Source organism: Lepidochelys kempii, chromosome 13 (genome assembly GCF_965140265.1).
Source record: "Lepidochelys kempii isolate rLepKem1 chromosome 13, rLepKem1.hap2, whole genome shotgun sequence".
Taxonomy (NCBI): Eukaryota; Metazoa; Chordata; order Testudines; family Cheloniidae; genus Lepidochelys; species Lepidochelys kempii.
The window spans coordinates 28,166,788-28,310,966 of record NC_133268.1 but is presented as its reverse complement, the minus strand read 5'-3'; the positions used below and the strand labels follow the sequence as shown (position 1 = coordinate 28,310,966).

At 45.4% G+C, this 144,179-nt stretch overlaps 1 protein-coding gene across 3 annotated transcripts; it reads left to right on the top strand.

Moving 5' to 3' along the window:
* Positions 1-45,952: 45,952 nt before the first annotated feature.
* CBFA2T2 (CBFA2/RUNX1 partner transcriptional co-repressor 2) lies at positions 45,953-143,759 on the top strand. 3 transcript variants are annotated; one of them, XM_073309909.1, is made up of 11 exons: positions 45,953-46,101; positions 118,451-118,594; positions 122,775-123,016; positions 125,726-125,815; positions 126,821-127,002; positions 127,807-128,060; positions 128,781-128,866; positions 131,264-131,459; positions 133,682-133,750; positions 134,686-134,876; positions 140,416-143,759. In XM_073309909.1, exons 1-11 carry the CDS (start codon positions 46,074-46,076, stop codon positions 140,704-140,706), a joined length of 1,773 nt encoding a protein of 590 aa, XP_073166010.1. In that variant the 5' UTR covers positions 45,953-46,073; the 3' UTR covers positions 140,707-143,759. The 3 variants fall into 3 exon arrangements, with proteins under 3 accessions (XP_073166010.1, XP_073166012.1, XP_073166009.1); XM_073309911.1 differs by lacking the exon at positions 45,953-46,101 and adding an exon at positions 78,262-79,357; XM_073309908.1 differs by lacking the exon at positions 45,953-46,101 and having other exon boundaries at positions 134,689-134,876.
* The last annotated feature ends 420 nt before the right edge of the window (positions 143,760-144,179 follow it).

Here is a 144,179-nt window from a genome sequence, read left to right as displayed (position 1 = left end):
GGTAGTGTCTCTTCTTTGCCCATGGTGCCAACACCTGCCATTTCCATGTTTCCATTTTTGCAGTGTTTCAGCAGGAAGACAGGAAGCTGGCCCCACTAGCGTTCTGCTGCATGCACCTGAATCACCTCCTGATCTCCGGCATGTAAAGCTAATAAACACTAATTGGGTTATAATGCTAAAGGAACTCAAATATGAAATTGCAGAACTACTAACTATAGTATGTAACCTATTGCTTAAATCAGTCTCTGTACAAGATGACTGTAAAATAGCTAATGCAACACTGATTTTTAAAGAAGGCTCCAGAGGTGATCCCGGCAATTATAGGCCAGTAAACCTAACTTCAGCACCAGGCAGATTGGTTGAAACTATTATAAAGAACAGAATTGTCAGACACATAGATGAACATGATTTGTTGGGGAAGAGTCAACATGGCTTTTGTAAAGGGAAATCATGCCTCATCAATCTACTAGAATTCTTAGAGGGGGTCAACAAACATGTGGACAGGGGGATCCAGTGGATATAGTGTACTTAGATTTTCAGAAAGCCTTTGACAAGGTCCCTCTCCAAATTCTCTTACGCAAAGTAAGCTGTCATGGGATAAGAGGGAAGGTCCTCTCATGGATTGGTAACTGGTTAAAAGACTGGAAAGGGCAGAAGTAAATGATGAGTTTTCAGAATGGATGGGGTGAATAGCAGGATCCCCCAGGGATCTGTACTGGGCCCCAAGGATCTGTACAGGGATCTGTACTGGGCTGTTCAACGTATTACTTTATCATCTGGAAGAAGGGGTAAACAATAAGGTGGCAAAGTTTGCACACTACAAAATTACTCAAGATGGTTAAGTTCAAAGCAAACTGAGAAGAGTTCCAAAGAGACCTCATAAAACTAGGTGAGTAGGCAAGAAAATAGTAAATAAAATTCAGTGTAGATAAATGCAAAGTAATACACATTGGAAAACATAATCCCAACTATACATGATGGGGTTTAAATTAGCTGTTGCCACTCAAGAAAGAGATCTGGGAGTCATTGTGGAGAGTTCTCTGAAAACATCTGCTCCATGTGCAGTGGCAGGCAAAAAAGCAAACCGAATGTTAGGAACCATGATAGATGATAATGCAGTAAATATCATAATGCCACTATATAAATCTATGGTAGGCCTACTGCATGAATACTGCATGCAGTTCTGGTTCCCCCTTCTCAAAAAAGATAAATTGGAATTGGAAAAGGTACAGAGGAGGGCAACCAAAAGGATGAGGGGTTTGGGACAGTTTCTGTTTGAGGAGAGATTAAAAAGACTGAGACTGTTCAGCCTGGAAAAGAGACGACTAAGGGGGGGATATGACGGAGGTCTATAAAATCATGAATGCTGTGGAGAAAGTCCATAAGGAAGTGTGATTTTCCCCTTCCCATAACACAAGAATCAGGGTCATCCAATGAAATTATTAGGCAGTAGGTTTAAAACAAACAAAAGGAAGTATTTCTTCACACAACACACAGTCAACCTGTGGAACGTGTTGCCAGGGGATGTTATGAAGGCTAAAAGTATAACTGGGTTCAAAAAAGACTTTGATATGTTCCTGGAGGATGGGTCCATCAATGGCTATTCGCCAAGATAGTCAGGTTAGCAACCCCTTGCTCTGGGTGTCCCTATGCCTCTGACAGCCAGAAGTAGGGACTTGATGACAAGGTATGGATCACTGAAAAAATTTCTGTTATTTATTCCCTCTGAAGCATCTGGCCCTGGCATTGTCAGAAGACAGGATACTGAGCTAGATGGACCACTGGTCTGACCCAGTCTGGCCGTTTTTATGTCCTGATGTTCTTACATTGCTCAAGCTATTTTCCCTTGGCATTTAGAATCTTTCCGTGTGACTAACCAAAAAATTGGCATGAGCTTCCCAAACTCATGACTCGTTTCAGTCTTTATTTGGGGCTAAATTCATGAGTGAATTTAGTACTCCTGAGAGAGAGAAACTAATACAAGAGTGCAGGCCAAAGCAGGCAGAACCCTACCCTTCAGCCCACAGACCTCCTTCCTGATTCCTTCCTCCCTGGAGGGAGGCTGCCATGCTTATGCCCAAAGGCAGAAGCATAGGCACAAAGGGAGCCTGTATCCTAAAAAGTTCGGTGCTGAGTGAGTTTAGGTGCCCACAGAGCTGAGGCAGGAGTTCTCTGCATCGCAGTGGAGCCAAACCCGGGACTTAGGTGCTTAAAATAGGGACTTAGGTGCCCAACTCCTTTTGAACATCCAGCCTCAAGTGCCCTCCTCCCAGACTGATTTTGCAGGGCTGGTTAGAATGAAGGAAGCTTTTTATGTATACACCGAGCTGGAGTCACAGAGAGAAAATAAACATGAAACCCATGCTGCCGTTTTTATTGGGTCACATTTCCAAGTGGAACCAAGGGATCTCCCCCATCCACCTGGCACACAAAAAGTGAATGCAGTGACCCTGCATTATGTCAAAACCTGGTAGATCTTTCAGCGCAGGAAGGAAGGAAGGAAGGCCTATACACCGCCCATTCCTTTAGGCCCCCATTTCTGGGACTTCTCCTGCTGACAGAATAGACCCCAAGGAAGGTGAAGTACAGACAATTTACTCCCAAGCCTCAGGCCCTCATAGGAGATCTTTTAGAAGGAAAACCTACCCTACCCTCAGGCCCCAGCTGGCCTAATTTAGCACTAATTTAGTCATGTGAATTTTAGACTAATTCAAAACTACTCAAGGAAAATAAAACTTGTATGTGTTTAGAGACAGAGGATATTAGTGTGGAAGATGTAATGTTTGGGCACTATGCAATGATTTATTTGATGGTATTGGTATAACCAGTAAGCAGCAGCTGCACCAAAGAGTGATTCTTAAGGACTTGCCTCGACTAGGGAAATTTGCATCAATGTGCCTACTTTGATGTAGTGACACAGATCATAGAATATCAGGGTTGGAAGGGACCTCAGGAGGTCATCTAGTCCAACCCCCCCTGCTCAAAGCAGGACTAATCTGCAATTTTCCCCAGATCCCTAAATGGCCCCATCAAGGATTTAACTCACAACCCTGGGTTTAGCAGGCCAATGCTCAAACCATTGAGCTATCCCTCCCCCCAGATGCGAATACCTAATGTAGACACACTGCACAATGGGCCTTTTGCCAGTGCAGTTTACTCAGGAAGAGGTCTAGGGTGGGACCTTATCTTACTCCATAGCTCATACTGGTGCAAGCTTCAGCTTACACTGGTGCAATTAGAGTGCACTGAGGTTTGTACCAGTGTACCTACACTGGCTCAAATATATATATATATAAGCTTATGGTCTGCTTTGATGCATTTCCTTGCTGAGTTTGTCACCCCTAAAGTCTGTTCCCTGTCTGAATCTCTTTCTCGCAGGCCTGTCTATGTGTGTGTGTATATGTGACATTCTGTACCTCGGGGGAACACCCTACACCCCCATGTTCATCCTTATAATATGATTATGTGGTATCCAATGCAAAGTTTGTCATGTCGGGTGTCTTCGGAAGGCTCATGATGCACTGAGCATTGTTGTAATAGTGATGTGATATTAATTGTTGTTACAGTAATGTTATAGGTTGTAATTTCATGTATATAGTTATGAGGCTGAAAATGTATCCTCATGGCTTAAAATAAGCCCAGGCAAAAACTCTCTAAGAGCAGAGGGGCAGTTCACACCTCATCAAGGCATGTATGGGATAAATCCAGCCCAGCCTCACAGGAACAAAGGACGCTGGCCTAGGCAGCAACAAAAGGATCTGTTGGACTCTCAAGTGACTCAGCCCCCTTCCTTTGGTCAGTTGAGGACTGTGATGAGGTAATGTTCATCTGACTCTGGGCACCATGCAATTATTTATTTGATGGCACTGGTATAACCAGTAAGCAGCAGCTGCACCAAAGAGTGATTCTTTAGGACTTGCCTTGACTAGGGAGGTGCTGATCAAAAGGGAGAGCCTGGCTGAAGAGCAACCAGCCAGCCTGTGGTGAGAAGCAACTAAGTTTGTAAGGGAACTAAAAGTGTTAAAATCAGCTGAGAATGTGTTTTGCTTTTATTAAATTTGACCAAATCTGACTTGTTATGCTTTGACTTATAATCACTTAAAATTTATCTTTGTAGTTAATACATCTTTTGTTTATTCTATCTGAAGCAGTGCATTTGGTTTGAAGTGTGTCAGAGACTCCCCTTGGGATAACAAGCCTGGTACATATCATTTTCTTTGTTAACTTGACGAACTCATATAAGCTTGCAGCGTCCAGCGGGCATAACTGGACACTGCAAGATGGAGGTTCCTAGGGTTGTATCTGGGACTAGAGATATTGGCTAGTGTCATTCGGTTGCACAATCCAAGGAACAACTTACATGCCAGAGGCTGTGCGTAAACAGCCCAGGAGTGCGGGTTCTCACAGCAGAGCAGGGTAAGGCTGGCTCCCAGAATCAAGGATTGGAGTCACCTAGCAGATCACCAGTCCAGATAACACCAGAGGGGAATGTCACAGTATATATACACACACACACACAAAGGCCTGTGAGAAAGAGATTAAGACAGGGAACAGACTTTCGTGGTGATAAACTCAGCAAGGAAATGCATCACTGCTGACAATAAGCATTTCCCCAAGAGCTAGCCGGTTATACATTCTGATAAACAGAACCTGTAACTCTGTCTCTGATAATGCCATCTGGTGTCTCTCAAGAACGTTTGAAAAAAATTAACGGAACCCAAATGAGACTTTACGATGGAAGGGAAATGTGCATCAGTGACTTCCCATCTGCATTGAGAAGAACGTGGCCAATGTACCAGTCCTAATGGGTTTTTAATATTCTCATGACACACTCTGAACTCTGCATATTTCTGGGTGATAGAGACACTAAAGGGCACCGTGTATATCACTGTGCAGGATCTGATCTCTGGAATCCAGGCCCTTTATATCAATGGTGCACTGCGGCTGTTTTGTAGCTTTAGATGTTTTAATCATTCTATCAACCCACATCTCTCAAATCAAGGCAAGCGCCGTGTCTCTGTCCTATAAATACACATTAAAAAATTCTCGAAAAGTAAAAGCAATGGACTCAGAAATTAATAAGGCTGATTGACAATCCTATTTTGGAAACTCTTGTACCATATGGCCAGAGTTGTGTTAGGATGGAGCTGACCAACTGGGGAGTTACTGGGGGTTGTTTGTAATTGTAATAAGGGAGCTCAGATGGCTGGTGTGAAGAACAAACAAGAAGCTGCACTGTTTGTCCGGAGATCATTCCTGATATGGCCTTTGCCAAATGAAAACGCTGCACAGCTTTATCCCTGTTTGCTCTGTTCTTGTAAACATGGTTTGCAGATACCGCAGGTAGGATGTGCTGTTTACAGTCAGGGCCGCCCCTGGGATTGTGCGCCCCAAGTACGTGCTTGCTTTGCTAGTGCCGAGAGCTGGTCCCGGTTACAGCATTTTCACTCTGTCCCATGCAGTGCACAGTGGGTCAAACACGACAGCTTGGCCAGAGCTGCCCTGCCAGATACAAACATAACTGAGCAAAGCTTGGAGTGAATCTCAACCCACACCTGAGGTGACCCTTTGCTCAGCCATGAACCAGGCTGCCATGAGGGAGGCTGTTCTTATGGTATTTCTGACTGCTGGGGCTAGGAAGGGGAAAACTGGTGCTTTTGATCCACACCTCTGAGATTGCCAGGCTAACTTCCCCTCCACAGAGGGACACAGCTATTGCAGACAAACGGCTAAAACTAAGGTGCTTCCCAAAACAGAGGGTTTCCCCCAAGCTTGCTGGACGATGGCAGTCTGTGCTGCCCACTATGTGCTTGGAATAGTTCCTGCAGGGCCCAGTTTAAGAAAGCGCAAGGAAAGTGGTGGTCTCTGGCTGTTTCCCAGGGGAGGGGTTTCCACATCACAAACGCCCTGCTCCCACAATGGGCACTGCTTGGCTTTCTATCCACCCTGTGCCCTTTATCCCAAGTGGTACCCTATGCCCTTTATCCCCTCTGCCACCCTGTGCCTTCTATCCTACATGGCACCCTGTGACCTCTATCCCTCCTGGCACCCTGTGCCTTCTATCCTATGTGGCATCTTGTTCCCTTTATCCCCCCTGGCACCCTGTGCCCTCTATCCCCTGTGGCACCCTGTGCCCTCTATCCATCCTGGCACCCTGTGCCTTCTATCCTATGTGGCGTCTTGTTCCCTTTATCCCCCCTTGCACCCTGTGACTTCTATCCCCCTGGCTCTTTATCCCATGTGGCATCCTGTGCCTTGGCGAGTGCTATCATCCTTCATAGTTTGAATTTTGATGACATATTAACTACTTGCTGAGATCAAGACATGAGCTCCCCTTTCCTGCGTGCTGGACCCAAGGTTTAGTTCAGCTGGTGCCTTCAGTGTATTTATACTCCGCTCTGGCCTTGTAACCTGGGGCTGTTTCTCCAGATAAATGTTTATTTTCTCACATGTGGCGTGTCGCTTCCCGTTTGGCAGGCACTGGCAGCAGTACACTTTGGAGGGGGCAGACAGCATGTGCTGAGTGTCCCCTTCAGAATGGCACGGAAGTAGAACAGAGCCAATCTTCCTCAGCTGGCAGGACCAGCTGGCCTGACGTCAGGCGTTGGAGAATGGTGCTGGAGGCATGGCAGGTTGTGTGGAGTCCAGGGAATGACCAGCCCACACCGAAGCAATGGCTGCGAGGTTCAGTACTGTACAGCTGGAAATAAATGGAGATGGGGATGGGATGAGATGGGAGGCTGCAACCATAACTGCAGAGACAGCGCCTGCCTCCAGAACAGATCCGATGAAGTGAGCGGTAGCTCATGAAAGCTCATGCTCAAATAAATTGGTTAGTCTCTAAGGTGCCACAAGTACTCCTTTTCTTTTTAGAAATACTACAGTGCCTTCTCACGGAGCATGAAAAGCGCTGCCCAGCCAATGCCAACAAGTGAACGATCCCTGGGAGGTAGATCCGTAGCGTTATCGGCCATGCCTAGGCTAGGAAGACCAAACACAACGAGGGGCAGTCAGCTGTCCAAAGCACAGAGCTAGGAACAGAACCCCGCCGTTGAGATTTGCACTCCCGTGACCTCGCGGCAGTCTGAGACCAGGCGCTCTGACAGCCCTCTGAATAAAGGTATGCTGAGTTTGTACAGCCCCCATAGGACAGAGATCTACTCCATCCACAGCAGCAGCATGGCTATTCTGTGCAGGTGACAGCCTGAGACCTGTGCTGTGAAGCTGGACCCTGTCAGGAGACAGAGGGGAGCTGCAGTACCCATTTGTCTAGTTTGTGGCAGACAGCATGTCCGGTCCAGAGGCCCAATAGGAAATGGCTGGAACAGCCATGGAGTCAGCCCCACTTCTGAGCAGGATCTGTTTTGTATTAGAAACCACGAGAAGCTGGTGTCAGACTGGAGACTCTTCCATCTTTCCCAAGCTGATGTAAGGAGAGCTGCTCTTGTGATTAAACATGTGTTTGGATCTAATCAAGGACCTTGGGAAGTTGTAACTTACCCTAACAATGCAGCTGGACATAACTGGCTTCCTGAGGCTTGTAAAAATAATCTCTAGATAAGTAAATTACTATCGATTTGATATTGAAAAGGGGGGAGGGAGGTTATTTACATAGAATTCTGCTGCTCTATCCTGACCCACACACAGACCCATACCCTGTGGAGGACTGGGGGGGAACAGGGGGTTCACTCACACAGCTCTGAGTGTGGCTTTACTGCAGGCCATACTTGATATAATGGATGCTGCCTGCCCTCAGCACCTTCCCATTGACTTCAGTGGAAGCTGGGGACCCTTAGCAGCTCACAGGATCAGACACAAGATCTGTAAGTCTTTCAAGTGCATCTCCTGATGTGTTTTGCCCCTTTTTACTCTCCTAATAAAGCAGAGGTTTGTCAGATCAGCTGAATGGGGTGGCAGGGGGAATATCAAAGGGTTATTGAGACTGAGGACCGCTCTTTGCCGGTTGTTCGGCTTTTCTTTTTCAGTGAATGTTCTTGTTTCTAAAAATTATAACTAAAATGAAACAAACACAGACACGCACACAGACACAGGCACACACCTCCCTTCCCCGGCTCCTCAAAAATAAGGGTGAAAACAGAGAGAACATTTCAGCAATGTCACAAATCCAGGGCTCTGCAATTCTTTGCAGGCAGAATATTGTAATATACAAGAATTCTGCTCTCCAAAGCACCCAGAGAGATGAAGATTCTGTATGTTTCAATTTTCTGTTTGCTCCAAGAATGGAGGAAGACAGGCAACATGGACAATGGACACATGTTGTGTCACACACACACACACACCTGCAAAGCCAAACACAGGTGGTAGCTTGGACAGATCTAATTTTAAGCTCAGCCAGCCTGGCACTGAAGGGGAAGATGCCCTGATGAACAAAATGTTACATTTTCCCTTTGCAGAGCCAGGTTTACATTGTTTTCAGCATCCAAACTTGAAGGGACGCAGGACATGCAGTGCATAATCCAAAGGCCCTTTGTTATTATTTTGCCACGTGCCAGGGGGAACTTTCTAGGAAAGTGCTTCCCATAGATTGGGAGCTAGCCACCCTGAGTACGTACCCATCCGAGACACTAGGCATGGATTTGAGTAGCCAGCCCCTCCCACTGCTTGTGCCACCGTGGGTGCCCTCTATTTTTGGCATGGCATCCATCAGCGCTTGTGTGGGCATGTTTCCTCAAGCTGGAGTTTATGTCTCCAGCCTGACATGTAGACGTACCCGTAAACATGCGTTCCGTTGGTGCTCCCTGGGTGCACAGACTGTGCGTGGGCCATATGCAGCACCAGGGCAGGATGAGGGGAGGATGCGATGGAAAGAAGGGTCCTTGTGCCATCTCGACCACCCAGCCATGCAGGGGCCAGGCACTCCGAAGCTTGCCTTTACCTCTCAATCGCTCATTAGTGCTAACTCAGGGGACCGATGGATCTGTGACCAAGGGCACCCGGTTTTAGCTCTGCCACTGACCCTGTGACCTGGGGCAAGTCACTTTGCTTCATTTCTCCACCTATACAATGGGAGGACAATGCTGACCGGCCCGCAGGGGTGCTGTGGGACTTCATTCCCGCATGCTTGTAAAGTGCGCGGAGACCCCCCTCTAGAAGGCAGTGCTTGATTGTTTTGATACAGGGCATGCTCAGAACGGCTGAGGATGGGTTAAAACAGCATCCTTTCCTGTCTCCCTGCGAGTGGGTGTCTTTCCAGGGGTGGCCTGGGCTCATGTGGTTTGTGGGAGGCGGTCGGAAAGGGTCAGGATATTTATCTAAAGGGCTGCCCCATTCAGTTTAGTTGACTCTGGATCCGGTCCAGCACCCGGTTCTCACCCAGGCTTTCTAGCAATTTCCATTGCATGGTGGCAGCCACACCCCGGGCAATGGGCTACGTGAGATGAAAGCAGCTGGCTGGTGTATTCCCAAGAGAGACAGGAAGGTATGGCTTCCAGGGCACACAGGCTGTCGTGGCTGAGGTGGCTGACAGATTAGCAAAATGCTGTCAAACGATACCAAAGGGCAAGTTGCAATGACTCACCGGTGCGGATGTTAGAGACAAGGCCCTGGAACCAGCAGGCAGTGCGACTTAGTGGCTAGAGCACAGCAGAGGCATGCAGGGTTCTGGTCCTGGCTTTGCTGATGGGTGACCTCTGGCAAGTCACTTACCTTCTCTGTGCTCTAGTTTCCCTGTCCAGAAAATAGGCATCATGCTGTCGACTTGCTGTGTAGAGTAGTTTGAGGACTGCTGATGAAAAGAGCTAGGTGCAGCTGTTATTCACTGGGCGGGCGGAGGATTCCTGTGTAGCAGGCTGAGGAATTCAGGAGTGGAGGTTTTCGCTGGCTGCCCAAGGGGAAGCTCATGTCACTCCAAACTCCGCTGGTTCTACATTTGCCCTGGCTCTGCCTCGCGGCGCTGCGGACCCTGGTGGGGGGAAGCTGAAGGCTCTGGCAGCAGGCACTTGGTGCTCAGGTGGCACTGGAGTAGGGCTGCTGTTGATCTTTCCCTCCCCATTTCAGGCAGGCTTGGAGGTGACTGTGAATCTGAAGGCTTAAGGCACTACGCTGTTCTTATGCTGGTGAACCTCTGTTGCTGGCGTTGGAGCGGGGTGGGCACTCCCGCCTTACGAGCTGCTGGATACAGCGACAGACGGGGACCCAGGACTCCCAGGCTATAGTCCTGGCTTTGCCACTTGCTTACAAAGTAGCTGTATGAGCAACTCACCACCTCTGTGCCTCAGTTTCCCCACCTGTAAACTGCAATAAAAGCCACAGGCGCAGCTGGCCCAGCTCAGCTGACTTGGGTTTGTGGGGCTCAGACTCACGAGGCTAAAAGTTGCAGTGTAGACATTTGGGCTGAAAGCTGGGCTCTGTAATCCTACGGGCGCGCATGGGGAGGGTTCAGAGTCCAGCTTCCAGCCTCAGCCTAAACATCTACACTGCAATTTTATAGCCCTGCAGCCCAAGCCCCACAAGCTTGAGTCAATTGACCTGGGCTATGAGACTTGGTGCCAGGCATTTTTTTTTGTTGCAGTGTAGATGCACTTAGAGTCTTTGCCTGTTTCACAGGGCAGCATGGGGCTTAACAAACCCTCGGAACCAGAAACCTGTGGCAAGGAGGAGGGTGACTGATTTTACCCTAACAATAAGTATATGAAGCCTCTGCTGAGGACTAGCTGCCAGGACTCAGTTCTGAGACCCATCCTCACTGCCCCCTTCCCAGCAGCCAGAGACCAGCCCCTTTATGAGCCCACTTGTGGTCCTAGTGTAACGCCGACAGACCCCGGTCGGCGACAGGCATGATCGAACCGGGGACCTTTGGAGTTTAGTGCATGAGTCTTTACCGCATGAGCTAAAAGCCAACTGGCTGTTAGCTAAGGCTGTGGAGCAGACTCATTTTATCCCTCTCTTTAAGTGGTCTGGGGGCCACTAGATGGAACAGAACCCCACACCCAGGAGGCGTGTGGATTACACTAGCAGAATGGCTTCTGAAGGTGCAACTCCGATACTTTAGGGTAGCGGGTAGGTTAACGCAAGCTGTTAAAGCACTCGAGGGTCCGTAGTGTATATACCGAACATTCTGAAAGCACTGCCTGGTGTTGCAAAACCAGAGCTGCCCCCTTGACTAGGAAACTTTGTTGTCCCAGGGACTGCAATATGGTAAAATTGTTTTTAAAATAACCAGTGGCGAGTTTTGCTAGTTTTGGACCCACTGGTGGGTGTATACGAATCTCCAGTCAGTAACAACAGTGGGCATTTCGCAGGGCATCTCTCGTCCGCAGAGCACAAGACTCTGCTTCTTTGGTTCCTCTGCATATCTTTCGACGGGAGAATGGCTCTGGAGCTGCAGGAGCGCTTTAGAAGCTAGAGCGGACATGAATACAGAATAGCCCAGGGGAGAAGGAGGATGAATGACAGGTTTTGCTGAAGAAATGAAAGTGGGCTTAACCCCCCTTCCTCCTGCTTTGGGAGGGTCACCCGGCATGAATGGCTGAGCAGGTGACTGCGCTCCCAGAGTCACACGGGTCAGGCACAGACTTGATCCTCTCTGCCCTTTCATCCATCATGAGCCACAGAGCTTGCGAGAGGGCCTTCTGCAGCCCTGCTGTCCGCTGTGGCGTTAGGGGCAACGGAGCCATCTGCAGGCAGCTGCTCCCAGGGACAGACGGAGCTTTCGGAGTGCGACAGCAGCGTCCCAAAGCAGACGTGGGCTATCTCTGGCCGTACGATCATACAAGGCAATTGCTGCACAGAATGCTATGAACTCCGGAACATAGATAGATAGATCGATACGATGATGTCTATAGCAGGGCAGCCTGCCTGGACCCTAATTTGCTCTTTTATATATATATATAAAAGAATTATGATGCAGCCCTACTAGAGACACAACTCTGAGAGCGCAAGTATTAGGTACTGTCTGTTGTGACTATTTATTATAGTACTGCAGTAGGCCCAGAGGCCCCGGCCCCATTGTGCTAGGCATTGTACAGATATATAACCCAAAGACCGAGCTTGCCCCCAACCTTTAGAAACACAGTAAGGTTTGCTCCCTTGAGATTGCAGCGCTGGACACCTTAGCACCACCTACTAACTAAGCTGTTTCCATTCAGTTGTTTGCAGAGCTCATTAATATCGAAGAAGGGAATGGCTACTACCCTATTGTACTCAGGTGATAAATATTTAAGGGACCCAGGATTATACAGACTCTCAGAGACAGCTAGAAGTATGGCTGTCATCGTTACCTTCTTCAGTGGTGTCCAGACCTTCAGTCTGAGGGATAAACATCTTGTCCCAGGAAGGTCTGGGTCATGCTCAAACCTTTGGGGCAGATTCCCTGCTCTGTTTCACTCAGTACAAAGGGAGCAGAAACCTGCTGCAAGTCCCCAGGTGTCAGGCGTGGCCTGTGACTAAGCATTGGATGGTAATCCAGCCCAGGGTTTAGGGAACGTGTATAATTCACTCTCAAGTACAAATTTTCTTCTCCCCACAGCCACCCTGGAAGGCTTCAGTTAGCGCGTTGAGGGCCTAAGCTGGACACAACAGGTTTATATAGTGCTGGTTTGCAACTCGCTTTGTAGCAGTAAGGGTTGTATCCGTTTAAGGGCTTGACCCAAGGTCCAGTGGAAAGACTCCCACTGACTTCAGTGGGCTTTCAAACAGGCCTTAAAGGCCAATTTCTGCAACCTCTTTCTTCCAGGCCCCACCCACATGCCCCTGACCTCACAGGGCTGCTCTGGGGAGTGAGGATTCCCAGAATCAGTCCCTGCTGCTCACGGACACTCTGGAAACTTTGTAGTTGCAAAAACCAAATTGCCGATTTGGAAGCGAGGGAGGGAATTCAGAGTCAAGGTTAGAAAACAAGGGGCTTGTAAGTCAGGAAAGCAGAAGATGGTTTGGTAGCTCAAACACCAAAACACCAGGATGTGTGGAAATACTCAGCTAAGGTTCCACCATTAACCTTAACTCTGCCCCCTCACACTCACTCATATTCTTCACAGGATAAGAGCCTCACTACTTGCCCCATGAAAGAAACATAAATGCTGCCGGCTGTGTATATGCATAGCATGGTCTTCTCTTGTGCAATGCTGTAACCGGCAGTCTCCTTTCTATGTGGTAGCATGGCTTAGTGATGAGAGCAGGAGCCTGGATTCTATTGCCAGTTCTACTGTTATATTTACCCACCTTTATAAGGTGCTCTGATGACAAGTGCTTTATGTGCACAAAACAGATCATTAATTACTCTTTACTGCATCAGCTCCTGGGGATCTCAGGTCCATCTCACGAGAGCGCGCTGGGTGCTGCAGGACTGCACCCTGTAAGCGAAGAGTAGACGTGGCTGCAGCCTGTGGTGAGGGGGCGGGTCTCTGACCAGCTCCAGGAGGATGACATGGTAGAGCAGGCTGTTCAGCTCTCAAGGGCCTGGTGACATGCCACCCTCCATAGGCTCCCCCTTCACCTCCACAGCAAATGCAAGCTTATTGTCTTTACCTTTGAGGCCCTCTATTGCCCAGCCTCACCTGAGCTAGCTGAGCACGTAACCTCTTGTGACACCAGTGCCACCAGCATTCCCAGCCTTTGCCACCCACTGGTCAGCTCCTTCCATACACCCTCCGTGCTTCCCCCCACTTGGAGAATGCTCTCCGATGTAATCCAAACAGCCACCACCTTGTCCTGTCTCAGCCCCTCCTTCAGACTACCTCACCCAGCCTGAGGACCACAGCGAGGTGAGACCAGCGGCGACTGTCCCTTACTCTTCTGTCCTTTCCGACCACCTTCCTCTAGCCCCAGTTTCAAATAACAAACCCAGCAGTACAACCCTTGGGAGCAGCAGAGCTGGGCCAGTTCCTCCCCAGTTCATTTGCCAGTGCTCTGTATCCACGTCCTGTGCCCTTATGTCTTTAGCTCGTCAGCCCTTCAGGGCAGTGTACCCGGGCTGCTACTCGCTGCTACTGCGCCTCCTTGTGGCTAGGTCAGGGAACGTAGCTCTCGCTGTGTCAGGCGCCCCCATGCTGATGATTGCGCACTGTGCGATGGTCTGTCTTCTGGTAACTTGGCACTCGAGCCAGGTCACAGTTTAGTCCACCCCTTCCAGGGTTACAGAGGCCAACAGGACAATTGCCCAAATGCTGTTGCCAGACAGCATTCAGCCCCTCTCCAGGCTCTGAGTCCCTATATCAGTATCTGGCAGGGGAACTCATCCCATCCCCAACACCAGGTTCCAGCCCAGGGATCCTATAACCGGCAATCCAGGTCCTCAGTCCCCATCCCCTCGTATATTTGTGTAGTATTCTGATCTCCACTGTCTCCACTAACCTTAGCCCAAAAGGTTCAATCTAACAATTTCATCTTTCAGTTTATAGGCATTTCTCTGGTCACTACCTGCAGCACACACAAGTGTCGCAATGCCCGTACCATATGTGATTGGCAGAGTTTGGGCGTGGGTCGGCTCTAATTATTTAAATGTTGATTTAGAAGGTTTGGCAGCCACAATCTATAATTGCTCTTATTAGAGGCCTATACAGCATCAACAACATGTTCTTATCTGCACCCCAAGCCCCCTTCTGCTTTCAGTCTCTTGGCTTTATAGTGCTGCTGGCCCAGCCTCTCCCCAGCCAGGCTTCACTCTCAACTCACCCTGTCCCTCCCTTTCTCTGGTGATGCCAGATGGCCTAACTGGCCTCTCAGGCCCTCGTTAACCCTATCAGGGCTGGTGTGGGGCGAATACCCCATCACAGGCAGGAATGGTCTCTTGTCTTAGTTTGTACAGCACCCTGCACAATGAGGCTCTGATCCCAGCTGGAACCTTTAGGGGCCACCTGAATATAACCATTTAATAATAATAATGTGCTCCAATGTCTCACTACAGATTCCATCTGTAAAAATGAAAGCTAGCAAAAATGACTACAGGCATTTGTATCCTAGCAGCCATAAACCCCAGGGCAATGCCTGGCGCTTGTGAAATTGTTGCAGTCCCACTGTGGCATCCACATCCTATAAAGGAAGTGTGTGTTTTCACACAGGTGACCTGCAGGTGGCAAAGACCTGGCTTTGTGCTCCTGTAGAAGAGTGGCTCAGAAGGGTACTTTTCCCTACCCCACAAGTTTCTTTTTCTGGCTTTTTTCCCACTGCAAAAATATCCAGAAGGTGACATTTCAGCTTCCTTGTTTGTGCTGGAGGTCTCTTTGGAAAACCTGATCCAGAGAACTCCATTCAGACCTTTCTCAGCCTTTAACTGGAAGGGGAGAGGGTGTTTAGTCTTTAGCAAAGACCGCTTTCCTTCCAACTATTTGTTTGGCATTTGAGTTACCAAAACAAAAAGAGTTTTAAACAGCCTGACTAGATATTGCTTCCCTCTCAGTTCACCGGGTTTCATTTCCCTGATCTTTTTGATGTCACAATCATGCTAATTCTCCCATCACCCAGAGAGTTCTCCAGGAATAACAGGGTAGACAAGACCTGAATTTCTGATGTAGGAAGCAGAAAAAAATGGAATAAAAACCAAACTCTTCCAGGCCTTGTCATGCAGGCATCATAAAAGGCATGATCCCACCATTTGTTTGCTTTGAGGGTTAGCTGCATGTGCTGGGGTTACTGTTGAGCTCTGGCACCCCAATACTGTGCCCTATACCTTCCTAGGGATGGACATCATGAATGTTAGGCTCAAAGATTCTGACATTCCACACAAACTGGGTGCCCCCTTGCTTTTATTGTTGAAAATTATTTACCTGAAAAATTAACAATTAGGGAACTGAAGTTGTAGAACTGCTTGGCTATGTGGGCACTGGGGCTGGTCAGTGCAGTGTCCAGTCTGACAGCGGCAGACCTCCCACGAGCCTCAAGTTTCACAGGACTGTCCTGCTGTGACCCCGATATATCCCAGTTGAAGCAGCTCCTGTCCCTGGCTGGGCTCAGCTCCCTGCTACAGACACTGTGACCTGGCCCCTTGCACACAGGGTTGCAGCCACCACTCGTGCAAATTTGGCCCAGCCAGCCCCATAGGAAAGAAGCTGTAGAAGCCATTGCTACAGGGTGAGTGTGGGGCAGGCTCACTCTGTAACTCCCTCTCCCTGAGCTTCCCATCCCCTGGGGGCAGCACCCAACCCACACATCCAGAACTCCCCCAACCCCTTCCAGGACAGGACCTGTCCCACCTTAGCCACTTGAATGGTGGGAGGTATGCAGTGGAGTAATTGTCTGGTCACTTGTGCAGGGATTTTACCAGACAACAATCTGTGCTCCGCTGGAGAGTGAGTCCCCGTGGTTTAAAGCTGAGACTCTGTACAAGAACACTGCATTTAGCAAAAAATAACCATTTAAAAAAAAGCCAGAAAGCTAGAGTTCAAGTTAAATTAACAAGAAACCAAACGTTTAACCCAACAATGTCCCTGTGAAAATGCGGGATTCACAGTCGAGGCACCTAGATAACCCTTAACTCTCTAGTAGGAGCAACAGTCTGGGAACATCAGAAAACCACACTGGAGAAGCTCTTATGGGATCTTGAAAAGGCTCATCAGCCTCCTGTGAAGCTTGTCCAATGCTGATGAGGTACTTAAGTAAGACCCAACGTTTTGTCTACACCGGCGTTGCACCTGTTTAAAAAGCAACATGCTCATACCAGTTTCCAGAGGAAATACATTGGTTTGGCTCTGAGAGAAGTGGGTCCACACAGGGGTTTGCCCCGGTAGAGAAAGCCTTAGACTGCGGGGAGGGAGAGCAAGAAGGGAATGCTTTACAGAACCAAAGACTGTTGGGCCCCTGCAGGGGATGCAGGAGGAGAGGGCAAGCCGCACACAATTCCCTTGGTGTGAGGAGTGCTAGAGACCTCCTCCCCATCTCTCCACAGAGCTCCTAAGGCTGCTGAAGAGGGGCGTCCTCAGAATGTGTGCAGAGTGGGGGAAGGGGATGCATTCCCCCTCCGTGCCGCTCCACTCCTTCACCTCAACAGTATTGCTCGCTCTCACGCTGATGTTTTTTCTTAAAGCCTCTGCTCCTGGAGTGCTGTGATAATGTGAGAATCTCAGCTTCACTTTTTTTTTTTTAAAAAGGCAGTTTCTAAGCCTAGTGGTTGTTGCGAAAAGCTCAAAGCACAAACCCTATAAGGCTCAGAAACCAGACAGCAAATATAAGAACCTGCATTCATATTTTTTAAAATCTCATGATTTTGAAGCCAGTTTTGTGAATTTTGGGGCCTGACTCACTGTATTTGAATGCTAGAGGTTGTGAATTCAGCCTCTGGCTCTGTAAGACACCTGGGGTGTTTCTGTCTCCATGCTCTGTCTCTGCAGGCAGACGTGGCACAAAGATAAACTTCCAGCTCCTGATTATGTTAATATTTAAGATGCTAATAACACTGAAAATGAAAGTCGTAATAACAAAGTTTTTTGTCCTGTGACTAGAGCTTGACTTCATGGATCCAAGAGACAAAATTTTAGCTGTTTCCTTTCTCAAACAAACAAACAAACAAACAAGCAAACATAAACAAGTTAGAAACTTTTTTTGGATTCTGGCAAACCCTCTGTTTTTAAAGTGTCATAAATCAGGAACCACCATCCTATTTCCTTACAAGTCAGAAGGCATCCATTCTACCTCCTCCACAGATGTCCTCCTCCACCTACCAATTTTCAGGCAGATATTCCTTTGCTTGTTGATTTTACTGGGGAAGATAAAAATATCAGGCTCACCATGGATGCCACTCACAAGCTTAGTTCTGGAGCAGCCCCTTGGCTCTATAATGACAGGGTGGAAAGAAATTACTCTAGCATGACAAGAAAAAGCAGTACTTGTGACAGACAACAAACCCTGCAATTTCTTTTCCTGCCTTCCTAGGTACTTGCTTATGTTGCAGTCACACATGTAAACACCTAGTGTCTTTCTAAAGGTTTCGAGAAGCAGTTTTCTCAGCACCTTTACTGGTTGGTTCTTGAAACAGGTAATTCTGGAGCACAGAAGGGTCCACTAAAGGACAGACTAGATGGTCTGAGCTGATGTGGCAATTCCAGCATTCCCAACTCTGCAACCTGCTGATTTCCTGGGGCAGGAAGTTTCCCCATCAGCTGCCCGATGAGGCATTTCCTTTCTCCCCCTTGGCAAAATGCTGCCTTTTGGCTCTTTCACAGCCCCCTAGTTCTTGTTCAGATTAGTCAGAGGTTATGGCTACACTCAGAGACCTTACAGCTGTACTGATGCAGCTGCGCCATTGTAAGCTCTCTAGCGTAGCCGATGGGAGAGAGCTCTCCTGTCCACTTAACTAGCCCACTGCCAACAAGCAGCGGTAGCTATGGCGGCAGGAGAAGCTCATAGCGCTGTCCACACCAGCGCTTAGGTAAGTGTAACTGTCACTCAGGGGGTGGCTTATTCACACCCCTGAGGGACATAACTTACACCAACGTAAGTGGTAGCGTAGAGATAGCCAGAGACAAGCTGTCCTTCCTTTTAACAGCGCAATGGAGGCCAAAAGAGCTTCACAGAAAACATGGGCGCTTCCTCCCACTGCAACAAGTTTCTCGGTTTGTCTGGCCAGACAATCCCCAGCCAGAGACCTCACAGCATCAACCTCTCCAGCCAGGGGTGGATCCTGAGGTGCTGCGTCAGGGAGCTCAGTTTAGCACAATCCAGTGCAGTAACCCATGGAGAGCACTATTGTTTTACCAGCTGAACATTCTTACCAGAGCAGAACTAACTAGACGGTTGGCTTTAACTCAGGTAGAAGGGACACGTTCCCAGTAGACCTGCGCCCATCCTGCTCCTTGTTAAGGGATATGGGTGTATATCATTCTCCTCTTTGGCATTTGTCTCTTTACACTGCTGACCTAGGTAAACAGCTCTAGGCTGCCATGTGCCTTTTTACAGTAAGCAATTGAGTCTGCCCACCTCCTGGCTGCCTTGCATTTCCTCTCAGGCGACACAGTGGCTTGGGTTAATGGGTTTACTTTGTCATGTCTAGTAGGGAATGGCCTCTGAAAGTGGGTGTTAATTTGTTATTCTAAGCCGGCAGCTGTGTGGTGGGATGGAGAGAGCAGGTGGCAGCCCAGCGACCAAGGGCAAACAGGGGGGAGGAGGAGGGAGGGCAGGGCTTCTGTCAGAGGAGGAGGTTAGTCATGAGATCACTATGTCCTGTATCAATGGATTAAGCATCATGTGATGCCAGCCCCTGGAATGATGCCAATTATATTATTCCACCGAGAGGCAGACTTTTCCTGGGACCACCATGCTCTGCTCTGTGCCCCACCGCCGCCGTGTTTGATGCTTAATTCAATCACAACATTCTTTTGTCCTGGTCTCTCTTTCTTTAGCTTAAAAAAAAAAAGAACCCTGAGAATCTGACGCTGAGAGTTGAAAATTGCCAATTACACGCCGGAATCTGCTTGGTAAAGCCTGGAGTCCCAGACCAGCACCTGCGTGTTCTGGTTGGTCAGGAAACTTGACCAGGGGGTGAGAAAATTCTTTCCAAAAAAGAAAGAATGAGACACACGTAGGAGTCCTGAATTGCATGATGGGAGCTCGTCTGGGGAAGTGGGCGGGGAGGGGTCTATTTCTATGGTTGCCAGTCCCATGCTATTCCATCGGGACACACTCGGCAAGTTGAAAGACAGACGAAGGAAGGCTTCATTGTCTTGGGCTGGTGCTACATTAGGCCTTTTCTACCTAAAACTTTTCCTTTTCTAGCACCAGCAGCTCCAGAGCTAACGGCAATGCTAGAAACGCTAGGGCTGATAACGTGCCAGTCTTTCTCCGCTTGGAGCACGTCTAAGGCCTGATCTACACCTAAAACTTAGGTCGACCTAGCTACTTTGCTCAGGGATAGAGAGATGCAGTTAAGCCAACCTAAGCCCCTAAGTGTTCCATCGACCTAACTACCGCTTCTCGAAGGGGTGGATTATTAACTGCAGTGCCGGAAAACAGCCTTCCATCGCTGTAGCACGTTTCTACACCACGGCACTATAGCAACACAGCTGCAATGTTATAACTGTGCCACTGTCATGTCTGTAGTGTAAAAAAGCCCTAAATTAGACAGCAGTTCAATCTACTGTGGCCTTCCAGGCCTTGTCCATACTAGCTTTCCAACCATCGCTATTGCAGGGGAACCTGCCTGGCTGGTAGCAACTGGGAAATTTTAGAGGGGGGGAAACTAATGTAGATGAGGCCTCCGATCCCTGATGGATGGAGCTGGCTGAAGAGTGGAAAAGGGCTATTACAGCTAAAGCAGGATGTTATGGCTAAAGGATGGCTCAGGGTAATGGGGAGAACACCAAGGAGGAAGTGAGCTAAGGAGGTACAGTTAGGAGCAATGGCTGGAATTAGGTAGAGGAAAATGTAGGTTGATTATGACGAATGTTTCCTAACAGTGAAGTGGAATAGATTGGGAAAATAGCTCTCCCTGAAGGTTATGAAAGCCCCTTTATTTGGGTCATGGGGACAGACTTCTCAAGACGATGGCTTTAAGGAACAATTCTGCAGGGATGCACTATGACTGTGACTTAACTTCTTTCCATCTTTGCATCCTTGCACGATTGTTCCTTACAGCAGCATCTTGACATATTTCTTTACCCAAATATTAATAGTCCCTTTCTCCTGCCCACTCCTCTGTCTGTCCTGTCCATTTAGATTACAAGCTCGGTGGGGCAGCAGCTGTCTCTTGCTAAGTGTCTGTGCAGTATCTAACACAGTGGGGCCCTGATCTTGGCCAGAGGCTCTAAATATTAATGGGATACAAATAATGAATAATAGCATAACATTAACCTGTGGAATTCACTGCTGCAGGTTAATGGGGAAAATAACTTAGCAAGATTTGAGAGAGGATTAGACTTGAATTTATCTGACTAGAACAGCATCTACTGTTCTATTATTTAGTCTAAACATGTCAAGGACTTTCAGAGCTCAAATCCCTTCCCTCTACCCCCCAAAAGTACTGCACAATTGTCCCAGTGCACTGCAGGAATTTGGTCTTAATACTTAGCATTTACCGGTCTTTATATCTTCAAGGCACTTTACAAACATGAACTAAGGAACTCTCACAATGTATCCATTAGGCGAGGAAGTGTTATACCCATTTTACCAATGAGGAAAGTGAGGACGAGCTGTTATGTGCCTTGGCCAAAGCTAGAGAGTCACTAGCAGAGGTTGGATTTGAACTCGGGGGGTCCTGGCGCCTAGGCCAGAGCTCAGGCCACACTTGTTCCTCAACAAGAAGAGAAAACAATGCAACCAATATGTTGGTACTTGGTGGCATCCCAGCCAGGGAGGGCAAAACAGGTTCCCATGGCCTGAACTCCCCAGTACCACTGCACTAACTCTCACAAATCGTGCCCGCCACGGGTCAGCATCACACATGCTACACCAGAACTGCAAGCCCCACCACTCCCCACACTGCCCACCTGCTGCAGGCTCACTGGGGGGCACAGTGACGGCTGGTCAGAGGGGAGGTTGACCAGCAGCAGGGGAGCACAATAAGCAAGACCATGCACAGTGGGCAGAAGTGTGGCGGGAAGGCCTGAAGGGCCCTAAAATGTTCTGGTATGGGGGAAGGGCAAAGGAGGGAGAAGGGAGTGGGGTAAGCAGGAAGGGGCGGCACATTGCATGAGGCAAAGAGCGAAGAGGGTGAGGCAGGAAGGGAATGGGGCTACTGGAGAAGGGGACAAGAGCAGAGGACACAGGAGACAACTCGAAAGGAGGTGGAGGAGGGCTGGGAATTGGCCAGGAGAGAGGAGAACCTCAGAGTGCCAGGCAGGATAGCTACCTCCAGGACTGGGCAGGGTGGAGCTGCAGGGAAGACCCGGATCCCCTGGTGAAGATGAGAATGGGGGTGGGGGTGGGGGGAGTATTCAAAAGGACACAGTGCCCCTGTCACTGCTATTTCAAACCCTGCCATAGCAGAGTGTGGGGATCACTGTGCCCATGCGTGTGTTCATGGCAATCCCAGGGGCCTGGCCGGATTGATGTTCTCCTTCTGGTTTTTCGCCTGGCTGTTTGCCTGAGGACAGACAGACTCCCACAGCCCCTTGCCTGGCCAGAGGAGATGAGTGACACACAGACAGGGTGCTCTCTGCAAACGCCTGTTTCCTTATCCATTCTGGCCTCCTCTGTCAGAGAGCAGCTTAATGTTCCCCTCTCACCTTTCCTTACCCCGGCCTGTTCCTCACAGGGAAATGGCTTTAAATAAACATTTCGGCCAAAGCAGCAGAAATGGCAGGCAGGTTTCTGAGAGCTGCTAAACTCCCCGCAGGCTTTCACTTGACATGTTAAAGACACACTGCCTTGTTTACACTCGGCTGCTAACCTGAGTTAGCTAACACCTTCTAAATCCTAGCCTAGACAAGGCCCACTTGCTACAGCAGCTCAGCCCCTCACAGCAAGCCCCTGCACACACTCCAGCCACAGGAGTTCCACCCTCACTGGATAGCACGGATAGACAACATAGCATGGATGGGTATCCAGCATGCATTGCAATATAGCATGACTGGATAGTATTCATAATGGGTCTAGCTCTTCTGATCAGTAGATCTGAGGGAGTTATACAAATGAGGGCAGTATCATTATCCTCAGTTTACTGATGGGGAAACTGAGGCAGAGAGCAAGGCAGTGACTTGCCCAGGATCACCCAGCAGTTGAGCTAGGAATAGAATCCAGGTATCCTAAGTTCCATGCCAACGCTCTATCCACTAGGCCATGCTGCCTCCCAAATAGCCTGTCTATTCCAAGTCTTAGCCTCTGGTACCCCTTCCCACAGCAGTTAAGATTAAAAAGCTTCTGCCACTCGAATGACAACACAAGTGGTCTGAAGATGGGGCTTTTCCTTGAATAATTCTGACTCATAGGCCTGCTGGCCCATCTATCACTTTAATCTTTGCTCACTGGCTGAGACTTTAGAGCTGCTCCCCCACGCACAGTCAGTGAGTAGAGATTAATCTGATGGCTGAGAATTTATCAGTTTGCAAAGAAAGAGACTGTCTCTGAACCCCAGTCTGGAGAGTGGCAGGAATTTACGCTCCCTTGGGCCATCAAGGAAATTCACCCCAGTACAGAGCTGTTGTTCCTGGCATCTGCTAGGCAGAAAGATCATCAGATGCCCCAAATATCCGTTTACTTTAAAAAACAAATATTCGCTTCAGGATGCTGTTTACGTAACAAGTCTCATATAGCTTTAAGTCATCGCCTTTTGCTCATTGTCACATGCTATTATTGCACATTTAATATTTATTTAACTCTGCATGTTGTGCCTATGGCAGATGGCAGGCAGTCTGCTAGGCTAGCCACTGAGACAGATTAGTGCCACATCAAAACTAAAACATTGGATGGTTTGGGGAGCAGCAAACTCATCTGCTTCAGAGCTGTATGTCTACACATTGGAGTTTTCTTATTATCACAGATGCATGAATGTTGAAGATTTGTGTGTTGCTGTTGGGCCCAGATTCATGCTGGAGACCACCTGCCCCCGCCCCACCCCACCCGCTCGGTATCCAGGTGGCACAGGGATGACTTCTGAGCATAGGCACGGCCCAACGGCTTCAGCCTTTGCTTTTAGGCTGACCTCGGAGGCTCAGCTTGTGTTTCTGCATTAGGATGAACAATGGGAGCTAATCTCCTTAGCACTAATAAAAAGCCTCAGCCAGCTTGCCTGAGGTCTAGAGAGAGCCAAGTTCCAGGGAAAGAAAGAGACTTAAATGGCAAAGGGTCTAATAACCTACACCACTTGCTGAGACACAAAATGGGAAGGGATCTTGTGCCTCAAGCATGGGCTGATCACCAGTCAGGTCCAGGAAGTGATTCTCTTCCCTTTAACGGTGTAATGTTGCACAAAATCACGATGGGGCCTTTCTCTGAAGCAAGACGAGACAGAACCAAGATGCCAGAGCAGACAGATCAATGATCTGTTTCATTGTGGCCATTCCTATGTGTCTAGCAGCCCAAAACATTCAGCATGATGCCGTCTAAAGGAGAGGAAATAGTGTACTCAAATCACAGGGTCTTTCACTAGCAACATGCAGGGCTGACAAGAAAATACATCATAAGCTCCTCTGTTTAAAGTGCCAGCTCCAGAAGTAATCCAACATTTCAGTCTGAACACAAATGCAGATTCCTTCCAGTCCATGACTGCTACTGACAGTCCCCTCCATCATCTATGCCCCCAGAGGGGGTCTTGGCATCACAGTGGCCAATGTAAATACCACTCATGCACAGCAAGCACAAGTGATGGCAGGATAAGCCTTGCTCTTCAATGGATGGAGAGCTGAGAGGCCCAGGACAGCGAGCGACACCCCATCCCTAACAAAAATAAACTAAAAACAAGGGGAAGGGGAACAACTTGGAGTCACAAGATTTCCTAGGGGTTAATGACCATCTCAAGCCTCTTTTGGCAACCAAGATATAAGAACATAAGAGCGGCCAGGGCAGAGCAAAGGTCCATCTAGCTCAGTATCCTGTCTTCCAGCAGTGGCCAATGCCAGGTGCCCCAGAGGGAATGAACATCTTTCGGTCTTTTCAGCTGGTCATTATACCCCAGGGAGTCCTCCTCCTTGCTGGTTGTTGCTTAAACCCCACTGGTACTACTTTGCACCTATGGGGCCTCATCCTATGAGGTATGAGCACTCGTTTCAGCTCCCATTGACATAACTCAGCTACTTGTGGGATGAGGGTCATACAGTGCCTTTAATCAGAGGATCTCAAAGCACTTTACAAAGTAAGCAAGTCCTCTTCTCCTGTTAGAAAGTAACTGATGCACGACTGATTGCAGTTTAGATGCACCAGTCAGGAATCTCTCCAGTGAGAGCTGCAACGAATGGTCATGGGAACGTTAAGAGCAAAATCGCTTTTACTTACGAGCACTCTTCCATGATGCTTTTCTTCCACCCCCTTTGCTGTAGCTCAGCCATGCTGTAATCCAGGAGCAACAAATGGCGTCTCCACTTTTCCCTGAGATCCATTCTGGTTACAGAAGGTTTCTTCACCCCTGCAAAGGGTAGAGAAAGAAACGTACATACTCAGTGAGAAGTCAGGACTCGGGGTAGATTTTCCCTTATAGCTTTTCCAGTCACATACTGGCCAAGTGCAGAGCATTTCCTTAGGCCACGTCTACACTACATAATGACTTGGGTATAATGTTACTCAGGGGTGTGAAAAATCCACACCCCTGAGCAACAGAGTTCTACTGACCATAACCCCACATGCAGACAGCACTATGCTGACAGAGAGCTTCTCCTGTCGACATAGCTATCGCCTCTCGGGGAAGTGGAATAACTATGTCGATGGGAGAAGCTCTCCCATTGGTGTAATAGCATCTTCACTAAAGTGCTGCACCAGTGCAGCTGTGCCGCTGTAGCACTGTACGTGAAGACAAGCCCCTAGTCACAAAGCCCTTCCAGTGCCACTGGCTCTTTGAGTAGCGAGCAAAAAGCCAGATGGGATTAGGTTTACCAGCAGCACTGAGGAAGCATTCACTGCAGGGGAAGCTGCAGTGCTGTGGTGGGCCATACTGCGCAGGGAAGCTGCAGTGCAGTGGTGGTCCATACTGCACAGGGAAGCTGCAGTGCAGTGGTGGTCCATACTGTGCAGGGAAGCTGCAGTGCAGTGGTGGTCCATACTGCGCAGGGAAGCTGCAGTGCAGTGGTGGTCCATACTGCGCAGGGAAGCTGCAGTGCTGTGGTGGGCCATACTGCGCAGGGAAGCTGCAGTGCAGTGGTGGTCCATACTGCGCAGGGAAGCTGCAGTGCTGTGGTGGTCCGTACTGCGCAGGGAAGCTGCAGTGCTGTGGTGGTCCCTACTGCGCAGGGAAGCTGCAGTGCTATAGTGGTCCATACTGCGCAGGGAGGCTGCAGTGCTGTGGTGGGCCATACTGCGCAGGGAAGCTGCAGTGCTGTGGTGGTCCATACTGCGCAGGGAAGCTGCAGTGCTGTGGTGGGCCATACTGCGCAGGGAAGCTGCAGTGCAGTGGTGGTCCATACTGTGCAGGGAAGCTGCAGTGCTGTGGTGGTCCATACTGCGCAGGGAAGCTGCAGTGCAGTGGTGGTCCATACTGCGCAGGGAGGCTGCAGTGCTGTGGTGGTCCATACTGCGCAGGGAAGCTGCAGTGCTGTGGTGGTCCGTACTGCGCAGGGAAGCTGCAGTGCTGTGGTGGTCCATACTGCGCAGGGAAGCTGCAGTGCTGTGGTGGTCCGTACTGCGCAGGGAAGCTGCAGTGCTGTGGTGGTCCCTACTGCGCAGGGAAGCTGCAGTGCTATAGTGGTCCATACTGCGCAGGGAGGCTGCAGTGCTGTGGTGGTCCGTACTGCGCAGGGAGGCTGCAGTGGTCCATACTGCACAGGGAAGCTGCAGTGCTATAGTGGTCCATACTGCGCAGGGAGGCTGCAGTGCTGTGGTGGTCCCTACTGCGCAGGGAAGCTGCAGTGCTATAGTGGTCCATACTGCGCAGGGAAGCTGCAGTGCTGTGGTGGTCCGTACTGCGCAGGGAGGCTGCAGTGCTGTGGTGGTCCATACTGCACAGGGAAGCTGCAGTGCTATAGTGGTCCATACTGCACAAGGAAGCTGCAGTGCTGTGGTGGTCCATACTGCGCAGGGAGACTGCAGTGCTATGGTGGTCCATACTGCACAGGGAAGCTGAGATGGTACAGAACGTGTTTAGATTTTATTGAAATCTTGTGAGTTGCTGCCACCATTAGTCTCGCTTATACCATCCATATCCCATATTGTAAGGTAATATTTGAGCATTGGTATTGGAAGCCTCTGTAACTAGGTAAATCACCAGTCAGGATGGAGACATTAAATAGTGCCGAGTGTCAATCTGCAATCAAAGGAGCTAAACCCTGCCCCACAGGGAAGGTCAAGCAACACCAGACATACTATTGTGGAGCGTTAAAGAGGACAAAAGACTTTGTTGCTCTGCTCTCCCCACTCCGCCCCCATGAAGATAAGTCATGCAAGTGGATTCCTCCTGTCAGCTGAGTTTGCAGCTCAGCACACATGGCAGGAGGGGGATAACAATAAGTAAGAAGAAGTACTGTACTGTTCACAAGAAGTAACTGTGTCTCTATGCGGCTTGGGCTCTGGAGGGCAAGGTTTTCTAGACATAAGCAAGAAGTCCCCAGCTGTTTAGCCCTAAAGGACATATAGAGCTTGCTTATTATAAAAACTTTTATTACCTTTTGAACTTTGTAACTCATTTGGGTATCTCTCTTAGGAAAAGGAAACAAGAGTTATGTATAAGGTTAAAGCAGGTGAGCCTATTAATAAATCTGCGTATATTTTATTATAAGATTGGCTACAAGCATGGGCTTTGATGTTAGATCTAAGGTGTGGTTGACCTAGGATAAGTGACTGGTCCTTTGGGACTGAGATTAATCTGACTATTGCTGTGATTCTCGGTGTAAGGGACCATCTATCCAACACAGGCAGGTTTATCTGGGTGGCAAGACAGAAAATCCAAAATTGCTGTCTGTAACTCCATGCTAAGGCTGTTATAGTACCTGAGGAGTTTACACTTAATAAGTGGTGGGTGAAATCTATGCATAGAACTCATCAAAACCAATTTGGGGTTTGGACCCTTGTTCTTAACAGTCTGCCCTGAGGCTGGTGCTCACAATGCAGGCAGCTTGACAAGGCCATTAATAATTGTCTTCAGAGCAGGCTTTGAATAGAATGTAGTAAATAAGGCCTGGTGCCATCCATTGAACAAGGAGGAGAAACATAATAATGTAATAGCTGCTCATTCAGTGTGTACTGTCTTTCTTGTGCACTGAATAACACAGAGGTCTAGTGGAAAAAATAGAATGTGATCATGTCATTAAACAACATACCATAATACATACCCTTAAGCTTGACAGGCAACCTCAATTTCGGCATTTCCTAAGTTCTGAGTGCTAGACTTTGCAACCTAACTAATAAGATTTCCTTGTTGTCTGTGTATTTATGCACACAACACTCACAGAATACAGATTGCATTTTTATACCCCAAAGTGTATTTTAACAACAGCAATTTTAATGATAAAAATGAAGATAGGACCCAATTCCATGTACCCATAAATCTCCCTAATTTATGCAGCTATTTAAAATGTATGGAACAGAAGGACATATACTAGAAAACATCAGGGGAACAGACGGGTGCTGCTCAGTTGCACACAGAACATAAATACATAGGCACAGAAAGAGGTCATTTTTTTTGTAGTGTAGCAAATAAAAACTGCTCCAATTATTGGACTGGGCTAGGATGGCAATTAACCCCCATGGGCGACTGTTACACAGGCTACTGTACTTGACTACTACACCTCAACACGGCAAGCTGCAAGACACTCCTGGTTTGTTACGGGGTTTGCAAAAGGATTCATAATCCTCACACGCAAGGCAAGTGGGTTATTGGGTGAATGACTGCTCTCTGGGGAGAGCCAAGAGGCAAAAGGGGAGGAACTGATCTCTGTTGACACAAAATGTCACAGCAGTGCTGGGGTGAAAGGGTTGTTACCGCTCCCACTGCAAACTGTGGGGATCCTGCTGTGCTATGTGTTTCTTTCAGTGCTAGGCGAGCACCTCTGTTCCGAGTCACTAGGAGGAGGGAAGGTAGATTGCTGACCAAAATAAAACCATATAGAAACCTTTCCACAACTCTCCAAAGAGACACCCAGGCATGCACTATTATTAAGATTTATATAGCAACTGGAGTGGCTGGAGCAAGAAAATATAGCTCAGACTCTTACCAGCACTCCACTGCATGGGGGTGTCACCCTGTGTACAGAAGGCACTGGCATCGCCCAGCTGCCACTGAGGGTGCAATTTTTATTATTATTCCTGGGGGTGCATGAGAAGGATTGAACCCAGCTTGACTTGGAGATTCCAAAGTGTCGACAGGGCTGGCAGACAGAAAAAAGCACTTTTAACCTGTAAAGAGAGTGCGTTCAATACGCCCAGGCCACTTTGGCTGGGAGGGATGCTGGGTTCCTTTGCAGCATTGAGTATGGTGCGCTTGCTAGGATCCTGTGGGCACCTCGTCTAAACAATTGCCTGCCATTGTAAGGACCTCAGACTTTGCTGGCACCTTGTTCTCACCTGTTCTTTGTCTGTGGACACAACAGTTTAGTCTCTTGAGGACTGAAATGTGTTACTCTAACTAAAGTCATTGGGCTCAGGATAGGGGTGTCCGGGTGAAACTGAATGGTCTGTGTTATACAGGAGGTCAGACTAAATTCTAATGGTCCCTTCCGGCCTTCAACTCCATGGAAAGCCTCTGAAAGAGAACAGACATAGAAAACCCATGATGCTTTTCAGAACTGAACTGCACTTTTCCCTAGTCTAAACAATGGAGGACACAAGCTCACTCCATCCACACCCACACAGCATTGCATGGGCCTCAGGACAGACCGGCTCATCCAGCATTTCCTTGTCTCACAGACGTTCCCTTCGGGATTCTAGTTTGTGACAATGGTGTCTGTCTTCTGTAGGACTGATGGACTCAGCCTCTGCTCCTCTTCTCAGAGAGCTCTGAGTTGCAGGTCCCCAAACACAAGTCCCCCACAACCCATCTCACGTGCCACAGTAACTAATCCAGTATAAATGTCTGGTAGCCAGACTCCAGCTCATGTCTCCTTGTCAGTGTAAAAACCCAATAGAATCCCCAAGCTGCATGCTGGGGGATAACTATGTCAAAAATGTGACGTTATTTGTGTCACGCAGTTTGTTGTGTCAGAGGGGCCCAAGCCTACTGACTTAATGCTTTTATAGGGAGAAGCCAATGGCAGATATATGTACCCTACACCGATGGTAACACACTTCAACCCCACTTCCTTCCTCTGTAGGGTTACCCCTTTGATCCATTTCACCTCTGGAAATATAGAACAGGAAACAAGCTCTAACGGTTCTGATGCATGAGTGGCACTGCTTTATCTTAGGGCAGCACTGGAAGGGACTAGAAGGATATTTTGCTGTAGATGTATCAGCAAAGATAAAGAAAGAGCAAAGGGGAGATAAAATCTCCCTATCTGTTTGGAAAATAACTGGTTAGAGACAATAAATGGGATAGAGACTTTGCAGAAGCCTGGGTTTCTGGAGTACTTTCTGCTGCATTTTGGTGCTGGTGGTGTTGGGGAATGGTTCAACTTCTTCCAGGTCCTCTTTTTAGTGGGGATCTTGATTATTCCAGCAGCATCTAGAGCTGCCAACTGAGATCAGGGACCCACTGTGCTAGGAGCTGTCCATACACAGGAAGTCACGGAGCTTGTCCCAAAGACTTTCCATTACTTTCTGATGAAAATAACACTGGTATTTCACTAATCTGTTTAGCTTTTGCAGCCCTCTTCTTGTACTTCCTTTCCAGAGCAGGCATGCCTTCTAAAACAGGCGCCATGCTGCAAGGTCAGACTGCACAGAGAAGAATGAAATACCATTGACCCTGTGAGGAGCAGCAGCAGCAGAAATTGCCAGCACAGCTGTTGCTGCACCATTTGAGTGCTGTGGCATATGGAGGACTCCAAGGCCAGATAGCACTCTTTGGGGAAACTCAGTCTGCCTCAGCTTCGGTAGTTTTCTAACGGGTCTGTGGAGCATTTCCAGATGGTCAGTAGAGCTGCTTCCGTAACATTGGTGCAGCATCTGTCAGCGTTCAAGCAGGGATGCTCCCTGGAAGCTGGAGTCAAGTCCGTGACTCTTTCAGGGTTTTCAGAGTCTTTTGCGACCAGCTAAACACAAAACCCAAGTCCTTGTCAGCATTCAGGACCACATCTCTCTGGTCCCATTAGTGTAAACTCAACCACAATCAAGTCTGCAGATGACACTGAAATTGAAGTGGTAGAAGACACTCAGGAAGACAGAACTAAATTGCAAAATAACCTGGAGAGAGACAAAAGCACTGAGAGGGTTTTGGGGGGAGGAGAGGAGAGAGGGATACAGGCTACAAAGGGAGGTTAGGTCCTGAAAATAAATGTAAAACCCAGCATTCAGGAAGAGGAAACAATCACTGAGATAAGACTAGACTGCCACATGGACTACGTTCAAAGGGAGTTAATTTTTACTGTCTTCCTTTAAAACTGGAAAAGTGACAGGACTTCTTCATGTGAAGAAACTCTGCTGTTGTGTAGGGAAGGTATGGAACCAGAATTGGGAGGACAGGTGAGTCCATGAGAGGATCACTGTCTAAGAAATGGCCAATTATATGAAAAAGTGAGATTTATTGCAAATTCTTTAAGGTAAGGTAGGGGTTCTCAAACTGGGAAGCGTGACCCTTCAAGAGGTCATGAGGTTATAACATGGGAGGTCATAAGCTCTCAGCCTCCCCCCCACCCAAACCTTGCTTTGCCCCCAGCTTTTATAATAGTGTTAAATATAAAAAAAAAGTCTAACTGCATGTGTGTAGTTTTAATTTATAAAGGGGCGGGAAGTCGCACTCAGAGGCTTGCTGTGTGAAAGGGGTCACCGGTACAAAAGTTTGAGAACCACTGAGTTAAGAGCTGTCCAGAAACTTTCCTTTAATATAACAGGAACTGAGCCATTAGCTGCAGTCACATCTGGTGAAGAGCCCATTTTTTTCTCCTGCGCTGTTCAACAGCATGCATGTTGCAATCAGACCACGCTTTCAATTATCTGAGCAGCACTGCTCCAGAGAGGACACTGTCTGCCTTTCCTACAGGTGAGTTGGCCATCTAACTTAGACACTGGACAATCAGCCTTTTGTATTTGAAGGGTGATGGTGGTGGGATGTCTCATGTGCCTCCTCTTCTGCAGGCATCTGGCTGCAGCTGGTGTAGGCAGCAAACACAAACTGAAACCTGTCTGCCAAACACATCCAGCTGTATGCGAGCTCCTGCAGATCCAACCACAGCAAAGCAAAGCATGGGATTCTACAACAGATGGGCCAGGGAGTCCGTCTCTCCCAAACTCCTCCACCCCTTGTGCTCCTTGTTCAATCCGGCAGTCCCCCACTGGTATTAAAAATAGCATCTGCTTATGGAAGACTTTTCTGAGCTCCTTGCAGTATTGGGGTCTATTATAAAACTCATTTTATATTATACCCAAGTAACTCCCCTACAAAGTTCCTCAAAGCTACAAAATGACACCTCTCTTCAGAAAGGCCAACAACTGAAAGCAAAAAGGGAGTTTCTAGCCCAAGCCATTCTGGAGACTGTATGAGCCAAACAAGATTAAAACGAATTCCAGATACATTTTTTTCAAGACACCCTAACATTTAAAGTCCTTTTCTGAATTTTATCCCAGAGAACTATCCCAGGATGAGCTGTGGCATATGGAAGTTAGTTTATTTTGTTAAGTCAGGCTGTCACAGTGTGCTCTACTCATCACTGAGTTGGCGCCTCCTTCTGGCAATCCTGGGGCTTCACTCTGCCCAGTTCAGCACTCCCTTTCCGGTCTTCCAAAGTGCAGTTCTCCTCCCACTCATGGAGTCACCGTGCAACTGTTTCATGACTTGGCCCTTCGGCCAGGTAACCCTCTGATTTGCCCTTCTGGGGGACTCTTTCGAAGTCCCTCTGTACCAGCAGCACCAGGCCGTCCTCATGTCCACTGCCTTGACTACGTCACTCCTGCAGTGACTCAGGCAGTCGTCTCATTCACTGCCCCAGCAATTCCACTATGCAGTAGAGGGTAGGGGAACCCAGGCCCGCCTTCTGCTTTGGGTTCTGTCCAAAGCCCTACAGCAAGCAGTTAAGGTTTGTGGTTATATCTACCTTACTGTTCTTGCCCCTGGACTACTTCCTACCATGCTTCCCCAAACTTTTCATTCTCCAGCCTTCCTAGTCAGACCCCTCTCTCTTAGGCCTGCAAGGTAAACTCTTGCGGGTGGGTGGTTCTTCCCTTCCCTCAGGGGGCGAGACTACAGCCTTCTTCCCTGCAGCTTTATGCTTCAGTCTTTGCAGAACCCTATCTGTTCTTCTCTTCATTTTCATCATGTCTGCAGGGGTGATAAAGTAGAAACTAAGCCTGAAAAATTACTCTATATTTGTCCGGACATTATGCAGAATAGCTGCACAGTCATTCAAAACTCCCTTCCACTCCTGCAGCATTTCTAGGGGGACTGTCTTGGTGACTAACTTCACAGAGAACCTTGCTGCTCTGCCCTTTGCCTTTTATGAATAAGGCCATTTTTTACCTCCCAGTCACCTGCCTCAGTGTAACATCATAAAAGGGCAGGAAGTCTAAAGGCACGTAGAGAGGGTTATTACCCATCTGTCCCCCAGTTACCACCCACTAACCCCCTGACATCATAGAAGAACCTCCAAGGCATAGCAAAACTGCAAAGCCAGACCTGAAACCTCCTACCTCACCACCACCATCTTTGCTTTCACGGCCGAATGGCCAAGCCAAATGGCACATACAACAGATAAAATCCCAATGCAGCCCTCCTTGCACACACACCGCTTACCATCTCGGAGGTTCCCCGAGACTGGGATTCTTCCCAGGGAAGGATCCGGCAGAAATGTGTATTGAAGTGGTTGTCAGAGCCTCTCTGAAATATGAACCATAATCACTTGTGGGGGTTTTGCGCTCGCACAGCCACAGCCCCTGCTCCAGCCAGACGCTCTAGGACAGGGCCTCTAGCAACGGCCGAGCGACTGGCCAACCTGACGCGTGTTGACATGTTCATGGCCCTCAGTACTGAGTCCCATAAACCCCAGAAAGCAGCAGGAGAGGTGGAAGCAGTACTGGAGTATGCAGAGGGAAACCAACAGGGAGGTCTCCAGAGAGAGTGGCCAAGGACAGCATTGCCGTGGCATAAAGACAGTAACGAAAAAGACTGGGAGATGAAGAGGCGGCTCCTGGAGGCAATACACAGCCACAAGGCCCTGCTGCGGCACATGGTACTATTAGGGCAGCAGGCAATGCAGTGCAAACCAACACCCAGCCATGTTCTGCAGCCCCTGGACAATACCAGCTACTGGAAACAGCAGCAGCTCCTCCCCACTGTACTCTGCAGCACTACTCCCAGGGGCCACTTCCTTCCCAGATCCCAGCTCAAGGAACTGAGAACAGTTGTGCTTGGAAGCCTGGCTCTTTTGAGCCTTCTAGCCCCCCGGGGAACTTTGAGCCTCACCACCCAACACCAGAACGGTTTATGAACAAGAAGAGGCAGAGGCAAGCATACTTGCTGGTGACATTAACCCCCTCCCCCTGTGTTCTGCCCTGTTTCATTAAAGGTTTCTTTGTAGTTGTTAGCTAAGACTGTTGTTTAATAATAAAAACCTGTTGTTTCATTATCGTTTCAGGTACAGGTAGGTTTGTTTGTTTGTTACATAATACATTGCTGTTTATTAATAATAATAATAATAACCTTGAAAACATAAGGAGTCGACAATGCATTTTACACAGAAAATGGTTACGTCTGAAATAATTCATAGGGTTAGACAAAGACACAAGGTAAAATAAAGATTCCACAATGTTACATGTTCACTACCCCTAAACAGCACCGAACTGATCACAGTCCTCCCCCACTCCCTCCCCCGGGTTAACAGCTGGATGTACAGCTGCACAATTTCAGGCCTGAGAGTCAAAACAAGAGCAGTAGACATCCCTGGCAATATTGCCCTGGCTGTTTCCATTTTCTGTGGGACACATTGCTGGATGCTGAAACCACGGAGTAAGTCTCTGCTTCTCAGCCTCCCACCCACAGTTAAGGACTTCTCAGTCACTCACAAATATTATGCAAAATACAATATGCTGCTATAATCTTTGGCACCTTTTTTTCCTGCTGTTTCCAACCTATTCCGCAAACAGTGCCACCTTCCTTTCGACTCCGCTGTCATTCTGCAGCTTCTGAGGCGATAGTTAAACAGTTTCTTCCTTCTGTCCCATCGGTCTGTGAACAGCTTCATTAACCGGGGAAGCAGAGGATAAGCCGGGTCTCCCAGGATAACTGGAGCAGTGTCCCACCATTAATGTACATAGTGATCCTGGGGCAAAACAGTCCTTTCTCCATTAAGGTAACAGAGATGAGTTCTGAGAGATCCTAGCATCGTGGACCTTCCAGGCCACTCACCATTTATGTCTGTAAACCTGCCACAGTGGCCAAGCAGCCCTCGAAGCCCCTTGGAGAAATACCCCTTTCTGTCTATAAATTCTGAGCCCTGATGGGGGAACAAATAATAGGCACAAGGGTTCCCATCAGTTGCCCCAGAAGAGTCTAGGAACCCCATGTGTGCAAAGCCATCAGTGATCTCCTGGGCTTTACCAAGTTTTATAACATGGTGCAAAAATGCCTTTACTGGGGCACCACACACCTGCAGGACAAGGGCCCCAACAGCAATCTCCTCCTCCACCAAACTGGTTGACTATGGACTGGTAGCATTCAGAGTGACCAACATCCAGATGGCAATGATGACCCACTTCTCAATGGGTGTGGGGCACCACGTTTGTACGCTGCAGCTCCAGGGTTAGGTTAGCACAGACCTCAAGAAAGGCTGCCTTCAGCATGCTGAAATTCCCTCACCATTGCTGGTCATTCCAAGTCTGCAGAACGATCCCTTCCCCAGACTCCAGGCTGGATTCCTGAGCCCAGAAATGGTGCTGCACAGCATGAAGCTCCTCCAGGAGCTACTCCTGTACTATCAGTTGCTCAGCGTCCTCCTTCTCTTCCTTGTCCTCATCCCACTTCCTCTGCCATTCAAGCTCTTTCTGCTGCTGGAGGAGCTGCTGCTACATCATCTGCTCGGTGGTGCAGCGGGTGGAGTCCAAATCTGAATTCATCTGGTTTTGAGTGCTGAAATAGAGCCCAAGCAGCCTCTGTGTCGTTGCGGCTGCCAGCATAGCGGTGAAGAGCACTGTTGCGTCTATGCTGGCTGACAGAAATGGTGCTGCCCTGCCCAGAAAGGAAGCATGCGGCCAAGGCACCAGCAACATGGCATTTTTTAAAAATTTGGACTCACCTGGCTTCTGCTATGCATCCCACAATGCACAGCGAGAAAAACCCCTGCATGCACATTTCTCAGCAGCAACAGACAATGGAATACCCTCCAAGAATGCCAAATGCTTAGTACGCAACAAGCCACTGCCATATGTACACTGAAAGAGGGCACAGGCATCCCATGTGCACTATTAGTGCAGCTTGTGTATTGCACGTTACCTGACATGCATAAAAAAGCTGTGTATTAAATTGCCCATGTAGACAAGCCCTAAGACAGCAGCTAGTTAGTTCTGGTGTTGAACAAAGAAGCTCAAGGTTATACTAGTATTGAAATGCACTCAAGAACAGCCAACTGATTTCAAGTACATGCAACTGATGGTTGCCCATGCCAGTCAGGACTCAAAGTAGGAGCAGAATAATATACTAGAGGAGCTCGGGCCATGGTGGAGCAAACGGAGGGTCCACATGCTGGCTGAGCATTGTTTGAGGGCCAAGAGGGTGTAACTGCTTCATGCCCAGATCCACCTGATTACAGAGCCCCCATTGGTCCCCATTTCTCAACCAGGCCATTTGCATTTCTCCTTATTTTCAAGGCCCTGCAGAACTCAGCCCCTTACCACAGAAACACAGGGAATGCCTTCCCAGATTAGATCAAAGGTCCATCTAGAGTCATAGGTTCTGAGGCCAGAAAGGACCATTGTGAGCATGTAGTCTGATCTCCTGAATAACACAGGCCAGAGATCTTCCACGAAATAATTCTCAGAGCAGATCTTTTATGGAAAAAAAATCTAATCTTGATTTTTAAAAGAGTCAGTGATCCACCACAACTCTCAGTAAGTTGTTCCAATGATTAATTACTCTCACTGTTAAAAATGTACACCTTATTTCCAGTTAGAATTTGTCTAGCTTCAGCTTGCAGCCATCGGACTGTGAGATACCTTTCTCTGCTAGATTGAAGAGCCCATTATCAAATATTTGTTCCTCATGTAGGTACTTATAGACTGTAATCAAATCATTCCTTAACTTTCTCTTTGGTAAGCTAAATGGATCGAGCTCCTTGAGTCTATCGCTATAAGTACCATTTCCAACTCTTTAATCCAGGGGTAGTTAATAGGCAGACCATGGGCCGAATCCGGATCACCAGACAGTGTTTTCCCCAGGAACTGAAATGTTTTTTTTTTTCGAATTTACGGGGGTGGGTGGGAAGGGCCGATGAGGGGTGAGACCGTGAGGGTGAAGGGGGGGCTGTATGGCACCATAGTAAAAACTGAAAAATGTTTCATGACCATTTTATTAGATTTAATTTGTGTTTTAAAATCATCACACAAATTAAAGTTGGCTACTCAAGCTTTCTATGAAGCACTACATCTATATCCTTCTTGGTTTGTTATAATTTTGCACAACTCTGTTAATGAACTTCTTGAATGCAGTGTGTTCATCTTTGGTGGCTTCTCGTGTGTCCGGTACTTCCATTCTTTCAGCTGATATGCTCATTAGTTCACTCACATGATCAGGCAGAAAGCGACTTCTTTCGGAACACAAAATTCTATTCAATGATGAAAAAGAACGCTCAACTGTAGCTGTTGTGACTGGGAGCAGCAAGAGATGAATTCTAACTTCTTTCATCCCAGGAAACAGAACACAAAGATCGGGTCGAGCCACGAGTGACGATAAAAAAGAAGTTGTAGTCAAACCTTCATTCATTCGTCATATGATATTCCACTCTGTGTTCAAATTCTCTATTCTGTCCTGATCAAATGGCAGCCCCATTGCTGATAGTGCCTCACTCCACTCAATTGTCGGTGTTTTAAAGGACAGGGATCTGTAAAAGCTACGTAGAGGTTGAGTAGAACCTAGAAGTCACAGTTGAAGATTTTTAAGAATCAAGTCTGGGTACTTTTTCAGTTGTCTTAACAAACACTTCTTGTCCTCTTCACTTAAGGATTCAATACAAATGCCTTCATTAGTCAACTTCTGGACTGAAGTCTTTGCTTCTTCCTGTACTTTTTCAATGGATAGCTCTCTGATTGATCCAAACGTAGCTTCTATTGCTGGACAAAGATCTACTATTGTTGTAGCAGATGCCTGGATGGCATTGTTTAATGACCCAAGTGGTTTCAACAGTAGACTTACAAGAGAGAGAATGGCAATAATCTTCTCTGAACGTAGTAGCAAAAGTAATCCACCAGCCTCACCACTTAGATCCATCCCATCTTGGTAGATACTTTCCAAAGCCAGTAATAACGGCTGGAGTAATTTTAAGACAACAGCCAAGGATAGCTCATGAGAAAGCCAGAGGGTTTTCCCAGGTTGGACTAATTTGAACTTCAGTCCCAGTGTATCTTCTATATTTTCCAAGATATTCAGTCTTTTTGGACTCTTGCTGAAAAAAGAATATAATGAAGACATTAAATTTGTAGCTTTTTTAATGTCTTTTGAAGATTCTGCAGCTTGTACTAGTGCTAGTTGGAGTAGATTGCCTCTGCAGTGTGTATAGGAGAGATCAGGCTTACGCTTTTCTCTGAGGAAAGCTTGTACTCCACCATGTCTTCCAGAGAAGTTTTCAGCTCCATCAAATGCACAAGCAGCCATCTGTTTGGGGTCCAATTGACAAGTATTTAACTCTTCTAAGATGTGGGTTGTCACAGATGAAGCCAATGTGCCTTCTGTAACTTGAACAGCTAGAAATGAATCTACTGGCCTACCCCTGACACCAAGATAACGTACACAGTGACTTAATACTTGATGCCCATTTGCATCGATGCATTCATCAGCCATGTATGCAAATTTTTTGAATGTGCTGAGAGAGTTCTTCACTTTTTCAACTGTTGAGTCTTTCACTGTTGCACCACATGCGTCTAGCCAGTCAGTTGAGTTTCTCGCAGAAAGACAGTGAGCATTTGCTGGTCTTGTTCGGAACCAGTGTTCAACTTCAGGATAAACAAGTGACAATGCACTTAACATTGGCCTCCAGTTTGTAGTGTGTGGTATCTCTTGCTTAAATAGAACATATGATGCCACAGCCATGTGTGTTCACATGAACTGTGTTGTGTCTCCAGCATTCTTAACAGACTCATTAACACTCACCAGTGTTGTCCTTGGTCAATGGAGACTCAGTTCAGAGGTGCTTTCACATGAGTTCACCTCCCAGGTGGGGGGAAAGAAGGCATCTTGCTCGTTCCTCCAGCTGCTCAGTGTTCGCTTTGGCCACTGTTGTTTGTTGAGCCACCGTTCACTCTATCAATCTGTTGTCAATGGCCCTGCGCCATCACCTTCTGCTGCCACCTGCCACTGTGACCTCTGCGAGTTGGTCTCTTGAGGTTCCACACAGCTCTCAGTGATTTCAGCTGAGCTCTCAGTGGGGGAACCTCGCTGCTAGTGCAGACTGGGCCGTCTCTTCCACAGAAACACTGTCCCACAGCAGGTCTACGCCCTTAGACCTGATTAGCAGTGATTTCAGCTGCAGTGGTCACTTAACAAAAGACTATTTATGGAGCCTATTCAGCTCTGTCTTTAAAGAGTGGAGGGGGCAGGTCAAATAGTACTTGTGACTCAGGCAGACCATCAAGCAAAACACCTGTCCCCACCCTCTCTCTTGATGCCCTCAATCAGCACAGGCTAAGTACAGTTCTACTGCTCTTTACTCATACAATAAGAATAACAAAATTTCATTTCCCCCCCTCCGCATTCAAGTGATTTGTAACAGAACCCCAGCCAAAATCTATCACTTGGGCAACACAGCTCTGTTTGCTGGATACCTAGGTAGATTAGGTGTGAATGTAAATACAATCTGGTCCTGAAGCTTTCCCCACCCCAACCCCCTAGCTCATCATTAGCTGTCAGGGAGAGCTCATTTAGACTTTGCTTACAAATCATAATTTGAAATTATTAGGTTGGCCAACATCACCAAAATGAATGTACTCACATGGTCATAAAAAACAACAGCTGTATAAGGAAGCTAGTCTATGTTCATACTTTTCAAATCTATTATACTTTTTTAGATATACGCATATACCGCATACGCTTTTAAAGTGTGTATTAATGTTTCAAGTTCAATTCACATTTCCAAACAATCACTAAATTGGCAACACTGCATGTAACTAGTTCATAAAACTGGGGGGCGGGGGGGCAGGGCGCATTGGGGAAATTCAGCGGGGGTATAGGGAAATCCCTACCACCAGATGCTTTTGAACAGACCCCAAAATCTTTTTATTTACTTATTATCATGATGATTATTATGTTTGGATTTATTTTCTCTGGAGTCTGGACCTTGACTAGACCTTGACCAAGAAATTTGGACCTTGACAAAAAATAACTGACTACCCCTGCTTTAATCAGTCTTGTGGCTCTTCTCTGAACCCTCTCTCCAATTTATCAATTATGGACATCAGAACTGGTCACACTATTCCAGCACAGGTCACATCAGTGCCAAATACAGAGGTAAATTAACCTCTCTGCTCCTCCTCAAGGTTCCCTTCTATGCAGTTAAGGATTGCATTAGCCCCTTTGGCCACAACATAGCACAGCTGATTATTCACCATGACCCCCCATCTTTTTCAGTTGTACCCTCTTGCTTCCCAGGATAGAGTCCCCATCCTGTAAGCATGACCTCCATGCTTTGTTCCTAGAGGTATACATATAGCCGGATTAAAATGCTTTACTTTGCTTGCACCCAGCTTACCAAGTGATCCAGATCCCCTTGAATCAGTGACCTGTCCTGTTTGTTATTTACCACTCCCCCAATTTTTATGTCATCTGGCATCCTGTGTCCAACATTAGGAAGTACCAGATGCTTAAAGGATGGTACAAAACCCCTGTTACTATGGAATATGATACCCATCAACATTTTTCTACCCTCCTACCCCCCTGGTTGGTTTTCATGTGAGTTTACATCCTTTCTAAATGTTTATCCTGTCTACCGTAACTGTGGATGTTCTCATTAGTCATATAAAACTCTCCCAGTTTTATTTTACTATTAACTATATACTCTCTTATTTTACTATTAACAATGCTAGTCTCAATGCCTTGGTTATCCACGTCTACAACTGTCTGTGCCTTTTCCTGTGCTGTGGATGGAATGACTTCCTAACTCTGGTCCAACAAGCCACTACACTCACTTCAGTCAAATCTCTCAAGTCCTACTTCTTCTACGAGGCCTACAAAAAGTGAGTCAGAAACAACGATTACATATAGAACTCAAATGAACCACAAAGCTATGCACATACCTACCAGGTAATCATTAGTAACCCTCACTTCTCCCTTACCCCATTCCCTCCCTGTTTGCTACTCCTATCCCATGCACTGTGCCATGTCTAAAATGAGACAGGAAAGCCTTCAAAACAGAGTCTATGTTATGTAAAGCATTTAATCCATTTCTGGGAGCTGTAATATTAATGATGGAAGCAACTCTCTTGAAGATGCAGGAGGTGAGGAGATGACTGCAGGCATACAGGAATGGTGAGAAGCAGAGGATAGTGCAACAACAAAAATGTAAATATCAAAATGCACATAAAAGGGCCACAGGGAAAATGTTAAGGAAGTGTGAAAAGGAATAGGCAAGAAAATACCAGAAGTATTGCCAACTACACAGAAGTTGCTATCACAAAGGCTTATACTTGATGGCTGGCGGAAATAACAAATCTTGCCAGCATAAATCTAATCTAAAGGAAGAACAAAGTAAATGGGAAGAAAGAACATGAATCAATTGCATCTAAAGAGGCAGAATAGATGTGTACCAAAGCTAATGGAAAATGAAAGAAAAAATCACTTTAAAAAGAATGAGACTACTAAGAAACTACTCTAAACATTAAAGAAGAATTGGAACGGGAGTCTGAAAAGCAGAATTCTAGCCTCTTTGTGAAGATTCATACAAGGGGTCAAAAGATCCATGAGGTTCTAAAGGCAGCTAAAGCAAAGGCTGCTTGTCTTGAAGTAATCAGAGGTTACAGAGGAAAAGGAAATATGGCTGGAGGTCAAAATCTAATCTGAGGCCTTTACTACATGGTGACCTAGCATTAGTAATAGAGAACTTGTCCATGTTTCACAACCTGCACATTTTATAGTATATTCATTTATAGATTTAATAAAACAAAGTGGAATAGAAAGCATTAAATATGTATAGGCTTGGAAGGATTAGACTTTTATCAGTAAATGTCAGTAAACATCACTGTGCACAAAATTTCACTGTGCACAAAAAACTCACAAAAATAGTTCCATTGATATAAATCAAAATTTACATATATGCAGTAAGAAAGTAAGAAAAATGCTGCTTGAGAACTTATTAGAGTCAAAATTCAGTGATTTCGATTTTTGAATTAAGCTTGTTACAAATGGACTAGTGAATGAATAGTAAAACAGATCTGATTTGTTGATGTAAGGATATTTACTTCGTATATTTTGACAATTTGTGTTTTAACACTTTATAAAGCTTTAACTTTTGAATCTCAATGTCTATTGTGATTAGATAATTGTCACCCCCACCCATAATTTCCTGCAACTCTGAAGATTTAAATAGATAAAAATTTAGAAGCATGTTTAAAAATAAACATCAATATTATCTGTCCAAATTATTACCAAAAAATAAAAATGCCAAGCTTAAATATGTACAATGGGGTGCTGGTCTTAGGTCTTATGGTAATACAAATAATGAATAATACAGTGATGTGCGATTTTGCTTTGAAAAGTGATCAAATAAAACATGATTTACACAACAGATCTACTATTTGTGTAATCACAGTCCTATTCTCTCCCCCCCCCCGCCCACTTTTTGCTACTGTTAACACTACAGAGCTAAAACAGGTAAAAAAGTGAGTGATTCGATTCCCACTTGTGTAGTCTGAATGGAATTATTAACTCCATTCGAGTCACAATACCAAATTCAGTCGCTCAGCCTGCAATGGAATTGTACATGTGCATAAGAGCAGAACAGGTGTAACTGAAGGTAAATTGAAGACAGTAGTATTATGCAAAAAGAAAAGGAGTACTTGTGGCACCTTAGAGACTAACCAATTTATTTGAGCATGAGCTTTCGTGAGCTACAGCTCACTTCATCAGATGCATGCCGTGGAAACTGCAGCAGACTTTATATATACACAGAGAATATGAAAAAATACCTCCTCCCACCCCATTGTCCAGCTGGTAATAGCTTATCTAAAGTGATCATCAGGTGGGCCATTTCCAGCACAAATCCAGGTTTTCTCACCCTCCACCCCCCCAAATAAATTCACTCTCCTGCTGGTGATAGCCCATCCAAAGTGACAACTCTTTACACAATGTGCATGATAATAAAGTTGGTAGCCTATTTCCTCTTGTTTTTTCCTACCCCCCCCCCCCAGATGTTCTGGTTTAACTTGGATTTAAACTTGGAGAGTGGTCAGTTTGGATGAGCTATTACCAGCAGGAGAGTGAGTTTGTGTGTGTATGGGGGTGGGGGGGATGTGAGAACCTGGATTTGTGCTGGAAATGGCCCACCTTAATTATGCAAATTGTAGGGAGAATGGTCACTTTGGATGAGCTGTTACCAGCAGGATAGTGAGTTTGTGTGTGTGGTTTTTTTTGGGAGGGGTGTGAGGGGGTGAGAGAGCCTGGATTTGTGCAGGAAATGGCCCAACTTTATTATCATGCACATTGTGTAAAGAGTTGTCACTTTGGATGGGCTATCACCAGCAGGAGAGTGAATTTATGTGTGGGGGTGGAGGGTGAGAAAACCTGGATTTGTGCTGGAAATGGCCCACCTGATGATCACTTTAGATAAGCTATTACCAGCTGGACAATGGGGTGGGAGGAGGTATTTTTTCATATTCTCTGTGTATATATAAAGTCTGCTGCAGTTTCCACGGCATGCATCCGATGAAGTGAGCTGTAGCTCACGAAAGCTCATGCTCAAATAAATTGGTTAGTCTCTAAGGTGCCACAAGTACTCCTTTTCTTTTTGCGAATACAGACTAACACGGCTGTTACTCTGAAACCTAGTATTATGCAGTTATAATTGGGGACAGGATTTCATCTACAGACTACCTGTTAGAATGCATGAGAAATAAAGAGCCCAACTTGACTTTTAGGATGCATCCGTGCTGCTAGCAGATAGATTTTTTTTTTTATTTGTAAAATCAGCACATTTCATTTGGAATCACTGATACAATAACAAAACACGGAACCATATCATGTTGCAAAGGAGAATCACATTTTAATGTTATAAATGGAATCTTAACTGTTGCATTTTCCTTTTTAAATGTTAACAGCAGATGCTTACCGTTGAATTGATTATTATTGTTTGTAATGCAATAGCCCAGGGGATTGGGGCTTCATGGTTGTAGACGCTGTAAAACCAGGTAGTAAAATGACGGTTCCTGCCCTAAAGACCTTGGTCTTGGTTTATGACAATGCATAGCAGGTGGATAAAGGAGGTAAACATTAGTAACAACATGATTTTACAAAGATTAGCTCTATGCACGATTTAAAATTATTTCTGAAGGGTTAATACCTGTTATGATAGCTGGCGCCTGAGCAGTACTCAGAGCTAAGGCTGCCAAGTCTTTCCATTCTAAGTCCCTGTTTTTCCTTATTCATAGCTTTCTAATACCTTCACCTTCCGAGACAAACGTGTCCAGGCCTGGTTTCTGTACAGGGGTGAATTTTTAAAATAGACTGGTGTTGGAACGAGCTATGTAAAAACCCAAGGAAAGTGTGAGTGAGGAAAGGAAGCAAAGAGGGAATTTCTTTTCCATTCATAAAAAAAGCCTGTTTTTTAAAAACAGCTCTAGCTCCTCTGTGTTTTGGGACAGGAAGTGGAAATTCGGGGCAAAGAAGCTCTAGGGGGTGAGGAACACTAAGTGTTGTGAGTCTGCTTTGACTTGGCACACACAGAAAAAGGGGGACCACTGCAGTGGGCTTGTGCTGCCTGGGGCAGGCCCTGCACTAGCAGACCTTGCAGCGACTGGATCCCAGCAACCACCCCACACAGAGCTCACCCCACCATGGGGTCCAGAAGATGCCACGTCGTGCTGCCCATACAAATCCCAGCCCCTCCCGCCCCCGAGTCCTCCAGCATCCCCCTGCCCCCTGCATCCCTCCCGCCCCCTGAGCATCCCCAGATCCTCCCAGCCCCTCCCGCCCCCGAGTCCTCCAGCATCCCCCTGCCCCCTGCATCCCTCCCGCCCCCTGAGCACCCCCAGATCCTCCCAGCCCCTCCCGCCCCCGAGTCCTCCAGCATCCCCCTGCCCCCTGCATCCCTCCCGCCCCCTGAGCATCCCCAGATCCTCCCAGCCCCTCCCACCCCGAGTCCTCCAGCATCCCCCTGCCCCCTGCATCCCTCCCGCCCCCTGAGCACCCCCAGATCCTCCCAGCCCCTCCCGCCCCCGAGTCCTCCAGCATCCCCCTGCCCCCTGCATCCCTCCCGCCCCCTGAGCATCCCCAGATCCTCCCAGCCCCTCCCACCCCCAAGCCCTCCAGCATCCCCCTGCCCCCTGCATCCCTCCCTCCCCCTGAGCATCCCCAGATCCTCCCAGCCCCTCCCACCCCCAAGCCCTCCAGCATCCCCCTGCCCCCTGCATCCCTCCCTCCCCCTGAGCATCCCCAGATCCTCCCAGCCCCTCCCACCCCCGAGTCCTCCAGCATCCCCCTGCCCCCTGCATCCCTCCCACCCCCTGAGCATCCCCAGATCCTCCCAGCCCCTCCCACCCCCGAGTCCTCCAGCATCCCCCTGCCCCCTGCATCCCTCCCGCCCCCTGAGCATCCCCAGATCCTCCCAGCCCCTCCCACCCCCGAGTCCTCCAGCATCCCCCTGCCCCCTGCATCCCTCCCTCCCCCTGAGCATCCCCAGATCCTCCCAGCCCCTCCCACCCCCAAGCCCTCCAGCATCCCCCTGCCCCCTGCATCCCTCCCTCCCCCTGAGCATCCCCAGATCCTCCCAGCCCCTCCCGTCCCCCTGCCCCCTGCATCCCCAGATCCTCCCAGCCCCCAACAGCCCCAACGAACCCTCAGGCCCCAGTCCCCTCCACCGCCAAACGGCTCCCCCACGCGGCCCAATCAGGGCTCGCGAAGAGGGGAAACGAGTCTCGCTCCGTGCGCGCTGACGTAAGCGCGCCGATCGGGGGGCGGGGCGCGGGGCTCCAGGGGCGGGGCCGGTTCGGAGGGGCGGGGCCTGCGCGGGGCCTGTCGAGCGCGGCGCTGGCTGCCCGTAGTAGCCGCCAGTGTCCTGTCCCGTCCCCGGTCCGGCGCCGCCCGTCTCGCAGCCGGAACAAAGAAGGGTCCGGCCATGGTGGGGATCCCGGGAGCCTTCCAGTGTAAGAGCCGCCTTCCCGCGCAGGGCGGGGGCCGGGGCCGCCATCCTCCCTGCCAGCGTCCCCCGACCCCCTCCGGCTCCCGCCGCCCCGGCCCCCGCTCCCGCCTCGCGGTCGTGTCCCGCCGCCCTGTCCCCATCACCCCTGTCCCCTCTGCCACCGCTACCCCCTCGCTCCTATCCCTGCCCCCGGGTCCCGATCCCTGCCCCCCTCACCCATCCCCTCGCCATATCCTGGCCCCGATCCCTGCCCCCCTCACCCATCCCCTCGCCATATCCTGGCCCCGATCCCTGCCCCCCTCACCCATCCCCTCGCCATATCCTGGCTCCGATCCCTGCCCCCCTCACCCATCCCCTCGCCATATCCTGGCCCCGATCCCTGCCCCCCTCACCCATCCCCTCGCCATATCCTGGCTCCGATCCCTGCCCCCCTCGCCATATCCTGGCCCCGATCCCTGCCCCCCTCACCCATCCCCTCGCCATATCCTGGCTCCGATCCCTGCCCCCCTCACCCATCCCCTAGCCATATCCTGGCCCCGATCCCTGCCTCCCTCACCCATCCCCTAGCCATATCCTGGCTCCGATCCCTGCCCCCCTCACCCATCCCCTCGCCATATCCTGGCCCCGATCCCTGCCCCCCTCACCCATCCCCTCGCCATATCCTGGCCCCGATCCCTGCCCCCCTCACCCATCCCCTAGCCATATCCTGGCCCCGATCCCTGCCCCCCTCACCCATCCCCTAGCCATATCCTGGCCCCGATCCCTGCCCCCCTCACCCATCCCCTCGCCATATCCTGGCCCCGATCCCTGCCCCCCTCACCCATCCCCTCGCCATATCCTGGCCCCGATCCCTGCCCCCCTCACCCATCCCCTAGCCATATCCTGGCCCCGATCCCTGCCCCCCTCACCCATCCCCTCGCCATATCCTGGCCCCGATCCCTGCCCCCCTCACCCATCCCCTCGCCATATCCTGGCTCCGATCCCTGCCCCCCTCACCCATCCCCTCGCCATATCCTGGCCCCAATCGCTGAGCCCCCCATCCCCATCCCCTAGCCATATCCTGTCCACAGGGTCCCGATCCCTGACCCCTCACCCATCTCCTCGCCATATCCTGGCCCCGATCGCTGATCTCCCCCCTCACCCATCCCCTAGCCATATCCTGCCCCCAGGGTCGCGATCCATGAGCCCCTCACCCATGCCATATCCTGGCCCTGATCCCTGAGCCCCCCTCACCCATCCCTATGCCATATCCTGCCCCCAGGGCTCTGATCCCTGAGCCCCTCACCCATCCCCCGCCCTGCCCCCATGTCCCCAATCCCTGAGCACCTCACCCATCCCCTAGCCATATCCTGCTCTGAGCCCCTCACCCATCCCCTAGCCAAGTCCTGTCCCCAGGGTCTCGAGCCCCTCACAACATTTTCCCATTCCTGATCTCTCTGAACCCTTATCCTGGATCCTTGTGCCCTCACCCCACCTATTTCTTTTCATGCTCCGCCTCCCTTCCCCTGATCCCTCACCGCATCCCCATTCCGTGTTCCATCCCCACCACCTTCCCTGTGCTCCTCACCAGCATTCCCCTTCCCTCTGGGTTCCCATCTCCTGCCTGTCCCCTATTCCCCTCATCACTTCTGATCCCCATCCCCCTGTCTTGCCTACCCCGGGCCCACTTCTTGCCCCTGCCCCTTCCACTGGGATCTGGAGCAGTGAATTGATGTTTAAGAACGATCTAGTAAATGCCTGCCCTCTCTGTACCTCGGGGGTTTCTAGGGAATGAGCTGCTGTTGGTGCAGAGCTTTAAGGGCTGCTTCCAATGTACAGTTCTCCATGGTGGGAAGGGCGATCTAGATTCTTTCTCTCCTTGGGCTGGTTTAGTGTCAGCCCCCCTGGGTTGCCCTTGATAACCACACTGGCTGGGTAGCTGGTGCTTGCTTTGACGAGAAGGAATGGCAGCTGAAAATGAGTGTGTAAATTAATGTTACTCCTGACTGCATTCACAGTTTGTTTATTTTTGTAGGGAGATGGGGAAGGAAGTGCATTTGCTGCAGGGCTGCCTGCTTCAACAGGGTCTGGGAGATTGTGTTATGGGAGTAGATATTGGTCTCAAGCTTGAGCAGGCCGGGCAGCCCAAGATGTGATGGATGTGGGGTGGGGGACACACCGTTACTCTGGAGTCAATGTACCTTAGCATTAGGTGTGATCAAGGTGTATTGGAAACTGGGTGGTGGCAGCTGTGAATGCTTTTGCTAAGCATCTCTGCCACTTCCCCTCCAGATGTCCAAACCCACTTTCTCCCTCACCCTGGCCAGTGTTCTTCTGTTCTGTCATTGATCTCCTCTAACTTCTATTTGTGCACCAAATCTCTTCAAAAATATTGAATTCTATTGCCCTTATTGCAGGTTAAATCTGTGGAAAACTTGAAAGCCCCAAAGTTTTAATTTTTTTCCTTCAAAGGGTATTTTAAAAAAACAACACCAAAAACTTCAAATAGTGTGTTCAGCTTTGTGGAAACTTTAAAAGAAATTGCTTCTTGGCTCAGACTAACATGAAAAATGTTCATCTCCAAAGCAGCATTTTTGAGAGAGATCTGAGGGAGCGAGTGCGGGTTTGGAATGGGCCTCTTTTTGTTGTGGTGGTTGCAATCGATGACGGTTAGTCTGGCCTGGAGAAAGGAAGTCTGCAGCTCAGATATCCCAGGATTTTTGGGGCCAGTTCTTGCTCCCATTGAAGTCAATGGCAAGATTTCTGTTTACTTCAGTGAGAGCAGGACTGGGCCCATAGGGTAAAATTCACCTCTGGGCAGCGAGGAGCAAGTGCAAGGGTTTAATTGTTATATAGGCTGTGTGCTGGCATTTTGCACTGGAGTATATTTTACCCCTTGTGAGACAATGATTATTTCGAATGTTGTTAAGATAACATGCTAATCATTCTGGGTTCAGTCTAACTATTGGGCAGGTGCAGGAGACCATTACATGCCTGTGGAGTTATTGCCTTAAGTGAGGCTCTTTTGTAGACATGTGGGTTCACCCAGAAGGAATTGGGTGCAGGATTGGGCCCGTTCATCTTAAAAAGCTTGGTTCTCCCTACTTGCCTTTGGCATTTACAAAAGTGTGTTCTTAATTTTGAGCAAAACCTTTTCAGTTCTTTTTGAAGGGAAATGTTTTATGGATACCTGAGGATTGTACAATTTGTGTCTGGGAAATTGTTTTCATAACAAATGTAAGTTTTTCTGCAATTCAAGTAGATCTGTTACTTCAAGAAATTGTGCAATGTCATATTAACTTCATTTAAAAAATAATATGACTAAACAAGTGTCCGTGTGTGAATGAAGCTGTCAAATGCTTAGGGCTGTCTAGACTAGAAAAGTACCACTATAATTATGTTGGTTGGGAGGGTGATTTTTTTGACCATTATACCAGTATAGTTAAGCTGATATAGCTTTACTGGAATAACTCCCCATGTGGACACTCTTATTCCAGAATAAGAGTGTCTACGTGTGGGGTGCCATATATTAGTGTAGCTTATTCCATTTCTGAACCAAAATAAGCTATACTGATATAAACACTTTTACACTGGTATAACTCTGTCCATACTAGTACTGTTGTACTGCTTTAACTATACTAGTATAGGTAAAGTGGCAAAACTTTCTAGTGTATGCAAGCCCCTTATGAAGTACTTCCCATTTTCAAAACTCAGTGAGTATTAACTAATCCTTTACAACCCTCTTGTGAATTACTTGGGGCGGGGAGGGATAGCTCAGTGGTTTGAGTATTGGCCTGCTAAACCCAGGGTTGTGAGTTTAGTCCTTGAGGGGGCCATGTAGGCATCTGGGGCAAATATAAGGGACAGTACTTGGTCCTGCTGTGAAGGCAGGGGACTGGACTCAATGACCTTTCAAGGTCCCTTCCAGTTCTATGAGATAGGTATATCCCCATATTAAATCCTTTCCTTTTCACAGATGGGGAAATAGAGGCAAAGGTTGTCATCAGTGCCTGGCTGCAGAGGAAGTCAGTATCAGAGTAGTGTCCTGTACTGGGATCACTAGACTGCACCTATCTCTACTAGCCCACTCATCTTCATTACACTGCATGAGTTTAGAGGGAAGGTTAAAACCTGAAACTACTTGATCTTAAGCTGTTCAGGGTGTTTGCTTTAACTCTGTATTGTTCTATAGTTTGTAAATACTCCATGACAAAGTATTCTCTGTTGTAGAGCACAAATGTGTTTCAAGTCTCTCTGGGCTGGTAAAGCAACCGTATATCTGTGTAAAATGAATTGAACAGAAAGAATAGAACTGGATTGCAGATCAGACTGGAAGGTCAGAATGTAGGAGTCTTTGTTTTGCTTTCTGACAGTAATGGTTCTTCACTGCAAAATCCTAGGAAACCTACTAACTGTCATGTTTACATGTGTCCTTCCTATCAGACAAACAGCCAGATGAACTAGAAACAGAATTGTGTGTAACGGAACACTCCAGTGTTGCTATATAGCAGCCTACAGAGTGCTCCATTGGGGATAAGAAGGTGATTAACTTGGGCTCCGTTTTAACTAGCTTTACCGAAACAGGAGGTCTCCTTCTAGGAAGAGTTGCAGTCCTTTTCTTTGAAAGCTGTAAAGTTGGCAGGGCTGCAGGGAAGTACATTACTGCTGCCAGGGAGTGGATAGATGGTTAGTGTGTGTATATAGCAGTAATAGCTATATTCTTCTGTTCATTCTTCTCATCTTTTCTTATGTGTGCAGCACTTTGTTAATTTATGGATAAACTTGTGTGTTCAGAATTGATTTCAAGCAACAGTGGGCTGAGTTGTACAATGCAGGAAGAGAGAGAGATCACATTGTGATGCCTTTGTGTAACTGTGGAATAGGATGGGTGTTCGCTAAGATCAGTTAAACTGTATCCTGAGTGTGTCTGTGTTGACAAGTTGAGTTCAATGAAGCAAGGCAACCAGTGAAAGTGCATCCTGAAGTTCAAAGAAAATGAGAGAGCATTTTAAATTGAAATGTGCTGGCTTGAAAGGGAATCTGTCTAAAGACAGATGCCAGCAGTAATGTAGAAACAGCCAGAAAAGCTACATGCCTGGTTACTGAAGAAATTACCAAATGAAGGAAACTACAGATGATGGATAAATCCTTGTGGGGTGGTGGAAAAATGTACTGGGATGTGGTGGGAGTGAGGATATTATGCAATCAACCCAGTTAAAAATATTTTTGTGTCAAACCCTGCACACTCAAAACACCATATTGCCCAGGTGGCTGCTGAGAGAAGTAAACTCTAGTAGAGCGGTCATATTATAATAACATGAGTTAGATCATGTAATTACATGTCTCACATTCGCAGGCTATGCAAGAGTGTTCTTCAGCTTGGATGTGTCTTGCAAAAATAACTTGCAAAAAGTCCCATGGTGACCTGTTTGTGGCGCAGAATGACTTTGCAATCAGTGGTGCAGGCATTGACAAGAATGCATATTGGTGCAGGACCAAGCACGAGGTGAAAAGACAATCTCTTAATACCCTACTCAGAAAAGCCATTCAAGGGGGGAGGAAGGATAGTCCTGTGGTTAATGCACTAGAGTGGGACTCTGGAGACCATGTTCAACTCCTGCCTCTGCTACAAATTTTCTGTGTGACCTTGGTAAGTCACTTAGACTTGGATCCTCAAAGGTATATAGACACCTAATGCCCATTGAAATCAGGTTTTGATTCAGCAAAGCATTGAAGCATATATGTAACTTCAAGCCTGAGAGTAGCCATGTTGAAGTCAATGGGTGCATGCTTAAATGCTTGACTAGATCAGGGCCTTTTGGGTAGTCTCGGCGACACTGCAATCAGGAGATCAAAGCTAGTTCTAGTAACAAGAGCAGTAAAGTTGCAGCAGCACAACCAGTGGTAGCATGGCCAGCAGCCATTCAAGTTTGTACCCAGTATCCTGGGCAGGGTTGTACTCAGGAGGTTAGCCCATGCTGCTGTCGCTGCTACACTGCTGTTGTTACTAGAACTAGCAATGATATTCTACATCAGGGGTCGGCAACCTGTCAGAAGTGGTGTGCCGAGTCTTTATTTATTCACTTTAATTTAAGGTTTCGCGCGCCAGTCATACATTTTAACGTTTTTTAGAAGGTCTCTCTCCATAAGTCTATAGATTATATAACTAAACTATTGTCGTATGTAAAGTAAACAAGGTTTTCAAAATGTTTAAGAAGCCTCATTTACAATTAAATTAAAATGCTGATCTTTTGCCGCTGGCCCCCTCAGCCCGTTGCCGGCCTGGGGTTCCATTCACCTAGGCTGGCAGCAGGCTGAGCGGAGCCTGCGGCCGGGACCCCAACTGGCAAGGGGCAGGCAGCCAGAACCCCAGACTGGCAGCAGGCTGAGTGGGGCCTGCTGCCGGGACCCCAGACTGGCAGAGGGCTGAGAGGTTCAGCCCACTGCCAGTCTGGGGTTCCATCCGCCGGGTCCCGGCTGCCGGCCCCGCTTAGCCCGCTGCTGGTCTGGGATCCCGGCCCTGCCCACATAGAGTGGGTACCTACCTTCTCCCTGGTTCTAGCCCATTCTCTTCCTCTCTCTCTGCACTGAGCTGAGGGTGGGAGTGCACTGAGCACAGGGCTGGGGGTGAAGGAGCAGGCTGGGGGTTGGGGTGTAGGGTCTAGCCAGGAGCTAGAATGAGGGAAGAGGCTCAGGGTTGGGGCAGGAGTTTGGATGTGGAGTGCTTACCTGGACAGCTACCATTTGGTGCGAGGGGTGCAGGTGGGAATGTGGGGGTGGGGGTGGTGCAGGAGCTCCCATTTGGTGCGAGGGGTGGGGGTGGGAATGTGGGGAGTGCAAGAGTCCGGGCATGGGGTGTGGGGGGGCTGGGTATGTGTGGGGGGTGCTGGAGTCAGGGCTGGGGTTGGGGGGTGCTGGAGTCAGGGCAGGAGGCTGGGTTTGTGTGAGGGGGTGCAGGGTTCAGGGCAGAGGGCTGGGTGTGTGTGTGTGTGGGGGTGCAGGGGTCAGGGCAGAGGGCTGGGGGTGTGAGCTAGGGTCATGGGGGTGCTCCCAGCCCCCTGCCCAGAGCGGCTCACGGCAGGGGGCTGGAGGGGATATGGGATATGTCCTGATTCCACCCCCCATCCCCAAGGCCCTGTCCCCACCTCTTCTCCGCCTCCTCCCTGGAGCAGCGAGCACCCTGCGGCTCTGCTTCTTCCCCTCCCTCGCAAGGGCCATCAGCTGATGGGCGGCAGGGAGGGAGAAGAAGAGGGGCAGGACCCCAGCACTCTGGGGGAAGAGGCGGGGGAGGGGGAACTTGCGTGCCCTGCAGCACAGCTGGCAGAACCAAGCTTCTTCACCCTGCCCCCGTGGGCGGGGGGGGGGGGGGTGTCCCGGCCGCCGGCCCTGCTCAGCGTGCTGCCGGCCTGGCAGGCAGCAGCGTGCCATTAAAAAATCGGCTTGCATGCCATCTTTGGCACACGTGCCATAGGTTGCCGATCCCTGTTCTAGATGATCAAACCTAACTCAGCTATGTCTACGCAAGCTGCAGTTAAATCTCTGGACTGCTGTTTGGACATACCCTTTGCCTCTTTGTGCCTTGATTCCTCATCCCTAAAATAGGCAGAGGAATGCTCCCCTACATCTCAGGGGTTCTGTTAGGATAAAAGTACCAATGTTTGTGAGGTGCTCAGATATTATGATGATGGAGGCCATGTAAGTAGATAAAGAGCAGGCAAAAAAATGGTGTGAGTGCCAGTTATTGTTAACCATATGGGCAGCAGCTGAACACTAAGGAGCTTGAGGCCAACATTTACCGCACAGTGAAGCGTAGTGTCTGTCCGAGGACATGTTTACATTTTGTCTTTGATAGTTAGAAGAAGCAAGTCAGCAGGAGTGGGCATATAATGTCAGTAATGCCAAATATATACATTGACTTGGCTATTTGGCTAATGTTTTCATTACATTAATGAACAAATTTACTGGCTGCATTGATAAAGTACTGTGGAGGAATCCTTAAATGTTCTGTATGAAGCTGATGGCTCAGAATAGAAGTGGGAATGCAGGTGACCATGGGTGTTTGAAATTGGGAATATTCCAGATTACTTTAAAATAGATACTAGCATACCTCACTTGCATATATCTCTTTCTGGTATGATAATGGGGACAGCTCTGATGCACAAAAATTAAAACTGATCCTTTAGGGACTTGACTTTGCTTTTATCCTGGGGTAAATTCAATGGCTTTAGTAGAGTTACTCTTCCTTTACACCAGAGTAGGTAAGATCAGAAGTGGGCCCTGAATCTTTTGAACTGGCTGAACAAGAGAAGCATTTTCTTGAATATGGTGTGCGACTTTTCCGAGCACTGGATGGAAAACAGCACGTGCGTGAGGTAGAACTCATGAATCGATTTGCTTCAGAGCAATGTTGAAATGAAAAGTCACCGAACTTGAGACCATTATTAAGAATTTCATCATAAATTAACAAAATCTCACAACTAGCTCAATTTTTACGCTGTGCCTCTAATTTTTTTTTTTTTTTTTAAAAAAAGGCCTGCTCTGCTTTCACTTCTACTGGTGTAAATCAGGAATGAGTCCATCTGTGGCGTTAGCATGGCATAAAACTGATGTAAGTGAGAAGGGAATCAGGCACCACAAGTCCTCTGGTACGGGAAGTTATGGATTCAGTGCCTTAGCCCAGATAATTGATTCACCTGAAACTCTTCCAGGCCGTTTGAAACTATTTTTCCAAGGCTTCTCCTTGCCTCCTGTGGAGAGTATCAATGAAAGAAAGTCTGTGGCAGAAAATTGTCCCTATGTCTGTCTTCTCTTCCCCACACCTGAAGCCTGTCTAATTCAACAGGGAAGATTACCATCTGATGTCTATTATGTTGTCTCAATAAACTTTAGTCTCCAGGGTTGTAATGCCTGCACCTTTCATTAGTGCTAAAATTCCCCTTCCTTTCCCCCAACAAAAAGCCCATCCTTCTGGAAAGAGAAGCACGAACTGCTACAAGTAATGACAGGTTTCAGAGTAGCAGCCGTGTTAGCCTGTATCTGCAAAAAGAAAAGGATGACTTGGGGCACCTTAGAGACTAACAGATTTATTTGAGCATAAGCTTTTGTGTAGCTCACGAAAACTTATGCTCAAATAAACTGGTTAGTCTCTAAGGTGCCACAAGTCCTCCTTTTCTTTTTGCAAGTAATGAGTCGTCCTTCAGCTGAACTTTGTTCTATAAATCAGCCTTTAAGTTATAAGCAGAGACACGAGATCAGTGGGCAGAGAACCCTGCATCCTTTTAGGGCTCAGAGTCTAGCTTTTCCCTTGAATGTACAGAATTCTGGAAAATTTGAGACTTCATTTAAAAATAGCCCTCACCCTTCTGGTTGTAAGGATGCTTTAAACCGTGTGCTACTGGCATGACTGAAACTGAACAGTGACATAGTAACACTGTTTGAAACATCTCATTCCACCCAAAAAATCATCTAATTGGGATGGTGCCAGGTTTCAGAACTAGCTGGCAATTTAAAATGTTGATATTAGCCATTTTTCTGTGGATCATCTCAGAAGGAACTGTCTAAAGCAGGTATGTACCTGATGTTCCATTAATTTAAAACAGTGCTGTAGATGAACACTGCTGCCGCTTTTAAAGACCATCTAAGCTAGTCTTTGTTAAAGTAAATCAATAAAAAACCACAATAAAGGGCTAGTTCTGCTTTCTCTAATGTCTCCCTTTCTCCGTCTGGTATCTGGGGACTCTGTTGTAATAGCAAATGCCTCCAAATATATCACCTGGGGCCAATGTAGCTCTTGTATGTGTTTGCCCAGCCATTTCTAATGCACTCATTACTGTAACGGCTAGGTGCAGATCTTGTGGTGGATCTCACCCCGCTGTCCCCCATGGACAGCAGTTGCAGGGCCTGGGATACTGAGCAGGACATGCTGGGATGATCTACGCTCCCAAATGGACAATGGACAACTTCATAACGTGACACCTTTTGCAGCCTACTTCTCCTCTCCCCCACCCTGCCCAAACTGTTGCCATCTCTGCTGTGGGGCCTCCTGGTTGTTGAGGTGGGGGAAGAGACTGATCTCAGGGCTCTGAAACTCTTGTGATGGGAAGGAGAGTGGTCCTGTGAAGAAAGTGCCGTTGGGAGAGCCTCTGCTCCCCACACCATGTGATTCCCTGTAATGAGCCACATGAAGCATTTATTGCTATTCCTATTGCTGCTATAACAGCATCCCTCCATCGTGATAGTAATGACAAGTATTTATAGAGCACCTCACTGAACAGTGGACACTTTACAGGAGTCTTGGGAGGCAACTGGTGGCTTTTTCTCTCCTTAGGTCATCTTCTGGGCATTGCCAGCTGGCCTTCCTCCCCATGCCAGATCTTTAGGGAGTTACCAAAGGGGCCCCGAGCCCCCCTCTCGCCAAGCTCAGAGCAGGCTGTATAATTTTCAGGGGCAGAGCTGCTGCAAGACTAAGGGTGAGGCGTGGCTAGCGCACTGAGCTTACAGAACTCCAGTCCCACCTTCCAGGGTCTGAGCCCAGGCTCTACCACTGCACCATGCTCGTACGCAGGCCTGTCAGATACAAAATGCTGGATTCCTGCATTGCAACCTTGGAGAAGCTGTGGGTTTTCCATAGAACTCGTTCCAACAGCAGTGAGCGCAATGCCTGCCCTTACCCTATTTCTTAAGATGTTCAGTGACCCATTTATCTTATGTTATCTAGTATTAAGACATAACTTAAGAAACAATACATATTTCCTAGATTTGGGACTCCAAGCTCACTGACTCTTGTTGCCAAAATTCCACAGAGATATCAGCATCTTGATTAGATGCTGTTCAAAGACAGAGATGCTTAAAAGCCATGTGGGCTCTCCTTTCCCTGAGGCCAGACCTCCTTGGAGCTAATGAAGGTTACGTGGGCCTGGCAATGAGAATGTACTCCAGTGGCTGTTTCTTGGTACCAAATCTTCAGTAGTCTCTGTGGTTACGCTGCAAACTAGATTTTCCGGAACGCTTATCTAGAACTTCTTGTTATCTAAAGCAGTCGTGGCTCCAGATATAGGGAGTTTCAATAAAATGATGTCTGAGTAAATGTGTGTGTGTGTGTGTGTGCGTGTGCGTGTGTGCATGCATGTGCACACTCACATGTGTGAGGAGCCCAAGAGCCAGGGTGTGGGGTGCTTTAGCTGAATGCTAAAACACCATGGAGCCCAATGCCTCCCAGGATTTCCACCACTGTCCTGGCTCCTCTGTTCAAGGAACCCGGCCAGCAGCCTTTCAGGTCTGCAGCCAGGGTCTTCCCTCCCCCTTATCCATAGCTTTGTTGGGGACCAAGAAACTGTTGGATATTCGGGACTCTATAGGGTTTTTGTTAGGGAGGGGAAAAAGTGTTCAAGGTGGTTGGCTCCCTGATGGGCCATACTCAGGCAGGTGGCTGGGTTTATCTTGTGACATCACTCCAGTGTCTGACATTTCTAGCTCAGAAACAATAACTTGTGCTAAGCTTGTCTTATCTGTGGACATGTTTTTCTAATTAAAGACAAAGCTCAGTAAATATTTTTTAAATGATTGAATTGCCAAAGTATGAAATACACATGTTGGAAGTCAGACACACTGAATACCATGTGCGATTTCCCATAGCCCTCCATTAGAGAAGGTTAGTGTGATGCAGATCTTAGAGCTGTGGATGACAGGTTTATCTGGGATGATTGGCAAAGATTTATAAACTAAGAGGAGATTTACTTTACACACACCTCTCTCCCTCTCCCCTGTTCCACCCTGTCTCAGAAATAGGAAATTGGGATCACATTAAAGTCCTAATTGGTTTGGCTCCAGCAAAGGTTTGGCGGCTGCCAAATAGTTAATTTATTGTGTGAGAGTTTGGCCATGTGTTGAGAGGCAAATTTGCTTTAAGCAAGGGATCTTTTGTAAACTGAACATCTATTCATTCAGCAGGCTCTGTTTACAAGTGAGCTCTGAGCAGGCCCCAGGAGAAACAGGCCTGTTTTACATAACAATCAGAACACAACAGGGCCCATGGACTCCAACACAGCAGGAGAAGGGAAGAGAGAAGGTTTGGGTCTTTCGAGCCCTGTGATGAGCTGAATCAATGGATGCAGGGTTTGTCCTCTCTTCGTGTGTTAGAAAAGCTTTGGAAATACTTGGGCGAAACAGTTTAAAGGGGTTTTTAGTATGACATTAATTTTAAGTCTCTAAAATGTTTGTCTTCATGAAGGTAGGGGAAGCTCTGAGGAGAAACTTTTGGAAAGAGAAGCAGGCCTAGTGCTGTCACCTCTAGCACAACCTGGTGGGGAGACCTACAGGGTCGTTAGTTTTCTTTTCCTTTATGTTATGAGGAAGGGTAAACTGGAATGCACTTTTATCTGGCTGGCTTTCTGTAGCCCTGCAGGACCTTGCTTTGTTCTTGATCCCGGTACTCTGTGAGATCGAGATCGCTCTTGCTGGTGATAATTTTTCATGTTAGATTTGTTATCTCTGGCTCTTTTCTCTTGGGTCTGGTGAATCTAGTAAGGTTTGACTCATGTGAACTTGTGTGGGAAGAAGTCTCAGGCTGTCACATTGGCTTTAACTATAAACCGCTCTTATTTAGACTATCATCTTTGTTTGGTGTTCTTGACATGGAAGTTGCATGTAGTGGACAGGATATTGCAGACTGAGATGCAGTATCTCAGCATGGCTTTGGACTTGGCATATGGTTTGAAGAAACTGATAGGGACTAAATCATGGCTGTAATAAAAATTATCTTTAATTTATCACTGACAGTTAAATAACTAACTTTGTGTTAGGGACCCGCTTCCAGCTAAGAAGAAACAATGGTATTACTGAGGTGCCCAATGGCACCCTTATTGTCAATTGTCATTTCCATTACAAAATTGAGATCTTAAGGTTCAATATTTTGGCCATTTAATTTTCAGCTGTGAAATGTTCCATGCATGCTAACTACAAGGCAAGAGCTCAGAGGGGGATTTTAGGTGCTTAGCCCTGAGAAGGAATTTGTTCTTGTGCCTTCAGATATTTCAGAGTGCTGAGCGTTTAGGAGAAATTGGTAGGTGGTTGCAGCACACTCTCAGCAATACTTTTCCTTCTGTAACTTCCATCTGCTCCTCAAGCAACTTCCTTAGCTGTGCTAAAATCCATTAAGTCCTATTTATAATCCAAAGGCAAATACAATACAACCATTGATTTGTTTATGTAAATGTAACCTTTCTCCTGATAATTGTAATAATTCTGAAGACACCTAATGATAGTACAAAGTCAGTAAAGGTGTATTTTATGTATGTATCAAACACTTCCAGTGGAAACATGATCATTGTCACAACTGAATGTTAATCAATTTGTGTGTGTGTGTGTGGGGGGGAGTTGCAGAGGCATCAGTTCAACAAACAATATTAGATCAAGCCGAACCTCTTTGTACCAAAGCTGCTTCTGCCTGGGGCTGCCACATGCTATTCTGACACACAGACTAACACATTCAGGACATGTAGCACCCTCCGTTTGCCAGTTTTAGTGTTGAGATGATGGCAGGTTCAGGCAGCATTAACTGCTTTGTACAGACGAGTTGCGTGGGTGTTGGAGCAAACAATAAGGATTGTTTTATAGAGCATCTTTTCATCCCAAAGGATCCTAAAGAGTGTAAAATCTTGTCCAGGAAACTCTTCTGCACCCACCACTCTGGGGTTAACTACAGTAATTGTTTCATAGCACACAACAGTACCTAACAGTTTAGGCAGGAAGCAAAGAGGAATACTGTATCCAGTTGCAGAACAAAATAGAATTAATATCAGGATTTGCCTCAAATAGCAGAACTGTCTTCATTCCAGCTTTGCCCAAGTTGGATGAAAGTTTTCTCTCCATTGTCTTTTCTTTGTTTTAAAGAACATCGTACTTAAATCAAGTCCTTCTTAATGTAATGATTAAAAGTAGCAAATTTTAGCCAGAAATTCTTATGAGCTCCTACCACCCGCTGTGTTTGCAGTTCAGATTACTTTACCTGGGAGAGCTGTTGACCTTCCGACACCAATGGCCCAGCCTTTACTCTTTAAGCTGGTTAACTGCCTAGTTTGTATTTCACAATGTGCTTGAAAACTCCACCACCTTCATGAAACTGTTACATTCTCACTTTCAGAGATGCTTGGACCAGGAACCATTAAAAAGCAGTTAAACTAGCTTGGGGTCATGTGCCTCAGTGTAAACACCTGCCTCCTGTTTGGGTACTGTGGCTCAGGAAGGCAGCAGTGGCTGGAAGGTGAGTGTGGATCTGTGGAGGGGAATATATAATATATCGTTTGTTTGTTTTTTAGAAGTAGCCTACTTATCAATAACTGCAGTCCTCCATCATGGGGTAACTTTGTTGGAAGTAAACAGTGGCTGGGATGGTTAGAATATGGAACCGCCTTTCTGTCTGCATAAGCTTAGCATGCCAGTGGTTTGAATCTGCAGACCAGAACTCCTTTCCAACTGGCTACATTTACCAGGATGACTGCACCATCCACAAATGGGGGTGCATCAGTGCTTTTTGCACCTGTTTTGTAACACAGCAGTACAATATGCAGGGCATCCAAGTAATTTATACCCCAGCAAACACATCCTGGCATTGGGAACATGAGTTTCCATCTCATTAAGCTACTGGCAAAGCCTTGGTAATTCCAGTCACTGGTACAGTAGAGGAATTATCCCCCCAACACTGCTAGTTCTGTCAGTCCAGAAAATCACTGTTTATTCTCACCAGTTGTGTGTTTACATTTGAGGGAAGGAGAGATTGTGCTGAAACCATTGTGAACTGTTGCTTCAGTGTGGTCTGCTTTAGTGTTCTTGTTATAAGAACAAAGGGTTTTTTAAATACACATATATAATAGAGGATTTAGATGCATTGAATATAGCTCGGGGGATCTATACCTAGGTTATAATGTTAAATTTGTTTGGAATCTATGGTTTTTAAATACAACAGATTGCACTGATATTAAAGCTTACAGAGGCTAGATTGCTTAGCAGTTTATGGAGCCATTCATTTCTAGATCGACTGCAGCCCAGGTTGGCATTGGCAAAGTTATTACCATCTGACAGCTGTTTGTTGGCCTGTGTGAAATGAGTTGTTGGTTTCAGTCCATTCCTAGCAGACAGGTGTCCATATCACAGTTGGTCCCTTTTTGGCAGACTCACTGGAGATGCCAGGGATTAAATAGACCATGGAGACTGGGCTCTCAGGCTCCTAGAAGTGAGCCTCTCCAAGTAAGAGGTGAGGCATATTGATGGAAGAGTGGTATGCTTGTGTTGTGGGGTTTTTTTTGTGGTGAGGATGCAAGGGAAGTTTGCACTGCTTGTGGTTTTGCAGGTTTCAAAATATTTTGTGTACAGAAAAGAGAATCATGTACCCGTGGCCCTGTGTTTCATTACACAACTCGTAATAGTCTTATACAAAATACACTTTGGAGGTTTGTATTGCAGCCTTAATGAGAAAGGTCCATAAAGGAGAGGTCTTGCAGGTCTTTCATGAAAATCTCTGCACTTCATGAAATGCTCTGCTGTTTCTTCATTAAAACAGGATTATCTACTTGAGATTATCCATTCCACATGGGTTGGGCAAGCAGCACTCTTCCATTTTCATGTTAAAATCCTCTAGGCTACAGACAGCCATTGTAAATCGGCTGAGGTAAGGAAGAGTTTTTAGTATCCAGGAGGCTGAGCAGTGCAGAGTTTTGGAAATGTGACTTGAGATGAGAGGAGCTTTTATAAGTGTCAGTTCAATTATGTTTGACTTTTGGACCCATGGGACAGATTTGTGGGTTGTCTTTGCAAACGGCATCTTCAGCAATTCTTAACATTCAAGAGTCCTGTCTCAGAGATTCCTTCTGGCCTTCACTAATCACTTTTTTTTTTTTTTTAATCTAAACCTTAGAGAAAGAGTTCAGAGTTTTTCTAGACATGACACCAAGCAAATCAGTCAGGCAAATAGCTTCCATTTGCATAGAGATCTTCTGTATGGTGACCCCTCAAGCTTCTTTTGAAATGATGCCCTCAACCAGATTATTATGGTTGTCCTTGTTACACCCAAACATAGCATTGGCCACTGCAAAACTTTATCCCACTTCTAATGTAAGTTTATTGCATCTGATCCAGTTTCATAAAACTTAAATTCTAGTAAAGGTTCATCTCACTTGGGAAATACCTTTCACATAATCTTTTCCATATTTGGGCTGGGCAGGCTGAGAGAACTCACCCCTGTATATATGAGTACAGTATCTTTTCACCATTCTATACACCATGTCTGCAGTCGCAGTATGAACATCCCGTTTGCTTCCGTGGAAGCTTACGGGGAGTGGTCACGGTGGTGGTGAAGGTAGAAGTATCAATACATGTGGCAATCAGATTAATTACATAGTATTTTAGTTGTAATAAGAATTTGGACTCTTTAGGTCCTTTTTGAACTACTTTATTGTCCAAGCTGCAGGACCAAGTTGCACACAGGCGTAATTAGCCAACATATGAAAAATGGAGGTACTCCTTTGTTACAATGGACATGCCTTTGACATTTTCTCTAGATTTATAAACAAATAAAATAGAGCATATGTAAGGCTCTAGGTGCCTCTGCCATAAATTACAAAAACAAATAAAAACGTACATCACCAAAACTCCCCTCCCTTCTGCACATCTACCCCCAGTCAAAACCCACCCTGTTTTGTAGTATGTGTCTTGCAATGTGCGCTGCAGGCTAGCAGTCCTGGGCTATTTTAGATGTGGGGGAGCTTTTTCCAGAACTGAGGTCCCCTTTGGAGAATGCTCTAATGCCAGGCCCATCTCTTTTAAGTTATTGGGGTCCAGCTGGTGTGCCTCTGCTGATTGTGTGCATCAGTACAGCTGGAGGAGAGAGCCATTTAGGGCTTTATTGATCAAAACCAACACTTCATCTAAAGTCTGAAAAACCAACAGGCAGCCAGTGCAGATCATGGAGCACAGGTGTCATGCACTGTCAGCTGGAAGCATAACTTAATAGTGCAGAAAGCAGCAGCCTGCCTATCTTAAATTTCTGGATTGATTTAAAGTGTTAACCCCAGGTAGCAATTCTGAGGTGACAAAGACAAGGATAACAGTTGCCAGATCCACATCCAAAACAAGCATTTACAATTATCTAGCCAGGCGCAGGTGGTAAAATGCTTTCCTGGACATTAATGCTGTATGATCATTTGTGTACCAACCCAACCCCCAGATTACACTCATGCATTACAGTTGATAGCATCTCACCCTTGATCAAATATAGTGAAAATACGCTAGCTGTATCTTCCAGTTGCTTCCAGCATCAACTCACTGTCATCTGGACTGAGTTTCAACCTGTTTCCTCTCCTCTATGCTCATTCTCCCTGGGACAGTGGGCCTGACACTTAACAGCTGTCCAGGTCAAGAATATTTTTTCTGTCTGACTTTCAAACTTAATATGTGGGCCATTAAGAAACATTTTCTTATTGATGATTAATGGATCTTGATACTTTACATTTGTGTGAAAGTTGCGTTTTTAAAAAAATTATGGTTTAGGGTTGGCAAAAAACCGACCACATGAGACTCCAAGGACTTCATTGTTTTTGCTGAACTGTCAATCAAAAGCTAAGCAAATGTAAGTGACCCTTGTTCAATATAAAAATCTATGTGCCAAATTTCAGATCAGTGGCGTTTGAAATGGCCAACATTTTAAGTGACCAAATAGGATTCACAGTCAAAATGCTGATATGGCCTTAACGACATCAGTACTATAGGGAGCTGTTATAACTTTTATCTGCTTTTAAAGCACAAGGCATGGATGTGAAAGGCCAGGTGTTTGCCTTTAACTGCAGCTGCACCATCTGAGCAAACAGGTGGAGATGCTCAGGGTAGTCATCAAAACGCAGCTGATAAAAGTTAAGAAGACATCTAATGTGCTATTTTACATGAGTAAAATGGACCCCAAGTGGAATCACGTGCAATTAAACACAGCTTTACCTTAACATAGGTGTTGGCTGGACACAGGATTAATAAAATGAACAAAAAATAATGTATGTTTCAGATGTGTTTGTTCTCTCTGGGCAGCAAAGCTGTCAAATCAAACCAGCCATTTCAAAAACTGTTTGTGGGTCACTGAACTTTGGGCAGTTATGCCTACTTCACAGGACTCTTAATGCCAAACCCTGCACGTTACTGAGAATGTTGTACTTTAAAATTGATGTTTTTTGCTGTCTCCCTTGAGGTCAATTCTGTTTCATTTAAATTAATGATTAAATTGAAAAAGATTGCATTTTTAAAATTGTTTTTTGTGTGAATTGGCCTGTTGGAATTTTCCATGGAACTATTTTGTAGGCAAACCCTGATTAACTTGAATCCCTGCACAAACTTTTGACAAACTGTTTAAACTAAACATAAAACCTCTGTAGAAGTCCTCTGATCTACAGTAGTGTGATGTTGTAATTCAGCAGATGTTTTTGTAATGTAAATGAAAATTCTACTCTTTGAATGGTCCTCTTAAAGGCTTGTACGTGTACATTTATTATTTATTGTGATTGCAGTAGTACCTGCAGGCCATGGTCTGAGCCCCGTTGGGTGAGGCACTATGCAAACAGGTAGCTAACTATAAGTTAGTCCCTGGCTCAAAGTGAAAAGGAGTACTTGTGGCACTTTAGAGACTAACCAATTTATTTGAGCATAAGCTTTCGTGAGCTACAGCTCACTTCATCGGATGCATACTGTGGAAAGTGTAGAAGATCTTTTTATATACGCACAAAGCATGAAAAAATACTTCCTCCCACCCCACTCTCCTGCTGGTAATAGCTTATCTAAAGTGATCACTCTCCTTGCAATGTGTATGTTAATCAAGTTGGGCCATTTCCAGCACAAATCCAGGTTTTCTCACTCCCCCACCACACACACACACACACACAAACCCTCAAGAATGCTCAGGCATTCTTACAACTACAGTACCCACCTGCGGAAGTGAAGAAACAGATTGATAGAGCCAGAAGAGTTCCCAGAAGTCACCTACTACAGGACAGGCCTAACAAAGAAAATAACAGAACGCCACTAGCCGTCACCTTCAGCCCCCAACTAAAACCCCTCCAACGCATTATTAAGGATCTACAACCTATCCTGAAGGATGACCCAACACTCTCACAAATCTTGGGAGACAGGCCAGTCCTTGTCTACAGACAGCCCCCCAACCTGAAGCAAATACTCACCAACAACCACATACCACACAACAGAACCACTAACCCAGGAACCTATCCTTGCAACAAAGCCCGTTGCCAACTATGTCCACATATCTATTTAGGGGACACCATCACAGGGCCTAATAACATCAGCCACACTATCAGAGGCTCGTTCACCTGCACATCCACCAATGTGATATATGCCGTCATGTGCCGGCAATGCCCCTCTGCCATGTACATTGGTCAAACTGGACAGTCTCTACGTAAAAGAATAAATGGACACAAATCAGATGTCAAGAATTATAACATTCATAAACCAGTCGGAGAACACTTCAGTCTCTCTGGTCACGCGATTACAGACATGAAAGTTGCGATATTACAACAAAAAAACTTCAAATCCAGACTCCAGCGAGAGACTGCTGAATTGGAATTAATTTGCAAATTGGATACAATTAACTTAAGCTTGAATAGAGACTGGGAGTGGCTAAGTCATTATGCAAGGTAACGTATTTCCCTTTGTTTTTTCCTACCCCCCCTTCCTCGGACGTTCTTGTTAAGCCCTGGATTTGTGCTGGAAATGGCCCACCTTGATTATCATATACATTGTAAGGATGAATGCATCCGATGAAGTGAGCTGTAGCTCACGAAAGCTCATGCTCAAATAAATTGGTTAGTCTCTAAGGTGCCACAAGTACTCCTTTTCTTATTGTAAGGAGAGTGGTCACTTTAGATAAGCTATTACCAGCAGGAGAGTGGGTTTGTGTGTGCAGGGGGGGAGGGGGGGGATGAGAAAACCTGGATTTGTGCTGGAAATGGCCCAACTTGATTAACATACACATTGTAAGGAGAGTGATCACTTTAGAAAGCTATTACCAGCAGGAGAGTGGGGTGGGAGGAAGTATTTTTTCATGCTTTGTGTGTATATAAAAAGATCTTCTACACTTTCCACAGTATGCATCCGATGAAGTGAGCTGTAGCTCACGAAAGCTTATGCTCAAATAAATTGGTTAGTCTCTAAGGTGCCACAAGTACTCCTTTTCTTTTTGCGAATACAGACTAACATGGCTGTTACTCTGAAACCTGGCTCAAAGTGTTCACAGTCTAAACACTTGACATCAAAAGGACTGTTCTCAGTGGTTGAAATTAAGCATGTACATAAATCTTTGCAGGATCAGGAGCCAATAATTTAATCCAAGGGGAATCCAACTGAATAGAAAATATGAAAACTGCAGGTTTTTGTCTTTGAAATATTCAGCACAGTTGTCACTTATTTGAAGTTACCTGATAGTTCATGATTTATTTATTTTTTAGCTTATTTGTCAAATACACCCTCTTGAGCACTGTATTTACACTGCTGTAGGAAGCTTTCAGTCAAGCAGTGCTGGGTGGGAGCAGGCCACTTGGATTTCTTTTAAAAATAAAGGGGCTGATGATTCTAGTGGGGTGGGAGGAGGTATTGTTTCATGGTCTCTGTGTATATAATGTCTTCTGCAGTTTCCACAGTATGCATCCGATGAAGTGAGCTGTAGCTCACGAAAGCTCATGCTCAAATAAATTGGTTAGTCTCTAAGGTGCCACAAGTACTCCTTTTCTTTTTGTATTATGATGATAAGGTACATTACTAATTAGTTCTATGTTGTGGTGTTGAGAATAAAACCCTATGCTTTTAATTAGAAAACGTGCATTTCTATGATGGACATATTCATGGCAGTGGGGCATTTTCCATTAATGAGGTATTTTTGATGGAAAAGTAATTTTTGAAAGCTTTGAGTATGATTTATTCCTTTGTATTTATTGATAACTCCACAAGGGACGTCACTATTTATTTGATGTGGCCAGGCGCTCATCTACCATGGTGGTGGGCAGCAGTATAAAACCCTAAAATAGACAGGTCAGCTTAATCCTCTGTCAGGAATAAGCAAAGCCAAAACACACAGATTTACACTGAAAAGTGCCAGGCTTGGAGTTTTGATGATGCTCACTGCACTTCCCTATTTGAACTGGACCCATGCTTTCTAGGTAGCTACTAATGGTTAGCATTGGTGTAGTTCTTAAGTTTGTAATGGAAGATGGGTTGGTGTGTTCTGTCAGCATACACTTGATTTCAGATGTTTCTCCTGTGGCACTGGCTTAATATTAGTTTTTGAGACCTAACACAACATATAAGGGAAGTTACAGTGCATAATATGTTTGTCCAATGAAATAAATTCACAGCGAGTAATGCTACTGTATTTACGGTGTTAACTTAAGTTGCAGTTTTACTCTGAAAAGGTGTCTGTATAAAAATGGCCCCATGCTACATAGCAAATCTGCCCTTGTGTGAGTATTCAGTCATATCTGCTCACTTTAGTGACTAAAACAGTTTTTTTCTGCTTTTTCCTCCTGTTCACCCTGCTGAGCCAGCACACCTAAGGGAACGAGCTGGAGTTGATATCTTTCTTGTGTATCCTCAACGGAATTGTTTATTAAATTCTAGAGACAAAGGTGGGGGAGGTAATATCTTTTATTGGACCAACTTCTGTTGGGGTGAGAGACAAGCTTGCTGTCTTACACAGAGCTGCTCTTCTTCTTCAGGTGACCCTCAGTCCCATCATAATTTTTTGTCTGTGAATTTTAAAAGAGCTTAGACTATTTTTGCTCAACGTAGCAATCCAAGAGCTCACTTAGGAGAAGCACTTCTCACCAAACTTGTAGGAATGCTAATATTGTTCCTGGAAACTTGTAATCGTGAACCTCCTCGTGACATACTTCATGGTGCTGGAAGAAAGCCTCATTTGTGACAAAAGGTGAAGGTAAAGATTTTCAAACATGTTGGCGTGGAAGTTGGGCTCCTAAATCCATATTTAGGGGTTTACAGATTTAAGTGGCCCAATTTTCAGAGGGTACTGAGCAAGGTGAAGGGCTGCTGCTGCTGCTGCTGCTTGAGGCACCTTTGCAAAATGAGGCAACCTTTTCTTTAGTTTTCTTAGTATGGATTTTGGAGCCTAACTTTAGGTCCCTAGACTTGGCATAAATTTTGTCCTGAGGTAAGTTTGTTCATGATATAGTAATAGTATCACATTTTTCTTTAGCAGATCACGAAGTGCTTGACAAAGGAAGTCAGTGTCATTATTGCCATTTTACAGATGGGGAAACTGAGGCACAGAGTGACGCAGTGACTTGCTCAAGGTCAGCCAGCAGGTCAGTGTCAGAGCTGGGAGGAGAACCCAGGTCTCACAAATCCCAGTCCGGTGATCTCTCCACTAGACCACATTGCCTCCTTAAAACAGTGCAGAATCAGGAAAAAATAACTTTGCTGGGCAGGATTTAGAACATAACAACGGCCATACTGGGTCAGACCAAAGGTCCATCTAGCCCAGTATCCTGTCTTTCAGCAGTGGCCAATGCCAGGTGCCCCAGAGGGAATGAACAGCACAGGTAATCATCAAGTGATCCATCCCCTGTCGCCCATTCCTAGCTTCTGGCAAACAGAGGCTAGGAACACCATCCCTGCTCATCCTGGCTAATAGCCATTGATGGACCTATCCTCCATGAACTTATCTAGTTCTTTTTTGAATTCTGTTATAATATTGGCCTTCACAACATCCTCTGGCAAGGAGTTTCACAGGTTGACTGTGCGTTGTGTGAAAAACTATTCTTTGCTGTGTTTGCAACCCAAACACTGAAGCTACTGGGTAGTGAGAGCCAGACTGGACCTGGGCTGACTGCCAAGATACAAGTAGTTGCTCTTGAAGATCCCACTAAGTGCTTATCTGCATCTTTAGGTTCCTAAATACCTTTAAAAATTGGCCTTTTGTACTTAGGTAGCCGCCAGTTTTTGCTCTGAGCCATAGTGCCGTGGTTGCTGCTGCATCACTATCCCAAGCAATGCTGCCCAAAAGCTATTGACTCTTCATGGCGCAGCCCGACATTGTCCGAGAAGGAGCAATGATGAGGGCTGCCGCTGCCTATCAATAATGGGGATATTTGAACAAGCAAGCAGTTAGCCATACTTCTCCCCAGTTCCTTCCTTCTCCCACTCCTTCTCCGTGCTCCCCCAGACAAAGATCCCAGCTGGCTGGGCTGGCAGGCTGCAGAGGAACAGCCTCCTGGGTCCCTCCCTCTCTCCTTTGGTTTATTGATTGAGGTGTATGCTTTTGGAGGTGCAATGAGCATTTGAGGCAGGGAATGAAGGGTATGGGGAGGTAGCTGAACTTGGCGTAAATGTGTCGGGGATGAAAGGAGTAGAATGAGTTTATTTTGGGGACAAGTGATTGATGGGGTTCTGTATGTCTAAGGAATAGCTGGGGAGTTGAGGGTAGAATTTGCAGGGATGATGGAATTTCGGGAAGGAAGAGAAGAACTTCACAAAGGAGAGAAACAGGATGGTAAAGGAAGGAAAGCGAAAAGATGCTGAAAATGTGCAGGAGAGACACCAAGAAGGAAGGAAAATTAGGAGCAAAGGGCAGTGTGAAGGGAAGAGCAAATGAAAGGGAGACGCTGGAATTTACAATCTTAAAAGTTACAAGTTGGTGGGAGAACAAACACTTGCAATAAGTTGTGCATCAACTAATATCTTTGCATGTTCCAACACCACAGCATGGCTGAAATCCGACCATTCTTTGTCTGACCTCCACTCTTTTCCCTTGGCCATTCTGGTTTTTGATTGGCTTCCTGTACTAAGTGAAACCACAACCTTTCAAACTCCTCCAGGCAGAATGAAAGGCACATGGCATCAGTGTAAGAGGAGCCCCTTGCAGTCTACTGTGCTTGGGTGGGCGTGCTGGTTCTTTCGTAAACTAATAGCTCCCAGCAGTGCTGCTAAATCAGACTTCATGGAGCCAAGAGCTGAGAGCTTGAAATACCACTGCAGGCACAAAAGGTCTGTCTCTTTTCCAACTGCCACCATTTGTTATGAGGCTAATGATCCAGAGGCCCAATTGACAACAAGAGCAGGCTGCCAAAGATTGCCTTTGGGAGGAAAAAGTTCACATTTAGATAAAAACAAAACCGAAAGTTAAGTCACCCTTTATTTTTTGTCTTTGATCAGGGAGGGGCATGAGAGAATTCCATTCAGCATTACATCTGCAAAACTAACAAAAGTTTGGCAACAATCGGCATTCTTATTTATATTACTTCATTGGAAAGTGCTACTTCAAATCCATTAGTTGGTGGTTTGCAGTGCAGTGTTGGTCACAATTTTATAGCTTCTGGGTGCACTGCAAAATAGTCTTTTAAAGAGAGGTTGTGGTTTGGGTTAGAAACTTGGGTTTTAAAACTCAAGTTATCGGGTTAGTGACTGCTGTAGTCTGCCATGAAAGCAAACCTGGACTAGATGACCTATTGAGGTCCCTTCCAGCCCTACATTTCTATGATTTCCTTCTGTGCCTCTCCAGTACCATAACATATTTAGGCACTGTAATCACGCAGAGGTAGTAAGGTACATGGGGAAGCAGCCACTTGATAGCAGATATTATTCAACTAAAATTTTGGGGTTTTTTAAATGCAATTTCAAAAGAAAACCAACAATATTATTTCTGTGTAATGCTTGTGAATAAGAAATAGAAACCCATGTTGAGGGGTTAAAAACCTCTATTAAAATAGAGATGTGATGACAAAGAAACAAAACAAGCTATTGGCTGGGTTGGGAAAAGTATCAGCCTTTAAGGAATAAAGTAATGATAGAGGGAAGTACAATACCAGGAAGTAAACTGCCTCTGTGGGACAGTATGTTTCACAGCTTACTTGAGGTGTTTGGGATCCATCACATTCATTTTATTGTGAATGTTATTCCTACAACAAGAGAGAATTCAGCAAATCACAGCATTGAAAATTCCTGTTTCAGTAGATTTTTAACAGTCTCTGCTACTGTTTTCCTAGATCTTCCGCTCTTGGGGGGGGGGGGGAGGGTTGGGAGGGGGAGGGACTAAGGTTTGAATAATTGTTTGGGGTGGGGTTCAAAGTGAATTGAGGGATGCTTCTAACAAGTCCTGTATATCCCAAGGATGTGCAAAAGAAGAGTGATGTGACTGAACATGGAAACAGGCTTTCAAAACTCTCTAAATGTGAATGCACAGTCATTTCAACCTGTGAGACAGGACTTGTGGGCACAAAGGGACACAAAAGATTGAAGCCCTTTAAATACATAGCCCAAAATGTCAAAGATTTTCAGTGTGGTTTATAAGAGAGTAATGCTGGAGGGTTTTTGAAGTGACTGAGTGTGGTGATTGAGTTTGCCAGAAAAAGATTTCAGCCAGTTTACATTCCAAAGGTGGTAAATATTCCTAATCATCCTGACTGAGATGACTAGTTAAGAAAGATAAGAGTTGCAGAAATGGGAGTTATGAGGATATATATCTTTTTAATGAACACCTGAAGTTGAACGAATCCAGAATCTTGTATCTTTTCATCCTGCCACTTGGAAAATATTGTTGTTACAGAGCTATTGAACTAACTGTTTAAATTTAATCCTCTGCAGGCTGGGTTTTACTCTTTCCAAATAGGATTACTCATATTTTCCATATTTCAGTGTTTGGTTTAAATACCCGTGACGGCTACAGGGACTTGGATTTCTGGTCAGGGCAAGGGTGTTAGATTTAGAAAAAGTTCCTTTTGTTGGAAAGGATACAAAATTCTCAGGTATTTTTTTTCTTCACTTGTGAGGTAGAGTGGCAACAATGAACAGGTAACCTTTCCTTCCATTTTTCTCATGTGGAAAACATTATCTGTACAAATTCAGTAGACTGCATTGTAGTAAGTGTCTGTCTGCTTAATTCATTGCTCTTGAACTTTCATTCCCAACTCACTTCTTAGCCCACCTTGCTGTTAAATGAAATTCCTTGCATCCCCAGTTCAAACTTTGAAATAAGTTGACATCACCTGGTGTATATTCTCCACCTACCAGACTGCGGGGGGTGGGGTGGTGAGAGCTTGGGATCTTGCAGCGGGGTGGTGGGGTAGGGGCTTCTGCCCAGCGGGGAGAGGGGTATCAAGGCTTCAGCTTCACAGGGCACACCTGCCGGGGCTTTGGGCTTCCACAGCAGTGGGGCTGAAGCCCCGACAGGTGCAACCCTGTCTCTCGAACTTCTGAAGATTGTCTTATGTGGTTCAGAGGGTCAGTAAGTTTGGTCACTCCTGACATAGTAAAACCAAATGGTAAAACCCTGACTGCTTAGTGCATGTAAATAATCAACATTAATTGCACTGGTACCAACAGGTGGCCAGCCTGTTATGGTAGACAAGCCTGCTAACAGAATCGGCCATGTGCTGGTTTAAACAATGAACTTGTTGAAACAGGTATGTTTAAGTGTACTGAATTTACTGCACACCAAGAGATCTAATCTCCAGTCAGTGCACCTGAGAGGATGGCTTCCGTGCAGCACTCTTGCGAACTTGAATGAGCATTATCCATGTTTCCCCCCAGACAGCAATAGGCAGTGAGCTTCCCCTGAACCTTCAAAAGCATCCAAGTCTGCTGTCCCTTCCTGGATCTAGTGGCTTTCATATAAGGAATAAAAGGGGCAACCAAACGTTTGACTTTCCTGCCAAACTTGGAGACTAGAAGCGGAGAAGGATTCCAATTGGTTTCCATCGCATTCCATTTAGCATGAATTTACAGTTTCCATTTACCCTGACAAATGACTTTGGCTGCCCTGGTACTTTTGGATTTATTTTCTATGCAGTGGAAAGTGGGGAGCTTAAAACGGTAAATACTTTCCATGGTTGCCATGAATAAATGTGAGGTGTCTTTCCAAGATAGGAGCCCAGAAAGCAAAAAATAAAGCCACGGTGCATCATGAAATATGTGAGGAATTTAATAGAAGTTAAAGCACGTTCAGATTTTCTCTGTTTGCCGGGGAAATGGACTGTGATAGGCATAAAAATTCCACTGGAAACTGGAAAAATTCTCCAGATTTCTCTGCTTTCCCAGAAACCACAGCTAGCAGCATATATCAATAGTCTGCAGTGTTCAAGCTTTGTTTTCATAGTTCTTTCCATGGAACGTTCCCATGTGAAGAAAGTAGAACCAGATTAATGCACAGAGACGGGGAGAGCAATTTTCCTAGCCGCTGCATGCAGTATTAGTTCTTTCCATGGTGGTGTCCGCGCACAGTATCAACATCTGGATTGCAGAATCCTTAGCGATGGCTGCTGTCAGAGCAAGCTAGCTAGTTGCCTGTTTTAACTAGGGATCCTGCTTGATGTCTGTCAATTTACATGGTTTATTTTTTCTTGTTGGTAGGTCTTGTCTTTATATTTTTTCCTTCTGCTGGCAAAGGCGCAGGGAGTGGATGGTTAGCTTAGCAGAAAATTTGATTCAAGAGACCTGCTCCAGAGAAATACCACCATAGTTGAAGGATTTGCTTTGTTTCTCAGTTGCTGAGCTTTTGTAGTAAGGAGTCACCGATAACTTATTTTGAAATACTTTCCTTTGTAAAGAAAAGTAAACGATACAAAACCATTCCCTTTTGGTCTAGTGAATGGAATACTGAGCAAGGGGTTTGGAGATGGGTTGCATTGATGGGCTGTGTGACCATGGGCAAGTCACGTAAGACTTGATCCAAAGCTCATGGAAGTCAATGGAAAGACTCCTGTTGACTTCAGCAGGCTTTGGATGAGGCCTCTAATCAAGGTTCACTCGCCTTTGTAAAGTGATTGATAGCTATAGATTAAAAAACATCCATATAAGTGCATATTTTTCTTTATTACAGTGATGCCTCTTTCTGTCACAATGGGTATATCTACGCTGCAAATAAAAACCCGTGACTGGCCTGTGCCAGCTGACTTGGGTTTCCAGGGCTTGGGCTGAAGGGCTGTTTTGTTGCAGTGTAGGCTTCCTGGTTTGGGCTGCAGCCTGAGCTCTGGGACCCTCCCACCTCAAAGGGTCCTAGAGCCCGGGCTCCATCCCAAACTCGGAGGTCTACACAGCAATGAAACAGCCCCACAGCTTGAGTCCAACGAGCCTGAGTCAGCTGGCATGGGCCAGCTGCAGGTGTCTAGTTGCTGTGTAGACAGACCCTATAAGGCTACTCAGTGCAGTGCATCTCTGTTCACCTTCATGAGAAGTGGGTATGTCTCTTCTCTTGTTTTGACACAGGCAAGTAAAGTAACATTTTAAATTCTCTTTTAAATTTGGTAAAGGGTGGGCAAATTTTCCTAATAGCTCTGTAACGCTGAATTAATATATCTGTAAACTGTTTTTAACATCCTTGACGTCTCTGATTTTTCTCCACTTAAAAACTATTTTCAGGGTTGTGAAAATAAGGGGAAAGATTTGTTTTGCCGCTGAGTGACAATTGACTGCTACAACAAAAGTTAGTGGTCTCAAAGGCATTCTTGCATATAACGACTTGAAATAAAATTTTGTAGGACATTGGGGTTTTGTTTTTTTTTCTTTAAAAATACCTAAGAATAAGTTGTTTGGGGGGAATCCTCAACAATTCATGTGCCTGTTGACAAAGTAGTTTTCTTCTGATGGCTCCTCAGAAGCTTTCTGCCATTGATGGGGTGGTATCATGAAGTGCCCTTGCTATCAGAGTAGCTTTCTGTCATTTTAATAACACTGGTACGACACATCCAATCAAAGCCACTAGTACAACAAGGATTTGAAAAACTTGTGTATACTGCAATGTGCCTCTTTGCACAGAGTATGGATGTGGTCCCAATCACACACCTCAAGGCGTGGGAATCTTAGTCGCCCATGGTTATACTCTGAAAAGTGGCTCTCTTAAAAAGGCACTGTGAGGCTTCATATTTGTATCCAAATGACTTGAGCGACTTTGCTCATGTTACAAGAAAAAAGATGTTTGACCAGATCCATCTGGGCAGTGTGTCCATATTACACTGCAACATGTGGGGAATCTGATTGTAGAGCTGGTATATTTGGCCCTGGGAGGATCATCCCACCACATGGGGGACTTATACGGTCATAGAGCCTCCTCTGCTACACCCTCACACTGCTGCCAGCATATGGGGTTGACTAGAGGAAAGATGATGTGGCTGGGACTTTCTTGTGCTGTGTCTGTTCCTGACTGCAGTTTTGGCCTCTTGGGGCCGTTTGCAGCCAGAGTTAAAGCAGTCTATGCCTGTTCTAATTTATACTTGGGAACTAGCTGTATGTACAGCAGAATTGGGTGGAAATCAAGAGCAAGCTCTATGCCATCTTTTTGTATTCTCCGCCTCCCCCGCCCCGCCCTTTAATCTGTGCTCCTTAGCAGTAGCTGACAATAGTCTGGCCTGTTTCTTTTAATGCTATATCCTGCAAACTCACTTTGAGTTCTGGAAACTGAGATGGGTTCTTTGGCTTATGCACGGTAACCAATAACAAGGGATTTTGCAGATGGAACCTAGTTGACAAAGCAAAAAAAAATAAAATAAAATAAAAATAAAAAAAATATTCAGTTCTCTCTCTCAGAGCTGGGCTAGCTACCAGGACTTAAAGGAAAAACTTTTTTTGTCACAAAACAAAGATATGAATCTGAACCACAGAGCACATCTGTTGAGTAAGGTGCCATTCTTATACAGTCATGCTTCTGACTGTATAAGGATGGTGAGATGCCCCCAGGGCCTCTGAATTTGGGGGAATACATTTGCACCGCAACAATAATAAAACAGTATTTAACAGTTTTTGTGAAGCTGTTGCATTAATATTTTCCCGGTTTCCCTAATTGTGTTGTTTAGTCCTTGGACTGAACTAGCTGTCCGCAGCTGTTGCAAATTGACTTTTCCCCTGGTGGTGTTTGGGACTGCAGGCCAAAACATGAGGAAAATAGTTCTTAAATTTTAAAATTTTGGGTTTTTTTATCTTTTTTAAACTTGTTTTTGTCTGCATAACTAAGATGCACTTTTTTTCTCTCTTGTTTTGTGAAATATTGAGAGCCTCAGTATTTTGCATGTGCTTTGTAAAAGGCGATAAACACACCCAAAACCCTAACTTTTTCAAATGAAACCTCTCATGAACAGATTAGTACTTCACCTGCTTTAATCTCTCCGATGTAAACTGTTTTACAGAACAGTTGCATAGCTGTAGGGGACTGATTGCAAATGTAAACTCTGGTTCAATTTCTTTGGGGCAGAAAGGCTAAATGTGTCAGCTCTCCAAGTGATACCCTCCCCTAGCCGTTGGAATGAATCACGTCGTTCAGATGTACTATACTAATAACAAGCATAGTTGAAAGTGAACTCTCTTGCAAAGGGAAACTATTGTAAAGGGACACTTAGGTTTACTAATTTCCATTTGAACCCTTTCTTCTCAAGGAAACTGAAATTTTAACATCATTTTGTTATAGCTAACTTTCTTATTGATGCACTGACACCTTGGTTGTCACTTCATGGGACATAGAGATCTGAGAATAGGCTGAAACTAGTGCCCCCTGTGCTGGCTGGTTGACTGACTGTAGAGCACAAATAAATAGAGGCTTTGGGGATATTTGAATAGACCTTTTTTTTTTTTTAATAGTTAAATATAGAAAACAATCCCCACCAACTAAGTTTTAAGAGGGGTGAAGCCTTGTGATTGAATGACTTCATATGTTATTTAGGAGGAAATTCTCCTTTGTGAGCAGACACCCCATTACCATGCTCTGACAGAGTGCTGCCCAAAGGGAAGGATGGCACACATGTTCGGTCCTGTAAATCCTGATTGTGGCTCTGTGGGCTGAAACTCCAAAGCTGAAGACAGAAGCATGTGTGAGTCCAGGGTGTTGTTATTACTGAGTTGGTAGGGGGCACGCTCAAGTGACTGGAGTTCTTTCCCTCAGTACCTCTAACCCCACCCTTGCTGCTTAGGAAGGACTAGCTCCGTCTCCCACAGAGAACTGTTTTAACCTTTACTTTAAAAGCTCCTCCTCTCCCTCCCTATCCCCTTCTATTCCACCCTCCCAAGAGAAATGAGGCGTTCTTGACTTGACTTGGGAATGATGAGAAACAGGGCAAACTGGGGATGAAGAGGGAGATGAGACACTGAAGTGGCCATGTCTGTTGTGAGCCTGGGGCTGTGGGTTTCTGAGGACCAGTAACCAAACAAAGCACTGGGAATTTAATAACTGAGAACCACCCTTACCAGTTTTGGGTCAGTAATTGGCCAGCATCCCTGGGTTCTAATTGTCTGAGGCCATTCATTTTCTGTATAAGTTCCAGTAGCCTGGGGCCTGTTCCTGCAAGTATTTTTATCATACATAGTACTCTCTGCCTGGAGTAGTCCCATTGCACGTTGGCCCTTAGATATCATTGTGGTAGAATCATGCAGTAAAATTCTCAGGGAAGCTAAATAACTATCTACCATCCATCATCAGCCACCTCTGCCATATTTGTGCCAATGATCTTCAGAGAATTACATCTTAATCAGGATTTCCCCTTTTTTAAGTCAGCATTTGGTAGTCTTGGCAATGTTGGGCTTTACATTGTCATTAGGTGCTGGGAGTTTTGTTGAGCTGCCTAGCTTTCAGACAAATAGATGGGAAACTTTCAGTGTTGCCCACAGGATTTTTAAAAGGGCCATGTTACATGTTTGAACCTGCACAGCTCAAGGAAGTCCCCAGAGGCAGTGTGGTGGTGCGGTCACCTCTTTCCTCCTTCAAGGAGCTGAAGCAGTGTGGAACTCAAGTAGGGACCCTTGTATGTGGGGCACTGTCTGTGGAAGTGAACTGTGCAACCCCTAGTTCCCAGCATCTGGCTCCATGTGTGAAGCACTGGTGCAATGTGATCACTGTAGCTGCTGCCGGCTGAGGTCTGTTGTTGTCCAAGGTGTATGTTGGTGAGTGGCTACAGCAAAGTGAGAATCCTGGCAGAGGTGCTTACCTGTTGCAGAGCTATCATGTCTAAGGCTATGCTTACGCTTAGTGGTAGATAGGCACAGCTGTAGCGCTTCAGTGTAGATACCTACTGCAGTTATGATTGGGGTTCCCCTCTTGCTGTAGTAAATCTACTCCCTGAGAGGCAATGGCTAGGTAAACAGAAGAATTCTTCCTTTGAACAAGTGCTGTCTACACTGGGGGGTTAGGTCAGTTTGGGGTGGTGGATTTTTCACATCCCTGAGCGACATAGCTGGGTCAATCTAATTTTTTCTAGTGTAGACCAGCCCAAAATACTTTACGGAAACACTCCAAGTTGGTTGTGTCCAATGGCTTTCTTCTATGAGCTTCCTTGATTACTGCTAAAAAAAAGATTTATCCCATGAATCCACTATACATAGCACTAAACAATAAGGCATGTTTTTCTTTAACAGTTCACCTCCTCTGTGATTAGTATGTTACGTATTTAATCACTCCCCCTCTGAGTTTTCCAGCCCTGGTTATATATTCTTGCACCATGAGAATAGTATCTTCTTATTGCTTCTAATTGTTAACACATGCCAGCTTTGCAATTTTGCAAACTGGGACTGAAATTTGAAGGCTGTTTACACGAAAGATTTACATGTACTAGGAAACCTTCAGAAAATTAATTTGTTTACCAAACAGTTTATCCAAATCCAGGTTTTAAAACTGAGTGCTAAAATTAAGGCTCTCTTCAGCACTACAGGCTGCCTACGAGAATAATTTACAACAGGCATTCTCCACAAACAAGAGCTGTGTAAGCATGAAGGCATAAAGGATTTTGGAAGGGTCAGTCCAGTTGAACGTCCAATAGTCTTATCCTTTGAAGCCCCTCTTCACAGGGAGCTAGCATGGATTGTTGTAGCACAGTATCAATGTTATTGTCAGCCATAAACAAATTATGGGTATTTAACAAGTTAATGTCAAAGTGGCTGAGAGTCACTGGTAGGTGTGTGCTTAGTGACATCAGCTGGCAAGGAGCCCTGGTAACAGAGAGAGAGAGAGAGAGAGAGAAAGAAGGGAGGGTGTGTGTCTATATCTGGGTATTCTGGCGAGGTAAAGAGCTGGTCTGTTTGGCTGGACCTTCCCATCTGGGATCCATCTGTGTTTCCCTGGGATCGGACAGGCGGCTCTAGTCAGTGAGAAATCGCAGATGTGAGAGAGCTGACACATGTCCAGCTAATGAAAGAAGGAAGGCTGGTCTGAGGCTGTGCTCGAAGATTAAGAGCAAAAAAAGAGGAGCATTTTATTTATGTCGAAGAAATTAGGTGAATTCTACAGCAGCTGGATTGTTGTAACCTGGATATTTCGGGTAAGCAATATTTTTAAATTTGATTTAAAAACATTTTTAAGAGGTTTAGCTGTGGGGTTTGTTTGTTTGTTTGTTTGTTTGTTTTTTTGTTATGCTGTTTTGCTGTGTGCTAATTTTTAAGAGTAGAAACATTTTTCTGTTGTGTGGATCAGTTGAACCTTGAGCTCAGATCGTGTGAGAGGGTGTATGTCTGTGTATGTGAACCCTTACATATGCAGTGCTTTGCAATGTCGCCCTCCCCTCTCTAACCATCTCATCTCGTTTAGACTGCAGTGGTTCTGCTGGTAAAAACTTCAATAGATGAGCTGATTTGGTACGTGGATTATGCAGCTAAAAAAATAGTAAACTATTTTTCTAAGGAGAACTGCGTTAGAGCTTTCTGTTCTTTACATTGCGATGGAAGGGTTTGGTTTTCCTGGGTAGAAGGCTAGCATTGATCATTTCGTTGTCTAATGGGAAATGGAAAAGTGGGAGGATTTTTTTAATGCAATGTGTTTTTCATTGTGGCAAGCTATATTCTCAGTTTTGCAAAATCATATTTTATAAACTGAGATTTATAATATAGGAGTAAATTTATAGGGTTGTGTCTCCTCCATCAGCTCCCAAATGTTCTTAATTTTAATGCTTCCCCCCACACACACATTTTTTCTCTGCATTGTGCGTGAGAATGCTACCTTTTTGTCTTTATACTCTCAAAAGCAGCTATTGATGCTACCAACATTTAAATACCTCAGTTCAGTTTTGTGATGTAGTAACATCTCTTTGCTGTTAAAATTTATATTGCAAGGCTACTGTACGTTGGATTCCATTTTATTCTACTGGAATTCCCAATCTTGCATATACATCTTAAACCTGCTTTTTGTTTTCCTTTTTTTTGCAAAGGTTCAGCAGTTTTAAAAAGGTTCCTCTGATCCATCAGGGCATACTACTGTAAAAATTATACCGTTGAACACCCGGTGAGCTATTGACACTGGGGCTGAATGTTTGTGTATTCCACTAACAATTATTGGCTCTCTTTTTGCATCACTAAACTCCAGAGCTACTGCATTTATAATCCATTGTGTTCCCCTTATGCTCATCCATGAAATGCTGCCCAGTTGCACCAAATATACCAGAATCCACACTTAAGTTCTGAAGGCTAAAAGTGAGGGTGGGAAACCTTGCTACAGAATCATAGATGGAAAATATTTGTTGGGTTATCTACTACATCTCCCTGCCAGTGCAGGACTATTCCCTATTGTACACTTACTAGTGCTTTGTACAAGCTAGTTTCAAACCTGTCAAGTGTCAGGGCTTCCCTTGGGAGAATTGTTCCACAGCCTGATAGAGCTCACTGGCAGCAAGTTTATCCCGCTAGTCAGCCTAAATGTCCCTATTCTTAGTCTCATTTCATTATTCTTACTTACATGCTCTTACCATCTTAAATAATTTTCTTTATCTTGAGTTTGCAAACATTCACTGGGTGTAGGCTGTTTCCGTATGCTTTGCAAGCCAACACCTTGGCTGATGAAAGTGACTCTGCACATGGGCATCTAAACCTTGCTGTTTGTCTCTTGATTTCCAACACCTAGGAAGTAGCTGTGAAAGCATACTGGGCAATGCTGTGCAAATTAACATCCCAGAACATGCCAGAATGAAGGAAGAATGTCACAAACCATACAAGCGTGTGCAAATTCCTAACAGTGAAGTTTCATGTTATGTTTTATTTGCATCAGTGTGTGTGCTATTTCTGGTACAGTTGGGTAGCTTCAGCTATGATGGTATTGAAGACCTGCAGAATTTGCCAGAGTTAATGCTGTTACTCATTGAAATGACTTTACTCCATTTAAGACTTGATCCTGCAGTCACTATGCAAGCAAACTCCCAGTTATCAGGAGTTTTGCCCATGTTTGGACTGCACAATTGGGCTATTAGTCTTTATTTTAAACAACTAGCCTGCCGAATTCATGTTCGAGTTCTGCAGAAGACTGAGTCCTGAGAAAGAGAAGAAGAGATTAGAACAATACTGCAGGATGTTCAGGGAACATTTGGGGGAAAAAGTGCTTAGAACAGAGGTAACATCTAGCTATGTTTTTTTTTTTTTTTTTGTTTAACACCCACGGGTTGTCCAGAATTATATGGATAATCATTATAGATATATAGGAATGGGAGAGTGCATGGATAAAATAGGATCTGGTCAAACTATTCAGCTGTTCAAAAGAAGTGAAAGTTCATGACTTTGTATTAGTCTACTTAGGACCTTGCATTCTGCCACCCTCAAGAAGCAGCATCGCCTCACTATTTCCACAACTGCTAAGAACTAATTCTGCCACATTTCAGAGTAACAGCCGTGTTAGACTGTATTCGCAAAAAAAAAAAAAAGAGGAGTACTTGTGGCACCTTAGAGACTAACCAATTTATTTGAGCATAAGCTTTCGTGAACTACAGCTCATTTCATCGGATGCATACTGTGGAAAATACAGAAGATGTTTGTTTTTATGCACACAAATCATGAAAAAATGGGTGTTTATCACTACAAAAGGTTTTCTCTCCCCCCATCTCACTCTCCTGCTGGTAATAGCTTATATAAAGTGATCACTCTCCTGGATTTGTGCTGGAAATGGCCCACCTTAATTATCATACACATTGTAAGGAGAGTGATCACTTTACATAAGCTATTACCAGCAGGAGAGTGGGGTGGGGGGAGAGAAAACCTTTTGTAGTCATAAACACCCATTTTTTCATGATTTGTGTGCATAAAAACAAACATCTTCTGTATTTTCCACAGTATGCATCCGATGAAGTGAGCTGTAGCTCACGAAAGCTTATGTTCAAATAAACTGGTTAATTCTGTCACACTAACTCACATTTAGTTAATTTGGAAGTAGTGGTGGTGTAGCCGTGTCAGTCCCAGGATATTAGAGAGAAAAGGTGGGTGAGGTATAATATCTTTTAGTGGACCAACTTCTCTTGGTGAGAGAGAGAAGCTTTTGAGCTTACACACAGACCTGTTGGAATCAGTGGTAGCTCTCGTTTTTCTGAACACCGCTATACTGAAAGACATCAGCAAATTGGAGCTGAAATCAGAAAATGATGCAAAATTAAGGATCTTGAAGGGCTGATTTGTGTGAGAAGGTTAAGAGAACTAAGCATGTGTAGCATGATTGGATGATGACTAAGGGAAATATAACCAAAACTGAGTACTAGAAGGCTGTAACCACAGAAAGGGAGTGGAATTGCTCAGAGTGGGCCAGTGGGGTATTGCTAAGAGTAAGAGATTAATTAGAGCACATCTTAAATTGACTACAGGGATACATTCTTAATCTGAAGAGTATTCCTAGACTGGAACAGTCTTCCTAGAGGAATGATGGAAGCACCATCACATGGGTCATTTAAAACTGGAAAAAACAAATACAAGTGCAATTTCACTATGAGTAGCGATTATGGAAAAGTGTTATCTTCTTGCTTCACATACCTGCTTGGTGTATTTGAATTGTGTCTGCTAATAGTGCTGAGGGCCTGATCCAGTGCCCACTGAAGTCAGTGAAAAACTCCCATCTATTTCAATGGGTTTTAGATGGGGCTCTAATTTTACAGGGTCAGTTCTCATAGGCCTACAGCGCCATCATCACTGAGGTTATGTCTACACTGCAATTAAAAACCTGTGCCAGCTGTCTTGGGTTTGCAGGGCTCAGGCTGAGGGGGCTGTTTAATTGTGGCATAGATGTTCAGGCTGGAGCCCAGGCTCTAAGACCCTGTGAGGTGGGAGAGTCCCAGAACTTGAGCCCAATTGTCTATACTGCAATTAAATAACCCCTTAGCTTGAACCCCACGAGCCTGAGTCATCTGGCACTGGCCAGCTGCGGGTGTCTAATTGCAGTGTAGACATACCCTAAGAGAGATCCGGATTTGATTTCTTCTAGGGCTTCATCAACATAATTGTTTACCAAGTCCCAATTGGTTACACCTTTGCATACCCACTTGAAGGCGAAGGCGTGGCTCACATGTCATTGAAGGCATAATTTGGCCTGCAGAACTTTTTAGTCATGATGGTAATGCACAAGAAGGAAAGAACAGTGCCTGACTTCTGGATTCCAGGTTAAGTTTGCAAGGCTGGCAGTTCCAGATTCAGCGTCTTGTGTAAGTAATTGGGATTGTAAACATGGAAACTCCCAATGCCATGTTTAGTTACTCTTAGTAGAAAATACCATGGTTTACAACCCTGATTTGGTATGGGGACGACTAAATGGACTGTTCGCTTTCCCATTTATAGTTTTTATGATTTGGAGAAAGAATCTCTAATTTGATTGGTACCCAGACACTGTTCCCATTATATTACTAGATCGCTGAGTACAATGCAACAGAATATGAAGGGACATCTGTGAAATGTGTGGAGGGAGATATTTGTTAAAAGGCTTATGGGCAGCATTAGATAACATTGTGTTTTTAAATTTGAACTGAAGAGAGTCACTTAGTGTCACCTACTCTTTTTTACATGCTAGAAGAGCTGAGATAGATGGTAAACCTTCCTTGACCAAACTTGATGTCTAGCTAATATTTACATACTCCATTGTTTTTCAGAGATTAGGTATAAAATTGTGTTCTAAGAAAAATTTGACAGTGGTCATTGGGAAAGCCATGTTGTACCCTACACAAAGGCTAATTAGACTTTACTTCTGAGATGTTCTTTTACTTACTTCACTTTTACAAAGATTTGGAAGTGGCTCCTGAAGTGTATCAGAAAATACCCATATTTCTGCTTACATTTGATAGCAGGGGCCTTGAAGTACAGGGAAGTGGTGGTCTTGTATTTAAAGTATGGAACTAGGAGTCGGACTTGGGTTCCATTCTTGGATCTGCTAGAGATTTTCTGCGTGACCAGGGGCGTGTAATTTCTTTGTTCCTCAGTTGCATAGACTGTAAGGCCAGACAGAAGCATTGTGAACTTCTAGTCTGACCCGTATACACAGGCTGTAGACTTTTTTCCCCATAAACTGGATTTCCACATGTGTAAAACTGTCACCATCCGCTCGGTATTAAGAGTCTTAACTCATTGTATTCTTATAGCACTTTACAAACCAAGTAATTTAACATTGTTCTTAACAGCTTTGGGCAGTGTCACTTTAAAACCTACCCTGAGTTTTTAAAACAAGGCTTAATGAGTTTCATTGTCCGGAATCCCCTGCTCTGATGCAGCATTTCCTCCTTTCTTAGTTGTGGCATCTCTATTGCAATTCATGATCAGGTGGGTGGACTTTCGGATAGAAGAACGTTGTTAGCGGCTGGAACTTTTAAGTGTCCACTGTTACTCTTCAGTGCCACGAAAGCTGCATGACGAAAAGCCAAAAATCTATCAGTTGGCCCACAAATCAGACGACTTTCTTCCAGTCTGACCATGGAACTTAAATAGCCATCCCTGTATTGACAGCTGTCTGTTATTTAACTAAATCTAAATGAGGAGGGAAAGGGAGTGTGCAGAGAATGCTGCTGCTTTGAAAGAACTCAAACCTGTTGCTGAGCTGCAAGCTGTGAATGTTTAAAGACCTCGTATTACTTACCATGCTGGAGGAGCGGGAAGGGAGGATGGGGGGGTTATTGTGAGGGTAACAGATGTGCCCTATGCTGTTGACGCGTGCCGGCTCTGTTCCTTTGCTCTTAACACCAGGTGCAGCTATTGTTCTGGCTGGTCTCTATTCATCCAGCCTCGTCTGTTACTCTGCTTTTTCTAGCTCATTGTTTCTGAAGAAAATTAGCATTAAAAACCCATCCGAAACCCCCATGTCCCTCAACTGCAGGTGACTGTTATTGGCTCCAGCTGCCACCCTTGCGCTTGATTACTTCCATATGGGGTTGTGGTAAGAAGTAATATCCACTTACTGATTTCCCTTCCCCCCCTCCCACCCCCTGCACTTTATTACTCACAAAGAACAATACCCTGAAATCTATTAGACCCCCCAATAGGCTCCGCATTCTACTTAGTATTAGGATGGTTACTAACATTTTACAAGTGAAGCTAATTATCCCCCCTCCCCCCCCATTCTCTTTCTTCCTCCCTCTCCTCCCCTGTAAAAGTGAAATAACCAAGGGCCGATGGGCAGTAAATTAAATCTTTGAAATATCCAGAGATGAGGCATCTTGCTAACAGGAAAATTCTGCTATTTTTTGGATGATCTTTAATGGAAACTATTTAGCTATCATCTTTTATATCCTGTTGTGCCATACCTATGAACCAGATGAGCAAATCACAGTTCAGTGAACCACAAGAGAATAGATGCTGCTATTTCTATAAGTTGATTGTTAATTTCATAAGTTTAGACAGAGGAAGGGAGGGGCAGCGGAGACGCTTATTTAAAAAATGTGGATGATATAGTTGCTAGGAGCAGAGCACTCCTCTTTTTTTAATATTAATATAACACATCTCAAGAATTGTGTGTTTTGATTTTGTTTTAAATCTAAACCATTTAAAGTGTGTTTTTACTGTAAAAATAGCACTTTGGAGCTCCCAGTTTCTCCTTGTGACTCCAGGTTAAATGTGCTTAGATTATAAAGGGGTAAAACACATTTCTGTCAGCCCTGCACCTCAGCCTAGGATCTGAAATCAAATGGCATTCTTTCTGGCTTGTGCCTCATCATCACCTGCAAAAAATCTTTCTCTGTTACACCTGGACATCCCAGTTATGCAACTATCCCATTTATTATGATACTTGAATCAGATGAGAATCAAACTCTCTCACCTTTCCTCCCGTAGCTGTGTTGACCTTGCAGAATTAATAGGAATCAAACCAAAAACTTTTGTGGTCACCAAAGTGAAGAGCTGGGACTCCTGTGTTCTATCCCTGGCTCTGCCCCTGACTTGCTTATGACTTTGGGAAAACTGTCAAGTGGTGTATTTACCTATCCTATAAAATACTGATAAGACTTCCCTACCTCATAAGGGTGTTGGGATTCCTGGTTTTATTCCCCGCTGGTGTCCAGCAGCCTAAACAACTGGATGGAGGTCAAACCTTTGTGGTGCCGGGGCTAGAGATTGCCCCTCTGGAGAATTACCCAGCATTCTCTGCTTCCAAAGAAGCCCAAGCAGCAGATTTGAGTCTTTTAACCAGTTTTCCTTTATTTTATTTTTTTAAGATAAATTAACTTTATCTTCAGCTTGGCCCCCTACCAAATTCTGACAGTGGAACCACATTCAGTGGGAGCTGAGCTTTCTGGGGCCCTGTGGCTGTTGTTTCCCTCCCCTGCCTCCCTGTCAGAATGGGCAAAATGATGAAGCAAGGGAAGAGGGCTGGGCAGGGTTGAGATGGAACAGCTCTGGCATGCAGGGGTTGCGGCAGGTAGTTCTCTCTCTGATGCTTGATGAGGAACAGGTCCAGCCCCACAGTTGGTGTTCGGGCCGGACAAGTGTCTAGCTGTAGGAGCAGCCATCCAGCTCAGACGCTTTTCTGCTCCCCAGCTCTTCGAGAGATTTAGCAGTATAACAGCAGGCAGCCGTGGCGCCTTTGCCAGTTCAGGAGTCCGTGCAGCCAACACCTCAGTGCCCAGCAGCAGCTGCAGTGGGGGAGGGTGGCAAAGCAGTTCCCTACTGGGGCCTCTGCTCTCTCTAGTGGGCTTTGCAGAGGGACAGCCTCATGACATCAACTCTCCCTTTAGGGTTTCAAGTCTCCTGCCAGGGGCAAGTGGGCTGCTCCAGCCCTTCCACCTTAGTTTAAGGCAGCTACACTTTCCCCAGGCGGTAATGAAGACGCTCTCTCTCTTACTCGCTCTCGGGTGGCAGCAATACATGGGTGCTGGGGGTGCTGCAGCCCCCCCGGCTTGAAGTGGTTTCCATTACGTACAAAGTTTACAATTTGGTTCAGTGGCTCTTAGCATCCCCACTGTACAAATTGTTCTAGCACCCCTGAAGCAATGTATGTGACATCCTACCCCACATGCCCTTATTTTCAGCTATTGCAACTTGCTACCACTCCTCAGCCTTCCCCTACAGTGGATACCTGTGGGTCTCTGTCAAAGCACTTAAATATTCACATGTGAGAGGAAACCAGCCAGCCTTCTCTGGTTTCCACTAGGAGCAAATGGCCTCCAAAGACTGAACTGATTGCCTTAGAGCCCCTAAAATGCTTGTCTAAAGTGAAACTCCTCTGTTTGAATCAATGACGCACTCATTGGTAAAGAGAAACTGGAAGTCAAGGAGGACTCCCATTAACACAAGTCAAAAAAATCCAAACATTGTTCTGAGAAAGGTCATAGAGCTTCATAACCTTCCATATTCTCCTCTCAAGAAATAGGAAAGCTGTCCAGATCTTATCAGGAGGAGGGAGCTCTGACTAGACTATTCCCCTCGCCCCCATTTGTTTGAGGCGAGGTTCAACAAGTTCCTGCCTATGCTTGGGATCCAGCCTCCATGGGTAGAGGATCCAGAACAGAGTGGTAGGGCTGGCCAAGTCACCAGAAGTGCTTTCTTTCCAAATCCAAGGAGATTTACATTTTCCTCCATCACTTGCTGGATGATCTTATCAAAGCAGTAGGATAATGCCCAGGTAAGGTAAAGGGGCTAGATAGACTGTTCTTTTTTATTAAAAAAAATGAGAGAATTTGTTACTACTGCAGCATCTGCCTTCAGAATTCTATCTGTGATCAATGCTACAGTGATCCCTATGGAAGGGGTGATTTCTGTCCAAGGAACCAACAGCTAAGAGAATAGAATCATCTGATGAAATTGAGGCCTCAGAGTCAGTCTTTAAGGCATTTGTCACTCGTACCGGCTTCTCGAGGGCCATTCTAGCATCGGCAGATGAGCTGAGAAGTACAGTTCCTTAAAAGGATAGGAAATGGACCATAATCCTCCAGAAGACATCTCTGACAGCTTTGTTTGTTGCAGATTCTTCCTTGGATTCATTTGAGATTTGCCGTCTAATCCATGGCCTCAAAAATTGTACGATGAAGATGTCTCTGTCTCTGCAAGGTGGGAATGCAGTCCGAGCATTTCAATGCTGTACACAATTGGTTTTACATTTACGATAGGGCAGCTTCTTTGGAGTTTGACAGTAGTAGATGCTCTGTAAGGGAAGATCGGATCTGTGTAGATAAATCGGAGATGAGAAAACGTGTCAGAAACATGTGAGGCTAGTAAAATGGCCTTTCGGAATATCCCCAGCAGCTTTCTTCAGACTTGCATTAAACCTACAAAGTCAAATCCCAAATTTAAGGGGTTTCTTCTCTCCAATTAAATGATCAGACCATATGGTGTTTACTGAAAGTTCCTGTAATATGGAAGGAGCCTACCTACTATATCACTCTCTTTCAAAAGAACCTGCTTTACCTAATGTCACTGTCCTGAAACCCGCAGGTTCTTCTCAGCAGCAGATGAGCTGGGGATTATTCCAGTGACCTTCTTCCTGCTGTTGGTATAACCTTCTGATTCTGCTGCTGTGATGCTGCTTAATCTTATGTGCATTTAGCAATCTCCCCTGTCTTTCACCAATATAACCAAGGTGTCTTTTTTTTTTTTTTCCTCACAGGGACCCTACCCAGGTCATTGTCTTTCACTCCCCTATAAAAAATAACTGGTTTCAGGTCCTTGGGATGAGAAGGTTGGAGCAGCATCTCTGTTTTCTAAAAATTACTAATTCCTGTCATTATTAAAATAGATCACCTCTTCAGGGGGAAGTGTGCGGGTCAGGAAATAGTAACTCTCTGACTTTTTTTTTTAAATGTATTGTAAAAAGTTGTTATCAAAGACTGCACATGGAAAGAATTTTCACATGACTTCTGAAGAGAGATTAATTAGTAATGTAAGGGAAGGAGGAAGGCAATCCGGCAACTGTTTTGCTACGTGAACTTTGCGTTTATGGGAATGGAAAAGTGGCAAAGTAATCCCTAAATCAGCACGCAGCACAAAGGACTGAAAGTGTCCAGAATTGGGGCAGTGGCCTTGGTGTCCATTTATAAGTTGGCCCCTGGTCTAGAAAATTAACTTCTAGTCCCTTTAATTTACTTGTTGGGCTTGAATGTAGCTTGTAATGAGTTCTCACTTGTCTTGCCAGTATATAAATTAATAATACTGTGACACCTTACTCGAGTCTGTCTGGTGTAAAATCACTGCACATGGCATAGTTATCAGAGATTGAGCTAATATGATTCTTTCCTCCTCCCCTCTGACCCCCCCCCCCACTCCCACCGTTTGTGCTCCAGCATCAAAGCTTCTAGAATCAAAATCCATCGCCAAAAAGGTGCCACATCAATGTGCGTAATACTTAATGTGTAGTATGCTTGAAATGTGGTTCCTCTCTGAAGAGTGTTGCTGAAAATAGCATCAGGAGGGCACTGTGTTATCTCAGTGGTTTCTAGAGAAAGTGTTCTCAGTTGGCAAGATTCGCAAATGTAGTCTGGGGGTATGTCTTCACTACCAACGTTAAAGCGCCGCCGTGTAGTCATGGCATCAGTGTTGGGAGAGAGCTCTCCCAGCGCTGTAGAAAACCCACCCCCCACGAAGGGAGTAGCTACCAATGCTGGGAGCCCAGCTACCAGCGCTGGTGCGTTGTCTACCCTGCTACTTTATAGCGCTGAAACTTGCATCACTCAGGGGTGTGTTTTTTCACACTCTTGAGCGAGAAAGTTTCAGCACTGTATAGTGGCAGTGTAAACAAGGCCTAAGTTTTGAGAGTTGAGCTGGGTTATCTCGACTTTGCACACAATCACCAGTAATAAAGCTGCTGCGGGTTAAATGATCTCTTCAGTGACACCCAAGCAAGCCCATCATGTTCTTCTTTATGCCCTCAGTGGCACTTCTGCAGTCCCTTCAGTAAGTTTGCACAGATGTAACTCATTGGAATATAATGAATAATTTTGTTGTTAGACACAAGAAGGAACAGAATCTGTGGCTTGTTCAGTCTGAGCTGGGATGGGTCTTTGGGTAAAAGGAGTAAAATCAAGTAGTTAGAATCCGTTCAAGTTCCTTTTGAAAAGTAATACCATAAGCCAATGTCAAGTGTGTTGCAAGAAAGAAACTAATCTTGAAGGGGTGCCCCCCACAGAGGTGGCTGTGTTTTAGTGGAGATGGATCGAGTGAAGTCATGCCTGTTTGCATGGCTTGTAATTCTGCACCACACTTAGACTGAAGTCTTTTAAAATACACATACTACACGAAAAGCAAACTCTAAAGAATAGGAGTACTTGTGGCACCTTAGAGACTAACCAATTTATTTGAGCATAAGCTTTCGTGAGCTACAGTGAGCTGTAGCTCACGAAAGCTTATGCTCAAATAAATTGGTTAGTCTCTAAGGTGCCACAAGTCCTCCTTTTCTTTTTGCGAATACAGACTAACATGGCTGTTACTCTGAAACTCTAAAGAATGTTACCCTCAAATGTAGCCCCACTGTGAATATCAAGAGGACTCTCCATCTCTATCCAAAGTACCAGCAGTCAGCATAATTCATGAGCTTATTAATCTATTTTTCTTTAGGGTCTCTTTCTTGTCCTTTTAGTTACTATCTCATGTGCAAATCTAATTTGCCTAATGGCCTGGTGAATGTAATTGAAAGGCACTCTACACTTACTTGATTGTGGAAAGTCTCACTCAGATCACACACAGATAGGACTCTGCCTCTGCTGAGAGGAAATCTATAGGCACTGCTGCTCTGTGGCTGGAGATGGAAATGTCATTTGAAACTCATTTGGCTTTTACTTTTTTGAAAACACACTTTCTGATTCCGATTTCTCTAATGCTAAAGCTGGAACCTTCCTTTGCTGGACCTTGGGAGCTGGTCAGGGCTGGTGTATTTAAGTGCATCACACCATTTCAGTGACTTGTGAGATGGAATGGCATCTGTTAGTTATGCCACATTGTAGACAAGGCACTTCCAGTTTTTAAAAACAAATGCAGTGACCAATGCTATTCATTGTGTTAGCAAACTATATTCATGAAGTTACCATAGCAGCTTAACATGTGTTAAGATACACTAAACCAGATTCTCTGGGCTGCCAAGTTCACTTTGCATCACTTACACAGCACTAAATGAACTTAAAGCATCCAGTGGCTGCCCCTGGATAATTCCCTCCCATCTAGGAATATTTGGTAGGCAGCAATTATGAGGCCCAGAGTGTTCAAGGCACTCTCTCCAAAGAGAACTAACATGAATTATGATTAGATTATTCTGCCTTGGATACATGGGTAAATTGACAGGGTAGCAAGTGTGGGGCTAAGAAAAGTAGCACAAATGGAATGTGATTAATGGTTACAACAGCAAAGCCACAATTGGTTATGATGTGAGGGACATTAATATGCCACTTAGATGGTGCTGGATTCTGATGCCTTGACCTTATAAGAAATTGTGGATATTAGAGATAGGAAAGACCTATTACCCCATCACTAGAACTAGATCCGTCAGGGTCATGACTGACAGTGTGGTTTGCATGTTCTATATCAATTGGCAGGAAAGACTGAGACCCGCCTTTCTCTCTGTGTTGAAGTGATAAGGTTATGGAACTGGTGCATAAAACATTGCATAGGAGCAATGTATCTTCCAGGCAGACAAACTGTTTTACGGCCAATGCTCTCAGCAAGTATTTTCCCCAAGATTACATATGGAAACTGAACCCCCATGTCCTGGTCAGCATTTTTCAGATTTGGGGATTTCTAGAAGTGGACCTCTTTGCAACAGCTACAAACTAAAAGGCCAACAGTTTCATTTAAGGGGTGGTTTAGGTCCCAGTTCACCTTCTTACTCCCTTGGACAGGGAAGCTGTTTTATGCTTTTTCCCCCCAAAGCCTTTGATCCTCAGAGTGTTGAACAAAATCAGCCAGGAGCAGAATCATTCTAATAACCCCAATGTGGTCGAGGCAAGCATGGTTTCCTTATCTGTTGCACCTAGCTCTTTGTCCACCAATAAAACTTCCAATCACTTCTCAAATCCTCTCTCAGGATGCTGGTCAATTGGCACATCCCAATTTAAGTGTTCTTTGCCTCAAGGCGTGGCTCCTCTATGGTTCGCAGGACTACAGTCTTCCTGTTTTGCAGACGAATGGCACTTATCCTTAAATAGTAGGAAGGTTTCTACTAGAAATACTTACTTTTAAAAGTGGAGAAGATTTAGTCACTGGTGTGAACTCCAAGACACTGTCCCATAGTCTGCACCACTTCAGCTCATTCTGGAATATCCGTTGCAGCTAAAGAAAATATGGCTGTCACTTAATTCTCTCAAGGTTCCTCTGGCAGCTGTAACAGCATTTCATACCACTCATGTTGAGGGGTTCTCCCTGTTTGCCGTAACTGCTAGGTTCATGAAAGGCCTGGGAGATTTCTTTCCACCAGTGCAAGTCCCTACTCCTGTTTGGGACCTTAATCTGGTTCTTAAAAGTCTCATGAAAACTCCCTTTGAACTGATAGTGACCTGCTCTTTATCGAATTTATCTGTGAACAACAGCCTTCCTAGTGGCTATTAGCTCAGCCTGCAGAGTCAGAGAGATTGGCCCTTTAATGGTGGATCCTTGTTCCAATTGTTTACAAGGATAAGGTTTCCCTTTATCTGCATCCCTGGTTCCTTTCTAAAGTGTCTTCTAAGTTTCATCTGAATCGGATCATTTACCTGGTAGTTTTCTTTCAGAAACCACCAAGTCCAGCGTGCAGACTGCACTCCATACTCTAGATGTCAGAAGGGTGTTATCTTTCTGTCTACGTAGGATTAAATCATTTCATAAATCCCCTACACAGTTTGTTCCATCCGCAGACAGATCAGAAGGCTCTGCTATTTCTACCCAGAGGTAATCAAAATGGATTTCTGGATCTATTATAGCTTGTTACAGTGCAGTCAACATCCCCTGCTGCTGGCGTGTCAGCTCGCTCTGTGAGGTCACAGTGTACACCTGTGGCTCTACTTACAAAATGCCCCTGTTGCTGAGATTTGCAGAGCTGCTACATGGCCTTCGGTACGTGCCTTCTCCAGACACTAACCTTCAGACGACGATGCCTCCAGATCGGATGCGGCAGTTGGCAATGCAGTTCTTTCCTCTGTAATGGACTCAACTCTGAAGCTCCCCCTCCTCCTGATGGGGACACTGCTCGGGAGTCACCTGACGTGGAGCCCCAATAGGTGCTACTCGAAGAAGAAAGAGAGGTTACTCACTCTGTGCAGTAGCTAGTTCTTCGAGAGGTGTGTCACTATGGGTCCTCCATTACCCGCCCTCCTTCCCCTCTGCTTTGGAGTTTCCTTCTGAGACTCAGCGGTGGAGAAGGACCTGATGGCAGTGCACCCGTGCAGCTTGATATAGTGGCAGCATGGGGCATGGGGATATCAATGGCACATGCATGGGCTGAACAGACACGGCTAATGAAAATCTCCTATGGAAAATACATGCAGGGGGCGGGGCGGGGTTGCGTGTTCCTGAAATGGAACATCCATCGGGATGCATTTCGAAGAACTACCGTTACTGCGCTGGGTGTATAACCTCCTTTTTCCCTGGTCTTCAGCCTGCGGTCAGGGAAACAGGGTTGCCTGTTGAACTCGGCCTTCTGGTTTGAGAAAACTTCAATACAAATTTTCATTCCTGGGGACAGTTCTTGTGGTGGTTTGTTCATTTTGTCCTGGTCGTTCTTTTGTTGTTAATTCTCTTTTGTGTTACTGGTGTGACTTCTGGTTCTTGTTTGGCAAACCTGATCTTGGCTTGTACCTGTTTTTTCATCCAAGCCAGCAGGTATGACTTATCAGTTCCTGGACTGTCAGTGCTCTGATTTAATGAAATCTGACTGGTTCAGTGCTTCTGTGCTTGTTATCTGGGAGTTTTGATAATAGTGTACTTCTGGGGTGGCACCCTTGGTTCCACCTTATTAGTAGGCATCCTCTAGATGGTCCTATATTTATTCACCTGTGTTCAGGTAACTAACTGATTTTTCTTTTCAATGCTCCCTGCTCCTCTTTTTATTTAATTATTAATGATTAAGACCGTGTTATTCACCACGCTGTTTAGTAATTATTCATGACACTTGGGCTGTTGATGGGGATATTTTCCAGCCATACATTTGACACTATTTTATCTGCAGTCTGTTTGCTCCTCGTTCCTGGGTTACCTGTTTTGGTGATTGACACTCATTGGATACACTTGTCTTTTGTCACCAGATCTGTTAGGACCCATCCCTCATAACCTTGTTTGTCCTTGGGGATCTGTGCACTCAGACATCTCCCTTGTTGGAGATAATCCAGACTTGCGTGAGGTCTGGCTGCTTTTCAGCAATGTTTTCAGCTTAGTTGATAATGACTGCTTGGGATCTACCAAGCAGCAGGGATTTTAAAATTTTTGTTTGAATACTCTGATTTCTAATATCCTTTCCACATTTTCTGCTGAGGTTAAAGTTTCTTCTTTCAAGCCTTTCGGTGGTTTGCTAGAGGGCTTGTATGATGAATTTGCTGCATCTGTTCTTAAAGAGGGAATATTTTCTTTTCTAATAATTCTCAGGTTGTTTTCCTCTTGTCTTATATTTTTTACCTTCTTTGGTCTCCAAGGATGATTGTGTCTATTGCTGAGGTCAGACAATAACACTCTGCAGTATGTAAAACCATATGTGCAGCTCTGATTTGTCTTTCGTCCAGCCTGGATGGTTCAAGGACTAAGAATTTGGTCACAGCTGGGAGATGGAAAAATCTAGCTATGGCAAAATGGATGTGCTGCTGGCAGGTTAGGAAGAATCACCTCAAGGCTATGATATGGGGGTCAAGAGTGCCTGGTTTCATTACTAATGGGGTTTTTATCCACTTTTTGTGAAGGAAGCTTGTGGTTTGGATTTGCTTTTGAACTCTTCAGCTACTCCTGGATTCTCTTGGGGGCATCGGGGCCAAAAAAGTCTCTTTGTATCTGGTATGAGAGTTTCTCTCAGATGTGGACCTTACCACAATTATCCACACCTTGGTGACCTCTAGACTGTTATTGCAAAATGCTTTGCTTGGGGCCACCTGGAAGGCGCAGCTTGTGCAGAACCATGCCTCACTGTATCAGCAGTTGGGAGTACCTCATGGCTGTGCCAGCTCCTTTGCCTGCTGAGTGAAATTCAGAGTGATATATAAAGCCATGCATGGGTACTGGCTGCCCGAGAATCATCTCTATGTGACATGAACACAGCTGAGATCAGATGGGGCTTTTAAAGTAGGGGTGCGTAGAGTTGAATGGTCTAGAAGTGCAGGGCATTCTTAGGGGAGAGCCCCCGATGATCTGGCAAATCATCTGAATACCTTAAAATGCTTTATAAACATTAAAGAATTGGGCCTCTTTCATGCACGTACATGAGCTCGATACTTTATTAACTCTGTTTCACAGATGAGGAAACAGGTGTGGTGACGTGCCCAAAGTCACACAGCAGGTCTGCAAGGCAATGTTGGGGCCAGGCATAGGAGCCAGATGTTCTGACTTCCAGCCATATCTTCCGCTGTCACTGGCTTCATTTTAAACTTAATTTCTGAGAACAGTAAAAGTTCTTGAAAGGAAAATTTGCAATGCGTTCTGAGGCACATGCACAAGCCCCTGGGTCACTAGCTGTGCCACACATGCATTATGGGGAACAGTGGGTCTAGAATGGCCTTCCTTCTTCAATTTAGAAATCGGTTCCTCTCATGGGGCCACACCCCTCAGGTTCACAGGCCGTCTGGTGCTCAAGTTTCTTTGCGGGGTTGTCTGCAGTCCAGGCTGGATCATCCTTCCAGTGCTACAGGGTTGAGCAAAGCCTGGTTCTGCTGAAGCTGGCTTGTGCAGCTTCTCTCTCTCTGGGTTCCCCTAAGGATGCCATGGAGAGACATCCTTTCCCCTCCTTGACCTTACTCCATCCCTGCCTGGAGCCCTCTGGTGCAGACAGGCAGGTTACATGAGGGAAGCTCCCTAGATACTTCTGCTCCCTGATGTGTTCAGATACCATCCAGAGGTTGGGATGAGGCAACAATCAGCGGGAAACCCAGGCTGCATAACTATTTGTGCTGTTAAATAAACCACAGTGGCCCTGGAGCAAAGAGCTAATGTTCTCTGTTCTGAACTGGAGCAGCATCTGCTGGCGTGGGGCTTTGTCTCTATAGTCTATATCAGCTCTTATAAATAGAGTTGAGAAAGGACACTGTGGCTGGAAAAATTCCCTCCATTCCTCACACCTTCTTTTTCCTGCCAAATTCAAGAACTAGGGAATAAAACAATGGCTGGTGAGCATGAAGGGTGAGCAACTCAGTAGTCTGATAGCTAAGAACATTCCATCATAAAGTTCTGCAGCCCCCAGGGGAACAGGCTTCGAGTCAAGCACCACAGAAAGAAGTCCACAGTGCCAGGTGGAAATTGGTTTGACAAATGTGTGAGTTGTTTTATACTCTCTGCAGAGCCAGTTAGGGCTGGGGTTAGCTGGGTATTTGTAAAAGACATTTTGCTTCCATGGAAAAATCGAGGAAGAGGTTGACCTGCAGATGTTCGTCCTTGTTTTTAGCTGCAGCTCTGCACGGAGGAGGGTGGGTGCGTCTTTGGTAAGTATTGACGCAGCGTTGTAGGAGTGATCGCATTGTGCCGTGGTGAATTCTCTTCAGCTCAGTCGATTATAAACATAATGAATGCACCACAAGTTCACTATTCCCGGTGCCACAGAAATGCTTTTCAAAGCCTCCCATCACTGAACTAGTGAGATAAAGAATGACAAAAAAAAATCCGAAAGGTGGATGAGACTGGGAAGAGAAAGTGTTTCAGACTGCGTTAAATGGAGCCCAATTTGGTGCTCATTTGGGATTTTTAAGGGGTTTTGTTTGTTTTTAATTGCGCCACTTGTTAGACTTTGGTTTGTTACCTTTTAAAAATAGCTCCACAGCTTAAGTCTCTTGCATGGTAAACACTGCAGAAAAGCAGTGCAAAAGGCAGTGTCCTCCAGGAATATTCCCCATTAAACATCTTTTAGCAGTTTAGACTTGAAATCTGACCTACTTTAAGCATGTAACCTCACCAGGCATGCCCACTAGCTTCTAAATATTGTTTTATTGCAAACGTGCTAGTGTGATTAAGAAACTAAAAGGAAACATCATTACCATGGCCCCAGTCCTGCAACATGATTCACTAGCAGGAGCCTCTGCAACTGCCCAGAGTCCCACTGACTTTAGTGGACTCCCCATAGACACACAGGTCTGCACCAGCAGGCCCTGATCCTCCTTTGCGATCTTTGTTTTGATCTTTACTATGAGCCTGATCCAAAGCCCACTGAAGTCAATGGAAAAACTCCCAACTGCACTGTGCTTTGGATCAGGCCCTTTTCCTGACTTTTAAGAACACCACATGTTCGCGGCTGCTTCAGAGCTAATTGGGACTAGACCTGCAGGATGAAATGCTGTTCCCAACACTGCACTGGCAACTTTACTGTTGTTGCTACAGCAATAAAGAAGTTAACAGAATGGCGCTTGCCCTTCATCACGGAAGCGGGAGAGAGGTGAGGATGTTTATTAAAAGGGAAAAGATCAGATTTCAAGATGTCAAGCTTTTAACAGGAATGAAAGAATGCTAAATAAAAATAAACACCAGATGCTCTCCCCAAAAACCATTACAAAGGTAGAAAACGCTGCGAAAAAACTAGAGTTTGTTTCACCAATGCACTTGCACATATATCTGCACCAAAGCCATGACCTACTACAGAAAACTACCTTTACAGAAACTAAAGTTATTGCTTTATACACTGCTTTAACTGCAAGAAGGGCAAAAAAATCTCCCACAGAAATCATCACTCTTAGGGAAGCAGTAAACAGCTGCGTGTCCTTCCACCTAACCTTTGGCTTTTTGATACAACAAATGAAATGTCCTGACTGGCACCTCAGCAAATCTTTACATTGATTTTGTTTAAATTCAGCTCTTATGAAGTTGCGATGACTGTAAATTTGAAAAAAAGTCCGACGTGGCTTCTGAATCTGTCATTTTTCAAAGCGATTTGTCATGCTCCTGAGCTCTTCCCTCATTAGTCTTAGAAACAAGCAAGCAGGATAATAGTATGCAGTTTAACAGGTGATGTTCTCTGGAAAAGGCACTCAGGATAAAAGCTGGTTAAAGCGAGTGAGCGACTTACCATTTTTTTTGGTTTCAGAAACTCACTTACTAAACAGAAAACAAGTTCTTCTTCGAGGGATTGCTCATGTGTATTCCACAATAGGTGTGCGTGCTCGCCACGTGCACCGGTGCCAGAAGTTTTTCCCCTAGCAGTACCCCAAGGGGGGGAGCACCCCCCACGACTCCTGGAGTGGTGCCTGCCTGGCGTGGTATAAGGGGAGCTGCGCGTTTCCCCCACCCTCAGTTCCTTTTTGCCGCCAGCGAAGGTGCGTCGGAACTACTCTGCTCCAGCTTTGCTGTAGCTCGATCCCCAGTCCTGTTAGTTTGTTCAGTGTTAGTACCTGTAGTTAGTTAGCCGTTTAGTTAGTCAGCAAGCCCAGGCCGGGGCATGCCCCATGCCCCAGTGTTTAAGTCTTGCGGCTCCTGTAGGCATTCTATGCCAAGAAGTGACCTGCATGCAGACTGTTTGCGCTGTTCAGGAGAAACCCATATCAGCGAAAGGTGCAAGATTTGCAAGTCGTTTAAGCCTTGGACCAAAAGAGAAAGGGACATTTAGGCGCTGACTCCGACTCCGGCACACCGCTCCGAACCGGTACCCAGCACCGCGGCGTCGGTACGCAGCAACCCTCTGATACCATCAACCGGTTGGCACCGCTCCCCATTCACAGGGCACACCAAGAGGACCAGGAAGACTCCCTCTTCACAGCAGCACTGAGGGAAATCTGGGACAGAGGCTAGACTCATGTCGGGCAGTCCTCGCTCCACACCGGGCTCCAGGCTTCCAACTCACATTGAGCAGAGTAGCTTGGCCCCTTTGGAGCAAGCCTCTACGGATGTCCGGATGCCTTCCACGCCTGAAGCCTTCCAGGCAGCCCTGGACGTTATGTCCATGCCGGTGCCCGGAGTGCCACCGATGTTGGCCCCACGCTCCATAGGCAATCCGCCGCTGGGATTTCTGCAGTCGCCTCCGGCTCGGTCTTGGGAACATTCCCGACACCATTCATCGCTCAGCGACCACTCGGGACAGAGTCCAGGTGGCTCGCCCTCAACGCCGACCAGACTGTGTGGCTGGGTTCCGTCCGGCTGGGACTCTCGGCACTGCTCATCCTCAAGGAGCGATTATCGACAGGATCGCGGCAGGCGCTGCCAACGGTCCTACATCTCAGAGGGGGTACCACAGCCGGTCACGGCATGGTCATCAACACCATTCCCGCTCAGACTCCCTCTCCAAGTCTCTGCCAACACATTGCAGCACTGGGCGTCAATCGCCGACATCTTGCCGTCGCGTGTCTGCCCGTTGAGGTCGTTCGCGAAGTAGTGCTACCATCAGTACTGGTCGTCCACGTCGAGATCGTGGTCCCGTGGCCGACGTCAATCCCGGCACCGCCGCTCCTCCCCATGCAGAGGCAGCAGCAGATCGTACGCCAGCCCGGCCTCTGTTCGTAGCCGTCCTTTGGTGGGCCAGGCCAGCCCAGCCAAGCCAAACAGCTGGCCCCGCTGGTGGCACAGCAGGTGCAGGGGCACTGAGCGTCGTGGCGGGCCCAGTGGTACCAGTGGGCACTGTGGCCTCTGGCGCAGCCCCTGATCGGGGCTCGCTTGGTGGCTGGAGCTTCAGAAGCACCATCGGCCTCCCTCTCCAGACCCCCAAGGAAGGAGTCAGTGGGATGTGTATCCTCGGCACCGTTCCTGGAATCCGACCAGGTGGTGGTGCCGGCTGATACCCAGAGCACAGCACCGGCCTCCTCCACCCACCCGGAGGAGGCGATTGCAGCCCTGCTCCCCTCCGCCCTGCAGGAGGACTTCAGGGCCCATCAAGAACTCTTAAAGAGGGTGGCAGCAAGCCTTCACCTCCAGGCAGAGGAGATGGAAGAGCCCTCAGACTCCCTGTTTAACATGCTTTCCTCGTCGGCACCGGGTGGGATGGTCTTGCCTCTCCATGAAGGGGTGGCTAAAATTTCAAATGCCCTGTGGCAGACACCAGCCTCATTGGCCGCTATCTCTAAGAAGGCGGAACACAAGTACTTTGTACCCACCAAGGGGCATGAGTACTTGTATACCCACCCGGTGCCCAACTCTCTGGTGGTTGAGTCGGTCAACCACAGGGAACGGCAGGGTCAACCAGCCCCAACCCCAAAGAATAAAGACTCTCGGAGACTGGACTCTTTCGGAAGGAAAATGTACTAGTCTTCGAGCTTCCAGTTGCGAGTGGCAAATCATCAGGCTCTCCTGGGCTGGTATTAATTCAATCTGTGGGGCTCCCTGCCCAAGTTTGAGGACTCCCTCCAGGAGCGTGATAGAAAGGAGTTCAAGGCGCTAGTGGAGGAGAGGGCAGCGGCTGCTAGGGCATCCCTGCAGGTAGCATCGGATGCTGCGGATACGGCCGCATGATCCATGGCTTCCGCGGTGTCCATGAGACAGGCATCATGGCTCCTACTCTCTGGGCTTTCCAGCAAGGCACAGTTCTCCATGCAGGATCTCCCGTTTGATGGGAAAGCTCTGTTTGTGGAGGAGACAGATACAAGGCTGCACGGCATGAAATACTCCTGCATGACCCTCCAGACTCTGGGCCTATATGTACCGGCTCTGGCAAGACCCAAATTCAAGCTGCAGCAGACTCCCACCCAGGCCACCCTCCCGAAGTCTGAAGCTGCCCACAAGAAACGGCATGACTATAAGAGATGCCCTCAGAGGCAGTCTTGGCCGGCCCCCCAGCCTGGTTCCTCTAAGGACAAGCAGGCAGGGAAAAGGTGCTTTTGGCGGGCCGCTCGGGGCACTCCGCCAATCCTCATCAGGGATCCACCCTCAATAAAGCTCCTCTTCTCCAACCGGTTGTGTGCTTTCCTCCTGGAATGGTCACGGCTAACCTTGGACCGATGGGTCCTCAACACCATCTCCCAGGGTTACACCCTCCAGTTTACTTCCCCCCCCAGCCCAACCACTCCCTGCCCCCATCCCTATTGGGGGACCCCTCGCATGAGGCTCTGCTCGAGCAGGAGGTGGGGCAGCTCCTAGGACTAGGAGCGGTAGAGGCGGTGCCTTAGGAGTTCATGGGCAAGGGGTATTACTCCCGATACTTCCTTATCCCGAAGGCCAAAGGGGGGTTCAGACCCATCCTGGACCTGCGAGGTCTGAACCAGTACTTGGTGAAACTCAAGTTCCGCATGGTTTCCCTGGCCTCCATCATCCCCTCCGTGGATGCCAGGGACTGGTATGCTGCCCTCAATCTGCAAGTCACATACTTCCACATCCACATATTCAAGGGGCACATGCACTTTCTCCATTTCGTGGTGGGACAGAATCACTACCAATTCACGATCCTCCCATTTGGTCTGTCCACTTTCCCCAGGGTGTTTACAAAATGCATGACAGTGGTAGCGGCCTACCTCAGACAGCCATGGGGGAGTTCAGATTTTTCCCTATCTGGACAATTGGCTGGTCAAGGGCACCTCCTGGTCGCAGGTGAGGGATCACGTGGCGCTCCTACTGTCCACATGCACCGCCTTGGGCCTGTTTGTAAACAGCACCAAATCCATGTTAGTCCCAGTCCAATGCATAGAGTTTATCGGGACGCTCCTGGACGCAGCGTCAGCCACAGCCTCTCTCCCACCAGACAGATTCGAGACCCTGAAAGGTCTCATTGACTCAGTTTCAAAGTTCCCGGTGACAACAGCCAGGGTTTGCCTGCAGCTCTTGGGTCATGTGTCAGCATGCACGTAAGTGGTCCATCACGCCAGAGTCAGAATGAGGCCCCTCCAACTCTGGTTGCTCTCGAAGTTCTCCCAGGCCACGGACAGGATGGACAAGGTCCTCACCATGCCGGACTCTGTGATCACCTCCCTACGGTGGTGGTCCACCCCAGACAACATGCTCCAAGGGGTCCAGTTCAGGGACAGGGCCCCATTGTTGGAGCTGGCGTCGGACCTGGGTTGGGGAGTCCATGTGGGGAACTTTCAGACCCAAGGCCTGTGGTCGGCCCAAGACCTGACCCTACGTATAAACATCAAGGAACTCAGGGCGATGCGGCTGGCATGTATGGCCTTCCACTCGCACCTGGAGGGCAGGGTAGTCAGGGTCCTCACGGACAACATGGCCTCGATGTTCTATATCAACAGGCAAGGTGGGGCCTGATCCTCTGCTGCAAGGCCCTCGGGCTGTCGGACTTCTGTATAGCCCACGACATCCACCTGAAGGCCTTCTCCCTACCGAGTGCCCGGAACAAGAAAGCAGATCGCTTGAGCAGGGACTTTTCCTCACAACACGAGTGGTCCCTCCACCTGGAAGTGGCCCACCAGCTCTTCTGAAGGTGGGTAACTTCCCAGGTGGACCTATTCACGACTCGACAGAGCTGGCGATGTCCCCGGTTCTGCTCTGGGGGGGCCTAAAGAGGGGCGCTATCTCCGATGCCTTTCACTTGTCCTGATCAGGCCGGCTTCTCTACGCCTTTCCCCCGTTCCCTCTAATCAGCAGGGTCCTGGAGAAGATAAAGATGGACAGGGCCCGGGTCATCCTGATTGTCCCGGCGTGGCCCAGGCAAGATTGGTACTGGACCCTCACAGGCCTGGTGGTAGCTCTGCCGTGGCCATTGCCGCTCCACCCGGACCTGCTCTCTCAGGACCAGGGCCGCCTCCTCCATCCCAACCTAGCAGCTCTTAACCTCACGGCGTGGCTGCTCAGTGGTTAAGTGGAGAGCAGAGGACATGCTCAGAACATGTTCAGCACATCCTCCTTGAAAGTAGATGGCCCTCCACTCGCCATACTTATTTGGCGAAGTGGTCCCATTTTTCTAGATTGGCAGTGGACCACGGTGTCTCTCCCGTGACCGCCCCAATCCAGCTTATTTTTGACTACCTCCTCCACCTGAGAGCCCAGGGCTAGGCGTCTTCATCAGTCAGGGTGCACCTGGCAGCCATATTGGCCTTCCATCCGCCAGTGCAGAGACACACTATATTTTCCCATGCTATGACTGGCCAGTTCCTCAAGGGGTTGGACCATCTTTTCCCATATTCTAGACCCCCGGTCCCGCAGTGGGACTTGAACCTGGTGTTGGCTCGTCTCACGGGGCCCTCTTTTGAACCACTGGCCACATGCTCCTGGTCTCACCTCTCGTGGAAGGTGGTCTTCCTGGTTGCAATCACGTCGGCCAGGCGAGTCTTGGAGCTCAGGGCCCTGACCTCCGAGCCGCTGTATGCGGTTTTTCATAAAGATAAGGTGCAGCTCCTCCCACACCCCGCATCCCTTCCGAAGGTGGTCTCCACTTACCGCATGGGTCAGGACATTTTTCTACCGGTCCTCCGCCCCAAGCCCTGGGCGTTCAGTGAGGAGCACCGTCTCCATGTGCTCGATGTGCGACGGGCTCTGGCTTTCTACCTTGAGCAGACCAAGCCGTTCAGAAAGTCCTCGCAACTGTTTGTCGCCTCAGCCAAGCACATGAGGGGCCAGCCGATTTCCACTCAATGGCTTTCCAGTCAGATCACTTCGTGCATCTGTACCTGTTATGAACTGGCAGGTGTTCCCCCCGCTGCCCATTGTGAGGGCACACTTGACTCGGGCGCAGGCCTCATCGGCTGCCTTCATGGCCCATGTCCTTATTCAGGACATCTGTAGGGCCGCCACCTGGTCTTCAGTTCACACGTTCACCTCGCACTATGCGATCGTCTCCCAAACCAGGGATGACGCCGGGTTCAGCAGGGCTGTCCTCCGTCCTGGGAACTTGTAAACTCCTACCCACCTCCAACAGATATAGCTTGGAATCACCTACTGTGGAATACACATAAGCAATCACTCGAAGAAGAAAAGACCTTTACCTTTTCCATAACTAGTGTTCTTCGAGATGTGTTGCTCATGTCTATTCCACATCCCACTCTCCTTCCCCTCTGTCGGACTTATCTGGCAAGAAGGAACTGAGGGTGGGGGGAGCGCACAGCTCCCCTTATACCGTGCCAGGCAGGCGCCGCTCCAGGGGTCGCGAGGAACCCCTCCCGCCCCTCACAGGTACTCCTAGGGAAAAAACTTCTGGTGCCGGTGCACATGGCGAGCATGCACACCTATTGTGGAATAGACATGAGCAACACATCTCGAAGAACACCAGTTACGAAAAACGTAACTGTCCTTTTTAAATTAGTTCCTCCAAAACCAGAGAATAACATTGAGGAACTCCAGGGTACTAGGAGCCAGAACGGTTGTGACTTACTCAGGACCACGCAGAGCCAGCAGATTTCCCATTGAAGTCAAGGGGACTACTCATGTGCTTAAGTACCTTGCTGAAATGGGGCCTAAATGAACAGATTTTGTCCACATTACATAGTATTTAGAGTAGGACTGGATTTACATAGGTATTTAAGGTGCCTAAATATGTTGCAAATACTGGCCCATACTCTTTAAAAAGGTCTTGGTAGAGATTTAAGGAATGTAACAGTAGGTGCAGCAGAGACTTGGACGGTAATATTTCGAAGGAATTCTTTTCCCAAAGTGTGTCTGAATGGCATCGCCTGTGCACCGTCTCCATATTTATCACGCCAAGGATCTCAAGGGAGAGTTTCTATGTTTGTAACGTAGTAGAAGCACATTTGCTGGATTATGCAGCGAATAATTTCAGAACATTTGGAAGCTTAACGGCAATTTTTTTTTAAAGTGGAATAATCGGGCTTCCTCTACACATGTCTCAAATTAGCACATACAGCGAAGGTGTGTATAGACCATAAGTAGGGTGATTATCATAATTTTAACATTCATCTTAAGTTTTTGCTTCTACTGTACACAATATTTAATGTAAATGTTACCACTGTATTCTGTTTTCCATGTACCGTTTTTATGTGCATACACTTCACACATACATGCAGGGAAATTACCCTGAAATCATCTTTGATTCAGTGTTGGGTGACGGCTCAACAATAGAAACTGCTGTTCTTAGTGTTCTTAGGTTGTTTCCCAGCTTTACTTGTTATGTCTGATCTCCGTTGGACTTAAAGTCATTAATCTTCCTCATGTTTTCGCCAGTAAGGCAAATACAAGACAGATGTCCACATCTGGAAGGTTAGTTCCAGCCATCATTATTGCACTCAAATAGTTTAAATTACAGTAAGACTATTTGGAGAGCAATAAAGTAAGAGGAAATTTTTAAGAACTCTGAATATGTTATTTTGGTATCCATTAAAAATGTTTAGCAGCTGTAATTTTTCATTCGAAATGCTGTTAACCTAGTGAATAAATATTGCAGAGGATTAAATATCTGTGTTACATTAGAAATGGATTTTCAACTTATTTTGTACCCCTGTATGCAGTAGTAAACAAACAAAATGTTACCAAAATGTTTAGAACTAACTCAGCTAATTAGTGAGGATCTTTTGCTTACCTTGACCCTGGTTGGCCATCCAAGGTCTGGGCATTATATTTCTGGTTACAGTATTGGACAGCTAGATCGTGATGGTGAATGGGGTTTTGCTTTTTGTGGAAGGAAGCAAATTCCTCTGCAGAAGGGGTTCAGAGGTATTTCATCATTCTGTCACTGCAGAACGCCAGGCACAAAGTCTAGACAGGTTTATTGGCTACTTTCAACAGTTCAGAAAGGAGAAAGATGGACTCCTGAGGGAAGAACTGCACTAACTTTATTCTTGCACTTCTCAGTGTAAGTTGTGCCTACAGGGCATATTTTTATAACAGAAACGTTTATCAGGGTGTGCATTAGGTTCCTCTCGATTCCCACTTCAGTTGCATTGTGTGACGAAAGGCCAAAAGCCACATGCCTACAGCTGAGGGAGAAGGGCCCCAGTAGCTGTCTAATGCACCCTTTGACATAGCAGGCAGTATGGCTCACTAACCCTAATTTTTCTCCAAAACACTTGTGAAGCCTCATGCAAGGTGTCCTGCTGTGGAAAATACTGCATAGCAGAAGAACAAGAGGAAATTATTTTTTCTAACCTTTATTTTACAAATGGTCTCTGGCTGTTCTGGAGTCCTTCTCCCTTCCCCTGGGCCCAGCAGCCATTTGTGACTCAGCAGCCCTTGCCCTTTTAATTATAAAATCTAAATGGTGACTACTGAAGAACTCTTCATTTGGCATTTCCAATACAAAGTGAGTATAAGGGCTCCGGAACCATGAACTGCTGTTGCCAGGGCAGCTTGGCATTTAGACAGCAGGAAAGTTTAAAATGTGACCTGCTTCCCCGCCCTTCAGCTGCCTCCCTTCAATTATTCCACCCCCTCTCCCAGGCCACGCTGCTAATATCTCCCCCACACCGCATACCCCTCCATTTAAAATAATGGATGACGATGCGGGTTTCGTTCTGCAGTGATTCCATCCCAGCCATGTCCCATTGAGAACTGGTACATAGCTGTAGAATGATCAAAAACCCAACCAGCTTCTGTCAATGTGTCCAGCCATGACCCCTCATGTCTATTAGGGACGAGGCTGAGACTGCTAAATGTATTTCAGTTGGGCTCCAGGTGAAAGTCAAAGCCGTTAACTATTTTGCCATCAAGCTCCATAAGTCTATTGAATGAGCAGAAAGAAACTGTATATTAAGCAATGCTCCTCAGACCTTTTTAGAGAATCAGTCCTCTATGATGCTAGTCAAGTCATCAGCAAACTTCTGTTGGCAGAGATTCATTTGTGCATGTGAAATTAGAGAAGTGATTTCTTGCATACCCTGGCTATGTATTTAGAGATTCTCAATTAGCTGATCCAAGCTACGTGTCATTAGGTTGTGGACCATATTTTTGTGGCAGTTTTATCTCCTAAGCACTAAATTTGCTCTGAGTCTGGAGACCAGAACTGAGCCATAGACTCTCAATGTGTTCTTGAGCCAGTTGCATGTCATGGTTGGTACTGTACTATTTATGCAGGAGGAAAGCAAGATCTAGCTGAAATGATAATGCTGAAATTAAATATGTGACAACAAAATAGGAAGAATCGCTATAAAACTGAGCAAATGCAGACAACTTTATACTGCCAAACACATTAATAGGTTTTCATAAAATCATTGAAGGATAAGACCGAGAAGGATAGCAATCAGCCTTAAAGAAAAGAAATTATTCTTATTTTCCTTATTAACTGCTTTCTTGACTGGTTGCAAATGATAACATATTCTGCTATTTCAATTTCTTATAGCTGAGTTCCACATAACTGAGCTTGAAAGTGAAACAGCTGTGTGTGGGAGATGGAGATGCATGCATTTATTTTTGATTTGTGCAATGTCTATCCCAAACTCTAGGGGCTTAGTCCTGCAAGGTGCTAAGCACTGCTGTGAGGTGCTGAGTCCCCTCCACTCCCACAGCATCTTGCAGGCTCAAAGCCTCTGGTGCTTTGTAAACTGAAATATACAATACAAAAATGGATTAATCATATTCAGTGAAGTACCCAGGCAGGAATCTTGTACCCACCCATCACAATAGGACCCATAGTAGCTCCTTATAAAACTGTCTATGTATAAAGGAGGATGCATTGGGCATCAGTAGATCTGGGCTCACCCAGATTGACCACTGATTTATTGTGTGACCTTGGACATGTTACTCAACCTCTATATGCCTCAGTTTTTTTAACTGTAAAATGGAGTACTGTAGCAACATTTGCCATCTTTGCAAAGAAGCTAGACAAATTCGGACTGGAAGTAAGGCAAAGTTTTAATGGTGAAAGTAATTAACCATTGGAACAATTTACCAAGGGTTGTGGTGGATTCTTCATCACTGACTATTGTTCAATCAAGATTGGATGTTTTTCTGAAAGATCTGGCTAGGAATTATTGTGGGGAAGTTCTCTGGCCTGTGTTTTATACAGGAGCTCAGCCTAGTTGATCACAATGGTTCCTTCTGGCCATAGAATATATGAAAGCACTTTGAGGCCACTGGAAACCTAACATTTTTACCCTGTACATTTTACGACGTTTTTCCTCTTCCCTGCTCCAGTTAGGTATTTTGTAACAAAATACAATTCACCTTTTCCTCCCCTTAAGGCTGCTTTTATTCATTGTCTTTATGCTGCTCTCATTAATGCTTTGTATATCTAATCCTTTCCTCTTTTTCCCACCTTTTTATGTAATTATATTGCCAAATGATAAAAGATTTGCTCTTTTCTAGGCAAACTGATTTTCATTGGAGCTTGGGAGATGCTACCAGCTATCGGACTGTAGGCTGATATATTGCTGAGCTATTCGAACAGGGTGGTAGTCTGACTAATAACACAAATGCTTTGCATTCATATAGCTCCTCTCATCTGAGTATCTCAAAGCACTGTGCAAAGGTGGAAAGGTCTTTATAAATGGCTTGAAGCTCTCAAGGGGAGGAGACAAGACAATCTCAAAGAGCAAAGCAAAGATGTTAAAAATAAAATTTAAATGTAATTCTTCCCATTTCTCAGTTCCTAATGTGAAAATTATTAGCTTGGTGGAGACTGAAAACAGATGGTGAGCAGTTTGGAGCAGATAAGCACGTTATTCAAAATAAACATTCGCTGAAGCTGGGAAGGTGACCAGCTATATTTCACTCCACCCTATTTACATTATCAGGTCAAGTTACAGTGATGCGGCTTTTAGGCTGCATTAAAATTAACAGAATCTCCTGGAAAGCAAGGAAATTGCAACGTGTCCTTTTAATCATGGACTCATTTGGGCTGGAATGGACATCTAATAAACCCCTCAGCTTCAGGGCAGTATTGATTTAATTATCCTAAACCATCCCTAGTAGATTGTCAGCAGGATCTAGTTAACAGCCGAATAGCCCCCAGAGATGTTAACTCCATCCCCTCCCTTGCCCTCTTGTTCCTCTTCTGAACCATGTTTCTCCTAGTGTTCAAACTGAGGGCTTGTCTAGTTGGGATGTGGGGCACGGCAAGCCAGTGGGTGAATCTGCAGCAGGCTAGCTTGCTGCACAGTAACATCCTGTCTGGACAGTTCTACAGCACGCTAAAAGTTCTAAAATACATAACTTTGCTTTATCTTAAACCTCTTGTTCTGTCCTGTTCAACTATGAGTCCACAAAGCAGCCTGAAGGGATGTCTTAAGTGGTCTGAGTCTCCACTTTGAAGTATTCACAAAAAGAAAAGGAGTACTTGTGGCACCTTAGAGACTAACAAATTTATTTGAGCATAAGCTTTCGTGAGCTACAGCTCACTTCATTGGATGCATTGTAACTTCAGGTTCATGACCCTGCAGGATCATCTCAATCTTTTTTACTTACACGGCAGATAAATGTGAGTTCCATGCATTTGGCTTTTTTTCGGGAAGGTGGCTCTTTAGGATGAAAGACGGTCCTGTCTGCTCTGCAGGGATCAGTGATCCCTGGGCACTTACTGTATAAGTAGCATTTTGCCCTGCTGTCTCAGCTAAAATGTCCCCTTTCCCTACTTCTATGTTATGTGCTTCTCCCACCCTTACCCACTGAAATGCAGCTTCTTGAGTGAATGTATACAGAATCCTTCACTCCAGAAAGGCATCATGTAAAAACAAAATATGGCTACTTTACAGACTTTAGAATCCAATCATCTGGTGGCAAGTGCCTGGCTGACTCTGATCACTCCAACTGTGATGAACAGTGGGTGGAGAGGGAAGAGGGCTCTTTGGATATATGGTCGGTCTTACTATAAACAAACCTGTGAGCATTCATTTACTTTGTGTGGAGATGCTCTCCTGCCTTGCTGCTTCTAAAATATTTTGTTTTTAATACAAAATACAGAAATCAGTTTAATAGCAAAGTTGGTTGAACCCAGCAAACAGGTTTGTGTGTTGCAGGACAGACACTGTGCTGGTTTGTAGTTAGGATCTACAAACTAAGGGCTTGGCTACACTTGAAATACTACAGACGCACAATTGCAGCTGCGCTGCTATAGTGCTTCAGAGTAGAAACTACCAACGTGGATGAGAGGGGTTCTCCCATTGCGGTAGGTAATTCGTCTCCCAGAGAGGTGGTAAGAATTCTTCCGTCGACCTAGTGCTGTCTATACCAGGGGTTAGGTCGGCTTAACTATGTTGCTCCAGGGTGTGGATTTTCTACTTCTGAGTGACGTAGCTGGGTCAGCCGACTCTTTCAGTGTAGACCAGGTCTAAATTCAGATTGAGGCATGTACTTCCTTAATTGAATTAACTTTTCCAGCACTGAATCAATTAAATACATGTACAAACTGGAATAGCCTTATAATCTTGAGCTTATTAATATATAAAAGGCAATTACATTGTCTATGTACCATATTAGCCTTTGTTCCATTCTTCCCAGCACTGTATGCTTGCCTGAAAGCTCACTGCTCTGGCTTTTGTACCAGGATCGACAGTTACTCTTCCACTTCCACCATTACTAGCTTAATGCTAGCAGCCAGTTTTGTCACTGGGAAACTGCTTGTGCTCACCTTTTAAAAACTAGATTATTCCACATTGTGTATTGACCAGGCGATGGATGTGCCTATCCCAACATTCTGATTCCTTTCATAGCAATCCAGCCTCTCTCTCCAGCTACCCCCAAACAGCATTGCTTAACAGTGTGAGGTCCGTGGCACAGCATCCTCCCACCATCGGTTCCACTTCGCTTCTAGTTGAACCTTCTCTTCCCTAGATGACTTCCCATTTCTCCCAGCAACACTACCTCCGTCTATTGGGACGTGTTTAGGTTTCTTCTGTCCCGCTCCAGGACTGTGCAGTCCTCAAATATGCCAGGATGCCAACTTTTTTATACTGGAGCTTAATGTTATTATGTAACAGGTTCACAAACACTTTTTATTAACACATGTAAATCGCACATCCTGATATTATCCTATCAGCCTTTTGGAGTCATCCAGTCCCTCCACTGGCCATGGTTATTTCATACTATACTTCTTCTTATCCTCACTTTGAATTCTCGTGGTAGCTGCTTATCTAGCTTTTGTCCTGCAGTCCTTTATTTCTTGTGGTTCTCAGTTTCTTTCTTCATTTCCAAAGACTTTAAGATAGAAATTAAATGTTTAGAGTCATTTAGACACACCCTAGCAACCCAGCTATTTTGATTGTGTTTTTTACCTTTTTCAAAACCATATGAATGCAAAGGATTATTAAAACATACTTTTCTTTTTATAGTTTACAGCGTAAGTAGAATTTGGCTATTCTTCTGAGGTCACCCATCATAGCAACACTCTCCTTTTCTTAAGTGCAATAGCAGGAAGGTTTACTTAAAGAAAGTAAATGTCTTGAAAACCTGTCTTGGTTGGTGTTTAAACTGTTGAGTTGAAAAAGTGTGTATATTGTGGACACAATAGGGCATGTTTAATGCTCAGCTGTTGCTGGAGAGCTGAGGGGAAGAACTTCTCTGATTTGTGAGTGAAGGCAAAGGTGGTCTGACAGCTTCTTCCAGAACCTGTTCTAGCGTATTGTTCATTCTGGGACTTGATCCTCCACTAGAACTTAGCCTGTGCTTGTTAAATGAGAAGTTGATCAGCAGTGCTACTCTTAACTGTTGTTCTTCTTTGTCTGCTACATTAAGACAACAGTTAGGGAGCAAAATAAAATACAATGCAACTCGCCTAGAAAATCTAGTCAAACCAATTACTGGAGTGCCATGTAGTATATGTTGCAGTTGGCGGGCAGGGGGGTGTCATGGGGCATACTCACTGCTGGTGGCACCTTCTGTTGGCCATCCAGGGGATTAGTTCTGCAATGTACTGTGTTCTCCTCCAGCGGTGTCTCTCCCACTGTCTTCTCATTCTGAGGCCCACTTGCTCCAGGAACTGCAGCCTCCTTTTCGTGACTCAGCCTTCTGGCCAAGTCACAACATTGTCCCACCCTTCCGGGGGGCAGGGAGGGGTGTGTGTAACAGTCTTTCCCAGACCAAATCGTCCCAAACAGTCCACTCTTCTCTGCCTCGTATTTGCCATGTCTCTAGTGGCTGGTAGGGGAACCGGGGCCCACTCTCTACTCCAGGTTCCAGCTCAGGGACCCTCCAATTAGCCAAGGCCTGCACTGCTATCCCTTGCTACTTCTCCTACCTTCCTGGCTTTTCCCTTCTTTGGGTTCGCCAGGGAGTAACTGTTAACTACCCTCTACAGTCCCAACACACCTCCCTCTTCGCAGGGAGTGACTGCAGCCTGCCTTCTTGCAGCCCCTTTCTGTTGCCAGCTTCCTGGTTTATATAGGCCCTGCCTGGCCCTGCCCAGTTGAGCCTTGTGTCTAATTAATCTCTGCTCCCTGGCTCCTCCTCCAGGTGCAGCCTGGACAGTTAATTGGGCCTGATTTACCCTCTCAGGGCCAGTGAGTATACCCCATCACAGCAGGATACAGTACAGCTTTGTGGTCAGCAGTTCCTTGAGTGGGCACAAAATCAATCCAAGCTCTTGAATGCATGGATCAGCATTCATATCACACTCCCAGTCAGTGCCCGGCCCAAGCCAGGGAAGCTAATGATCCAACCAGTGGACCAAATTCAGTGATGAATCCTGGTCCCGTGTCACCTGAGGCACGTTGCGCATACGCTAAGAAGAACAATGCACTGAAATTGATTTTCGCCACAAGGACTTCCTTAGTGGCACCCCCCAAACTAAACGGCTTCCTACCTCCAGGCCATCCAATATACAAAATCACAAGCTTTGCTATTACAGCTGAATAACGTGGAAATCAGCTGAAATCTGTATTGATTAATCATTGTAAAATCTGGTTTTCAAACTCCCTGTGTCTCTGTTGCTTTTCTCCATCACATTTGAGAGGATGGAGACCCTAATGGTTGTCAAGTAAAGAATAAAACAGAATGTCAATGGCCAGGATTCTTTTAAACAAAATGAATCTTATTCCCTGGTAACACTCCAGATTGTTTCAGGTCAGTTCAGTATAGTTTTCCTCTCATCTTGACACTGGCAGGAATATTCTCTTGTTCATTCAGCACATCTTCATTAACCAGTCAACATTTGCTATCTCTGGATGTGAAGTCAACACAAGTCGTCATAAAATTGTGATGTTTGGCAGCTTGATGGCAAAAGCTGTGTGCTAAAAATATGTTCAATCTGTGTCCTGCAGGCAGTGTTTGGAAAATAGCGAATTCATAAATGTTTCTAAAATAGATCCAATCAGCACCTTCAGACCAAACCATGTCAGCTAACATTCCCACATGAGACAAGGAACAGCGAGTTTGATAGCTTTGTAAAGGAGCAGGAGTTAGCACTGAAGTTTGTCTGGAATTTGGAAGAAAGCCTGTTTGAAGTATAACAGATTAAGATGTCCAATTTAGGAAGTGATGCTAAATGGACGTTCCGAGTAGTCAAGCTATTAAGTGCAACTGCTTTTCTTAAAGGGGGGCTGCAAGAACAAAGGCAGGTTTGGAGGAAGAACTTCAGTTTGCCAATGTTGTCTTGTTTGGTGCTTCTTATGAGCTTTGTACGTCAGGGAGCTGAAAAGCATCCTAACTTGGATGTGCATTTGGACTGAGCTCATGTCTCACTTCCTGCCTCCAAACATGCACTTGATTCTATTCAACTTGATTTCAGATAACTGGCAAATTCTATGACTTTCACTCAGTTTGAACAGCCACTGGGTGTCCCCTCTCCCTAACCACAACTGGAGATCAGCAGTTGGAGACTGAATTAAAATCCTGTTACTGATGAGCCATCAAACCTTCCTGAACAGTTCAGTGTGAGAAGAAAGCAATGTTCCTTCAGCCCTTGATGGGAGAGCTGACCTCCTCATCAGTGTCTGCACTGCCTCATTTTAGCTCATTTTTCTCTGTGTGAAGTTGAGTAAAAACCCATATTATTCCCATTAAAGGGATATGTAAAATCAGAATGTTTAGAAGACAGATATGTCCTTATCTGGGTTACAACCACCACAATCCAGTAATCGAAAGCTTGTGAAATCTAACAGCACTGCTTGCTTTTTGTATTTCTCTCATGGTGAGCCATGAAAACAAGCCACTTGATTTCTTGTGAGTTTTGGCTTTCAGATTCTTATGGACTGCCACAGAGCAATGCAGTGTTTCACAAGTTATTACAAGTACATGGGATTGTTTATTGGAGGTTGAGGGGGTGGGAATTCCATTGAACTTTTATTATAACTGACAGTGGCAATATTTCTGCTTGGGCTTTGTTTAAAAAAACCAACCAAACAACACTTTATTTTTAAAAATGTGCCCTTGGTAGTGTTTTGACAGTATGTTTAGTATGTCCTGCAAATGGTTTGGAAAGAGAGATCATCAAAGTCAAGGTTCCATTCCATGCTCTAGTGAGATCGTATGTCTCGTGTTATGTTCCCCATATGCAGTTGTGGGAACAGGTTTCACAGGAAAGGGGTGAAGAAAACAGAATATGAAAGGGGTACTGTGCATATGTTTGCATGTAAGCCGTCTTGTTGGAGATAAAGGCAGGAGAGAATATTGAATTTTGTAAAGCTAGAACGGGAAGAACAATTTACAGTGAATGACATTTATCAAATGTAGCTTCTTTTCTGTTTTTGTGAATTATCCTGCCAGTCGATTATAATTTCCATGAGTTAGCTCACTCTTTGCATTTATTCAAATGATTTGTGCAAACATATTTCAGTTGCTGGGTAGCTCACAAACTATGGAGTAAAAGTATTGGATGTTTACAGTTAGAACTGTTTTGACTGAACGCTGTAGAATCCCATGGTGTGTTTCTGTTCCCTGAACAGATGAGTGCAACTCTTAGCATGACGTTTCTGGTGTGAATACTTTTGGATTGCAAATTCAAAATTTGTTCTCTGTGAATATTCTGGAATGCTCGTCTGATTCGCTGTTGGTTCTCTTCCCCTCCCCCCTCCCCCTCCAATTTTCTGTCAATAAACTTATTTGCTAGAGTATTTGCAGGAAGTGAACACACAGGAAAGATGCACACATTCAGTATGAATTAATGTAAAAGTGTGAACTAACACTTGCATACAGAAGTGTACAGTATATGGCCAGTGTCTTGAATAATCTCTCTGGTCGCTTTCTTGGCGGATGGGAAGCTGAGATTTGAACAAAAAATTACTGATGTGAAACAGGGTTTATATAAACTAAAAGACACACCTGCTGCTATATAAATACTTTAGAACTGCAGATTTGATTTGATTTGATTTTTAATTGTGAGCGATCCCAAATCCATTGAAATGGAGGGAGTTTCTTAATTGCTTGAGTATGGGGGTTTTACTGTATAGTCATCTCTGCTCACGCTGCCAATGTCACCTCTCTAATCTCACAGAGAGGGAGATTGTTGGAGTGCAAGATCCATTTGTTACCTTGCTGACCTTAAGGATAATTTTCCACAAGGAGAATAAAGGAGAAACCTGTGGTCTGGTGTATGCAGGATTGCCTTGGGGATTTCAGGCCATCGGTGATAGTGCCAAGTGGTTGGTGCAGAAGGGCTCTGGCACCAGGTTGTTCCTTCTATGCTTTCACAAACCAGCACCTTTGCTGAGGAGAACAGATTGTTGCCATAAACTGCAAAGCAGCAGGTTTTGTGATTATAATTCAGTGAAAAACTTCTCAGTTCAATCAGTTTCCCTTTTTTAAAAATAGGATTGTTCCACTCAGAGTTTAAGCCCTGGTACAACTGTGTTCTTTAGTGCTGATTGATAACTTGCAAAAATGACATCAGTATGTAGTATTTATGTATTTATACAGCACCTAAAGTGAGTTAAGCACAGCTCTCAGTGGGCAGTTCCTTATTAAGTTTCTCTCAATAGCTTCCATCTCCAGTCTAGAGAAGTGTAGTTGGACACAGGTCTGGGAGCCAGGAATTTCTGAGTTCTAATTCAGAATTGGAAACTGATTCCTTCCAGGGCTTTAGAAAAGTCACTTCACCTCCGTTAGTTTTTTCCGGTTGTAAAAATGTTTGTGCTTCTTACCTCTACTGATGGTTAATGCTTTGACAATGAGAAGGGCTGTTCTAGCGCTAAGTATTATTTGATGTTTCTAATCGGCCCCAGAGGTCTAGGTGGGTCCTTTCTGCCTTTTAAGTCCTCACTAGTAATACAGATTATGCTATCAGAAGCTCACGGACCATTCTCTTGTTGCTGCACATGGCGGAATGGATTCCAGCTTGCTCTGCAGTGCTGATAGAAGTTAGATTTGTTTTTTGGCAGTGAAGGAGCTGTGAGTAGCAATTTGCTGTTTTTCTGTCGTGCCTTCCTAACATAAACATGCTCTGAACTCTTTGGTGGGCTTGTTAGACAGGAAAGTGCTTCATTATATATAAACAAAAAACTGCCCAGCCCTCCTTCATGACAAGGGAAATGCCCCATGTGCCGTGTCACCTTTCAAAGTTCCAGAATGCTTTTTCCTTTGCCCATAGCCAATCAGCATTGAAGGCAATTAGTTTCAGCTGTTATAAAGGTATCCAAGCAGCTGAAGTTTTTTTGTCTTACACTAGAAAGAATCCAAACTTTTCAGTCAACGCTTCTGGAGGCATTTCAGTGCATTGCTTGTGGGCTGTGTTGAATTCCAGCTTATGCCAAGTGGTGAAGGTTGAAACATGTCTAACTACTATGCTCTCCTCCAGGCCTTTGGCAGCCTTGCTGAAAAAGCAGGTGGTCTGCAATGATGGTTCCCTTTGGGTTCTCACACACTGCACACAACACATAGAAGTGAAAGACAACTGTCAGTTCCTTCCTTCCCTTGCTCCCTCCCCTCCCCGTCCCTGGCCAAAAAAAAAAAAAAAAGTACCAGGGCCCAGATGGATGTGCTGGAAATCTTTCAAGGATTTTAGGAAGGGCATGCTACCACATCATCACAACACATTCAGGAACTAATCAGATGAGACAGGCATCGGTTTCAGGAGCAGAAAGTGGTCAGCACATTGTTGAGGGGGATGATCTGGATCACATTGTCTCACATTACTCCTTTTGGGTCACACACTTATGGATGAGCTGCATGCCAGTGTCATCAGAGCAGCAACAATAAGCATCCATGGTCTCTGAATAATATGCTGGCGGGTTTGGGGCTTTTTCTGCAGGAAAGTGGAGAGCTATCTCAATATCAAATCCTAGTGGAAACAAGAAACAGAGTTTTTATTGATGTAACTAGTTGAGCTCAACCCCTAGAGCCCTCCACCTGGGGTTGATCTCGACTAGCTATATCGAGATTAAAAACTATGGTGCCGTGTCTCCACTAGGATTTAACAAAGAGTTAACTGTCCTACCTTTTTTGCAATGAAGACATGGCCTTAAAGGTGAAGTGGGATGATGTTTTATAAAAACTAATAGTTTTAAGAACCCAAATCCTTAGGAAAATACTGTACTGTATGTGCATCCATACATTTTATAGTCTTGATTTTCAGTGCCCACATAAGTACTCATCTATTCAGATGTACTTATCTGAATGTTCACACATCCTTCCTTTTCTGTGTGCTCGGGTAGCCCTGTATTTCTACAAGGGTGCACAGCCCATGCTATTCACAGAGGGGAGGTGTTCATTTGACACCTGCAAACCCACACCTGCTGGGGCACTGAATATCAAACCCTGAAACAAAAGAGCTTTACAAATGTCTCCTTTTCTTACCTGTCAAAGCCAGAGTTTGTTTTTTCCACCAGCCACCTGTTGGCATCACAGGCGCCTTGTAAAGAATGTAACTCTGCCTTGCGTTGTGTGATGGTGGTTCCCTAGAGCTATGTGCCTGACCTCAGGGTTTAATGAGGGATGGAGATGTGAAAGTCTTTCATTTTCACCTGCCTTCTTTCAAACTCATTGGGCTCTTGTATTCTATGGGTGTGATTTTCAAAAGCGTCTAAGGGACGCGGCAGCATAAATCATACAGACTTTCAATGGGACTTGTGCTCGTGAGTCACTTCTCAAAATCCCACCCATGTATCTACAGTGTGCTGGCAGGAGTAGGCCAGCGTTGCCAGGCAGGCTGGTTACTTTTGGAAAGATTTAACAAACAACCAAAAAAAAAACTTGGAACAGTGTGTGTGAATGTGTGCACGCGTGATCAGTCCAGACTGTAGTATGCGCCATATCAGTATCCTGCCTGCAGAGGTTTTAACCTGTTCTATTCAGGTTCTCACACCGCCCTCATCACTGCAGCATATGAGCACCTTGCTTTCTCTCCTTCTGCCCCGCAGCGTTGTGAGTTCAGAGGAATGATCTGGTGTGGGGCTGGTGTGTGTGTGGTTTTGACCTTCAGTGAGCTTTAAACTCTCTTTTTCTTCTCTTAACAGTTGCTAGTGAGAAGAGGGTGCCAGTGATGCCTGGATCGCCTGTGGAAGTGAAGATACAGTCAAGATCTTCTCCTCCAAGCATGCCACCACTGCCACCTGTGAACCCAGGCGGACCCCGGCCAGTGTCGTTCACTCCTACAGCATGTAAGGCTTGTCTGTACCTGGGTCTGATCTGATGTTAGGAAACTGCTTTTCCCCTTGAATTTTCAACAAGACTCTTAATCTCGACGTGGGGGAAACATTCAGTTTTTAAAAATTGCTGCCGATATTGCAGCTGTTTTTGTGTGCTGATACCTGGACTAGAGAGTGAGTTGTGCACCGTAGAGGTAGCGAAGAACTGGGAAGGGGGATTGAAGCTCTCCTACTAGGTAGTTTATCCAGTGCCTCTCCCTACTGCTGCAGAATTGTTCACTATGATACACTGACTCAAATACAGAAGTGCTTTTTCCAGATTAGTTTTAAAGAAGACCAGGGCTGGCGCTCGCACTGCTTCCCTTGGGAGATTAGTCCACGGGTTGATGTATCTCACTGCCAGGAAGGTCTCATAGCTCCTCCTTATTCACCCCAAATCATCTCTCTCCATTTCAATTATTTATACCCTTCCAATAAGGGTTGAGTTTCATTGCCCCTCCTCGACATAATTCAGTCCTCCATACCCCTGCTCTGTTTGGTTGCTGTTCCAGCTACTCCCTCTAGTTTTTCTTTCTGGTAGTGTGATGCCTAGAAATAACACTCTTCTACCTGCAATAACACCAGTACAGTACAGAGGGGTATTTCCCTCTCTGCTCCCTCATGCCTCACTTATGCAGTCCAAAGGAACTTGGACTTTTTTGCTCCCATTATGACATTGCAAACTCGTATCCAATTTACCAGTCGCTATCTTCCCAAAGCCTTTCTCAGCATTACAGCTTTCCACTTTTCTTCCTTCCATGTAACAGCTGAGTTAAGGGTTATCTTTCCCCAGATGCACGAGGTGCATTTTTTTTAGAAGGTTGATTCTCCTCACTGTTTTCTGCCCACACTTCTCATCTCTCTAGCTACCTGTGTATTATTTTACTCCCCTCACTGATGTTTGCAACCCCGCACAATTTAGTGTCATCTATGAATTTCACTTACCCCTTAACCTCTCTGCCAGAATGCTTAATTAGATATTCCAGAATACTTCTCACTGGGCTACCACATCAGACTTTCGCTTGCCCTCATCTTTGATACATTGGTTTTTTTATGGCATCCTAGTTTATGGTTATTCAGTCTTATCTAAACCATTTTGAATTAATTTTTCAAGTAAGGTTATGAATCACACAGTCTCAGATGTTTTACTAAAATCCTACTGGGGTCTAGTCATTCGCTAACTTAGCTTTTACTGTAATTGCAATGAAGTAGGTCTGGTGAGGATTAGTCTCATTATTTATATTCCAGTAGTGCTTAAAGGCCCCAGCCAATGTTACGGCCTCTTTGTGCTCGACTCTGTACATACGCTATAATAATCTGCCCCCAAAGAACTGATCATCTAAACCGAACAGGCAGACAAAAGATCCTGCGGAAAAGACTTGTCTGACTTCACCCAGCAGATCAATAACAAGGCTAGGAATAGAACATGGATCTCCCGTTCCAGTGTCCTAGCCAGTAGGCCATGCTACGTCCCTTGCTTCTTACTTATCGTTGTTTTTTTTAATGGTTAGTTATTGCATTTTTTTTTTTTTTTACTATGAATAGATGTTAATTATGGGGAAATAATTGCCAGGATCCTCCTCCTTGAAATTCATTAAGACATTTGCTTTTATCCAGTCTTCTAGTACTGTCCCAAATACTTCTCTTGGATTCATCATGCATGCTAATATCATGTAATGTCTGTCATCTAGTTTGGCTTCTTTGAAAGTGTTTAAATGTTCCATAGATTCCTTTACTTTTTATTTTTTAAATAGAAAAATACATTTTTTAAAAAACATTCAGATCTTCCTTACCCGTAATGATGACACACACAACTCAAAAGCTCATCTTTATTTTTCTTTGCAGGTCACCTTTAAAACAAGAGCTCAGCATGTTGTCATTAATTTCATTCCTTCTTCCTTTATTAATGGACCTACCTTCCATCTAGCAGTACTTTCCCTCTGTAGCAGCCCTTTCGCCCCTTTCATTAACATGAGCAAGCTTTGATATTTTTTTTTCTGCCCTTATCTTTCCTGTGAATCTGTAACTGACTCTGGTTATTCTTCTTTGGTTGTCTCCCCGCTTCTCCACTGCCACGACAGGTGTGTGGAGCTTTTATAACCTCAGATCTCTGAGCAGCCCTTGAGCGGTTTAACTGCCCTAATCCTTCCCTTCCCGTCATTTGAAAAGGTCTCACTAGGGTAGTCTTTTGAAGTTGAAAGGCTCTCATTTTAAGAGAACACAATAATTTTATATAATTCTTATTAAACTACCATAGTTTTCACAATACTAAGTTTATAAATAATTTTTCCATGCTGTTTCACATGGTCCAATTTGGTAAATATTGCTGGATTTCCCTGTTCTTTAAATGAAGATGAAGTGGTCATATCTGTTTTTCTTGAACAGCCATGTCAACTCTCTGTTTCTCTCTCTTTAGGCATGTGTACATGTGCATGCATCAGTATCGCAGAAAGACAGCATAGTCCTGGGCATTCTTTCTGCAGTGCTGCTCCAAACAGTGCCCCTTAAAAGAGGACTTGTCATATTTTTATACTCTTTGGGGCCTGATCCTGTGTTACTTCCTCAGCCGAAACTCCCAGTGACTATAGTGGGTGTTGGGGTACAAGGAGTCCAGTATTGGGGCTATAATTTTGAAACAGTGGATTGACTTAAAATATATGTTGAATATGATGTACTTTTCCACTCTGCAGTTCATGGTTTGGATCGCATTAGGGCCTGAATCATATGCCTGCTTTAAACGTTTCTCAGACAGGACCTCAGATTGCACAAGAGCTGTATCGGGATCTGAACAATTTTTCAAATCCCTCCTGAAGCCCCTAAACATCAGCAGCTTTGTCTAATTTAGTCAGAAAGCATGTTGAAATAGACTAACAAGCTCACCAACATGATCAGATCAAAAACACCAGACACTTGCAAAACTGAGGCTGATGTAAATTTCCTGGGGAGAGGCATGGCCCTGATCCTGCAGCGGGATCCGCCTGGATGGACCTTTACACCTCAGCAAAGGCCTCTTGATGTCCGCAGTACTGCATGTGGGTGCAAACATCTGTGCTGTCAGATGCTTGGCAGGACTCAAGACTAAGTGAACAAAATTGATTTACCTTGAATTTGTCAGGTTTCAGAGTAACAGCCGTGTTAGTCTGTATTCGCAAAAAGAAAAGGAGTACTTGTGGCACCTTAGAGACTAACCAATTTATCTGAGCATAAGCTTTTGTGAGCTACAGCTCACTTCATCGGATCCTGCATCCGATGAAGTGAGCTGTAGCTCACGAAAGCTTATGCTCAAATAAATTGGTTAGTCTCTAAGGTGCCACAAGTACTCCTTTTCTTTTTTCTTGAATTTGTCAATTTTTAAGGCCAGAAAGGACCATTGCAATCATTTAATGCAGGCCAGAGAATGTCACCCAGAAATTCTGGCGTGCAGCCCCTAATTTCTGGGTGAGTTAAAGCATATCTAAGCCCTTGATCTGTATGTGAGACACTATTCTGCCTTACACTGTTAAACCTTATGAAGCTCAGCTCCCCGAGAGGTATCACAACCATAGGTATTTATTTAGAAAGCATTTGTTTTTAACCCTAATTGTTAGTAATGATTTCATGTCTTTGGAAGTTAAGATAGGTCTTTGGAGTCTATTAAAGTCCATGCTCTAAATTTCAATAGGATTCAGATGAGAAAAACATTTTAAAAAACAGCTGACAGGTAGGTTTAAAAAAGAAACCATGGACAGCTGATCTGGCCTGCAAACTTTTACAGCTGGTCTACAAGCGGCTGAATAGTTAAACTTCCGTATCAGAACAGAGCCAGAAATGGAAAGGTTAGAGTGCTGAAAAGTAATGGGTATAAATGCCATTCAACAGAGCTGTGCCTGCATCCTTGTGTTTGAGTACATCAGCAGGAAATGTCCTGTGTTTTCATGAGCACTTAGAGAAACAGGTACAGGGGTTGAGGAAATAAACTCATTGTGGCCATTTTAACATGGTATTTTTGCTTTAACCCACAATTCTGGGGTGCTCTGCTCTGTTTCTAGTCAGTTTTCTTTTCTGAGTCTCTCGAACCAGAATGGAATTGTTGTATGCCCCTTTTGGGTATTTCTACAGTATGTTGCAGCAGTGGTCACTTATGCTTACGTTTTGGTTTGGTTCTGCATTTCAGTGCCCAATGGGATTAACCATTCTCCCCCGACGCTGAATGGGGCACCCTCTCCACCCCAGAGATTCAGCAATGGTCCTGCCTCGTCATCTTCATCCTCACTGACCAATCAGCAACTCCCAGCAACCTGTGGGGCCCGGCAGCTCAGCAAACTCAAGCGCTTTCTTACCACCCTTCAGCAGTTTGGCAATGACATTTCACCAGAGATTGGGGAGAAGGTCCGGACCCTCGTTCTAGCACTAGTGGTAAGCACTACAAATGGAGTCCTGGAAGCTGCTCAAGACTAAAGCCTCTCAAATGGCCTTTGGGGCTTTTCTGGTGGGCCAGAGCTCTGCTAATGATGGGAACCTGGCAGCCGACATGTGTATATATTGCACAATACTATGCATTTGTGGCTTATGGGAAAGCTATTTACCAAGCAAGTCTAAACTTTGTATAATGTTTACCCTGTCTCATAACTTTTCTGTTTTTCATCATCTTCATTTGGCTTCAATAAGCTGTTGGACTCTCATCTGTATTTATCTTCAGCTACTAGCTGGATGCCACTAAGCTCCATGAAATCCAGAGGGGCTTGGGCTAAAAATCCTACCTTACAAATCACAGGCCTGTTCTGTTTTTTTTCCTAACTGAAAGGAGAGTAGCAGGTCTGATTTTTTTCAAAACAGTAATTTCCTATGATATAAATCTTCTGCTAAAGGGTCCTGAACATGCTCTCCTCAGCCTTCTCTTGCAGATAGAGCTTCCTTGCAACTGAGAAGTGCATGTTATTTTTTTGCTAGATAAACCGTCTCCTGCTCATGTCTTGTTGTAACCCTCTGGAACATGAAGAATTCCTAATTTTCCTGACTCTGGCTGCTGATGGATTTTACTCTAATCTGCTTCCAAACGAAGGAAATGCCAGTTTGACACACCATTTGTTAAATACTGTCATGGCTTCAGTGTGGTCAAACTTAATATTTCCTTGCTGCGTGAGGCAATGTGGTCTAAAGGAATGTGCAGAGGGGAGAGAGAATCAGGAACTCACAAGTTCAGGGTCTGCCACTGACTTGTTGTATGGCCTTGGGGAAAACCGATAATGTTTCCTTGCTTCGCGGGGCTGTGGTGAGAGTGGACTGATGTTTGGTGCAGTGCTCTGAAAAAGTGGTGATGTAAGTGCTAGGTCTGATCCATACAGGCCACCATGATATTTTCTGTAACCGTTCAGTATGTGGCTGACTGGTTGAATGTATAAGCTCCTAAAGATATGGAGAGAGATCTCTGGCAAATCTTGGGGTCCTCTGGCTACCACTGTACAGGGATAGCTGCTGTAAATTCACTGATTCAGTCACTATTTTAGAAAAAGGTAAATTCTAAGCCTCCAGTGAGCGGAGAGACTCATGTCACGCAAAATGCTTCTGATGGGATACATAGCAGAACACATGATGTGTATTAATGGCTGTTTGCTCTTAATGCCAGGTTTGGGCTGCCCCGCATAATTTAATCCAGATACACTAGGAGAGCAAACGAAAATAGTGCTAAACTCTCGTAAGTGTTGAAAATTAGCCTTAGCAAATGAAGGCTGAACTTTCAGTGTCCTTCTTGTTCACATGTGTGCACGTACTTGCATGCACTATACAAATTTGTCAACACCTGTGCAGACTCTTTCAATGGTCTTGGCACCTGGGTAAGTATTTGAATACAGTGCTGGTGCAAAACCCCTGGCTTGGTTGATACACACCTGTGTGTGCATTGGGATTTGTATTTGTGCAAGTGTTAGAAGTGGTTATAGTGTATGCAGGCTGTCATAAATATACAGGGAAGGCTGACCACCTTTAAATCCCTCCTGGCCAGAGGAAAAAACCCTCTCACCTGTAAAGGGTTAAGAAGCTAAAGATAACCTCGCTAGCACCTGACCAAAATGACCAATGAGGAGACAAGATACTTTCAAAGCTGGAGGGGGGGGGGGGCAAAGGGTTTTCTCTGTCTGTTTTTTGTTTTTGCCCGGACCAGGAATGCAGGTTAGAACTCCTGTAAAGGGCTAATAAGCAATCTAGTTAGATATGTGGTAGATTCTGTTTTGTTTAAATGGCTGAGAAAATAAGCTGTGCTGAATGGAATGGATATTCCTGCTTTTGTGTCTTTTTGTAACTTAAGGTTTTGCCTAGAGGGATTCTCTATGTTTTGAATCTGATTACCCTGTAAGGTATTTACCATCCTGATTTTACAGAGGTGGTTCTTTTCCTTTTTCTTCAATTAAAATTCTTCTTTTAAGAACCTGATTGCTTTTTCATTGTTCTTAAGATCCAAAGGTTCGGGTCTGTGTTCACCTATGCAAATTGGTGAGGATTTTTATCAAGCCTTCCCCAGGAAAGGGGGTGTAGGGTTTGGGAGGATTTTTTGGGGGAAAGACGTTTCCAAGTGGGCTCTTTCCCTGTTATATATTTATTAGACACTTGGTGGTGGCAGCAATAAAGTCCAAGGGCAAAAGGTAAAATAGTTTGAACCTTGGGGAAGTTTTAACCTAAGCTGGTAAAAATAAGCTTAGGGGGGTTTTTATGCAGGTCCCCACATCTATACCCTAGAGTTCAGAGTGGGAAAGGAACCTTGACACAGGCATTTTTACCTACAGAGTAGAAGTGATGGTCCCCAATTAGTGTTTCTTACCAATTTTTAAAAGCCATGTTCGAAATCACTATGGTGCTTCCACAGAACTCAAGCACTTCCTATTGTATTTTAGGTTGTGGAGTATGTTTTATGGATTTGGAAAATCTTTCAGTCATCCTCTGCGGCAGTGGACTGGTAGGCCAGTTAGGGGATAAGGTGCTGCTGACTAAAATCTGGTGCAAACGTTACTGATCCCACATGGCAAATAAAAAGGCTAACTTCAAGTTTCATTGGTTTCCTTCTTCACACAGAATTTATTTTAAGGACTAAACTATGCAGAAGATGGAGTTTCATTTTGTTTCTTTTTACAGAACTCTACAGTGACAATTGAGGAATTTCACTGCAAGCTCCAAGAGGCCACCAACTTCCCTCTTCGTCCCTTTGTGATTCCATTTCTGAAGGTGATGGTGAAACTGCAGGGTCTCGCTAATGTCACATGTTGAACCCAGCAGCCTGTGTTGTTTGGCAGCACTGCAGTTGCTGGGAACCAGTAAACCGGAAGCTCATCAGAGCAATTACACTTAACGTCGCAGGAAGACGGTCCACAATATACAGTCATGTTGACCTAATATGACCAGCTCAGAGGGAAAGTGTGACTTTGTCATGGACATCATTAAAGATCCTGTATTGTCCATTTCCTCTGGGCTGATTGCATCTGAAGGTGATGACTGAACTTCCCGACACATTTCTTAGCATAATCTCATTTTTCCACACATTCTCTTTAACTCCAAGTATCATAATTTATTTCTTGTTTACTCCATAACTAATTTCAGCAGACCAGCTGGGCATGTATTGAACAGAGGAAATACAAGTACTTAGGGAAGGGAGTTTCTGAGGTTTCAGAGAAATTATGCACTCCATCAAAACAAGTAATTGATATGTAATGTTGAATGCTGTCATCTTTTCATTAGAGATGCACTAAAAGCATAAAGCATATGTTCTAAATGTTTGTTTATACAGCAATCTGGGATAGCCCTAACAGCGTATTAAGTTCTATAATAGCCTATCATGTCTATTTGTGTGTCAGAAAAATAAAACAGAACAAAATTCAGCAGTGATCTAATCAGGTCTTGCTTTCAGATTTTCAAGGCCCTGAAATAGACAAGATGCTGGAATCACAAGGAAGGTTATTGTGTAACATTTTGTTTCCTAACGCAACTCGTTTCAGGGCCTCTCTAGTTCTCAAGAGAACAGTTTTTTCACATAAGCACGTGTCACCTATACAAACATCATAAAGTGCCTTTTTAGTGCACAGCAAGGCTATAGCACAGGCCCCATTAATTTTAAACTGTGGACGCTAGTCATGCCATTTTGACAGATAATTGGAGTCAAGTAGACAGACGGAATCAACACTGCTGTCAGACTTTACAAACCAAAACTGCAATGCAGTGCAACCTGTTTTCCAGGCCAACCTTCCTTTGCTGCAGAGGGAGCTGCTGCACTGTGCCCGGGCTGCCAAGCAAACTCCTTCCCAGTACCTGGCCCAGCATGAGCACATCCTGCTGAACACAAACACCACATCCCCAGCCGACTCCTCTGAGCTGCTGATGGAGGTGAATGGAAATGGGAAGAGACATAGTCCAGACAGGTAAAGGGAACTGCATGTTCAATTCAGTTTTTAAGTAGTGGCCCTGTTCCTGGAGCAATGAAGTCAAAGTGAAACCTAATACTGTTGGAAGATGTTGTTCTTGCCTTGTGTTAAGCCAAGTGGCCTGTTCAAACTCTCACTCGCAGTTAATGACCCCTCTAATTCGCTCTCAGTGCTGTGTCCAACGTGGCTCCATAAAAATGCTCCAAGAGAATGGTGTGCTTGTGAGGACATTGCGCCGGGCTTCACAGGGTTTTCTTCAGGCACTGATACGCTTTCAAGCAGAGTCTGCCTGAGAGTGCCTCGCTGGCTAGAAGCATGTCTTCAGTCTGGCCTAAAATGCAAGAGGTGGCTGTTCCCTGAGGCTTTCCCTGGAGGAGTGGAGTGCGTAGGGAATGGGAGGCTGTTCTGGAGGAGATACTGGGAGTCAGGGAGGGGTGTGTTTCAGAAGTCTATTTTAAGCTTTGCTAATTGTATTTTGGATACAGTTTTGTGTATAATTACATAGAATGTGCCTGGAGTTTAGAGACGAGCAACTGGAAATAATCTACATTAACAGCTTCTTTTCTCTTCCCCCTTCTCCTCCCCCACCCCCACATGACAGTGTGTCCTGTAGTTGTGTTTTGGGTTTTTTCAAGTGTAATACATTTGTTTTGGCTTCCCAGCTTGTTCCTGCTAAGTTCTGCTGCTCAGAGTCCTGGTTTGAAATCTGTTTCTCTCTCTGGACAGCTGGGTTCATCTCTTTCCCTTTCTGAATATGTTCTTAGTGCTGACAGAAATCCACCTCTTTTGGCATGTTTGCAGAAGAGAAGAAAATAGTTTTGAGAGAGACCCGCTCCCATCGGAGCCACCTGCCAAGAGAGTGTGCACCATTAGTCCAGCTCCGCGACACAGCCCTGCCCTGGCTCTACCCCTCATGAATCCTGCTGGGCAGTTCCATCCAACCCCACCTCCACTCCAGCACTACACCTTGGAAGACATCGCAACTTCCCACCTGTACAGAGACCCCAACAAGCTCTTGGAACAGAGGGATATGCGCGACAGACATAGCAATCTCGGTAAGAAAGCCCTGGCCCCTTCTCTGTCCCATATGTGATCTTGCCTGATCTGTCATACTAGGGCTCCTATGGAATGGTCCAGTACACAGCTGGGCAGCATACTGAGGAGATCCGCCAATAAAATGCACATTGCCGGAAATCGCTTTCTGTAGGCAGATAAACCTGTGGGGGGGGACAGGGCAGGGCAGCTGTATCTAAAGAACCAGTTGCAGGAGCTCTTTAGAATACAGTATAAGTGGAGCTATCTGCTGTCATCTGAGAGGTCCCTCTTGCTGTAGACAGTACAGGATATGTCTGCATTGCATTGGGGAGTGTGCCTCCCAGCACGCATAGACAGACTTGTCTTAGCTCTGCGCAAGCTGGCGCACTGAAGTAGCAGTGTTTACACTGTAGCTTGGGCTAGCCACCAAAGCTTACCCCCAGAAGGTCTGGTGGGCTTGGACTCAGGTGACTAGCTGCAGTGTAGCCATGTTCCCAGAGACCAGTTTCATAGGAAGTACGTGCATTTGGCATTAAAGGGAAAAAATACTTGTTCAAATGAAGATTTTTCTCTTTTCCACGCCACTGCTCTTCACTATTGAAACGTATATTTTTTCACTTTAACGAGCCTTATTTGTTATCCACTGGCTGGAGCTACCAGATCACGATTTGAAAGTGGGGTAAAGTCTAATGGAAGAAATCATGCTGTCTGGTCCTAATTTTGGGTGTAATTTATAACAGGTTTAAATGGCGGCTATCAGGATGAGCTTGTGGACCATCGCTTAACGGAGAGAGAGTGGGCTGATGAGTGGAAGCATCTTGATCACGTAAGGAACCTAAAAAAAAAATAAAATCCTTTTCCAGCAACCAAACCACCAGCTGCTTCATTTTATGTGACTGTGTCATAGGTGGTGTCAAATCAGCATTTTCTGAGTGGCCTATTTTAGTGCACACTAAAAATGTTTTAAAACTGCTGCCGATTTTTCCCTAACCAGTCTCTGATGTCCTGTGATAATCTGGGTTTTGGCTAAAACGGCGCATCCTACGGATAAGGAAACAGCAGGAGGCAATATATTTTCATGGAAACTGCAGTGTAATGTAAAGACATTGTAATTCCTATTGCTAGTTAAAGAAGAACGAATACTTTTTTTGCTGCTGTTGATAATGCAATGTTAACTGAAGCTGGGGCACAGCTATCTTCTTGGGTCTGTTTGGAAATGAAGGGCTGATTGTGACATGGACAAGTGGCACAAACGTGTATCTTTGTGACAGCTGTCATCTTGGTTGGCACTGTGGGGATTGAACATGGGACCTCCAGAGCTACTGCAGCTTGAGCAAAAGTTCGGTAGCTGAGTCTGTAACAGACTCATACCCTCTGTGGGGCAGGCACAGGAGACTCTGTAACATACACCCACATGTGGGTTACACCTGCACTTTGCAGGCACAAATGCCTGTGAGGCCTTACATTTGTTTATGACCTCAATTAGTAACCATGGCACCTGCAAAACCAATTGGACCCAATGCTACCACTTGCATGCACCTACAGGTACAAGACTATTTCAAGGGTACATACAAATATTAGCATTTTAACAGGTGTTTCCATCTGCAAAGTGCTGAGCAAATTGTGGGGTAATTTTGCATGTGCACAAGTGGAAGCTGGACAGAGACCTGGCTGGAAATTTACCCCAAAATACTGTTCATTCTTCTGATACTAATCCTGGATTCTGGGACTCTGTGAAGGCAATGAAAACTATTAAATTGATCCCTGCATAAAACATAATTGTGATAAAATTGTGTTGTGAGAGGGGAGATGGTATCAAAGCACTTCCAAATTCTGCACAGCTGGGATATGGCTAGTTACTGACAACAGAGATTGTAGAAATCCGTTTGCTGCAGAAAAAGGCATAATTTGCATTTTTACAGAGAATCTTTAGTTTTTACATTTTGTGAAAAAATAAAAACATATTACTTATTCACTAAATTTTACTGAAAGTACCAGTGACACTTATTCCAGAAGTTCTCAAACTGGGGGTACGCCCACTGCGGGGGGGAAGGGCGGGTGGAGAGTCTGGAATGCATTCTGGGATGGTGTGAGAAGCTGCTGTTTGTGGCACTGCCTTCAGAGCTGGGAAGCCGGAGAGCAATTTCTATTAATTTATTTTATTAGAATGATTGATGGCTCTAGTAGGTTTTGAACTTGCTTAAAAATTGTAACTATATCAATAAAACATTGTGTTCAACTGATAACTTATGTATGGGGTTAGGGAGACTAAAGTTCAGTGTTTCATTTTAATCACAGAAAAACATGGATTTTTATGTTTTTTTTTTATTGGAGAACTTTGGGGGGTTTTATAAGGGAAAACTAGGATCCCTGCTGACAACTATCTGTTCCCTAAGACAAGGTCAATCTAACTGGCTGATGGAGAATCCCTGGGTACACACTGCATTCCCTTCTGTTTTCTGTGCAGCTCCAGATGATGGGAGTTGGTTAGAAATTTGAACACAGTATGCTCTCTTTTCAGGAAGAGTTTTAGAAATTTTAAGAGTGTCAGATTTCAGCCCTCTTTCTCATGGCTGATGTGAAATAGCCAAAAATTGTGTTGCAATAAGAAATTTCACTTCTGTAAATCCATGACTTGATTAGAGCTGCAGACCAATAAAAAGAAATTTCTCACTAATTCTGTCCCACACTGTTTCAAAATGGGGTTTTCCACCAAATGCCAGGGGAATGAATAAACGCTATTTTTGAACAATAATTGTGTGAGTGTAGCTGATATTATTTCTTTCTTTCTGGCTCTCTGAGCATATCAAGGACCTTCCAATGGTTGAAACTATGCCAATAATTGATCCAAACAGGGACAGATCAGATCCCTAGTCTTGTCTGTAGATTTATAGAAAAGAATAAGGAGTCAAATAGGAACCTGCTGTCATAGATCTGATGATGCTAAAGCAGAACTCATTTGAATAATACTTTAACAAGAGAAATCTCAGCTGTTGAGAGAATGTTCTGCTTTATTTCACTGGGACTTTGAATGTCTCTGATTTTCCCATTGCATTCAAATGATTCTGCGTTCTTTGGTCTACATAAGCAGGCTGGGCCTGTTGTTGGGAAGTACGCTCTCAATTTGACATTTTCCAGTAAGAAACCATTCTCTGCTATAGAGAACGTCAAAGAAACAGGCATCGGTAACCAGTTCTGAAATTCACCTTTCTCTCCCCAACAGGCTTTGAATTGCATCATGGAAATGGTGGAGAAGACTAGGCGCTCCATGGCTGTTCTGCGGCGCTGTCAGGAGGCTGACCGGGAGGAGCTCAACTACTGGAAGAGGCGGTGCAGCGAGAGCACAGAGACAAGGAAGGGAGGGAGTGAATTCATCTCGAGGCAGCACAGTCCCGGGAGTTCTGACTCCATCAACAGTGGTAAGAGAGGGAGCCAACTGCTGCCACATAGTTACAGGGTGGCTTACTGGTCACTTGAGGCTGTGGTTCCACAGCAATGTCCTCCAGATTTGGGGGAGACTTAAACCTAGAGGCTAAAAAATAGTTCCCTTTGGTTCATCGGATGTGTCAGATCTAAAAGCAGCAGAATGTGAAATACTGCATGGCAACATCCGGTTGGATCAAGTGCTCTGAAACTTACATGTGTCAGTGAGTGACTGGAGGAAGAATACATTGTTCATATGCTCTGAGACTGAAAGGGTTTCTCCAGACTAGCCTTTTCCCTACTTTGAGAGTATCCTATAGATCTGAAACTTGAAAACCAAGTTGATATTGAGTTTCAGGTGCACCCCAAAAATAGAGAATGCTTTTTTAAAAAATTTTTTATTGGAAGCATGGTGAACTTGTAGCTGTCTGTAATTCTGAAATGACTTGAGCAGCTTCCCCCAAACTTTGCAAAAATTAAAATTTCTCTATTGAAATTTCTCTTTAGAAACATTTTGGGAGGAAGAGGACTGAGAATAGAGTGCAGAATGGTTGCAGTCATAATTATAAAACCAGTACTAATTGGCACCCTGATATCTCAGAAAGTGCCAAGGAAGTGTAGGCTTTGTTGTAGAAGCAGGTTTTCATTAGGAAGAAATCCTTTTCATTCAATCTGTTTAAAGCCATGAAGAAGGTATACCCTATGAATGGCCACTCTTAATATATTGGAAGTACAGTCTTTAATGGCATACCAGGAATTATTATTCTACTCTGCTGTACTCTATCCTTAGAAATAGCACTGTGGGCTTCTGTGTTTGTCACTCAAATTCCAGATCACGGGTGCTTAAATTACAAGTAAAAAAAGTGGGTTGCTTTTTGTTTTCTCTACCTGCCTGCCCTACAGACTTACCTGGGGCTCTGAGAGTCAAGCTGGACTTATCCATTCATTTCTTTGCCATGCATAATAAAGATTCTGCAGGACAAATGATTCCCTCAAGGACACCTGTGCAGCCCTGTTGCCTTCAGTTGAGTTTTTACAGGTTTAACTGACCAGAGCTTAGCAAATAATTCTGTTGACAGCACAAAAGAGACAGAACCCAGTTCCCTCTTTCTTATCAATGTTGATTCTAAGTGGAGCAGCAAAGTGGTAAAAAGTCACTGGAGTCAACAGATGGTAATGAATACACAGAGGGAGCAAATCTGTTAAGTACAGGGAGTACCACTGAACGTCATTGCTTCTCAGAGTAGAACAGCCTTTTAAAGCTGCTCAGGACGAAGGTAGCTACAGCACCAAGGTGTTAAAAATGACTTAAAAGAGCAGGAATCTTGTTGAATTCTCCCTTAAGAGGCTGTAATATCAGGGACTGTAATACCGGTGTGTTTGAGCTAGAGGGTGCAGTTAGATCAAAAACCTCCATGTCAGTGAAACAGCTGGTGTATACACTGCAGAGTTTTGTAAGAACCTATGGAACAACAAACTCTGATATTTCTGCCTTTTCCATTACCGTTTGACTTAGTTTAGTTTAATTTTTCTGAAGTCATGTGAACCTTTAGAAAAAAACATATTTTTAAAAAACATACCAGAAAAGATTGTGTGTAAAAGCCATACTACTAGATTTCTAAAACTTTTCCAGTGGAAATATATTTTAAATTGCTGAGATCACGTGATACCAAGTAAAGAAATCGTTTACCAGCATCTGTCACATTATATCTCACTGAGCTTGTGTAGTATCAGGTGTGTTTGTACACCTATAGCTTTGAGATGCATAGTTTGTATTTCAGTTTTAGTCTGGCAGTTGCCTTTGGGATCTTTGAAAATGAAAAGTGCTGTATTTAATGTAATACATTGTTAGTATAGATTGATCTTCACAATCATTGCACACAGCAGATGTTTGACGAGGTATATTTATAAATATAGCCTGTGATTATAAAGTATCGGAAGATGGAAGTGGATTACACTGTGCAATAAATCATGCAGGACACTAATTAAAAGTTCATTTATCATCTTGCCATTTGATGAATGGTCTGAGCTGCAGAAATCACTTGCTTGGGTTTTAGCTATTAAGCCTATCGTGGTCCCTTGGTGCTTTAGCTAGGTTTATAGACACTGTCTGCAGGTTCTCGTAGCTTTCCTGCAGGGTTTGGAATGGCTGTTTAAGCAAAATAATTCAAGGAGAGGAGACACTGCTGATCCGTCAATGCATTCCTTGTTTCCACAGATTCCCAGCGGGACTTCAGCAGCCGGTCCGGGACAGGCTATGTTACTGAAGAGATATGGAAAAAAGCTGGTAAGTATTTGTAGATGGTCACTTGATAGAGTTACCATAAGCTTAAGGGATAAATGCAGATCGGACACAGGGCCAGATGCAAAGTCATGCTTTGTAGAAAAGCATCTTGAATGTGTGGTTCCTTTCCTGGCTGGCTGGTTATATGCTGACCTAGATTTGCAAAGAGGCTTGCACCTGAGCTGAGCGCACACTTGATGTGTGTGTGCAGTTTGGGAGTTTGTGTGCCACATTGAATGCATGCCCAGCCCCAGAAGTATAAATACCTGGGGAGACAAGCTTGGGAAGCTGTTGGAGACGCACTTGGGAAAACGTAGGTGTGGACTTGATGCGCCAACAGCTGAGTGTGGAGGTTTGGAGTAATACGTTGGGGAAACAAATCCCATTGCAACGTAACGCAGCACCATTTCATCTAAACTAATCTGGGTCCCTCCATTTCTTGGGCCTTCAATCTGCGGGGTGTTCTTAGCCTTTTTTTGCCTACCCTTGACCTTCTCCTGTCTGGATTTCCAGTACTCTTGGTTTTCAGTGGCTATGAGCTGATAGGCTAATGACCAGAAGTAGTTGGCATCAGGGCTGGTCAGAAGGCTGTGTAGAACCAGATGGTGGATTTAGACTGGTTCCCAGTAGGTAGGCTTATCCTAGTAAGCATCATGACAGTTGGCAGTAACTAGGCACCCTTGTTGTCGGCCTCAGCAGAGCAGCAGTAGATTGACTTGCCCATGGTGACTGAACTCCCCTCTCTCCCTAGAGGTTGTCTCTTCAGCTCAAGGGTGAGGTTCATTGGCACTTATTTTCTTATTGTCTCTTTAGTGTATCACCCTAACATTGAATGGTGCTGCCCGGCAGGATTTTTCTTCCCAGTCTCACTCAGTCGTCTTTGTCCAAGGCTTGTTTTGCCAGCGAGACTGGTTGATGAGACTGTTGTTTTCTTCCAGAAGAAGCCGTGAATGAGGTGAAGCGCCAGGCCATGTCTGAGGTGCAGAAAGCTGTGGCTGAGGCAGAGCAGAAGGCATTTGAAATGATTGCATCCGAGAGGGCCCGCATGGAACAAACCATTGCGGATGCAAAGCGCCAAGCTACTGAGGATGCCTTCCTAGTGATTAATGAGCAGGAAGAGTCTACAGAGGTAAGAACCCATGGCCGTATCCCTGCAGTCTGGGTTGGGAGAACGAATTGGCAGTGTTCTAGGGTGAGATATAGTGCCCAGTTCGCAGTGGGCGTTGGGCTCTGAACTCCCGTTTTGTTTCTTTGACAGTGGGATCAATTTAGAAATGATTCCATTGGGCATGCTGTGAAAACTGTGTAAGAGGCTACCTCGTGTATGTGAAAATAGTGTTGAAGGGCCAGTGTGTATGAGGATCCTGAGTCGGAGCAGCGCCAGAGTAGCTACACCAGATTTATCCCAATACAAGAGGAAAATCAGAGCTGTTGAATACAGTTCTGTTCCACTTTCCTCTGAGTACAGCCACTCTTTCACAACTTGCTTTGTTTCAGTCCCTGGAGAGATTTTTTTTAAAAGTTGCTTTTGTTTTTCTTAACGACTTTAAAATAATAATTAATACCTAGCTCTTATTTAGTGCTTTTCATCTGTAGTTCTCAAAGCACTTTACAAAAGGAGATCAGGATCGTTACTAGGGTGACCAGATCTCCAATATTATCGGGACTGCCCTGATACTAGGGGCTTTGTCTTACACAGACAACTATGCCCCCCCCCCCCCCAAAAAAAAAAAAAAAAAGAGAGAGAGAAAGAAAGTAAGTATCCCTGATTTTTCATACTATCTGGTCACCCTAATCATTACCCCCATTTTACAGATGGGGAAATGAAGGCACTGAGAGGGGAAGTGACTTGTCCATTGTCACTCAGCAGACTAGTGGCAGAGCCCGGAATAGAACCCATATCTCCTGAATCCCAGCCCAAGTACCCTACCTACTAGGCCACACTGCTGCCCAAAAGACAGGCAACATCCTAGCTTGATGCCTCACTTAATTCCAGATGGGCATTCAGAGACTTACATGGCTCTTTATATAGCAGTCTGTAAGTGTGTGTCCATGTGTCCATCTGTCTGTGCAGACCAGCGTGGTGAATATCCTCTTGGATATTGGGGTTTGTGTTGTCTTACAAAACACATGCTGCATAACAGATTCCGTCTGAAATAAACACTGAACTGCGCTCCGCGTATAGCCCCAATATTTTTCTCATTCGTGAAAACTCATAAAGCCGAGTGGAGCGTGAGCAATCTTGAGCAGGTCAGTGCAAAATTTCAATTTGATCCTTCCAGGACTCAAAAAACCCACAAAATATACCCAACAGGGTACTTTCATGTTTTCTAGACAATGACGTTTGATTCCTTCAGAGCTAGTGGGCACTGATGGGTAAGGATAGACTTTATGAAAATGAATTATCACCTTCCTCATTAATAAAGCCTCCCCTTATTACAGAGGAGATGTAGTTTATTTGCCTTTTCAATTCCCCTCATCTTAAGTAAAGAAAATAGCTTGGTCCATTCTTTTTCTCTCAAAACTTCACTATTAAGATTGGATCTATTGTAGGGGAATATTTAACTATAGTGCTAACACTGTTTTCCCTGGTCTCTGTCCATCACTGGCAACAACTCTGCTGTCCTCCCCATCATTCAGTGGCTCAGCTTTGGGGTTATCTTGGACTCTTCTCTCTTTCTGTCCTTGTCTCATCCAGGCTCTTGCCAAATGACATTCCACCATTTTCCTCCTGATGCTGATTTACTTAACCGTGTTCTTCCCCTCCTTAGTGGGCCCTTTGAAGTGTGTTGTGCATGGTGAGTAAGGTCATGGGGTTCTGTATGCATCTGTATGGAGCTAATGGAGCAGGGAAACTAGTTTAACACTGAAAACAACAGGAGATGCACATGAGGCATGGAGGAAAAAAGACTGGAAAGGGGAAATCCCAAAGATACTCTCTCTTTTTTTTTTTTTTTTTTAAAATGAGGACTCTTAAGATTCTCAGCACTAACCTAAGAATATCAGAATGACCATATTGGGTCAGACCAATGGTCCATGTAGCCCAGTCTCCTGTGGGAGTGTACAGAATGTGGCAATTTTAGAGAGATCCACTCCTGTTTTCCCCTCCTGGGTTCTGGTAGAGGTTTAGGGTCACCTTGAGCACGGGGTTGCATCTCTGACCATCTTGGCTAATAGGTGTTGATATACCTATCTTCCATGAGCTTATCAAGTTCTTGTCTGATCCCAGTTATATTTTTGGTCTTCACAACATCCCCTGGCAATGAGTTCCACAGATTAATTGTGTGTTGTGTTGTGTGAAAAAGTTCCTCCTCTTGTTAGTATTAAATTTGCTATTAATTTCATCAGGTGACTCCTGGTTTTTGTATTGTGTGAAAGGGTAAATAACACTTCTCTATTCACTTTTTCCACACCATTCGTGATTTTATAGACCTCTGTCATCTCCTCCTTGTCATTTTCCTAACTCTAAATTGAACAGCTATAATCTTTTTGTCTCCTTGTGTCAAAGCTGTTCCATACCCTTCATCATCTTTGTTCCCTTTCTCTGAACCTTTTCCAGTTCCCCTATGTCCTTTCTGAGATTGGGTGACTGAAACTAGACACACTATTCAAGGTGTGGGCACACCATGGATTTTATACAGTGGCTTTATATTTTCTGTCTTATTTTCCATCTCTTTCCTAATAGTTCCTAACCTTTTGTTAAGCCGTTTTGGCTGCTGCTGCTCTTTGAGCTGAAGTGTTCAGAGAACTATTCCACAATGACTCCTAGATCTTTCTTGAGTGGCAACAGCTAATTTAGAAGCCAGCACTTAACTGTACATCTTAAGAACTGAAGTGGGTTTGTGATATAAAGAGGGGCGGTGGTTGTTTTTTTAATGAATACACAGTCATTTGCAAAGTCATGTCTGAAAGACTAGTGGCAAGTATAAACTGCTTCATTGCACTGGGAAAGTAAGAAGGAAAGGAGCCGTGCTCCTGTCTTACTCACTTGTTGAGGTTATGAAATATTACTGCTCAAATGAATAAAAGTAAGGTTCCTATGGCTCTTGTTGTTATTCCAAAGGATCCCAAAGCACTTTGCAAACTCTGGAATGAACATGTGTGTCCACTGATCTGTCTTTGTTTTTTTCCTACCCTTGTTCTCCCAACAACAGTTGCATTTCTGGAGCATCGCTGTGTTGGTGTTTCTGGTTTGTTTTGGCTCTGTAGTTTCTGGGGGAGAGTATGGTGAGCACATGGAGTTTGTTTTGCTGTGAATTGTGGAGACCAGCAATACCCCCCTTGCTCTCATTATTTCAGGGGTTTGTGTGGTACCATGACTGTCTGAGTCTGGGAGGGAATGAGAGAGACAAGATGCTGGGGGGGTGGGGGGGAGGGATAGCTCAGTGGTTTGAGCATTGGCCTGCTAAACCCAGGGTTTTGAGTTCAATCCTTGAGGGGGCCATTTAGGGATCTGGGGTAAAAATTGGGAATTGAGCAGGGGGTTGGACTAGATGACCTCCTGAGGTCCCTTCCAACCCTGATATTCTATGAATAGCTTTTATTGGACCAAATTCTGTGAGAAAATAGCATTGCCCTCCCCATCTGCTTGTTCAGGTCTCGGGCATCAAGAAACAAGAGTTTCCATTCCAAAGCATAGAAACACTGGTCTCTCTTGTGATTATGGTGTCTTTCATTGATGTAGATGGAATATGGCTCCTCATGGGGTGGTTATGTGGTTTGTGAGGATACTGAGTTAGCAGCCTGGAAGAGGCCTGTTTGGGCAACTCTCCATAGGGAGGCAAGCCTCACTGATGGCACCAGTCACCTCATTCTAGGATCGTGCAGAAAACCCTCATGGTCCCACTGAAAAATATTGATGTAGCCCAAACTGGACAAGGTAATTCAGATTCCTCCTCCAGGAATGTCTCGGTAATGTCCAATCTGCAGTGAATAAAGCCATCACTACTTCATGGAGGGTCACACAGTTCTACCAATCGTTGAGCCATGATTGGATGGTATTGCATGCCCGGTTCTGACACAGCTGGCTCCACCCAGTACACAGGCATGCTTCAGGATGAAAAGAGCTATATATTTATTACATATTATTATGCAAGAAGACAAAAAAATGTAATATAGATAGATGTTTAGCCAAGAAATATATAAGGGCAGGGTGTAGCAGTCACTAAGCATTGAAGGATGCAGGTATTAAGGAGCAGGAGGAATTGGTTAACAAGATACAGAAGTTATGAGATAAAATTAAGTAAAAGAATGATTTTTAGGCTAAATAGCAAGGCAGACTTTTTGCCAGCGAGATCGGTTTGAGTGATGCCCAAGGGAAGTGGCGGAAGCACCACCATGTGATACAGTTAAAACTAGATTCTTGAAACCGCATTGGAGCATAGAGCTGCAGGAAAACCCTGGACTGTCCAGCTAGCAGATCTTTTTGTCACTAACCTCTGTGATTCTTCTGTGGAGTGCATTATTCTTCAGCCACCACATTAAAAAGCTGTGTCATTATTCCAGCGTATCCTGTAATCCATCAAATATGGTCGGAAGCAAACTATTTTAGGCAGGAGTATCAGTGGCTTTCAAGCTGTGACTCAATTTCTCAGGCTTCACATGTCAGTGGAGTATTTTTCCACATTCTTCTTCTGGAAGATCGACTCTCTCTCCTGTGTGTGTTGACTCTAGAGCAGTTCTGCTACCAATCAACTGAGTTAGGCTTTTTGCTACAAGCCAGCAAAGTATTGCCAGGAGCAAATGGTTGAGCTATGAGAGCTGCTAACATGCATCTTTCCGAGCTTCACGTGCAACATGCCACCAGAGAAACTCTCAAGGCTACTTCCCTTTCCTGCTCTCTTAGCAGCTTTTTGTGGGCATTGCAGAAGCGTGGTGATTCGTGAAATACATCTTGCGGGGTGGGAGTAAGGGGGCACACGTGGAATCCGGGCAAAGCTGGTTTTTCACAGCAGACGTTGTTGCTCTCCCAGTATGGTTTTGCTAATGCACAAGTCCAGCTGCAGAAAGCTAATCCTCCAGTTCCGCTTCTATGACCAACTGCAGTCACAGCTCCCAGTTTTGGCCTTTTGCCCTTGTGCTCCTTACAAACCAGTCACAGATTGTAAACCCGCCAGCTGACATATCTTCCAGAGTCCAGAGAGGCTTTGCTTAGCTTCCCGACTGAATCTCACCCCCTGGGAACAGTTTCACCTGGTGGATAAGCTTTTAAATTAGCTTTTTCTTTTCCACATTAGCCCATTGAAACCTCTTGTGTGGATAAGCAGGATCATAGGCAAATGTTGACTCTATAGGAGTGTTGTTGTAATCTCTGTGAAGAGCCCTTGGATAGTAAAAGAGAGCTGCTTAAAACAGGAAGTGAAAAGAATGTGTAGCAGCATTGTGCTCTGATTTCCTTGGGTGATGTTGCCTGCACTTGGGGTGGGATGCCAGTTGGATAGAGTGTGGCAGGTTGTTGTCATTCTACCACAGAGGCATGGTCTGTTCCCTGGTTAGAATGTGTGTGAAAGGGCTAGAAGTGGTGGGTTTTTTTACATTTATTTCTTCTGGGACAAAGCAGTGCCTGCAAATCCTGCAAATGCCTAGTAAGCCCTGTCTTGCTGCCCTCCAAACTATATTAACGTCCTCGGGAAATTATATTTTAAAGTCAAGTGTTTTCTGTCTTGCAGAGCTGTTGGAACTGCGGTCGCAAAGCCAGTGAGACGTGCAGTGGATGCAACATTGCCCGGTACTGTGGCTCTTTCTGCCAGCATAAAGACTGGGAGAGACATCATCGGATCTGCGGACAAGGGTTACACAGCCAGGCCAAGCCGCTTTCCCTGCCAGCAGGGCGATTGGCCGCCGCCGCCGCCAAACCAGCTGATGGGGTTCCAAGTCCTGCCCTAGAGAAGACCTCTGCAACGACCTCCCGATCCTCTACCCCAGCTTCCGTGACAACAATAGACACTAATGGACTCTAAATCTTTCCATTCAGTTCAGTAGGTTTTATACATTTTCCTGTTTTTAAACCTAAAATACACTTGCGCTCCACAGAAGGCTGTAAAAAGTCCACCGGCTACTCTAGAGCCCTGATGCTCCAGCTAATCTTCATGAGGTTTTTTCCGTTTCATTATAATCCATCAGCAGTTATTAAGAACCACATGCCAGCCTTGCCAATGGGACCTCAACACTGCTCGCTTTTAAGTCTTGGCGCCAGAGAGCACGTCACTTGGACCTTCAGGACTGTGGCCTCTTCCTCTTTGTTTTAATTGAACTTCTTTGGGAAGGAGCTCCCATGTCCTGCCCTGACATGCAGGAGACTCCAGGAGAGCAGCACGCAGTATCCAAGGATGAAGTGTGGTGTTCTTTCTGCTGGATGGCCAGGCTGCCTGAGAAGCTTCCCCATGCAACTTGCTACTCCTCCTGTTTCATCAGATACATATTTTTCTTCTTCCCAGTTGGCTCTGTACTTCCTAACTCTCTGCAATGAACTGTCCACCCAAACTGATTTTCCTTGGGAGAACTTCTCATTCTCCAGCATAATGAGAAATAAGCAGTTTCTTGGTTACAGATGTCTGCTTTTCCCCACGTCTGAGCTGCAAAGTGACTCACTAGGATTGCAGGGGTTGGGCATTCCCTGGAGGAGAGGAGAATTGTGTTCTGTTGAGGTGGGAAGCTAAACAAATCTCTGTGCTGAGCGGGAACAGTTGATCTTTTTTATATGGCCCATTTTAAACCCTGTTCTCTAACTGGACAGTCCATTGTTTATCAATCAGCTGGGTTAGGAGCCTCCACTCTCCTTGTGTGCTGAATATTTCAGACCAAATCTCGACCTGTCATTGTGGCCTGTTGCCCCACAGGCTGGGTTGGGTTACTTCACTGTGCAGGAAGGATTTTTCCACTGCATGGAAACTCTTAGTTTTAGATTTGTTGACTTTGTTTTCACCCTGTGAATCTCCTCCACACGATTGCAATGGATCGTTTACAACCTGTTCTTTCCAAGCATGTTGGCGCAACGATTTTAAAAAAAGTTTCAGAATTTTGCAACTAATGTCAATTTTTTAAACATCCAAGCCTAAATGGGATTACCAGAGCTCTGTTGTGTGCTGAACTCTTGGTTCCAGACCTATATTCCATGCAGAGAAGGGCAACCCCATCAAAGCACCTGGTTGCACTGCTCTAGATGACAGAATTCACTAGCAGTGCATTTATAAACCAATGTATATCACCTTGTCCATCATTTAAAGCCGGTCTAGAGATAACTGCTCAGAAGGGTGCAATCTAGTTGGGTTGTGGCGTGCTGAACTGGCTATTAGTAGGCTGGTTGGGCCTGAAGGCAATGTTCTAATCTGGTCCAGAGGGGAGGATTGGTTTGGTGCATGCAGAGAAACGCAGTTTGCCCAGAAGAATTTATTTTATGAGTCCCTTAAGAGCTTGTTATATGTGCAGCTAATGCAACAGGAATCGGAGCATGCTCGCTTTGGGAGTCCCACTGGCTTCTCATGCTGCTCATGAATAAGGGCTAGAGTATTGGCCCTTTACTGAGGTTTTGTTTTTGAGACTCTGTTGTTCTTCTGTGATCTTTGAATTAGAGCCAAACAAGGCAAATAATTCCTAAATTATATTTGGTCACTTTTTAAAATGGCAGCTGATAACGAAGATGTAGTTTACTATTCCTTGGGCTAGCGATGGGAACAGGCTTGCTGTCGACTGGATGTTGTTGATATGCCACGGTAACAAGAGCAGGTTAGCTCATTGATCTGGCTGTGGTCCTTAGGGAGCGTAATTTGGAAACTGCAGTCTCCAGTAATGAAGTGGTTAACTCACATGTCTTAAAAGTTTTAGCTCACAGGCAAAAATCTTCTCATTGCCAAAATTCCATATTAAGAATCTCTAGTTTTTGCCCTGTGAGAGATGGTTACTACCACAGTTCGGAGCCCGGACTCAGTCACAGCCTGTAGATACAGATTGCAGGTAGATGAAAGAGCTGCTTCTCTGGTTCAGACTCTTCTGCTTCTTAAAGGAAGAACAGATCAGGATTGCAGGGTGCAGAGATAATTGTTGGCAGTATTCCTTACTTGTCTGAAGTCCTTCTCCATGGCTGTGTATACCTGCCTCAAGTACAAGAGCTGGGGCCATCTCTGGGGTTGAGGCTGTTCCATAACCATCTGTACTAACCTCAGAGAACAGCTGATGCCTCCTGGATAATGGAAACCTATTTGCAAACAATTCCTATTCTGTGTAAGGTTCTCATCTCTGTTCCCTTCATTCGCTACTGCTATCAGGATATTTCTGCAGAAACAGCATCTCAGGGGTGAAATCCCTTCAAAGTCCTGTTCTTCTCTTAAACTATCAGACCTTTCCAGTGATGATCCATTACCCATCAGCATTGTACTGGGTTGATAAGGAACAGAGAGAAGCCACAGAGTATGTGGTTTTCATGAAAATATCCTTCATAACAGAGGACTGGATTCTGCAGTTCTTACTCAGTCAATGCACCCAATGGGAGGTTTGATTAAGGTCCCTCTTGGTATAGTGGTAACCCTGAAAACCTTTTCAGTTGCCTCCGCTAACTAAATACCATTGCCTCAATGTTTGTAGCTACAAATACTGAAGTGGTACTAGTTAGTTGCCTAAGGGCAATCACTAAGATCAGACCCCAAAAAGGATGAGAGCAATACAGTGCTCTAAGGAATTATTTGTAAATAAACAGTCTTCCATAGTTTTCATTCAACTTCAATGGCTCTCTATGTATTAAAATAAAATTAACCCCAATGTAAATAAATGAAATACTAACAGTCATGATTAGAATGATTTTTTTAAACATGGAATGATAAATGTGAAATTCTGGTATGGGAAGACTTGTTGGATTGAGTTTTCTATATTTTTTGTCATTTAATTCTGTAATAGGAATTTGTTACTTAATTCCCATGCATAACTTATTTAATGTACTGTATAAAGGAACCCAAACTGTTACAGATGTATTTAGTTTGTTCTACTCAAAGTAGTCAATAAAAAGACTATATTCATCTTACCACTCCTCCTTCATCTCTCAAAGGGAATAGAATTTTATCATGATACATGTAACAGGCTTAGATTCCTTGAGGTTTCTGTAGGAACAGTGCCTCACAGTCATGATAAAAGTCATGGCTAATAAGGGTTGTGGGAAATGAAAGCATATGTCCACTTCAAAGCTGAGAAACCAGGCAGCCATGCCAATCTTCTGGCACATGCATGGAGCCCAAAATGAATCCCCAAAGTCAAATACAAATGCAGAATTCCAACCTGAGTCATGCACAGAGGGTTTTTTTTAAGTGGTTTAATTTTGGTACTCAGTCCAAGATGTTTATTGCAAAGGATATTCTCTAGCCCCAAAATTCCAATGATCTAATATGAAATTCCCTCCCTGCCGTCTCCCCAGATTTACTGTCATATTCAACCTGCTGAAGTCTCA

Coding starts and splice junctions, on each gene's coding strand:
- CBFA2T2 (XM_073309909.1), top strand. CDS start 46,074: ATGGTGGGGATCCCGGGAGCCTTCCAGT. Junction 127,003..127,806: donor AAGAGACATAGTCCAGACAG/GTAAAGGGAACT, acceptor GCATGTTTGCAG/AAGAGAAGAAAATAGTTTTG. Junction 128,061..128,780: donor CGACAGACATAGCAATCTCG/GTAAGAAAGCCC, acceptor AATTTATAACAG/GTTTAAATGGCGGCTATCAG.